Genomic DNA, 143,075 nt, shown 5'->3' with positions numbered 1-143,075 from the left:
CGTATGACATCACTCACAGCGCACAGCATAGAATCAGAATAGATCAGCCGATATCGATCGGCCCATTGTCACCGATACCCGATCTAGAATTTTCTTCAATATCGGGACTGATACCAGTATTGGATTGTTGCACCCATACTTAAAGCATACCTTCCTTTATCGTCTGTTTACTTTTTTACTTTTGAAATGAGACCATAAACTTAAGAGGAAACTTTTTACTGAGGTAATAATCAAGTGAGAACTATGGTCATCAATACAATCTGACCTTACGGCCAATGGAGCTGCTCCCTGCTCGCCATTAGAAGAACGCAGGTTTAACACACTTCTGTGTTGGCTTCACTTCAGATCGCACAGCTCTGTCAACTAATTATATTCATAAATATCAGACATACATACAATACATCAAATCAATACATGACTAAAAACATTATGTGACAAAAATCTTACGGATTAAAACTGCTGCTGTTAATACGTAATTAATACTTAATAATGCTGCTCTGCTTCAAAAAAGCTATCGACACACAACTTCACACTCTTCACTTGTAACTGAGTATTTCTATAGTGTGGTACTGTTACTTAAGTTAAGATCTCAATTACTTCTTTCACAACCAGTATATGAATTGAAATGTGCGTCTTATTTTAGTGCCCATGACATGTGAGTAAATACATGTTTGTACATCTGCACAAGAATGCAGACAGAATCTGTGTCACTCACATCAAATGAGTGCTTAGGACGGCATTACATAATGCCACACTGTATCTGTTGCTCGGTGTGTGTGAGTGAGTGTGTTCTGGCCAAGTGGAGCAGATTACTTGGCCTGGTGTGAAAAAATAATAGCAACATAAGATGACCTCATCACCTCATGGCAGTGCTGATAAGCCACACAAGGCAATGTCAGTGCAGCAACAAGGATCAAATACATGTCGCAAGCAGATGACAGCCAGCCAGACAGACAGAGAGGAAGAGAAACACCACGACAGATAAGGAGGACACAGTCAGCAAAATCATGCCACACCTCTGACAGCAGCCAGACAGAAGTGTGAGAACTGAAGCCACACAGCTTCAGAGTCAGTCCTTGTGGCACGATGAATAATACTTATTTCTGGAACAGGGCCAGTGTGTGGGACTGCGGCGTCTTCTGACACAACACTGAACCAAACTCACCATGTGCTCATCCTGGGAAAACTACCCAGGCAGCACTTATTGTGCTCTGCTCTGACAGACATGCATTTATATGTGTAAAATCCCAGCACGGCCAGTCTGCAAAGAAAAACAAAACATGCTCCCATGTTGTTCTGCAACAATGATGTTGGCTATAATACTGTAGGCCACAGCTAGTGGAGCAGAACCTAGCCCAGGCCACACTATTATTTTCTAGCTATTCATTGTGATGGATGGTATGTAGGTTTGGTAGGAAAAATATGATATTTTCCAGCTAATCACAGGCTTGCCGTCATAAGGATATTCTGGATGAGCTGAGAGAAAACAGAGAACATCACCAGCATTAGCAATGCTCCTTAGTTACTCTTGATTCGTGCCATTGCAGATGTTTGATTAAATGTTCCAGTGTGAGAAAGCACCCTTTTTTAGACGTGCATTCCTTTTCAGAGCTGCCGATCAGTGCGTGTCTACTCCGTGAGTTTCTAATCAAAATGAAAAGATGACATTTCGTCATTCCATTAAATCCACTGTAATATTAATCTGAAGGTTTTGAAGCATGAGTTTGAAATGATTTCACCCACCGGCAATGCAAAGCTGCTGATCGGGCTAATCTAAGCTCCTGAATTAGACAGAAGGCTCCGTACGCTAGAATCAAGCAACATTTTCCAAGTGCGTTACATAAGTCGGAGCCCACCTCCTGCTTTGATACCACGGATGTAAAAAGTACATCCCGTGCACAGGACTCTAGTGGGTTGTGGTGGGCCTCTGTCCTCAGTTAAAACCCTCATAAGCTCCTTTCCAGACATCACCAGCCCATACTCAACATCCCATTTGATGTTTTCTCTTGTCTAAATGAAGGATACGAACTCCCTGCAGATTCTTTAAAAGACAAGATGTGAATAACAGTAGGCCGTTCTGCACCACTGCTATACGCGCCCCGTCACGAACTGTTATTAACGTCGGAAGAGCTTGTATGCTTTTCCCATTTAGATAGAAGAAATAGAGTCAGAGTTCCAGCCAGTGTCAGCTGACCACTTTTCTTGTTTTTCCCCTCAAGATGAATGCTCGCCTGCTCGCTCGCTCACTGAGGGGCCCATAAAAATTTAAAAAAAAAGAAGAAAAAAAGACCACACTGAGAAGCAAACTGACTTTTGATTAGACTGACTAGCCCGCAGGATGCACATTCCTGGCCTGGAAATGATTAAGAATGTAAATTACAAGGTGCTGTGTTTGTTTCTGTTGCCCGGGGTTAACTGCTTATGCAGGTCTTTAATAAGTACGAGCCAATTATTAAGCGGACATACTGAGGCTCATCTGCTTTTATATTAAAAAAGGGTGACAGGATGGTCAGCGGCTCAGCAGAAGGTTTTTCCAACCAAAGCAAACAAAAACCAAAAAGGCAGTCGGATTGTGATGCTGAGCGTCTGTAGCTCAGAGTTGTTATTTTATCACCCACAGGAAACAACCTCAGCCTCAGAAGTCGGGTCATAGCAGCGTACTTACACCATCATATATCAACTAGATCGTCCTTTTTAGGGTCGTTGTAACTGACGATAATAATTGTGTAATACTGTTGTGAACCCGTGATATTTTCTGAGACAGTCAACATACTGGAAAGTCTCATACCGCTGACCCTGCTCCGGACTCAAGCTGCTGATTCATTTCAAAGCCACCAGGCTACAGGAAGGCACATCTGATTCATCAGAAGGCCTCAACTTCCTTCTCCCTCTTGTGAAACACTGGCTGTAAATACATCAGCAGACAGTGTAAGGCTTTGTGTGACCTTTAAACCAGACACAACACTCACATCCTCGACTATGCGAGTGGACTTCCTCTTTTTAAGCAACACGCATGGTGTTACCTCACCTGTTTACACTCTTCTGGGAACCACAGCTGAGACAGGCCTGGTTTCCCAACATCACCACCCCAGTAAAGTCATGCGTTCAGTGGGTTACAGAGCGCGAGGACCTGAGGGATCTCAGAGATTACAGACCCATGAACATTTCAGGTTTGAGGTCAGATGCAACATCATCAATTCATCAACTAATTAGCAATCATTAAACTAATCTTTGGTTTCTTTAGTGACAGTGAAAGGAATATCTTTGGGGTGGTCGACAAAATATTTGAGTGGGTCAACATTTTTCATCGCTCACATTTTATAGACCAAAACAACAGATAGACTACTCCATAAGGAAAATAAATACTTAGTTGCTTTTCTAACAAATAGTCATATTGTAAATGTTGGAACAATGAAGTGCTGCCTTTGAAAGCCACGTTAACTCAATTAACAAGAAACAACTACCAGGCCTCTCTCGACTATTTAACCAGCTGCAGGGAAACTGTGTCATTGTTTTTCATTTCATTGTTTATCTTACGTCCATCGTGCTAACGTTACTACTACAAATATATTATACATATTATACTGTAGCTTCATAAAAACACATTTACCGGCACTCACCGTGTCTGCAGCTCTTTGTGAGGGAGGGAAACGGTGTTTTTCGTGTCTCAGAGGTTTAAATATTAACGGTGGTAAGTGTCCACTTTCACAGAAACTTTCAATGTTGGCGCGGCCGATACCACCAACGAACTCCAGACACGCTGTAGTGAAGAGCTACGTTTGCTATCTACACTGGTGAAAAAACGCTTTAAATAACTCGTAATGATGCAAACATAAGTGACTAACCGTCAATTCACTGTTTTAAAAGTGTTGAATTCCTTTTTACATTTCAGTTTATTTAAAACAGACATATAGCGCACCCCTAAATGAGCCCCATTTTGGTACGGTCGAGGTCTCCCTCATTGGTCGGCCTGAGGCCTTTTACACTTTTGGAGGACGCTGCGTGGTCGGTATCTTAGCAACCACACTCTTCTCGCGAGAATAAAAGGCGCGAAACCTAATCCAAAATGACAACACAAGAGCCTGGATGTTAAACAGACTCTTTTTTTTTCTCCTGTCAGACTTTCCCTCATGCTCCAGGCCTCAGTTCATCACAAGACTTCTACAGCTCTCAGAGGGATTGTGTAACTTCTTCCTCCAACACATCTTCAGCCCACCCAATGTTCCCTTAAAAAAAAAATAAATAAAAGAAAATCCATATACATAGCACAGTGGCATGAAAAATGTATATAGCCTTTTGTTCATTTATTAGACAACGATGGAACTCTATTATGAGGAATAATAATTTTATTGTTGATCTACAAAATGCAATGATATTCCCAAAGCACTTAATACTTAGAGGTAATTAGTGTGTTGATTACAGAACATGAGTACTAGAGGAGGAAAGGTTATGTTAATCTTCAAAGAAATAATTTCAAAAAAGTACTGTGACGAGAACAAACTGTAATTTAATGGACCAATCCAATATGTATCCAATGAAATACACTTTGAAATCTTATTGAATGTATCCCTCCATCAGGCTCAAATTTCAGTTAGATTTCAATAGTTTTCTGTGAATCTGATATAGAAAATGTAGTTGTATATTTATATTTAGCTTCGTGCTTAAGAAATAAATGTGGAACAAGTTTTTTTTTTCTTTTAAAGTCAGTGTGGAATATTATGAAGGACTATAAGGACATGTTTGTTTGTTTGTTTGTTTGTTTGTTTGTTTGTTTGTTTGTTTGTTTGTTTGAATCTCCACCAACAACAAAACGTCTTTTAAATACCAAATGTTGGATTGAAAATTAAGTTTCGGTTTTAAAAAATAGGTAGAATTGAGTATCATGTAGAATTACACTATACTTTCTCATTTCTACATATACATATAATCTTATATAATTCCATATTATTACCAGTAAGGATAATAGGCTTAATCCTAACATAGCAGTAAGGAATTAAACTGACTTCTTGCAGTGTTACCATAAGGCCTCTAATAAGTGAGTACAGACTAGAGTATGCAGGAACACAATCATTTTCAGTCTATAAAAAAACTGAGAGCTGAATGATGAGCAGGAAAGTTGGTAAGGTTACAGCTCTGCTGCAGTTATTCCAACGTGAAGGCATGGTGTGCCTCCTTCATGTTGTCCCTCTCAAAGTGAGGGGGGCCGCTCGAGGGGTTTGGGTTCAGCTAATGACAAAACAAGCCAGGGGATGAGCTAATGTTTTGGCAACAACCTGCTTTAATTAACTAATTCAGGATGACCTCAGTTCTAAGGAGAGAGCTGTGTGTTTCCCCCTCTCTTTCTCCATGTGCATGCAGAGGAGGATACAACACTTAGTGCACTATTCCCTTGAGGACAATCATTGTTTTATTTGCCTCAGAAAGTGTCTGAGACCATACGTCTGGATAAGTGTCGGTAAAGAGTGAGAATGATGTAACGAGTGCTCTTTAGAGAGCAGCCGAAAGGTGCGAGTGAGGCAATCATAGCACACTCACATACATACATACTCACTCTGGGTGTTCAGTGGTGGACATTTGGTTTCTATAGATTTAACAGACTTCATGTTAGAAACAGGATGTTGTCTACTTTACGTATAAAGAACGATAAAACGTGCATGACCTGTGACTTTTAACCCTTCATTCTGTGGTGCTATGCACATATCTAAGCACTTATCCTGAGATAACAAAGCATGTGAGGCTGGAAAGAAATACGTGAGGAGAGAGAAAGGCTATCACAGCTGATAGGCAGTATCAGCAGTACAGTATCACCTTTCCTCTCCTGAGCTCAATATACTTGATACGATGGAAAGAACATTACACCAAGCTCAGCTAAAAAATCTGGCAAACTAAATTAGTGTTTGCCCATGCGCACGTATATCACACCTTATTAAATATCCTTTTCTGAATATCTTGTTTTCACTAGATAGTTTGGCACAATCCAATCAACCCAACGCCACTTATTTCAGTTGAGTTACATGATCGTACTTTAATTCCTCACTCATGCCTCCAGACGCTCTTCTCTTTACTTTGTCCCTCTCTCTGTCCTCTCACCTCTCGGCAGGCTCGATCGACCCCTGCAGCTCTGTGGCTGTCTGACTCAGTGCATTCTGAGTGACAGGACCATCCTACGAGCAGCTGGAAATCCAAGCGCTCTGAGGTCCTCCTTTCCTATCAGTCTCTTCTCTCTTCCCTCTCCGCCTGCTTATCTGAAGCCAAAGGCGCTTTCTTTCAATCCAAAATTTAATCTTCCTCCTCTTCTATCTTCCCTCTTTAAGGGTGCATAGTTTCGAGTTCACTTTCATTCAGCTTTGATCATGTGAGTAGACGTGGTTGGCTAATAGAAACACTGATGCTCTGTGTTTGGGAATGTAGAAGTTATTATTTTAGGTGTTCGTACAATATTACTCTACGTCCAGAGAGTAACTCTACCACATCTCTCTCACACAGTTGATTTAGTGTATTAACTTTAGTGCATGACAGTTTGGAAAGGATCATGTGACCTGTGACCTTTAGTCCAAGCCCTCCACCTCACACCCCACCTGACCGATGAGGTCTGAGTTAGATGACCTTCGCCCTGCTGTCACCCAACAAACTTCAAATCATCCTGTCACATGCAGGCTGACACTTACACAATACACTATAGACTATAATTACTTATATACACTACAGATGACAAGCCCCGGGCTCAAGTATGTAATAGACCTGCTGAGAGGATACCATGAGGGTATCACGTAAACTTGCTGTGTAAAGAGAAACAGAGTCTGTAGAAGGTAGAAGGGATGGACTGAACAAAACAGGATGTTGACTCAGAAGAGCACAGTTTGAGTCCCGTGTAATGTTATAATGTAATGCACGTCATGTACGAAAGTCAACTTATGTGAGGTACCTGCCAGGCATGTAACATAACTACGATATTTTCCCCAACTGGTCCACCTGTCCGAACTGTGACCTCAGCAAGCTTTATTTTGAAAGTCTAACTAGACGTTGCATGTTTCTTATTGCTAATTTGGCTGCAGAATGAGAAATCGTGACACTGCCACAGGGGACTGTCATTTGTTTTACATGCATTGATGTGATGCTAGGTTAAGATGACATCAAGATGATAATGCTTCTCTCTTTTTTTCTGCATAAAGCTGTCGGTGTCACTGGTAAAAGAACCTCTCAGTACGTTTAGAGGTATTCTCTAGAGAAACACAAAAGTTAGGCAAACTTATGCAGTCTTTAACTTTCTGAAGCAGAAGAAAGAAATCAGACAGAGCAAAGATTCTGACTCTGTCACCAAACAACAGCTTTGCTGTCTGGCTGTGTGATTGTGTCTTTATTTAGTAAGTCTGGAGCAGGGGCGTGCACTTCTTTCTAACTTGATTGCTGGCACAGTTGGCAGGTCTTCATTTTCTAGTTATATAATTGTCGTATTTCTTTTATCTACCTGAGCTCTGGGTATCAAAACGCCCCCTGCCCTCTTTCCCACACTTTCAAACTATTCACTAACAGATCAGAGCACTTTTCATCAGTAAATGTTGAGCTCCTTGAGCATTTACCAGAAAGCCTGTAATTACTTTTATAAACATTGCTGTTTTCCTTTTTATGTAACACAACAAATCCCCCCCGCACCCCCAAGTAACATATTTTCCACAGCTTCACAATCAATAATGAGCCATTTAAACAGCAAGCATACTGTTTATAGCTCCATCTGTGCTGGTTGATTGTCCTTTCAATGACTTCCAGTTAAGGAGGAGGAAGCTCTCGAGAGCTCAGACTCTGACCCCCCCCAGTCGAACCGCTGGACTTTAGAAGAAGTCATTCAGGGGCTCCTGGAAGACACAACGTCATCAAGTGTTGTGGTTATTTTTGGACACCCAGGGTGTTACATACAGTAAACCAAGGATATGCTGAAAAACAATTTAGACCATTTATGGTAAAAAAAAAACAAAGAAATAAAAGGCAGCTTGGTGTGGGAGCATTTTCTTTAGAAGGGCTACAAAGACAAATTTATATCACGTGATGGAACTCTAGTTTTACTAAAAGTACTAACACTATGCTCTAATACACTGATCCACATTAAGCACTCTGCCTCCAAAACAAAGATCAAATCCAGCACACTAAAAAGTGTGATGCATTCCGAGGCCTATGACCCTTTATAATAAAGTGACATACTGCCAATCAATGTGGTAGAGAGCGAAGGATTCAAAAATTTCGTTACCTCAAGCCCATCAGCAGTACAAAGAATGGATGGCGTATCCTTGACGTCACCCATTGCTGTCTAAAGATCCATTTTGAAGTGTGGTGGCTCTGGCTATGCCATATTGGCCTTTTCCGCCTCCTTGCTAATCTAAAAAACGGCAAAGACGTGGATCATCAGCGGACCTGAATGACGCCTGGGTGCTCAAACAAGCCATCTGTAACAACATCTACCTGTCAATAAAAGTGGCCACGCTGTTAATTATGCGTAAATTTAAGCCTTAATATAATTTGAACAGGTGAGTTATATAAAAATTCAGACTCACAGGGAAATTACCTCTAAGAGACCAAAACTGTTTTTTGAACCAGGTTGTAAACATGTTTATTTCTGCTGTGAAGTTGGACATTTAAATATGGGGACAATGGAGGTTGACTCGTTCGTTAGCCAACCTCAAGTGGACCTACTGTGACCAAATGCTTTGACACTTTCACATTGGCTTCACTTTACAGCCACAGAGGTTGTTGTAGTATGTTATGTTTTTGAAAACTACTGTGACCAAAAGCATTGAAAACACTGGAGAGAATAAGGTGTAGCGCTCTCGTCAGAGCCTCTCCGTCAGACACATTCACTGACTTAATTGAGCATTGGACTTTCTCTCTTGTATTTCATGGAAACTGACATTCTTATTTGATCCCACATTGTGTGCATGATCCCTCATCATGCACACAATGACAATGCTGATATGCAAATGAGGTACAGTATATTGGTACTTCAACCATGTTTGCCATCTTGTACCATGCTAACTGGTGTACAATTACAAAGATAGATTTAGAGCTGAGGCTGTATCCTGTTGGACAGAGTGAATTTGATCTGATGATGGTTACAGATAAAAAGTTACTTCTTGCAATATTCCACTGAAAGACCACACCCACACTTCATTTTTTTGAACGGGAAATTTATCAAGTTCTGATGAATGAGGAGCAATATTCACAAACAAAGGAGGATCAAATAAAATAAACATGCCCTTTCCTCTGGGTGTTTATGCTCGTTTCTCAAGACTGTGAGCTGGGTTGACACCATTACTACAAACAACAGCTTTTCCTGGAAGTTCCTTCGAAAGGTTTCGATAAAATTCCTTCCAGTCAATGAACGCATCCGGCAAGCAGGAACAGCACCGCTGTGTGTATTACTCAAGTAAAAGACGGCATTTGACTAACTTTCTAATCCAAATAAATCACTGCAGGTGTTAGTAAAAAATAATTTAACAGTAAGTTCTTTCAAATGTCAAAGTAGTGTTCGCTGACCTTGTCCTATTTGGCCACAATACCCATGTCGTGTTTGCACTTGTCTCCCTGCACTCCGTCTCCTCTGTAAACCCAGATTCCAAAAAAGTTGGCATGCTGCCTAAAAATATGAATAGATATCAAAAGAGGAGACTTTGTCGTAATGTTGAAAGTAAAATGGTTTCCCATATTTGCTTGACTCTAAGCTGCCCAACAGTTCAGGGTTTCCTTTGACGAGTTTTATAGTTATAGTTTCATCATGCAGCAAACATATTAAATAGGTGACAATTGGTTGGTGCCAGTTTGGCAGCATATCTGGGCCCTGTTTTATGTACAGTTACCCCTCTGGATGGTCGTTGGGATTAACATGACCTTATTGATTGTGAGATGTTCAACCAGGAGTTTTCTTTCAGCATTCAACAACTTTTCCAGTGTCTGACTGGTTTGAAGCATGCTGCTGACATATCATTTTACAAAAACAATCATATTTCTCAGTTTCAACATTTGTTGTCGTCTTTGTGCCTTTTCAATTAAATATGGGGTTTCAGTGTTTTACACATCATCACGTTGTTTTGTTATACACAGTGTGCCAACAGGACAGGTACATGCACAGGAGATAAATCAGTGCAGAAGTTCTACAGGATATTTATTAAAAAAAAAAAGCAACAAATCTCAATTGCTCATCACATGACATTTTTATTGTCCTTACATTATATGAATAAAGAATGGTGAATTAAAATAAGCATGAAGTACAATGTCCAGCCAGCTTCTTTTCTGGCAACATACCATTCCTCACCCTGTCCTCAACCATATATGTTGATTTGTGTTGTTTTATCAACTCTCTCCATCAGGCATAAGACCACAGAGCTATTTATACGGCTGGTTTCCTGCTATTCAGAGGCTATGACAATGCTGCTGCTACTGGAAGAGAAAGGCCTGGCCTGGATACAGGTAGTCCATCACAAGTGACAGCTCCACTCTTAAAAGTCTTCCGCTTGATTCATCCAACCAGTTGTCTCTCACTCCTCATCAACACTGCAGTTTCCTTTACTATTTATGGAGCTGGAAGAAGGCATCCAAAAATAACACAGCGCCTCGTTCGTTTGTTTGTTTGTTTTTTTATTGAGATTTTAATTGTAATCACATTTCAGCCTTTGTGAGAAGGATTTCTCATGGATGCTGTTCTGTTATCATAAATAAAGCACAGATGGGAGTGATTATGAAGATTTATATCTTTTGTTTTGAATTCTTCATAATTTCAAGCCCAGAGTGGATAATTAATGTGAACATCTACACTCAAAACTGAGAGATGAACCAACACGATGTAGAACATTTAATCCCTGTAAGGCAAAACCGAAGCAGTGAAAGTGGAAAAAAAATGTCACAGAAATGACAGCAGAAAGAGGACAAACACTGAGAGAAATGCGATCGGGTGAAGTCTCAAGCAGCAGCAGAAGTCTGGTTTGCCTTGGCGATCCAGTTAAAACGTGAGTTGCGGACAGAGCAATTGCCCAGGCAGCAGACGAGACTTCCAGCAGAGCCAACCACAGCGTTCCTCTGGGTTTTATAATGGCAGTGTATGGCTGTGTTACCTCCACTCACTGGAATGTGAGAAAAACGGAAAAACTGACACACGCATATAAAGAGGCAGTGGCTAAATAACTACATTCAGCTCCTCCATGAGCTCACAATAAAGTCAACACATTTCTACTCACATGTGGCAACAACCACTAAGAGACAGGCATGCTCACGTGGTTCTTTTCATAACAGGTACAAAACATGTTTTATTTGAGGAAATTGTTCCAGCTCAACATGTTTCTTCCAGACACGCTCTTTAAAAAGGGGCACTTCAGCTGTGGCTCAGGTGAAACAGTGGGTGTTAGTTATCGGAGGGTTGCTGTTTTGATTCCCAGCTCCCCTAGTCCTAGTCAAAGTGTCCTTGAGCAAGATACTGAACCCCAAATTGCTCCTGATGGTTGTGACATCAGTGTGTGAATTTGTGAAAGTTGCAAGGGTTGCAAAAGGGCTTTGAGTAGTCTGTAGACGAGAAAGTTTATTTACCATTCTGCGAGGTCACAACAGATTCTCTCTTATTCCTCAGCGGTTGTATCAGTGGTATCAGCGGCCATTTGGTTTTTTAATCGGCCCAGAGTTTGAGATAACAGTTCTGAATCATCTGCCTCTGCCTCAGAGATGTCAATATCCAGATGAGAAAGAATCAAATGTTTGTGCAATCGTCTGAGTCACCTTCAGTTATTGCCCTGCGCTCTCTGTAATCAGCTTTCACTTTTGCCTCATGCAGCAACTTGTTGGTCGTAGTTGGGACTGTGAGGAAGACCTACAGGTACTGCTCTGCTCTGCGTGCACAAGAGGACACAGAGATGATAAGACAGTATGAACTCTGTGGAGTACAGATAACATGCAGCCTGACTCTCTCTACTAGACATTTTTCCATTCAGCCAATTTCAATTAGTCAGTTTTGTACTATATAAAGTGTGAAGAGATCATATTTTCTGTACCATTGTTTTACAGTTATGTTGAGCAGCTCCTCTAAACATTCGCTGAGGAGAAGCAGTCATGTCAAGAAAAAACTTGAACACCAACAGAATACATCCACAAGCACCAGGAGGGAAACTGTCAACCTTTTAATCAGATTATTTAAAAAGGTACAGTTATATTTGCACGGTGTAGCACTCCAGCTGACAACCATGTACAGCTTCTGAAAAGGCACCAATGACTGTGGCAGAAGTCTCATTGATGGAGATCTCAAAACCCTTTTAGTTCTTTTAAAATTGTGTGACCCAAACCTTTAAACTTGGTTTCTCTGTTTAGTGAAACTTAAATGTGCTAACGGTCATCATGTGTTAAACATGTTGTGAGTCTGTTTGTGTGTGTGCAGGATAACAGGCCAGCAGGCACGAGTGGGGGGTGGAAGTAAAGGTCAAGGTTGACAATTTCAGGTCAGGTGATCACAGAGTTGAGACAGATGGTGATTTAGCACAGCTTGGCAGCAGGTTCCCTCGGGGACAGCAGTGTGCCACATGCAAGTCAACATGCATGAGGACGAAAGAAGAAGAAGAAAAGAAAAAATGTTGAACACATGAAAGAGAAAGGAGATAAAAAAAAAACGAGTGGGGAATAAGAGATAAGGAAAGGGAAATTTTCCCTGCGCTGACACGTCTCTCCTAAATGATTCATCTGAGTTGACAGGAAAATTAGTAGGCTGTGACCCTTATGCTCCTTTCTGTTGGCTGCTTGTAGCACTCCTGTAGTATGTGACTGGTAATGAGAGGTAATTAAGGTGGTGTAGAAAGACAGTAAAACATGTGTCAAAATTCCAGGAATAGTTATTGCAAAATATGCAGATAGCAAAATAATACCTGTTTCATTTTACTCTTACTGCAATCTCTAGATTAGATTAGATCTTTATTAATTATTAACTAATTATTATTAGAACTTTATTGTCATTGCACAGAGAAAAAGTACTGAGATAACAAAATGCAGTTTAGCATTAAACCAGAAGTCCAAAAAGCAGCACAGTGCAGAGTAATGTCGTGATGTAACTATGGTTCTATACATTATTTTGAATAGGCTAAGATACATACAATATGAACATTCATTATTAATTGTATGACTAGAGGGAAATTAATATACTAAGATGCCAATCTTCTCACCTCAATCTGGACAAGACAGCAAATAATCATTTATACAACAGTTCCAGCTCCACCAAGTAATCTGATTGGACAAGAGTCGCTCCATGAGTGCTGATACAGAGAATAACAGCTCTGGGACTTTTAACTGCATGCATCACTCCGCTTCACAGATGTTCTAACGACCTTTATGTTAACGTCGTCGTCATCATCTTAGACTGAAATAAACTTTGCACCACAAACATATTTCTACAAGTAGTTTAAAAACACACACAAGTATCAACCATTTACTGCATACTGCTGTTAGAAACTGAATACGATCAGCTGACAAACCTGATCAGCCCAGTCAATACACCAGTTAGTACACAACCATTAATCAACTATCAGTACAATACCTATGTACCTATGTATATTATAAATACTTGACCTCATACGTTACTTAGTGTTTCTGTATTGTTGACAAAATCTTATCAGCAGTTTGAATGAAACTAAAGCTCCCTGCGATGTCCGGGGAAAATATGACACCAAACTCCCTTTAAAAAATATGACATTTGAACAATCGCTTATGTGTCGTCAAAACACATCAGTCTAGAAAGACAAGATAAGAACATCATATGTCAATTTTATCAGAATGTCACAACGAGAAAAAGACAAATAAGAAAAAGATATTTCCACCAAAGTGACAAGTCAACAGATTGGTTGCGTACACAGCTAGTGCTAGTGCTCGGGAAATGCTTATGTGTTGCTTAGCAACTGTGCAGTCATAGTTGCAGAACTATTTGTGTTGGCAACCCAAATAAGCGATTAAATAAATAGTCAAATCATAATCTGCTGTCACTTTACTGTGAGCTAATAAATTACGCTTGTAGAACTGTTGCATAAAAGCTATATCACACTCAAGGTTGTGATGTTATACTAAATATTGGCACAGTGTGATTAATGTATGGCCAAATCACAGCCCTGCTGATATGATTCCCTTAAGTTAAAGAATTAGTAAAGCAAATTTTTCGCTCAGACATCAAAACACCAAAAGTTCATATGTAAAAGGGCGCTGCGTGGTAATAAATCTATAACTAATTTGCCAAAACAACTGCTGAAGTCAAAGACGCGTCACATCAGTGTAAACCTGTGCCAAAGGTTACAGAAAAATCATAAATAAGATCAATTTTCCTATTTTCTCTGCTTCCCTCCCTTTCTCTTCATCCATCCCTCTACTCCACCTCCACTTCCTTTCTTTGCAGAGAACCAGCTGCTGCCCCACACCTCCATATGAGCGAGGGATGATCCCCAGAGAGGAAAAAAGGGCATGGAGGTAGACAAGAGGTGGAGGAAGAAGGGCTGGCAGGATGGAGGGAGGGAACGGATGGGTGCGACTAGACTCTCTGGGTCAAAGGTCAGCCCCACATGTGCCGGGATCTTTTGTGTTCGATCCCCCCTCCATCACCGCTAGCACTGTTGTTATAACACACGCTTAATGCTTGGGGTCCCGCACACACGTATTTGTAGTGGTCTCTGGAGATCTCTGTCACACACATGCACACACACTCCCCTGGCTGCCTTTGGGACTCCCAGTCCAACAGACCCCCAACTACACTCATTATGGGGTTTAACTGCAGACGCATGATGTAGGGTTTGGGTTTAACTGCAGAGTCAGGGTCAGAGCCCAGGGGAGAGAAAACTCTCATAACCCCAACCTCCACCAGACACACACAGGCCCACGGGAAGAGATAAGACATAATCACTCCATTCTGTCATCCTCTCTTTCTCCCACCACCCTCCACCTGAAATACTCCATCCCTCCCTTTTCCCCCTCTTGAAGTTGTTGAGAAAGAAAAGTGCTGCCTTAAACACATTTTATGCAATTAAAGAAAAACAGGTCGCACACTTCAGCTGAGTTATGGGGCATTCACATTCTAATTGTACAAGCAGCTGGGAGGGAAAATCTGTTAATGTCAGCCTCCAAATTAGATTTCCATCAATTAGGAATATCTAACAGTGATGATATCATTCACTTGGCAAGAAAAACTACAGAAGTGTCAACAAACTGCAGATGACATAGCTTCAAAGTCACCATCACTGGCAGTTACATGAAAATAAAATCCATTGTTAACACTGATAAATCTAATCAGTTCAGTTTATATATACACCAGTGGCAGCTGGGCAATAGAGGGTGGTCGGGCGCCGCCCTCACCGAGCCACAACAATGAAATAAAAAAAATAAAAATAATCCTAATAATATTAAATCATTCATATTTTCAATATTTGTGTGTTTAAATAATGGTTAAATGAATGTATATTGTTCTGACGACATGCCTCTTGTGTTGCCTATTAACTACTAGAGGCACCATTTCATGCGCTTAACAGTGCAGCTGATCAGCACTGGTTTAAAGTCAACAGCCTTTCCAACATGTTATGCTTTGTTTGTAATTGATACGTCAATTGTTAAGTTCTGTTTTACATGTAAAGCTTGTGATTGTGCAGTGTTTATTTTTGTAGAAGAATGCCTCAATGTATTTTATATTGGCATTCAATAATTACTTATAAAGTTTAGTCAACATATGAGAACTCGTCTGACACAGAGAGTCTCCTGTTGTTGCTTCATGTGTGAAACAACGACTCTACTCTGGAAAAAACGTGTATAAACGGCATTCAGCGTTGCTCCCTCTCTTCCGGCACTGTGAGTTACCATGGTTATGGGAACGCCCTGAAACTTTGTAATGATGTTGGTATGACGGGACAAAAATCACTGAATACTGAAAAGTTTTGTACATGGTCGATTGCTGGAGTAAAACAAAAAGATTAATTTCATAGACTGAAAATTAGATTGAAAAGACAAAAAAGAAAAGTGTGAATTGAACAGTTGAACAGAACAGCATCCTCCTGTAAAACACTGTTGGTCAAGTATACTTGATGTCTTGATTGTCAGATACTGTATGGCTGGGAGATTTGGCTTTTTTGGTTGACGTAACGAAGCATTTGAACCTTTAAGGACATAACTGCTGCTGTTATATCTGTAGATGTGACACTAAATATTACTTTCTGAATGATCTTGTTAAAGACAAGAGCAAGAGTGACACGTTTTAAACTTAAACGTTGACAGACTTTGCATTACTCATAATAAGTCATGTTTAGATTTTTATCAACTTCATGCAAGTCTAAAGGCCAACTCACACCGGACGCGGAACGGAAGCGGAACGGAAGCGGAAGGGCACCGCCGCGGTCACCGTAGCAAATAGAATCCAGTCTAGTCAATGAGAGCACTCACACCGGGCGCGGATCAGACGCGGATCAGAAGCGTCCCAGAAGCGGCTCTCCGCGCCACGGCGCGAGCTTTCCGCAGGATTTCTATTTCTTCCGCGAGCCGCGGCTAAACCTCGTAAATTTCAACAGAGCACTGCGCACCAGACAGGAAACCGGGCCTTGAATCAACGTAATAAACTTCCGCCCCCTTTCAAAATAAAACACAATACGCAGTTCATGTAGATTTTTACAACTTCACATCAACGTTACGTCATGACCGGTGGCACCAGGTGATCAAAGATCGATCAAAGGGTCTCAACGAGAGACTTATTGTTGAAGTGGAACAATACACAATCCTTTATGACACAACAGATGCTTTTTATAATCTCCTCCACGTCGGAGAAGCAAAGTCAGCTGTTTGTTGTTGTTGTTTTCTTTATACACTGTTTATCGCGGGGTCTCGGGTATGTCCAGGATTCTCGCGTGATCTCGTGATCTCGCGTGAATACGGCCGGCTCGCTCCGCTGCCGTTCCGCGGCTGATCCGCGTCCGGTGTGAGTTGACACCGGGCAAAGTACCGTTCCGCTTCCGTTCCGCTTCTGTTCCGCGTTCGGTGTGAGTCCCGTGTAACATGTTCCATACAATTTATTCTGTTATCTGACTCCAGATGTGAACTGGTTTTTAGATTTGTTCACGCCTGATTGGCTTAGATTTGGTGACATTGTCATTTTAAAAAAAATTATAACTGTGACAATTAAAATAAAATTGTATTGTATGTAACTTGTATTAGCAACTTTTTGATTTTTAAATATTAGCATTGGCCACAGGGCTTCACATTGTCAAATGGCCGTCTTTAAAAAAAGTTTGGACACCACTGATGTAGATGGCTCTATCTACAGTGTTCAGTTGACTGACCTCAGGATTCCTGCATAAACCCTGTTACTATTTCACAGAGCACTGGTATCCTGCAGTTTGTGTTATTGTATTTTATCGGGATGGGATGGTTTCTGAAACTGACTGAATATGGCACAGCCCCATATTTTTCACCAGCCGCCACTGATATACACTGTCTCTGTTCACTCGTTAACGCACTTTAAATGTAACACAACATTTTCCACAGGCAGGAGGTTCGTCTGTTCTCCCAGTTCTGCTGATATTGCATAAATGCAGCGTTATGTGCAGGGCTATTTCTTGGCAGGATGGATGTATTAAGGAGAACTGGGAACTATGAAAGTTGGGTAACACTTTATATTAAAAGGTACACATATTTACCTTTACCGAGTTGCTTTCTTTGCAAATTGCCTTTTCATTTGTCATTCTAAAGCGCTTATTAATGCCTCATTCTGCATAACAACTACTAGGCCAGGAGTTTTCTCTCAATAACCTGATTTCTGCTTATTGTAAGCTTACTGTATGCTTTGCTCATTATGGGTGTTATAAGGTGGTGATATCACAAGAATAGTATCTCTAACTTCTAGAGAACAGATGAAGGATGTTGGAGAACTTTCAATACAGTGGTGTGGCACTGTGAAAAATTAATGAATAAAGCATTAAAATGTGCTTTATAATGACTAATAAAGAGCCAATATTCTAATAGGCAGCTAGTTTATGGTGAATATGTCTACCTTAATGAAGTGTTACTGAAAGCTGCTCACTGGACTTGCGTGTCGGGAAAGTTCTTCTCAGGCCAAGCTGGTTGAGAGTGTGAGCTTCCAAGACTTCCGCTTGCCAAGCCAGCTGACTTCCTGTTAGCTCTCTGCACACAGGAATGGAATAAAATAGTTTATGGCTCTTCTAGACTTTCCAAATGTTAATCTATCGGAAAAATGTATCCACTGTTTTACAGCTGCTCCTTTTCCAATGATTGTGTAGGAGCCCAAAATGCTTTTTGGACTGGTGTGCGTCATGTGATGAAACACAAATTGCAATACCTCGTGCGGCCACTACACCACAGTCACTTCACAGCAATGCTCCATCCCTGGAGGCTTGAGAAGGACTGTCATGGAGTGTTCGCTGGGCCTCTGAAAAATGACTGATTCCCCCTGCTTCCAGTCTAAACTACACATCTCCTGGCTATATATCTAACACACAGATATGAGACTTATCTTGATCACCTCATCAAGCTCTCAGCAAGAAAGTGAATGAGGGTATTTCCCAAGATGTCAGACTGTCCTTTAATCTTGTTTTTCAGCCTCTTTTCCAACAGTCTCTTCCTCCTCCAGGATGTCCTGTCTCTTCATGTATGCCACAGCTCTGCAAATTCGCCCACTTAATCAGCACACTCATCACCCACTCCTCACCCCCGAACCCACCCTTCTCCTGTTTCCTCCACATTTCCTCCTTTGGCTCATCATCCCTGATAATCTGGGACACATGATGCAGAGTGTGGCATGAGCCAGTCTGAAAGCAGCATGGAACCCCCCGCGGACTCTCAGTTGTACGCATATACCAAAACATGAATTATGGATCGTATGAAAATGAATAATGAAAAGAAAATAACATACATAGCTGCTGCTTGAAGTTGGGCAACTAGGAAAAAGCAGCGGGAGATGAATCATTCCAGAGAGGTAATGATTAAAGCTCAATGTTTGTGATGGTAACGCGTCTGCCAATAAAGAAATCATAATTTGAATCTTTATTATTTCTAACTTGTTTGAAGCCCTGTTCATTGTCCCTTGTTGGATTTACTTGGAGAGCTCTAGGATCAGCCAACAAACTGAAGTTATGCAATGATCTTCTTGGCTACTATACATATACACAACTTTATGATGTGTCTACTGTATATGGAACTATGTTGCAGGGGTGTTAAAATAATCTAAACTTAAAAGACCTAGACCAGCATAGCAACATAGCTGCATTGAATATGATGTTTTCTGGGGAGTCATTCATTTGCTCCCATTCCTGCAATTCAGAGAGAAATGCTGTATATCTGTAAGAATAGCTTTCATTGTACTGTTAACATTAACTAAGCTCTTACTGTAATTTGAACAAATATGGTTAAAAACATTCAGTCTAAGTCAAAATTAGGGATATATGGGCATTTCAAACAGAAGTTCAGTCCTGAATCATACAGTATGTTCTGTTTTGTTTATGTCGAAGCCAAAGATCTTAAGTTGCACAGTTGAGAGCTGTTGCTGTTCCTCCTCAGGTCACTGAGGTTGGTCGATTTAAAAATATTCAGGAGGAGAATCGATTGTGAGATTTATGTGATTTGGGTGAAGTGGACAGCAAGTCTCATTGTAATGTACAAATTATCATGATTTAGGAGTTAATGTTCCATGAAATGGCTCCACAAAACCAAACCCCGAAGTATTTTTCTGTACACATGAACAAAAATTGTTATGGCTGTTTAACCTTCCAGTCTTTGTCTCAGAAGCCTGTAACAGAAGGGAAGATAGATGACTATTAGTGTTATTAGTGTTATGTATCATACTTGATATAATTTTCATTCATATAATTTAAATGATGCATTGTTGTCATCCATCTTTGCTAGCTTGCAGTCTTAATCTTCAGTTGTAAAATGGCAATACCCATCATAAACAGTGACACACACAGATCTGTGGCAGCTGCACATCATTAGTACTCCATGTATCTAGATTAGTACCTACATATGTCAGGGAGGTTGCTGAATGGCTAACTCCATTGTACTGTAGCAAGGATGTTTTCATGGAATAGGGACCACAATGGAAGTAAGTCCTAGACTTCTCTGACAATGTCTTACATGCTGCTATTTTCGTTCTTTATTAATGTATTTGACTTTTTAAATCAAATAAAAACCTAAACCTCTAGTAATCTTCTACTATGATGCGTTTCATCATGGGGGGTTTGGTTTAAACCAAGAACACTACAGCATGTTGGAGGGGGTAAACTCTAGGAGGTGGAATCGAACTGCTCAAACAACGTCAGTCTGGTCCATCATTCACTTCTTACTCTCTCCAGGTCACCTGATTGGAAGATTCGATGGCATCCCACCAATTCTGCATTCTCCTCTCTTTCTCTCTTTATGTTCATTTGTGTGTGTCAACATGTTTCTGGCTGAGTTGAAAACTGGATTAGGAGCTCGCTGCATGAGTCTTAACTTTACATGGCAGTGCAATGTAAACATGGAAAAACATCAAATGTAAGTGTTTGCATGCAGAGTTGTTGCAGTGTGTGATTACACTGGTTAACTGGACATGTATTTATGGAATACAACAAAAACCCACTTCAGAGGGATTTAATAAAGAAATGCATGCTGACATGCCCTGGGGTTCTACCCTGCAGCAGGTTTTTCTTCCAGCTGGGAGAAACAGTACATGTCCTCTCTGTCTCCACTGGGTTCTGAATGACTTAACCGTATTGTTGCAGCTGTGGCTTGTTTCCTGATACTGATCAATGACTACATGGGTTTCACTTTAACATTTACCCTCAAGTAGTTTTAATTAGTTTATTATTTAGTTAACATGTTTCCTTGATTATTTTGCTATTCAGGGTTTTTAAAGATGGAAAAAAAAGTGTAACTAATTGAATTTTAAATTAGAAGCACATCACTTTTAACTGATTCAGCTGTCCCTATTCATCCAAAAAGTTGAGCTCCACTCTTTAGGATGGCAGAAACTCTCCACATCTTCAGTTGCAGACTGAAAACTCATGTTCAGACTGCAACCTGGCCCAAAAACCTGTTTATCTGTCTCCTATTCTCTCATTGTTTCTAAATGTAGCTCTTGAAGTAGTTCAGCACTTAAAACTTATTGTAAGTAAGCATAATGTTTTATAAAACTCGTCAAATAGATCTGATCAGGTCTATGTTGGGTGTTGGGATGATAAGGGAGAAATGAGTACAATCACACACCTCTGTGCTGCTAGCTACTTTGACCCACATGGTAATGGTCAAGTGTGATTTTATATCAAAGGCCATCAGGGATATGTATCACATTTAATTGGAAACATGTATTCACCAATTAGTTGGAAAATGAATGATCAAGAATATTGTAACTCTTATTATATAAATACTAAACATTTATACATTTTCTACACTGTATTTGACAAATTCCAAGAGATACATAATATATGGAGCTTAGAGCTTGGAAAACACAATTTGCTGTGTCTTCAGTATCAAACTATAGTTTGAGGGTGAATTAAATATTTGCTGTGTTATTTATGCCATATAACCTCATTGTTGGCATGACACTCATCTACCTTTACAGCTCTGGATTGGTCAAAGGAACACACAGAGACATTCTTACCCTGGGTCACGAGCGCTGAAATAATGACTACCCAACATTCCTCTGTTTGTCCGTTGTCTATAGAAGAAAAATCATTAGGACCAATTACGTAGATTAGAATGATTCATTCCTATCACGTTTGCCCGAGGCAACAGGCGATATTGGCCCCCTTAACAAAATAGACAGAGTTGACAGGGGAGAGCACAGTTTTGTAGATTAATTGGAATTAAGTTAATTAGGGGGTAGCTGGGAGCCCCATTGGGTCAGGACCCGGGTATTGTATCCACAGGTGATCCATCATGGGAACTGAACCCTTGCTGACACACAGAGTAAGGCTCACAGCTTTCAGGGTATAGACAAAACCGACCCGTCGCTGCCACGGTAACCAACCAACACAACAGAGCTAAAGACAACCCCACAAGAATACTAACAGAGTGAGGCAAAACAGTGAAAACCAGCTAGTAACTAAATCTGAACTAGACTCAAGTTTACTAGGTCATTTCACGATGTTGCATGATGTCTGAGTACAACTGAAGTACAATGTAAATATTTCATATCCTTTACTTGTCATAAATGTATTCACTATGACCTGGTTTCAGGGTAAAACCTACAAACCTAAAGACTTCCATACAAGACATGAGGGGTTTACTACTGAAATGAAACAAAATGACAGCTTTGTTTATTTAGTTAGATTATCAAACTATAATAAACCTAGAGGTAAACTTGTAATCTACATTTTATCTCTAATTTCTTACTGTGTCATTTTGCGGTGCATGAGAAAGAGGACGGATTCTTGTATCCAAAGTAAGTAAATTCATAGTCTGAAACTGAAATGAAAAAGTATAAACAAGTTGGTTTAATTCCACCTGATTATTCGATTAAAAGGTAAAATTCAAACACATTTTCACAGTTAGGAAACTTGTGGACTCTCTTGTTGTCTTCTTATTGCCATCAGTCAAAATGCTCAAATCTAAACAAATGTTCAGGTTGAAATATCATATTTAACGAATACATTTATAATATAATATTACTGCCTTGATTCAAAAGTACAGCAGGAGATAGAAGGCACTGAAGGTGTTTACTGCATTTAAACACGTTTTAAATGTGGTTTCAAACTTTCTCCCCTAATCTGATTTCTCCCAATAATCTGACAATTGTGAAGTGATTGAAGAGCAGTGTTGTTCTTCTTCTTCTTCATGATTCCAAAGACACAACAAATATTTTCCTGGATGAAGGGAACTGAGGGCGAGACATCATGCCCAGTGGAAACAGGACAGTGCCATGCCCACAAAAACAGACAATGTTATCACACCTCCCAGGACCTTTACTTTAGAAAAGCAGTAGCAGAAGAGGAACTGAGAGGAGGAGAGAGGGAGAGAGAGAGTGAAGGAAAATAAAGAGAACTCAGTGCTGATTAGGCCTTTTATCCAGGTCAGCATCAGAAAAACAAACGGTCTCTCACCTGAGGGTGAGCAAACATGTGGAAGATGTCTTGATAATTATAACAACATATTGAAGAACATCTGCAGTTCCAACCTGGAAAAGTTGCACCTAAAGTGCTGAGAATGTTTTTCATTCCATAACTTCAATGTTCTTTGGAGGAAAGCATAACAGGAAATGCCCACTTCATGATATATTGCTTTTCCTCGAGGAAGGTCGTGCCAGGATTCTGGAAAGGGCTCATGTGGATTTCATCCTGTCTGTGGAACTCTGTGGACCAGCTGTTTACCTTGGAGGTCATGGGAGTTGACCCATTTAGTCCATGTGATTTGTGTACAGTAGTTGGTGAAGGTTTCTGACCATGTCCCCGGGGGTATCTTGTAGCAGGCCCTGCAGAAGCAGGGAGTGTCTGGGCTGCTTGGGCTATGTACAACTGGAATGTGAGGTGTGTCTACATGCTTGGCAGGAAATCTAGTGCACTCCTAGAGCTGTGGGCTCTGCCAGGATTATGCCTTGTCAACGTTTGTGATTTTCATGGATGGAATCTTAAGCACAGCTGAGGTGTGTTCGTAGGTCACAGCCCCAGGTGACAGAATTTGTGTTCTTGTATACGAGGGAAGGTAAAATGAAGCATGAGTGCATCAGGATAGTGTGGATGCTGTGCCACACTGTCATGGTAAAGAGGGGGTTGAGGTTAAAGCTTTCCACTTACCAGTCCATGTACGTTCCTAACTGAATATTAGATTTGGTGCAATTGCATACAACATTAATGGAAAAATAATTAGATCCGAATAACCTGGGGCGGCGTGAACTGACATTTGCATGGATCCCGTTGCTTTATGAATCTGCCTCGTAAACATGCAGAGACAGGAGGACAAAACTGAAAGAATTGAGTTCATTCAGAGGTTGAATTGAACACCGCAGACACCAGTATATTCCCACAGACACGGCCAGTGCGTCTGTTGCTAGCTGGCTTCTAGCAAACTGTACGTTGGCTATTTGGGGAGAATAAACATAAACGGTTCAGTAGACAAATTGTGCAAATGACACAAGGCAAAAATTTGATTCACCTTCTGTCTGAGTACACAGACACATCACGAGGAGCTCAGATGACCGAATGGGCCCTGATTAGACCTGCTGCTCCCTTGAGTTTAGGGGAGTCAGTTCGGGCACCAGATTAGGTTGCCTTCCTGTGGACGAATTCTGAGCATGTCCAACACCCAGAACATATTCAAGGGATTACATATCTGGCCTGGAAAACATCCCTGGATCCTCGAAAAAGAGCTGCAGGATGTGGCTAGGGAGAAGGATGCATGGGCCACTGCTCAGTCTGCTGCCACTGCAACACCAGCATGATTAAACAGTGGGAAATGGATGGATGATGTATAGAAATAAGCACGCTGAAATGAGTGAATAATGAAATAATGAAATGTAGGCTATATGTTTGACTAAAATTATGCATTATGCATGCAGAGAGAGCATTCAATCGCAGCTCCTTCTCAATGCCATTTATCCTTACTCATGCATCGGTGTTCTCTCTGAGGGGATGCCAACAAGGGGTACGAGGGCAGACACGACACAAAGCAGCAGAGCTGAATATGGTAGGAGCAACTGGGGAAGAGGAATGGTGAGGACGAGGAGGTGGAGCAACATCGTTAGCATGGGAATGATGGGAGTATGACCCAGTTATGCACAATGCCTCAAGGGTGGAAGCAGAGGGGACAGATAATCGTGCAAACTCACGTGCCAACACACACACACACACACACACACACACACACACACACACACACACAGCCAAGGTCTACCCAAGTTCTACAGAAATTTGTAAAGCCAAATACAACAAGCCTGGACATGCTGAGGTTAGGCAATGGCAGATAGTGCCAGGCACGAGTCAGAGGTTTTACCAGAGACAGAGCATGGAGCTAAACAGCGACAGATCTGAGGCCACACACTATCTGAGTTTTTGCTTTCTGTGACCTACATTCACCATGTTAGAGGAAGGAAAGGTTTGTTGCATTCTCATGACTGACAGGCAGACACTCACAGTCCTGTCTCCTTCTGTTTCTCTGCCCTGAGGTCTCCCCTTAGCTCTGTAGCACTGTTGTGTACGCTGTATATGAAGAGAGGAAAGAGAAACTCACAGAACAGAGTGAAAACAGTCACCCTCTGGGTAAAGTGAATTGAATTCATTAAAACGATGTGAGGAAGCCTTAAACTTGACAAAACGAGACCATGAGGATGACAAAGCACTCTCCCTGACACTTTATCCCCAATCGATATCAAGAGACATCAGTGACACTGTCAGCAAGCGGTGGGCTGGATCTGTCTTTTGTCACGGATGTCAGATGGGAAATATGTTCGAGTAGGCTGCAGAGATGTCTGCCGTTAAGGCCGTTTCAAGTAGGCGTATCTGTGTGTGTCGTTTGGTTAACGTGACAGATTGACTCCGAGCTGACACTCAAGAGGGCCAACTCTCTCCCTTCAATCCTCATTTCTGCTGCTTTATTCTAATAAAAAGGGACAATGGGTGAGCGCTGAACAAAGGCGAGAGGAGAGATGACTGATGACAAACGTTTCCTCCAGAGAGGTAGAGACAGAGGAACATCTCCAATTCTAATGGGACAGGAGGCAGCTGGGTCAAAGTGGGGTGAAACCCTGCAGGGGGATAAAAGACAAAGTGTGTGTGGAGGAGGAGGGTAGATTTGGGGTTATTTGCACCGTCACAGTCCCCACATAATTTGCATAAATGAATCAAGGACGCGTGCCCTACTGTGTTTGCGTTGTACTGGCAGCTGCTGCCTTGTTTGACAAACGTTACGTCTTCGCTACATGTCAATAACGGAGCAGCTTCAACACATTTATTTCTGTCTGGAGGGAGAAATGCATTTTGTCACGCTTGACTTTAAACCATTTAATCATCTGTGAGTTTGCTTTGGATGTATTTCTGGAAAATCTGCTGCACACAAATCATGTTTGTATTTCTTTGCTTCAGAGGCTTTTCCAGAAGAGAGATCTGAAACCCAACCGGTCCGGTCCAGGCAGAATGTGGCTCGTTAATGACGCTGACAGACAGCAGATCGCACAAGAAGCTGGAGAGCTCACTGACGCATCTGTGCTAACCATTAACTCCATCAAGGAAATATTTCTGAGTATCATTAGTTTGTGAATGATCAAAAAATAACATCTGAAGTTTCAACTAAGTAACAACATTTGCACCGCCCTCAACAGAAAGGCTCTGCAGAGGGGGGAGAGAGGGAAGTAAGCAGCATCCAGTCCTGAACCACCAGGCTGAGGAACAGCTTCATCCCACACACCATAACATGACATGAATGTAATGATTCTGCACTTTATTCTACTGCTATATGAACTAGTACTGCACATGCACATTCTACTAAACCTGCTTACTTTTCACTGTTTAGAGCGTGTTTGAATCCCAGTATATACTGTATATTCATAGTATATAATAGTAGTAAGTATATAGTACAATTACTCTGCATTTTTTTCTGCCTCTTAAACTTGCCCAAAGCATGCAAACGTTCCACCCCAGTGAAATATGGCCTGGACCAGTTCCACAGAGATAAACAGTTGGCTTCATTTAGACTTCAACTGACAAACATTTTACTGGTTTTTATTTTAAATGCTTTCACTTTCAAACACATTACATCCAAGGAGATTTAATGTGGGCTACTGCCTCAAGCATTTGTATGGTGCTGACATCTAGTGGACATACACGGTCTTTAAAATACCCATAATAAAGGATTAGTCAATAGTTTCTTGTTCATTGTAGGATCTCAGGAGAACGCTTTGTTTTATCCATTTGAGATATCCGTCTCTTAAATGTCTGAGGTGAATTAAATTTATTTTGTGGCATCGTCTCTCCAGACCTAATGTACCTGTCACTGTGAATCTGTGACAGTGTTCCACTCTAAGTAGCAATAATAAGACATTGTAAAAATGCACACAGACATAGTTACAAACTATCTGCTGAAGCACTGAGCAGCTAAAGAGCCGACTACCTCCCCTAGGAGTTGTTGGATTTCCAAAAAAAAAAAAAAAAAAAAAAAAAAAGAACAACCACTCCAGATAAATGCTCATGTTGCTGACATGCCTTCTGGTTGTGTAAATAGAGATCTGTTTGCTAACACATTCAGCAGATCAACTTTGAAAGGTAGGTAACATGTTAATGTCGTATTCCACTGCCCCCATGTGGCCTCTTAGTAAAATGACATAGGCAACAGTAGAAAAATGTCCTGCAAGTTCTGGCTGTGTTTCGTCTTGTGTGATCCTATACACTGCCCATGGTGCCATATATGAAATGAATTTGATGTAAACACAGCGTGCTACAGCCATTGAAGCAAACAAAGTGGATCAACAGAAATAACAGTATATTGTGCCTGGCCTCAAACCTCGAAGTGCAGAAACGTGTTAAAACACAGCTAAATATTAAGGATCGGAAAGATGGAGACAGGTAAGAGCACAGAAGGACGCAGAGCGCCTGTTCAATATTTCACTATATTTCATTTTAAATTCATTCCAAGTGAATCAAAACATGGAAAATCATGAACTTTGAATTTTAGATAACTGAAGTCATCAATAACTGGAAATATATGCCAGGTCATGGTTTTTCAAACCGTCAATTATTTCCCTTGTAAAGTTTCCAAAGACACTACCTACAACAGCACTGGTATTGAAACGTTACATCAGTAAACAGTGGGAAACATTTTGGCTCTAACTGCCAAAGATGGACACTGGTTTCCCAGGAGAAGTTCGCAAAAGAGGGACTGACCAGGTCACAGGAACTTTTCCACTTACTCTCTAAATTAGCTGATTTTTTTTTATTTTTCTTGCTTTTGTGTTTCTCTTACTGGTTTCTATAAGGGTGTTTGCTGAACGTAACCTCTGTGAAACAATCAGAAAGTTGTTGCACTTGTCTTGCACTCTTGAAGGTTCAATGTTTTCAATCTGGCACCCTGCATGAACACTGAGTCTAGGGACGAGACAGCTGGAGAATTTGGACTGCAGTACCTATTTTGAACCACTACAGACCAGTGTTATACATAAAGTTACATATTGTTCCTTAAATTAGATTAAGTAAAACTACTTATTATGAATGGCAGATTGCCCCTGTCACTATTATATGACATTACACAACTTAGCATGGTTAGTGGGTTAACAACAGCAGTACATTAGGTTTTAATATTGTTTCTCCTTCACTTTTAACAGGGGCACGAACAGTGACAGTGGTGGTGCTCCTCATATTATTTCACAATGCAGTCCCGAATGAGAGGTCAGTCCCAGCCCCTCTCTCGAATTGGTTGGACATTGGAGAGTATTGTTGTGTGTCAAATTAAATCATATTGAACTGAGGCAGGTTAACGTGAATGAGAGGTATATGACTGTGCCATGATACTCTCATACAGAGAAATATGAGTCTACGGAAAGGGCAAAAACTAAATTAAACATTACAAATATTATACAGGAACATATTACATCTAGCTCATAAACAAAAAGGAAACAATGATCATAGAAGTTACTGTGAAAAATAGGAAAATATAAAATAATATCACTTGCCAAAATGGGCTTAAATGACAAAAGCCAGCAAAAACTAGCAGTGGGCCTAAAGCAGATCTATCTGAAATAGTTTCAACAGGAAGTAAACATTATACTCTTCATGAAGATTTATTGTAAGGCTGTTCGACTACATTCCATTTAGCTCGCTGTATCAAATAACTTGGATCCTAGTTAATGTTGTGAATGTAAATCTGAATCTGTAAAGATACTAACTACTACCTGTACAATATATGCCCAGTGAAAGGTAGCATAGTTTAATAGAGGCACAATCCACCAACCTGAGGATTGTGAGGCCAACGTGCCTTTAGATAACTTTTGCTCATAGTGTTTTGCTGTGTATGTAATTCCAGGTGTGTGGTTGTTCTCCCCAGATCCCAGCTGAAGAGGTGTGTTTTGGTGACCTGGAGGACCATAACTAGAGCGACACCTGCCCTGACCCACCAATCCCCAGTCTCGATTCTGACAAGCAAACCACTAGAACTGCCCGACAGTCGAGGCGGCTTGTTCACTGCATTGTGTTATCAGTATGTTATGTTATCAGTTGCTCTGCACTTTTATGGTTATGCATTGAATATAATGTAGGAAATATGTCACTTAGTCAGGGGTTGTCAACTCACTCAATGTTAGAAACAGGTCTCTTAAGGAAAAAGGTTGTGAAGCACCACCCTTAAAGAAACATTACAAATGTAAAAACTCTACTTAGATCAAATAAAAAATTATGAACGGGATAATAATTCATAAGCATTTGCCTGTTCCTGCCAAATGACACCCTCACTGTGAATGTACTTTGGCCTGTGTTGGTGGAGGTGCAGACTGTGGGGAGGATGTGCGCTACAGCACGTATTCATAGTGTTAGATAAGAACACAATACGAGTGTTGAACAATGACACAGAGTCACCTGAGCGCCTGCTACATTTCCATCGACATAACAAATGATACAAAGTTGATAGTGAGGACATGTTTAAAGTGGAGTCACATGACATATCTGTTAACGGTATGACAGCAGGAAATAAAACGGTGTCAAAGAACATTAGTTTGAACTTTGTTTGGATTTCTGAAGTTTAGTCAGAGTTGTTAAATGAACCTTAAGATCAGAGATTTGAGTACTATTAATTATTAGTGTTTTTCTTTGAATGCAGCATTTTGGAAAGCTCACACAGCAGCAGTGTGTTACTGTGAACAAGTCTGTCCTTATCCGACCCCCGGGACTCTCCTCCCCCTCTCCTCCCTCCTCTGTCTCGGCTGTGTTGCTGGCGACCGTTGGCTCGCCTTGTGCTCCACATATCAGCCCCTATGCTCACAGCCAAACAGCTATGGGATAACACTGGCTCGGTGCCAGCCTGCACTTGTGGAGGTGTTAGCTGGTGTGAAAATCTTGCAACTTATCTCTTGTTGAGTCGTTTTTTTCTTTACTCTCTTCTTTACACAAACTCCAGTCTCACTTTCTCAGACATGCGCACACTCTCCCACTTTCCAACCATTATAAGAAATATGGACCCTCTCTGTGTCCTAATGTAACCTCCCCTAAAGTGACCTCACAGTGTAGTGAGGAGAGTGAGATGGGTGGGAGACGGGGAAATAAAAGAGAAAGTATCTTTGTGATCTGCAGTTAAACTCCTCTCTTTTTCCCCATTCCCTCTCTTTTTATCACATGCATTTCTAGATTGTTTACTCCGACTTGTTTCTCTCTCCTTTCTAAGAACCCTCCCTCTTTCTCTCTCTCTCTCTCTCCCTCCTTTCCTCTCTCACCCGCCCACCAGTTGGTTCCTGCTTACTGCTATGTGGCGATAAGAGCAGAGGACAAAACTAAAGAAAGAAGGCCTAAACAGCCCATTTCTCTCGAGATCTGCATCTTCTATCCAGCAGTTTTACTCTCTTGCGACTACCGTGAGTATCTGTCTTTGCCGAAATCAAATAAACAGGCTATAATAGCATCTGGCAAGGAGTAGAGGGGATGGCAGTGTGGTCAACCCCCCCACCCCTCCTCTTCCCCTACACGGTTAGGCAGAGTGGCGGACGTGCAGAACAGATAGTAAACTATGACATAGATCCAGCTGAGAGATTTCTAAATCTGCATGAATATGCAGCAGCAGTGTTAATATAGAAAACTAAGAATGCTCTGGAGACAGACTGAAGGAAGTCAAACTTGCTGGTGCTAAATTTATACCAGGAAAAAAAAAAAAAAAAAAAGTATTAGTGTTTGAAATGATCACTGTATACAGTTGCATGCAATTTTTGACCCTACGAGGACAAAGCATGCTTAAAAAAAGTCTGCAACATGAAGACTGAATGATATTCTAATGTCTTTTCTTATTCAATAAAGAAGAATTCAGAGCAAAGTCTGTGTGGATTCAACTAACTCACTGATTTTTCTTCAAATATGTGTTTAAAAAAAAAAGGACGTTAAAGGTTTCTGTTTACTTCTGTCCCTGTCAGAAGGTCAGCTCGGACTCTGAAACTGACTCACTGCCAATTTCCGCCATTTTAATTTGCTGTGCATGTGTGTGTGTGTGTGTGTGTATAATTAGCCACAGTACGACAGGTTAAAACACACATATAAAAGGAACGTTAGAGAAATGCATCACTGACCCTCGCATTCATCTGGTGCTGTCACAGTTTTTGCTTTTATATGTAAATGTGTTTCATTTGACAGTGACATGTCAATATTAGCAGATATCTGTCTAATCCCTGCAAAGATCATCTGCTCACTATCTGTGTGACCTAAAGGCTTCCACATGTCAGAGGAGCGCCGATAAAGCGGCTAACAAAAGGTCACAATCATGAATTCTGTTTTCATGGCTGTTTTTTTAACGCTGCACTTCAGTACATTTAACAGCGAAAAAAAAGTTAATGACGGACTTGGCATTCATCCAGACGACCATTATGAAGCACTTAATTAGATCTTCTGATTCACAACATAAAGAGAGAGATAAGTATGTCCACTGTTTGCTTTTGAGTCAATGGCCTCTTAAAACAGCAACATAAAACGGAATGGGCAATAGATATTTAGAGAAAATCGTTAGTGCAAATGGGCCGCATGCATATTTGCGTGTGTGTACAATAATTAAACATCCCCTAATTGCTGTCGTGTTTGTCTTAACGAGCTGCTGTTGTACTTTAAGGCTACCTTTAAGTGCTCTTCTGTGAGTCTTAAATACAACTTGTTGTTCATTACAGTGCTTTTGTCCTACTTACAGTGCAATTTACTCTGTAATAAAATTATACTGTATGCAGGCTTTGCAGTTATTGTGCAAAGTTAGCTGTTGTGTTACTTAAAATAATTTATTATATATATATATAGAGATAGTATATATATATATATATATAATATAGTTATAGATATAAGACACACATACACATACACAAACACACAGCCAGCTGCAGATTGGGCTTTTTTTATATGATTACCAACGGGACCTGAAGGCATCAGATTATTTTGAAATGCAGTGAGTTACTGAAACCAAATTACATGCCAAACCTTGAGATTAGTAACATAATCTGAATAATAATAATAATAATAATAATAATAATAATAATAATAATAATAAGTACTCTGAATACATTTTGATCAAACACGGACAATATTCTAAGAAACCATTTTTAAGTCAATTTTTTTCCCTCTCTTTAAACATTTTCAATGCAAATTCAAACCCATTAAGCGTATTCAGTGTTTACAGTTGGTCAAATAAAAAACAGTGAACGTTGTCTCTAATTATTGATCCATCTTTCTGTATTGTTGTTGCATGGTTGTTAGACGTACACTGCAAAACACACTTTAAAAAAAATGTAATCTCATTATAGTTACACACATTAATGCAATCTTGCTGCATTCAATGCAGCAGCTGAATTTAACAACTAAAAAAGATGTAGTTTTATACGTGACTAAAAGATCTACAGGCACCCTTGAAAGAATGAACCTCATCTCTAAAAATATTTCACAGGAAGGTTTATTTGTCTAAAAATATTAAACTAATAACTAAATTAATTCAGTCACCTTCATCTAAAAGTAGGTCACCCCTCCTTTGTCACTGCTAAGTAGGCCACTGAAGGACATGCAGTCATTCTTCCATCTGTGTTGACGCATTATAAATAGTGTTTATGTATTGGGTTTTAATAATCATGTTTATTAAAGTGAACCTGCTGACAATCAGCAGCCTGTTGTTTTGTATGAACTGTGTAACAAACTTCTGTCACCTGTCCACAGATGTTCCACCTGGCTGCAGGGCGCGTGGGGAGCTTGGCGGCGAAGCGCGCGACAGCGGCTCTGAGCACCAGCAGCGCGAGGATGATGGCGAGCCACGGTCACGGTACCGGCGACACACACGCGTTTCTCACATCCGCCATTTCACCACCAGCAGCAGCTGCTCGTGTCTGTTCTGGATAAACCGCGACAGGATGACAGGACGCGTTTCAGACGTTAGCTAGACAACTTTCAGGTTCAGGTGTTTCACCAAATTCTGTGACCTCATCAGGAAAGTCGACACTGTGAACGTTTATTAATATTTCAAACTGTATATACTGACTGGAGCTGTTACCAAAAACTTACCTCATTAATGTTGCAGAAACGTCACAGCAGCCATGTTGATATAAAACAGTGGGGTCAGCACAGGTGTTTCTAATTAATTTAGGTCCCGTTCCATTCAGCTGAAAACAGAGTGGTGGTGCATGTTGGCTCACTGGAAAGGCTCTGTTGCAAGAAATGGAACTGGACCTTAATTACTATCAGTGGAAACACCTGTGCTGTGCAGAGTCCTCAAATGTCACAAAATCTGATGGGTCTAACAATTTGCCGTAACACCTGTATTCCTACATTAAGGTCCAAACTAGATTTAAGTCAATGAGTCAGTTATTGTCAGTGTTTCAATTAAATGCATGTATTTATTTTTTGAAAAAAAGAAATAAAAAAAGATCAATAGTTCATAGGTCCTAAGATCCTCCGCTCCTGTCAGTCAAACGTGCATAATGTGTTGAGACACATTACATGTGTAATATCTTTATAATACATTTCTCTTGTGTTGTTCTTTCACATAAATAAGACAAAGTGTAAAGAATAGGATATGTTAAATTGTTCTATGGGACACACATACACACAGGTTTCCCCCTGTATGTTCTCTATCTCATAAGGGACCATGGCTGAAAACAAACTGAGAATCTTTGATTTAATTTATCTTCAGCCATTATTCAGAAGGTCTAGTTGCCTCAAACCAGCAGATGGCGCTGCTGTACTGTCATGATCAGACAGGTGACTACTGTGTTTGATCAAGGGAGAGAAAAAGTTCCCATTTTGAGTTTGAATTAAAAAAAACTTGACAGTATATATATTTTTTAAACCGTTGGTTCCAAAAAGTGACCTCTCCTGTCTGTCCATGCAGAGGTGTCAACCGCAGTGGACATGTCTAAGCCGCAGTACACTGACAGTGCGGACTACCCTTTGCCTGACGTACCATACAAACAAGTCCTGACTGATGCTGACAAGAGCCTGAAACAGAAGGAGAAAGGACCCTGGAACCAGCTGAGCAAAGAGGAGAAGCTCGCCTGTATGTTCTTCACTCACAGGCACACAGTACATACTCCATATAATACTCACAATATTCATACAAGGCCACAATCCCAAACACAGGGTCGCCCAGTAACAATAATCAAACACTATCAATGTGCCTGCATAATTTTACTGCTGTCCTTTAACTTGGATACTTCTTCCTTTGTGGTAACACCATAATATAGAGTGTAATCTCAGAAATAATATTTAATTTGATTTTAGTGTATGTCTCAATATGTCACTATTCACTCACACACGCAACATGACATGTGGAGCCTCTTGTTTTTACCTCGACCTCACCCATCTCTCCTGTCCTTCACTTCTTCCCCCAACCCTTCCTGCAGTGTACCGGCTGAAGTTCTTGAAGACCTATCCTGAAATGAGGCACAGCACACCGGAGTGGAAGACCGCCCTAGGGGCTGCCTTATTCTTAATGGGCTTCACTGGCTTCATAGTTTGGTGGCAGAAAGTGTACGGTAAATCTGCCTTTATCCTCTGAAAGGACAAACCATCCATTTTAAGTCTAAACAAGGACAATGCGAGTGGAGGACAGACATCGCACGTTTGGTGCCACGGCCTCTGTCAGACATTTTGACCTGTGTCAGAAAAAGCACATTAATGATGGCTCTGTTCCTTTTAAGTACCCCAGTGAACCAAAACCAGTTAGCCAACACGCACAATACCAGAGCCATGGAAGTGACTCATCTAAATGGACTCCATGCTTTAGTAATATCAGCTACATCAGTGTTTGGCAGGTCAAAATGTCCACTGAGAGAAAGGTCTATTACCAGGGTATAATATAATTTTTTGTAAACCATTCTGTCATATCTGTGTCACTTCACTGAAGTCTCTGTTTGCTTTAGTGTTCCCTAAACGTCCCAGGACCTTTGAGGGCGACTGGCCGGAAAAGCAGCTAAAGAGGATGTTGGACATGAGGATCAACCCTGTCCAGGGCATCTCATCCAAGTGGGACTACGAGAAGGGCCAGTGGAAGTAGAGAGAGCGCGGCAGATGTGGCACGGAGTTTGGACCTGACACCTCGGGGATACACCACTGTGAAGCTGCTGCTGAAGCTGCTCAGACTCAGCTTGAATGTTGCACTTACAGCTGAAAACCACTAGAAAGATGAAGCTTACCCACTGACATCTCTGAGGTCATTTTACTCTGCGTCACCTGTGGCTCTCAATCAGTAACCTCCTCTCCAACCACCGCAGCCTTCTGCTGCCATATGGTCATAACTGTGTCCGTCCTGTTGTAACCATGAAATAATAAAGTTTTGCTTTTGTCTCCGTCCAACACTTTTAGTCTGTTTGCTTCCTTTTAGTACCACGGTCATGTTTGTGAAGCAGTGCACAAAAACCATCCAGTGCTGCAAAGTAACTTTATACTTTTATAGTACAGCTTCTAAAATATTATGATCACTGCTTTAAAAAATAATTTGAAGTTTTTTTAGTCTGATTAAGTCCTTAAAGTCTAAAGTAGAGATGTGTCAACCTTGTTCCTGAACAACATATAACATTCCATCATGAGCGAGAATGCCGTTTCAACACAAAGTCTTCATGATGGGAAGATTTATTGTGAGGCCGCATTCCATTTAGCTCAGCATACCAAATAAAACAGGCAGCTGAGTTTATGTTCTGTCTGTAAATCTGACTCTGCAAAGTCATAAACAACTTACCGTCCAATAAAGGTGGAGAGAAAAGTCCCGCGCTGCACTATGCTACATTGGTTTAATGAAGGTTGTCATTTTTCACACAACTTAAAGTTCCTGACCTCTAGTAGCGTTCGCCAAAGATTCAAGTCCCTAAATTTAAAGGCTGTAAAACAACTTCCTCTAAACTCGTCAGCTTCTAAAATATAAACTGATCACTGATTTAAAAAAATAGATTTTATTTGAGTAAGATATTTCAACTTTATTTTGATGCAACATAGGTGTTGTTTCAAGAATTTGATAAACTCTGGTATTTGGTGATTTTACTACAGCCACCTGCCTTATTGTCTTCATGTTTCAAGATAAAGACAGAGTTTATTTAGATTACAAACAGGTTCAAATATTTTTATTGCACTATTACACTGTTTTAAGAAAATAAAGTTTTTTTACAACTCAGTTAAAGACAGAAATAGCTTTATAAGAATTTGGTTTTAAAAGTTCTGCATCACAAGTACTTTAGATAGTTTAAGTTCACTTTGCTGATGATACTTGTTTATTGTGTGTTCCTTGAATGCAGGACTTTTACTTAAAATAATTAAAAGCATTTTAATTGCCTCTTTTACTCCAGGATCTCAGTACTTCTCCAGTCACATCATGCAGCATCAGACGTTATCATCATGACATTATTCCAGAATTCTAACATGAGAAGCAAGAGCGAAAAATATTTTCAAAACGAGAACAAAAGGCTGCTTTTGAGTAATCTAAAACAGGGTATGTATTTAATGTGTGATGGTACATCCAGTCAAAAGGATTCCTTTAACCGTTTCCATAGAAACTGTGTGAGAGGAGAGGCAGAGCTGATCGCTGTCTTAACAGATACATTGAGGTATGTGGCTCCAAGCGCTTCAAATTAACTGGAGGCTGGAAATGAGTGCGTTAAATATTAATGCGACTGAATGGATTGTAACCGTTATAAATAACATTTAAAGGTCAAAGATGGGACTTGTGTGTATATTAGGTGTGTTTTTTTCCCCACATTCTGCCACATGCGCAGACATTTTTGTCGCAACACTGCAGGTTCAACACACGTTAATGATGTTTACAACGGCTCAGTTCCATTACGTGTCCTGCAACTCGAGCTGACAAATGGAAATGGAACACCGTCGTTATTACTGTTACTGATTAGAAGTGTGCTTTACATACATAATGTTTTCCTTTTGCTCACATGAAGTTAGGCAGTCTAAAATGGACTTCCCTCTTCCTCTGGAAAAAAAAAACCTTGAATACTTAAAGTGTCTCTCTTCATGCATGCTTTAACACACCCGCCCATCATCAAAGACACAGACTACAGTGCAACTTTCAACAGGAGCTTTATTAGGTTCAGTGTAATTTGAATTTTTACAATGGCATTCTAAGACAAAAACAGACCATTGGACACGGTTGCGATCTTTAGCTCTCTATTTTTATGACCAATAAATCAGAGAGCTAACTTTTTTTTTTTTGAAAATATTCCTCTAGCGACAGTCCAATAATCTGAGAAAAATGTTTTTGTGAACTAAATAAAATCAAATAAAAAACACAGCCAATGACAATTCACATCAATGTAAAGATGGAGTTTTTAAGGCAATCTGAAGGGGCACGATGATGCTTTTTACACCAAATATAAATAATGTTTAAAAGCCATCAGTTCTGTTTTTTATTAAATATGTCACTAAGCTAACGTACTATTCTAATCGGTTTAAATAACTAGCATATATATAGGATCGTGCCAATGCTGTCACACTTCCTTCATTTGTGCCTCCTTCGAAAAAACATTTTGCCACACGGAAATTCACACGCATGCACACACACACTTACACACACACACACACACACGCTCTCACTCTCACATATGTGTAGGAAGGGGACTTGTTTCAGTGAGGGGGGCCAGGACAGCAGAGAAAAGCCTGCGAGCAGCTTCTTTGTCGGGGCTTACACTAGAAAAATAGATATATACTGTACTGGAATGTTATGAGAGCAGATCTTGGCTAGTATTAAGATAGCTCCGGACACATTTGGAGGGTGAAGTCGAAGCAGTTTAGATTTGGTCAAATATTTTGTGGTGAGGGGAACAATCAGGACTGTAGAGAGAGAGAGAGAGATGCATGTGATGATGTTGATGATGATGATGTGGATTATGGAGCAGCATGGATGAAGAGAGGTGAGTCCTGCTTTGAAGATGGAGGCCCGGATATTAGACTTTGGAAGTGATGGATGTTTCATGTGTGGGTTCCACACATGGCTCGATCTAGCGCTGAACCCTTCTTTGTCTGTCTGTCTCTGTCCTGCACCATTGTGCTTCATTGAGCTGCTGTAACACACATGAACAGAACCAGGACAGGTTGCTGTTAGCTGGAGACAGTATTTGGAATAAGATGGAGTTTAAAGCACTGGAAGGGGGGGGGGGGTACACCTCATCTTCCCTCCCTTCCCAGTAAATTAATCAAGCTGCCAGTTGTTGGTGCGTGAAACACCAGGCGACAAACACTCCTCCGACTTCAGCTTTAAATTAAAGATGGAGAAGATGTTCGGAAACAAAGAGGAGGTCTTCCTCTCGCCGTCTCTCTCTCTCGTGGACTGACATGTCTGACTGACAGGTGTGTACGTGGCGTACGTGCCGATGTGCGTTTGCGTGAAGCAGCAGGTGGGCCAGCTGTGACTGACACACGTGACTAGGTGCAGTGACAGCCGAGGGGAAGCGCAGAGGAAGAGGTGGAGCTGGATGGAGAGAGGGGAAAGGAGGAGGAGGAGGAGATACGGATGGAGATTTTGACAGATTTGTGGTGTCTGGGGAGGACGGAGGAGGAGGAAAGTGGAGGCAGAGGGAGGGGGCGGACTGTGAAAGCAATGCATGGATAACCTGGAGTGAGCGCGTGAGAGATGGGAGATGAAGGTTTTGGGGGGGGGTGTAGTTTTACGGTCATACAGCCACTGACAGCTGCCGATCGGTTTAAGATGGTAAACAGACACATCCAATCAGATCCAACTCAAACACGTGACGCACAACTGCAGCTGCTTCATCAGTTTGCTACATACATCTTCAAAAGGCCGTGACGTTCACTCTGATAACATGGACATGAGGAATGACTTGAAATCAGAAATAAACGCTAGTCTTCAGGTCGAGCGTTGCAGCACATGATTAGGATTTTATTGCAAAACGATGGTGTAAATGACTTAACATTTCTTTGAACCGCCACCTTAGCATGATCAAACTTTGTTTTACTGGGGGGATTAATTTATTGTTTAGATGATAAAATGTCAGAAAATAGTAGAAAAATGTCCAGAGATATTTAATTTACATAAAATTACACAATTCAATAGCAAAAGAGAAAATCAGGAATCAGTGTGTTTTTGTCATTTTGGTTGATTAAAAATGTTGCACGATCCAGCTCCATAAACTATAGGACGTTTCTAACACACTGTAATATCAACTCATACGAGGATATTAATTTATATGAACGTGTCGTCTCAACAACTAGAACTTAGCATCTATAACTGGAGTATGAACACATCATGTTTTGTCCACCTCAGAGGAAAGAACATCTTGCTCAGTGTGAATCGCGGTCACATAAATATCTAAGAGATCCATATCCAGATTGTTTGTTTGTTTATTTTCCTCAAAAATAATGAGTTATCAGCCTAATATGAACATCTATGAGGATGATTAACTGTTATGGATGCGTCATAGGAGTTTTAATTGTTGCTGAACACATTAATAAACGCTCAGAAATGTCCGCATAGCCATATTGTAGTGCGTTATAACCCTTTTATTCAATTGAGGGGGTTCAAATTCGAGTATCCAACCCTTAATCCAGCTGACATTAGTACGCCTTTGATGCCGAGTGTTGCTGCGGTCGGTGCTGCTCCATCTGTTGTGTGTGTTGCTACAGTATTTTGCTGCATTCTTCAGCTACTGTGTAGTAAACATGGGAGGGTTCTGAGCCACGGCGCCCTGCCTCTATGAACTTTGAGAAGTCGCCACACACAGCGGTCTGGTTCTCAGCAGGCCGACCGAATACAAACAGGATAAAAAAATAAATGAAAAAATGAAAAAAAAACAAGGCCAAGTATGATGATGACGCACAGATCAGAGGGAGCAGTGAGGGGTTTTAATGGTTCACAAATCCAAAGCGCAGCAACAAACACAAACCAAGGAGTTCTTCCCCCAGTTAGCTTCTTACTTTAAGACTCCTGGGTTTTATTAACTGAAAAATCTGTTCAGCGTTCGTACAAAACCAATGAGCATGGAGGACAGGGCAAGACAGAACAACCGGCGTACGGAGGAGTCGTGGATTATGATGTCATAGTGTACGTGTTGGTGACAGGGATGGCTGGCAGGGAAACGTGGGGAACTACAGAAGCTGTTCAGGGGCAGGTGCTACATCCTCCCCTGCTTTCACTCTCCATATGGCACATACAAAGCTATTGTAGAGCTGTCTGTGGGGACGAGCGACAAAACAAAAGCTTCAAGACGAGACATGTAGAGCGGCCCGGGCCCCACGACACACTGACACTTTCTAATCACACAGATTTGAGTTAACTGTGAAGACTGGAGTCAGTTTTTGAGAGTGGGAGAAAACAAAAAAAATTGTTAAAACTATTAAATACAACTGAAAGAAAGAAAAATGATACAGGAACCAGGAGAGGAGGGAATAAAAAAAAAAGAACAACTGGTTCATTGAACAAAAGAATAACATCTGTGGAATCACAGATTTTTTCCATCAGGGTGAACAAATGAAACATCTTCTGTCTTTTTCTTCAAGGTTCAACCACACGTGATGATTCTTTTGTCCACCGTGCGGTCGACACGTGAAGGAGAAACAAAAACCAAACCAAAAAAGTAAACATCATCAGCAGTTCTGACGAGACAAACAGGACCTTCATTTCAACCACTGCGGATTGTAGGTTAACCTAAAAACTGACGTGAAGCGTCTCCCCTTCACAGGCGTTTCTGGGCGATGAGCGAGCCCACCACGACCCCGGTCACCAGGGTCATCCCCGCCAGCAGCCACTTCTTGAAGCTCTCCTGAGACCTCCTGCCCTCCGCCGCCGCGTCCTGCCCGAAGATTTCGGCGAAGCGCTCCTGGGATGCGAAAAAGAAGAAAGGGAAAGGGTTAACACGGGGGTTTATTTGCTGCCAATCGTGTGAGACATATTCAAATCTGATGAGGAAAAAAAACAACCACATTGATTCCCTAAAATTCCCCAACCGAAATACACAAAAGGGTTCAGAGAGTCAGGTGGATTCCCCTCTGTAAAGGTCTCCAGGCAAACTGCCGCCCACGGCTGGCTGTCTGAATGACTGTGAGAACCCACACAGTCACATGTGGAAATTTCCACTCACCGCAGCAAATCATACAGGTAAAGAAAATCAGGACAAAGGCCCAAAAAAACCCCACAAAAAGCACCTGCGTCGACGCTGTGCACAGCATTAACAATATATCACTGATTAAAAGGAGAAAATCATTAAACGCAGTGCCAAGGAGCCGATAACGACAACCCTGGCATGTTCCGACCTCCCCTCCCCTCTCCGGCATCCCATCAGCCCTGCAGAACCGTTGTTGTCGCTGACATTCTTTCCCAACATTATCCTCAGACTTGCCAAGCCTACATCACCGCCCACTGAAATCATTTCCTGGAAATGAGCTGCAACATGTGCAGTTTGAACTTCTGGCCACACGGAGGCGCCAGTCAGAGTCGAATCTCGCATGTAAACACAAAACAGTGAACAGAGATCAGCTGAGCTGCTGGACGAGGCCCACTGAGTCACCGCAGATGATGCTCATGTTTGTCCACACATGAGAAGTCTCAGTGCTTCAGCTCAAAAATCATCTGTGATGAGCAGATGACGAGCGCCTTCACCTGAACTGCCGTGAAGAGGACAGATCCAGATGCCTGACCTGTAGTGAGAGGAGGATTCAACAGGCGAGACGGAAGGTATTTCATTATGTCAGGGAGGGGGCCTGTTACTGGAAACTCTGCTCTGAGAAAGGAGACCGGAAGAAGAGAGCGAAAGAACAGATCATGATCAGTGAAAGACGGAATGCAAAGAGAGGGGTGGGTGGATGTGGGGAGTTAACTGGAAGTTACTGGACACTGTGCCAGAAAGCTGGTGGAATAATCTCAAAACTTAACCCTGAACCCTGAGTTGACTAACACAGACTCGTCACTCTGAGGTAACCACGTGCTCGATGACTGGAAAAAGCCCTCTTCGATTTAGCTCCAATAACATTCACCGTGGCAACGGGCGAGTAAAGGGCAGAACATCCATTTTTAATCCAGCAGATTTGAACGTATGACAGCATTAGAAACACGAGGCACAACAACAGCCTGAACGGACGAGATAAAAATAAAAGTCAGTAAGTCAACACTTCACTTTTAATTTATCATTCACCAGACTTGGGTTTCGTTAATGGATGATTAATGGCTGTGACACGTGTTTTATTGTGAGCTCACACTGTGATGTTTAAGGGAAGAGATCAACATCCAAAGACATGATGAACATCCAACAAGGATTTTCATTTTCCTCGCCCCCAAACTTGAATCTCCGAAAATTAATTATATTTCGATATTAACCGGATGGATAAGCAGCTCCCTAAAGGCCCTCAGGCAGGACGCTCAGAAACTTCTATGGAAGAAAAACCTGCCAGTAACCGACGCTGTAACTGCTCCAGAGTCAGGGATTTCCATTTGACGAATGGAGATGGCCTTGAAAAGGAGTAGGAGCATCATTCCTGAAACATTCCAAGAGCCTGAATCTTTGGATAACTCAACTGTGTGTCTAGATTCGGTCACTCCCCATTCCGATGTGGCGACATCACCGACCGTCTCAGGAAACCCTAACAATGAGGTTTTTACGGGGCGCAATACAAAATCTATATAATTTACATGTGGGCGGATTTCAGAGGAAATGAATGTTGGTTTCATGGTAATATTTCAAAGAATACGGAGGAAGCTGATGCAAGATAAGGAAGCAGATAGCGCGGTGATGATCTCACTTCTGTGGTGCGCACTTCATCCTGAAACTAGCTTATCACAAACGTCATTCTAGTGATATGTGATAATTTCTGTGCTATTACCAAAAAATCCCATCAAGAGTCAAAACCAAAATTTCTAAATGTTCCTTCATCATGATGAACACAGGCACTTGATTCACTCAACACACCGTCCTGCAGCTGGAAATAGACAACTAGAGCTTAAAATGTGTATTAATCCGCAGCTGAAAATAGTCCCCGATAGTGGGATAGTGCCTGGTAAACGAGACGTTTGGGTTTGTTTCATGTATTAATGTGAGGAAAGTTCAGGTCTGTGTGGTGCGGTCATGGATGGATTATAAGAGCCATGACGAAACATCTGATGAGTCATGTGACTTCAATGAGTCCATGTCTCCAATTAAGAGCGTTAACTCTTTCTAAGGAGGCAAAGTTTTTGTGAAATATAGGATATGTTGATAGGAAGCCAGCTAATGTCTTAAAGTCGATAAAGACAAAAACAACAATATAACCACAAAATAACCTGCCAACAACATATTTGTACACCTAATGTGCCTAATATGTGCAGTCACTGCTCTGTTGAAGTGACACACACACTTCCAGAGATGATGTGTGTTGAGTCAACGGTTCCGCTCACTGAGTAGAAATATGTAAATATGTAGTCGATGGCAACACTGAAGCAGGTTTGAAGGTTTCATTGTCTTTCCTTACGAAGTTGACTCAAGGTTGGATTGTCACCTTGAGCTCATCATCGTTCCTCATCTCTCACACACCAGAACAGCGTGGACTTACACAGCGACCACGTGACCCCGCTCCAACACGGCCTTGTTCATGAGGAATCAAAGAGGCTCCTCATTGCCTCTGCTCGTGACGAAAAGTAAACATTTGTCTTCAGGCTTACCTTGATTTGTACTGGCACAGAAAAGATAAGGCGGCCTTCCATCTGGTTAGAAAAGCAGATTCAACCATTGATGTTACACACAGGTGTCAAGGAAATGTCACGATGACTGTGCCCCATTGACGTGAATCAGCTACAGAGATTAATAGGAGCTACCAAAGTAAATAAGTCATGGCGTAAGTTCCCCGCAGTGTACGTCTTGTAATATTAGGTAATACATGCTCTACTACAGCTTTACAGTCACAGGGCAGTCGACCACTGCCTAGCCCTTCCTGTGTAATATTTCAGAACAATGTGAGTGAGGAACGTGGGTGTTGAGAACAAACTACACCCTGTGATGATGACAGGCAGTTATAAAAAGGAATATGCCAGGACATGTTATCATTCAGTGGCTTTTATACATATGATGAAGCGACGTGTGCTGATTATGTGGCAGTCAGGAAAGCTCCTTCACATGCTGCACAAACCATCGTGTTTAGATGTTATTCATATCACTGGCTGTGATGATCCTTTGTCTCGTGTTAATATTCAAATACACCGTCATTCAACAGTACTTTATTTGTTTCTGTTTACAGGGATGGTGCATGATTAAAAAGGAATTGCACCAGAGTTAGCGAACAGCTAATTAACCTTCTGTTGTCTCCGCGCAGGTAGACAAAGAACGAGCACAACACGATAAAAACTCCAAACAAAACATTCATAACATCCATCAGGCCAACAGATAAATCCAATCATCTGTGGTGACAATGCAGAGCTTCCTTCCTCTTCCCGGGATTCCATAATCACAAATATTAATGTCTATGTATGCAAAGACTCATTTTAAAAGTTGCAGTCTGTAAGATCTGGAGCCTTTATTTTCAGAATAAGGCAGACATGGGATATAATCTTCATAACTATGTTTTCATGCATGTATGATCTCCTGAAAATAAGAATCTTTTTATTTTTTAAAAATCCTTTTATATCTATGGTCGGAGCGGGTTCTCTTTCATGGAGGCCGCCACGTTGAAATACCGTGTTTCTACAGTAGCCCATAACAGACAAACTACATACTGACTCTAGACAGGGCTCTTAAAGTGTTGTTTCTCCTTTACACTAACCCCGAATTTCAAGGTCCACGCTGGACCTTTAATCCGCCAGGCACGTACGTCTCTGTCACGTCACAGCTGTGACGCTGTTTTGGTCCGTCCTGCACGTGACTTCAAACCCCACCGGAAGCGTTTCAGATTTTGTTTACTTGCTCAGATTTTTTGGATATGTTCTTCTAAATATGCTTCTACATGTGTAAATATGCTACATAGTTAATTAGTTTCTTTTGTCTGTTTTTACGATCAGCCGTTTGCACGGGGTATTTTATTTTGAAAATCCGCCGGCTTCTCTATGCTGTTTCTGTGTCTGACTTCCTGTCAGCTCGAGTTGCTCTGTGTAAATTGACGCGGGCTGCTCGCAGCGTCCATCAAAAACAGAACAGTTGCGTATTTAACGCGGAGCTGAGTGGAGGCCCACTTCTGGGGCGCTTCTGAACCGGACCACGGTGGAGCCGGTGGAGTTTGATACATTGACTAGAATGGCCACGTATCACTGCGGCGACTGCGGCGCACACACGCCCGGTGGAATTTGGGGGTTAGAAGATGAGGGTGATGTGAGGAGATTGCAATACACCGATTAGACCACTAGATGCAACTAAAGTCTACACACTGGACCTTTAAGAATATTCAAACGCAAACAGGTGACTGAAAAAACTGTACAAGATGATTCAACCAACCTCCACCAGAATGAGTCCATCAGTGGATCAATATCATGTCTGAGGTTCACAAGTTTTGTTTGGTTCATAATGACTTGTCTTGTCATAGTCAACAGTTCTTCATGTAGTGATCAAAGCCAACAACGTGCTCATTTGTTACACAGTAGTTTCAATGCACCGTCAAAAGAATTCCTGTGATTTCTTCACCAGCATAACCAGTCAGATCACTGTGCACATGCCAGGGCAGCGCTGTTGGTTTGATCTGCTCATTCTCCCTTAGTCCCACCTGGCAGGTATTCACAGTCTTTATCTGCTCTCTCTGTTTCCCTTTCACATGGTCACGCCTTCGTTTCTTTATCTCCACTCTGTTCCCACAGGAAATCAGGTGCGAGGCAGCAGCCCGCGGAGGGGAGTGCTTTCAGGCCTTGTCTGGGGTTTTTTCTCCGTCTTTAACTTTGTCTTTCTTCGTTAGCCAGGGAGAGAGAAAAAAAAAAGGATGAGGGGAGGATTAGCTCTTGAAAGCAAGAGGTTGGATGGAAGGGGAAGAGCGAAAAAAGGGAGCGAAATAGTGAAGGGGAGTGCGGGGAAGGAGATTCGGCAGTTGGTTGCCAAGGCTACCGGAAAGCAGCTGATTAGCGTGTGTGATGTGTGAGAGAGTGCCCGGGCCTGTAGGTCCGTCCTGTGGCTGATAAATGGCCCAACGCTACACGTGGAGGAAGGAGCGTTTTAACGATCATTAGCAGCAGCTTCCCATTCATCAGCTCTGACTTGTCTGTTGCTCTGATGTTGCACCATAACAAGCTGCAACACTCAAATCCCCAGACTGTGAAACCCCCTGCCCACAAAACACACACACACACACCAGACGTTGATTAACACCTCACATCCTTTTCCTTTTAGGCAAAATGGGGAGGACGAACTGAAATTCAATAACTTGAGGTCACTTGAAGAAGCACATTGCGTTAACATCAGTAATCATATGTGTAAGCATGAATATAGCATATTTATAAGTAGTTAAACAAATTTAAATAAGAACGATTCATTTATTAATAGCCTCTGACGGGAGCTAAGATATTTACTATGCAAATATGCATAGCACTTAACTGGATCCATGAAATACCTCCTATTGTAAGACGGAGGCTCGGTGCCAAATAAAAAAGAAATGATAACAGTTTTATGGAGCTCTGGCAGCGTTTGATGAATCACTTGCCAAATAATAAGTCAATTCACTCAAACATGGTAGGCTCCATGTTGGTCGAGGGTTTCTGATAATCTGTGCTTGTACTACATGTAAGACAGGGTTTTCCCTCTACACAGTGACTCTGTGTTCTTTCCACAAGCCTTTCCGCTCTGTGATACATCAACTTTATTGCGTTGATCACTGTTATATGGTGCAATAAAAATAGGATATCAGTTTGGCTTCACAAAAAAAAAAACTTATGATTGATATTTCTAATCATTGTCTTTGACATTTTAGAGACAAACACTGTTTAATAGTAAAATAAGGGATTTTTTTTATACTTGGTGCTAAATTTAAAAGTTCAGCTGTGCATGTGAGCACGAGTCTAAATACAACAGATGAACTGGCTTCTTTTAAAAAAGGTCAGAGTGCCTCTGTCTCTGTGCTAGATCTGATACAGACCGCTCGCACCCCCCCGGCATGCAGAGAAGATCCCAGGGTTCAGAGCTGCTCGCTGGATAGTGTTCCACTGTGACAGTGGGCTGACAAAGGCTCCCAGCTCTCACGTGTAAGGGTGGCTTTCAGTGTGTGTGTGTGTTTGTGTTTGTGAAACACTCCCTCTGAATAGCAATGACTTGACAATAAAAATCTAGATGAACCAGCTTTGAACCAGTTCAGTCTAGAGAAAGGGGACAAATGAGCTCACCAGGATAGTTACCGGACATGCAGACTGGTTGTCATGCTCTGCGGTGAGTCAGGCATCGCGGTGAAGAGGCAAAAAAATAAATGGATCAATGTGTGTGTGTGTGTGTGTGTGTGTGTGTGTGTGTGAGTGTGTGAGTGAGTGAGTGAGTGAGTGAGTGAGTGAGTGAGTGAGTGAGTGAGTGAGTGAAAAAGGAATGGAAAGACAGTGAGAGTTTGCTTTCGTGATTCAATTTTAAAAAGGCCAAAGAACAACTTTCTCTGACTGAAGAGGAGAGGAAACATGTCATCTGTCCAGACCGTAGCTGAGCAACACTTCCTGCAGGTTGCAACACTGGGGGACGCGTGCATGTGAACAACATGTGGTCTTGTGCACACACACACATAAACTGCGGTGTCCCCGAGCCAAGGGTACAGCGTGGAACACATTGTGTGTTTTTCTGTTTATTGGGTAAAGTGACTGTTGCGTCCGCGCGTCTGATGAAATACTGTTTACAGGTCGGCAAGGCGTTGGCGATGATGACACTATATAGGAGGAGATATGAGTTTAAAGTGCAAGTGAATGTGATGTGTGTGCTGTGACCCCTGCCTCACACTGACAAACAGTCCATGTGTCGATCATGAGGTCATGGTGACTCAGTGAAATCAAACCAAGCAGCAGATTAAGAGTTTTGTTTGTTTGCTCTGGTCCAAACCAGTTGATGGGTTCATAGAAAAGTCTACACTTTCTGATGCCTGAAGAAGAGCGCATCCATTCGAATCGCGTTGCTTAAAATGTTTCATGTGGGGCTGGCTTGAACAAACAGGTTTTGTTTCTGCATGTCGTTCCCCTCTACTTATTTCTCTGATGCACTGCTAGAATAAGAGGACGTGACATTTAATCAAAAAGCCGACAGGCAGCAGTTCCACGCACAAGTCTGACCGTGGCAGAGAACGTGGTGATATTATTGTCACCCCACCATCATTTTTCTCCAGCATGGCTCTTATGGAGTTCAGCCAGGAGGAAGAACTGCTCCAATTAATTCCAAGAAAGAGTAATCTGCACGAGATGTTACTGTCCATCAGTGGCTGAACTGCTCACCACACATTAGTGTTCTCGGTTCAATCGCTCCCACCTGAAGTATGAGATCAGTGCTGGTGTCTGGTGGGTGGCAGGGCAGCCAAACTAGTTTGGTGTGATGGATCATTTCCAACCGGAAAGAAAGTGAGAAAAACTTCAATCATTAAACATCTCCTCAGCGTGACAGGCTTGACTTGCTGGTGGTTTGCCAGTAGTTAGTTTATTATGACTGATAGTTCGTAAACTTTCACACGAGAAAAGTATGAAAAATATGTTAAACACACCTGGCTACAGGAGTAGCAAAGTGGCGGAGTACAGCTGGTAGTTGGGTCTGATCAAAGACCGCTCCAGACAGGAACAAGCCCACCATCTCTCAAGGCTCTCTGTGTGGTGGGTTTGGTCAGCACCAGAGGGGCATTACTACGTTTACGAAGTCTGATTTAACAGAACTAAAAAGCTCCCCAACCTACAAGATTCAGAGAAAGCACCTGAGGGACATGTCACAATGTGTCTGGCATCATAAATCATCCATATTTTTGGCATAATCACAAGAATTTAGATTGTAATATAAAAGTATTCAGACTACTTTCTCAGGGAGATTTCTAGAACTGATAGGGGACCAGCTGTGGTTGAATTCATTAATTGGATGTGCTTCAAAAGACACACACTGGTGTGTATAGATAAGTTCCCGTAATTCACAGTGCTTATCAGACTAAAAAGTCCAGGAAAGTCTCCGTAGATCAAATTGTGTCACGGTGGAGAAACCATTTTACGAGCTTCGAATGTTGACACGGGCAGAGTCTGTTATTGTGAAAAGGTTGACATTTAACGAAACTGCACGTCCCGTCTGACTCAGTGACCGGGTGAGAAGGGCCTCGGTCAGAAGTCCTCTGTAAGAGGAGTGGGAGAAGCTGCTAGAAAGGAAGCAGCCTGTCACCCAGGCTTTTATGACAGAGTGGCCCAAAACCACTTCACAGAGTGATCCTGGCCGGAACTCCAAGAGCCACGTCTGGCAAAAATCAAAGTCCTGCTTGTCCTGCACGGTGGTGGAAGTGCTTCTACTACTACATAAAGTCTTTAAGTAAATGAAGGACTGAGTTATTTTTTAAAAGTTTGGATGAATTTGCAATAATCTCTTATTTGTGAAGACCAGACTTCCTGTTTTTTGTTTTTTCTTGCTGGAGATCCACTGCTTCAACAATAGTGAGCAGCATAACCTCCTCGTCCATATGAATATTGCATTCATCATGTGATTTTTAATTACCGTATTCATTAAAACCAATGGTGCTTTTCATCATTCGAGTGGTTGCATGTTAGTTTGGGGCTTTATGGCATCGAATCTGTGTCAACAATGTGAGAGCTTGTTCCTCCGTTTTTAGAAATGTCCTCATCATCGGCACGAGTTCCGTCTCTTCTTCCCCCTCCTCAAAGACTTCAGTCACATTTTCATTCACACAGCAATTTGACGGGGAGCACTCAAGGCCAAATACGACAAAAACAAGAGTCAAGTACGATCCAAAAAGACAATGGCTGAAAAAAAGATGAAAATACACGGCCCACGAGAGGAAAATATGAAAAATACATACTACACTTCCTGATGCCTGAAGAAGAGCGCATCCATTCGAATCGCGTTGCTTAAAATGTGCATGTTTCATGTGGGGCTGGCTTGAATAAATAGGTTTTGTTTCTGCATGTCGTTCCCCTCTACTTATTTCTCTGATGCACTGCTAGAATAAAAGGACGTGACATTTAATCAAAAAGCCGACAGGCAGCAGTTCCACGCACGAGTCTGACCGTGGCAGAGAACGTGGTGATATTATTGTCACCCCACCATCATTTTTCTCCAGCGTGGCTCTTATGGAGTTCAGCCAGGAGGAAGAACTGCTTCAATTAATTCCAAGAACGAGTAATCTGCACGAGATGTTACTGTCCATCAGTGGCTGAACTTCTCACCACACATTAGTGTTCTTGGTTCAATCGCTCCCACCTGAAGTATGAGATCAGTGCTGGTGTCTGGTGGGTGGCAGGAGAGCCAAACTAGTTTGAAGTGTGATGGATCGTTTCCAACCGGAAAGAAAGTGAGAAAAACTTCAATCATTAAACATCTCCTCAGCGTGACAGGAGTGACACTTGCTGGTGGACTGCCAGTGTTCATGCGTCTGTATGTACTTTTTCGTCTCCTTTGGACTTTGGAGAGTGAGTGTGTGTGTGTGTGTGTATGTGTGTGTACGTGTTGAGCCGGCGGTGGGACCATGAATTAAAGAGGAGATTAATGAGTCAGGACATGGAGGCTCAGGCTCCAATCTGTTCCCTGTCCCACTCTGGGGGATGTCTCTCTCCACAAAACCCCATTCTGTCAGCACACACACACACACACACACACACACACACACACACACAGCAGGAAGACCAAGGACTCAGGACTGTGTGTGTGTGTGTCTACGTCTGACGGAGAGAGCACATGTTTAGGAAAGTGTAAAAGACGGTGAAGGAGAGCGGGGTGAGGAAATGAGTGAGGGATTCTCTCTCTGTGAGTGGAGTGGAACCCTCCACCCTGTAGGCCATCACCCCACGCAGACACCTCGCCATGACCCTGAGACCCGCCATCTGGTCTGGAAGACAGAGAAACAGGAATCGAGAGAGGAAACCGTGACAGTGAGACAGAACGAACGACAGGCGAGGAATGTGACAAAAAGAAAGAAAAAGGGAGAGGAAAGTAGAACAATAGAAGGAGGAAGGAACCGGGCTGCCAAAATGACTAGAACATGAACCAGAAGGCGAAAGGTGTGTGTGTGTGTGGATAGAGGAACAACGGAGAGTATCACTGATGCATTTCCTTGGAGCCACATAGTGTACATTTTTAAAAAGTTTGACATGCAAGAGAGAATTCTCTGGAGCTCAGATGAATATCCGTCATCCGTTTTTGTTTCCTCTTTCTATTATCGCCTCTCTCTCTTACTGCGGAGCTACTGAAGATATCGTTAGTCTTTATTGCTTTACCCCCTCGGCCATTTAAACAAGGCCGTGATGAATATAACGACGATGGCCTTGATGCTCTTTATCATCATTTAGCCCTTGCACTATATGAGATCGGGAGCCACATTACCATGAAATACTCATCAAGCCCTCTCCATCCGTCCCTCAGCTCTCCCACTCTAATACATGCCATGAGACTCGCTAATCCCATGATATGCCTCGTAATCTGATCACAGATATGAGCATGGAGAGAGAGAGAGAGAGAGAGAGAGAGAGAGAGAGAGGTGAAATGCAATCAGAGAGGAGAGGGACGCAGGGCTGCCTGCACTCGGCTGTGTGAAGACAGAAGATGGCAAGAAAAAAAAATGCAATGTGTCGCGAGAGGGACGGGTAAGGATGTGTGCTGAGAGGTGAAAGAAAATGAGGGGGCAAGCAGACAGAAGGAGAGGGAAGAATAGACAGGGAGGATGGAAGGAGTGGAGGGGGGTGGTGGGGGTGACCTGATTTTACCACTAAGCCTCGGAGAAGTGGAGCAGCACGTAGGCAACCGAAGGCAGCATCCTCGCTCTGCTCCACAGAACATCCAGCTGCTGTGTTTCTGTACGACATGTGAGCTGCACATATAGTGTACGCCCCACGCACACACGCACACACACACACACAGGGCGCCATACATGCAGCGTAACCTGTTAACCTACATGCTGCACCCTCGTCTGAGCTGAGTCACACGCATCGCCATCTGCATCTGCCTCCCTCTGCCCTCGTCTTTATTCATTCTAGGCTGCCATGCGTTGCCAGACACTTGCGAGGTGGAGGTGAAGGTGGAGGTGGTGGTGGTGGTGCGCTACAGTGGAAGTCTGATGTCTAGCAGTCTGGCGAAGCCGCTCTAATAGCTCCACACTCTGCTGTGCGCTGGCAGTATAGACATGCGCGCTCATCTATTACACAGCTGGGTGTCTGTCCTGTATACATAAACAGTGTCTGCTGCTGCTGCTGCTGCTGCTGATGCAGTCTAAATGCAGAAAATGTAATAGTTAGAGACTGTATTGATGTCTCGCTGCTATGTGTGTGTGTGTGTGTGATGCTCCGGGGCTGCAGGTCTTGTCTTTCACATGACCAACACACAGAAGCTGTAAACACACACAGCGGGGAGTTGTAGTGTTAAGGCCTATAGAGACGATCACACGAGTGCTGGGCGTCAGATCGGTCTCGGGTTGTTTCATGAGCTAAAATAAATTGAATTTTATTGTGTGTGTGTGTGTGTGTGTGTGTGTGTCTCTTGTTCCCTCATACCAGTTTGTCACATCCTAAACAGAGCCAAAGGCAGACTGGATGATCCCGCGGGGATGGTACAGCCCAATTTTTTTTCATCAAAAGTGAGCATGAAGCCGCCCCCTGCAACCGCACGAGAATGGTTTGGCCAAGTCTCTCCCTCCTTGAAGGCAAACAAGAGTCTCTGTTCATAACATGTTCGCATAAAACACGACCGACACACACCTATAAGCATGCGGCGTGTCTCCGATGTTCTCGTCATGGAGGCTGCAAGAAACTGAATCAAGACAATCTGTTTGCTGCCGTTTTCAAGCTGTGACTCTGACACACACCATTGACTACCAACACACACACGTGCATGTTGGATGTTGCGAACCAACGCGCGTGCTTAAACGCATGCATACAAAAACAATAGAGGGCGCATGGCTGAGCAGCCGCATTCATATGAAAACATTCTGAGATCAATCTGCAGCACAAAGAGCTGCTTATCGACGCCACTCCAACAAGAGTGTCTGCCATTGATCCCATGCAAAGCAGGGGTTTGTGGGAGATCTGTGCACGTGGGACCTATATGTTCACAAGTTGAAGAAATGTGACACAGATGAAGTCGGGGGTGGGTGGGGGGTGTTCAGCGCCAGCTTTGTCTGCGAAGCGGCGACATACCTGTGGGCACGACAAAAAAAAAAAAAAAGGCAGTAAAGCAAATTCCTGTGCGTGTGTGTGTGGCCACAGGTCCTTTGTTTGAGATAGTCACATGACTTGGCGCCGTCCCCTCCCCTCTTCTGCAGCGCACTACAATACAATAAAACGCTCAGACGTACGAGACGACGACGACAACAACAACAACACGTGACAAACACGACCTGTTCACGGAAAGTTTGCTTGTTGAGCAAAACGCTGCCCTTAAAACGTGAAAAATGGAAAGAAAAAAAAAAAAACAGCTCTCCTAATTAGCCACATGTGAGCCATTAGTGATAAAGAGGAGGAGAGGAGGAGGAGGATGGGAGGCAGGAAGGGAGTAACAGAGGGATGGAGGGATGGTGGCAGCTGCACAGGTGGGGGTGGAGGTGAGCGGGGATCATGTCAGGGGAAAAAATCAATAACGCCGATGACGATGTCGCGGCCGATGTGTGTTTTTGACAAACAAACTGACAAACGCGGGGAAACAGCGCGGGGACTGTAGGGTAAGATTGACGGGGCGTGTGGCAGCATGTCCTCTCCGTAATGTGTTTAGCCAGGTTAGACGAGGGATAGATGGATGTAGAGATGTCAGGAAGGGAGGAGAGGAAGAAGGGAAAGGGCAGACAAGGATAGGGGGGAGATAAAGGAGCTCAAAAATGATGAGCACAGGAGGAGGAGGAGGTGCAGATAGAAAAATAAGGAAGAAAAATCGATCGGTGGCCGGGGGGGAGGAGCGCTCAGAGGAGGTGGCAGGACACGGGAGAGAAACGAAAGGGAAAGAGGAAAGAAAGGAGAGGAGAGACGTATAGAAGATGAACGGTGGGGGGTGGGAGTGGGAGGAGGAGAGAGAGAGAGAGAGAGAGAGGGAGAGAGAGGCGGGGGCGGACTGGATAGGTCCCAAGGGTGACATTTCCTGCTCCTTTCTGGTAGGGTAGTCTGACAGACGACATGGTGGATCGTAACTGCCTATCCTATGTGCATGTTAATTAAAGAGAGAGAGAGGGGAGAGAGAGAGATGGAGAGAGAGAGAGAGATAGAGTAAGTCTGCTGTGGAGAAAGGACGCAAAGGACACAAAGGAAGCTCAGGTGTTTTCCCTGTCAAAACAAGTCAATGGATTTACCCTCCACAGGCCTTCAATTACAGTCTAACCCACACACAGATAATCATCCTGTTTATGCTACAATACTGTAGCATTTGTTATTGTCAGTGTGTTGCAGGGCCAAAACAAACCATGTGTTAATCCATCTCTCCATACTTTTGGACCTTATTTGCCAGCCTGTGGCTCTGAACCCAAACCACATTGGTTCGTACGGCAGATGAAGTCATTGAAGACATCATTTTATTTTGAAAAAGGCTCAGTGATTTCACTGAAAAAGTAAGAAATGTTTAGGGACTATTTTTTGCTGCGAAAATACACACATTTCGTGTGAATGTGGGATGAACTAAAAATAAAGTGAGCGTGTCTGTTCATTAAAGTCTGTGTAAAGATTTCTTTCAAAATACATTAAATATGTTGGAAAATACTTGCTGAAAACGTGAAAAGACTCTGAAGGATATATGGTGGAGTTAGAGGTTCAAACAGTTTTTCACCAGTTTTCAGTCAAAGATTTTGTGGGCGGTCCTAAAGGGTGGCTCGGTGACACGCTGAGGCCACCCTGAGCATAATCCCTCCCACAACAGCATAAAAGCCTTCAGTGTGTTAGCACCATATGCTTGTTTTTTATTCTTGTTTACACTCAGTTGCTACCTAGCTCTGCTTTCGAAGTACTGCACACAGACCAGCCTTTGTTCCCCACGTGCATCATTGAGCCTTGGTCGCCCAAGCCCACGATTCACCGCTTTTCCTTCCTTTGACCTCTTCTGATGCTACAGGTACTGACCCAGTCAACTGGCCATCACAATTCTGGCCCAAAGTTGCACGAATCCTTGCACTTTTTTTGCGCATTTTTCCTGCTTCTACCACTTCAACTTTGAGGACAAAGTGTTCACTAGCTGCCTGATACATGCCACCCACTGACAGGTGCCATGATAACGAGATAATCAGTGATACTCACTTTGCCTGTCAGTGGTCACTCATCGGTGTATGTTCATGGTAATAAGGGAGCATGTCACTTGTTAGTAGACACATTCATTAGTGCTGACAAGTGTAAGGATTCATTAGTGCTGACGATAAGAAAGAGAGAAAAGAATATACCATTGCGTAGCGACATGTTCTGTATACAGCCATAAGTGGCAGAGGTGATAAAAACACTAGGCGATATAGACAGACTTGCTCGAGGGCATTTTTCTTGTACTTAACTTTTCCTTGACCTTACAGAAACCGTCAACAGCACAAAGCAGTACAACTGAGATAATGGTCCAGCCAAGCTTCCGTACACGGCAGCAGTGTGGTTCTTCTAAATGAGTTAAGCCTTTATTAGTCTGTCAGAAGGGGGAAAAAAAAACATTGTTTCCCCCAGTAGCAGGTCGAGATATTATTCATCTATAATTGGTAATAACCCCGTACCCCCACCCCGAGGCGGCTCAATCTCCACTGAGTAATCACTGCCATCGCCTGCTCTGCTGGAAACAGCATTATTAGGTCGGTAGCACTGTCTCTACCTCTGCTGTCTGCCAAGGTTTATTATCTGACAATATATGGCTTTGCTCCTGTGCTTCTTTTTTTTTTTAAACAGGGAGAATCTGGCTGAGCATATTTATCTCACACCCCGAGCTACTATCAAATATCTCAGCATCCTGGACAGCAGAGGCTCCAAAATGAGCTCCAGCGGGATCATTTATGCTGAGGCGTTATCAGTTTTTATGACAGCAAGGTTTGCTCTGTTGTGCAAAAACACCTTTCACTTTTCAATATTTAACCGTCACCTCAACTACTTCTTCAGTTCTAAAGACTGCGTCGCCGATTTCGATTGAAAACCTACACCGAACTGTGGCTTTTGTCTGCGAAATGTCAGAAAATACTGAAAATTATTGTTACAAATTCACTGAGCCAAGATATTGAGTCTAGGGCTGCAACTAACTATTATTTTTATATTTTAGTTTTATTATCATATTATTTTTATTGATTAATCTGTCATTTCCTTGATTCATCGATTAAATCAGAAGTCAGAAAATGGTGAAAAATGTTGATCGCCGTTTCCCAAAGCCCCATGGTGACGTCCGATTTGGACATTTTTTCCCCCTTAAAATTCATCATTTATCAAAATAGTTGATCATTGTTGCAGCTCAGTTTGGGTTTATTGTCATACATGACAAAGAAAACCATCAAATGTTTACATGTGAAAAGCTGGAAACAGAGGACGTTTGATATTTTGCTTTATTAAAAGAAATCAATTGTCAAAACAGCTGCCAATAAAAATATCTTCTCTGATGAGGTTTTAGCTCTTGAAGGAAATCTATAGTGTCAGACAATGCAGCTCAGACGACGACAAATACTGTGAAGTCACATTTTTGGGGGACCTGAGCTTGAATCAATAAATGACTGAACATCAAGATTAATCAATAAGATTGATTTAAATGGTCCGTTTGTTATTTCTCTCTTTTCTCAGTCATAATCCTCCCAGACAGAGATGATTTAAACATTTGGGAAGCAACAATAACATCAAAGTGAAAGTGTGTGTGTGTGTGTGCATGTGTGACCTTGTAGCTGCTTAGAGCAGACTAATATTTCATCAGCTAACACTCACTCATCGGGGCACACCTGCCTCACAGCTTTACTCAGGTTCCCACATCTGCCAACGGCTCTGAGCTTCATCCCTGTGAGGAGGCGTCAGGGGACGGAGGGAGGGAAGGAAGGAAGAAAGAAAGAAAGGGGGAAATAAAAAGACAGAAAGCGAGAAAGAAAAACAACAAAGCCTCCTGTGGGTTTACTCAGAGACTCTGGTACATTTCAGGGAAAGTGTAGGTGGCTTTGAACAGACAAACCACAAAAAAGACGAAGTAATCACAATGTGACAAAGACGGGAAAAGCAACAGAGTGATGTGAAGAACCGATGAAACTCCGGCGGTAAATCACTTGCTGAAGCGTATATTTTAGTTTGGGCGTCGCAGCTTGGGACTACCCCCTGAGGCTAAGTGTGTCAACTGATGAATAACCAACAGGGACACAAACCAAGCTAACGCTGTATCCCCGGCACCATGTGACTGGATCAACAGCAGAATAAAAGTGAATGATGCAAAACTAAATGGGGAAGGAAGTGGCATCATGTGCTCAAGACAATGTTACACTAGGAGAAGTGAAACCGTACCACTTGATACAGTCAACATGCTCATCCATTCAAAATTTGGAATGAAGTCACTTCTGCATGTCTAGGTTACACTGACGTGCGCGCCACAAACCACCAGCAGCAGTTACGACACGTGGACTGATGTCTTTAGTCCCACTTGTTGCTAAGCAAGCCTTTTTCTGCGAATGTGTGTGTGGGAGTGTGTGGTGGCTGCCTAGATAACTTCGACTACATGAGATCATCCACACATAGCCGGTATGTTGACAACACCGATGGTAAAAATATTTATTAGTCGTCAGGTGGAAGAATTACGTCAACCTCCTCATCGCTGATCTATCTTAACGTCCCTCCCTTTGGTACAAGTGCTCACTCTATTTCGTGTTACGTTAGTGTGTTACCATGCAACATTTGCTAGTTATCTCCAAACACAAAGTGTTGCAATGTTTCGCAGGAAGTTGGGTTTAAACTAAAGAACATTTTTGACAGCGTGGTGGTGCTGGACGAAAAGAGATCATAAATGTCACCCTCATGGTGGATCATCGAAGGTTCATCCTCTGGTGAACAAGAATGTCTATAAATCTTGATGGCAATACGTTCAGGAAATGTTGTGTGAAAGAGGTGCTGGGCTCAAAGTCAATAGCACAACATCGTCATCCCTAGCAATGATTCTATGATAGGACTAAAAACATCAGCATCCAGAAATGGGTCAGTATTGCATTTATGAGTCCAGACATCTGGAAGCTGGATCCCTTCAACAAACAACAACCATCATCAGTATGATGCAAAGCTTTAGCCCAGGGGTGTCATACAACCCAATCTGATCTTAAAAGGGCCGGCCTCTGAATCTGCACTTTACATGCTTCTCGTTGTTTACAAGCTCCTGAAACCGGGCACCTTTCAGCCTTCGTGAGTGCATCAATATTAGGTGTCAAAATCTTGAGCAGCTGCCAAAGTCATAATGTTGTTTAAGTGCTCATGTGTGAGCCGAGAACACGGTTTTGTTTTATTGATCCTCATTATGAAAAAAAAGCTTGTTCACAAAGGTAAGTAGGACCAAACATGCACAATACTTTTGCAGTCAGGGCTGCCATTGTGTGGAGGTACTGATCTGTTCACTGAGGCAAACATGGCTTTAATCACAGAACTTCAGTGTGTTAGGGTAGGCCATGGGATTGTGGTCAAACAGACTGATTCAAACCGACCACTTTCATGACGCGATGTGAAAAGCCCAACAACCATGCCCTCCATTTGTGGCCTGTGTACTTTCTCTTTGAATTTTGTCACCACACCTTCCTTTTTTTCCTGATCGCTGACGGTGCGCCATCTGTTGCCAGACCAGTCCATCCTGACCCCGTCCAAGAGTTGACAATGTTTGCCATTGTGGTGTCTGTGAGGCAAGTCTCATCAACGCCACGGGTGAATATGACGCATTGGGCAACATTCATAATAACCACGCTTTCATCAATTGCAACTGGGAGTGCAACAAATGACTTAATTTGGCTCTAAATCTCCAGCAAGATCCCAGACTCTATCTTCCTGTCTGTCTCCTCAGGCTGATGTTGGCTAAAGCGTGTCCCTTGTCAGGGCACCGCTCTCTGCAGCCTTCAGCGTTCATATTAGAGCGTGTTTTGATGCTGATGCTATTTACTCAGCAATAAGTTAACAAGCTTTCACAGTTGCATCACTGATCTCTTGGCAATGACCAAAAACAAACTGTTTCCTCAAACCAGCCAACATGACACTTATCTTGTATGTTCTTTTTTCTTCATGATGAGTCTGACAGTGGTTTTTAAATATGATGTTCATTGAGCACTGAAAGGTGCTATGAACACACCAAGCAGACTGGCTCTTCATTTACCTCTGAAGAAGACTCCATGTTTCACCTTTTTGACAACGACATTTCCCACCGGCAGCTCCTCCATGAACACCACAGACAAGTACATCACATAGTCTGTATGCATGTCAGATCTGTGTATACAGCACAGGACCTGATACTTTTAGTAGGACAGCGTGATCCTCATTTTTAATTACACGTTACATGTTGCAAAGTCATCCAGTGGGCTGAAATGGACCCTTTGGCTAGTGCTGGCCCACAGCTTTGACACCCCGGGTCTGGCCTTTATCATCACATCCTCACTGCTGCCTCTGTCCTCTGGGTTATCTCCAGGTTCCAGGTTTAAATAAATTAAATGTCTGCAGCGCAAACAACACAAAGACATTTTCTGTCCAATGGGATTATATTTCAGGGACGCTGTTCAGCCACTGGGACGTCAGTAGCCATAGGATCGACCTTCGACCTGACCATACAGCGCAGGAGAAAATATAAACAGCCCCCCCCCCCCCTCCCCTCAGCCCCCCCCCCAGCTCTCCTTCATAACACCAAATGGCTGCCACAAAGGAAAAGAGCTGACCTTAACTGTCCTGGAAGTGTTACAAACGCACATATGCACACACAAACACAAACACACACTGGGATTGTCAGTACCAGGACAGCCCGCTCTCCAGCTAACACCAGAAAAAAGAAAAAAACCTGCTTTCATCTGCGTGCAGCTGCCTCGGTGAAGAACACAACAGAAAAGAGGACAGGGCAGGGGAGGAAAAATGGACAGATAGTGGAAGAAAAAAAAAAAAAAAGCTAAGAGCCAATCAACTGACCGGACTAAAACAAAGGGCTATCTGTAAAAGCCCTGGACTTCATCCCACCCTGTGATGAGAGAACTTCGATCCCAAGGCAGGCGGGCTACAAAGCCCTGATGAAGCCTGTTAAGCTCCCACTTCGATTCAGCTCATTGAGCCCCATGCTGCCGATCAATTAGAGAACAGCTGAAGCAGCTGCTGACCACACAAACATTCTGTTTTTACCGTTTTCAGGCACAGGCAGCCTTTTTTTTTTTCTAAGACCATGTGTACGGCCTGTTATCGAGGTTTTCTCCACGATATCTAATCTGAGGACTTTTTTCTCGTCCGCCTACCCCACCCCTGCGTCACAGTCTCCTGTCTTGAATGATACGGCTGATATGTCAGGAGCGGAGTTACAACATGTGGTGCAAAAAAAAAAAAAAAAAGGATTTTCTTTTACCAACAACATACAGCTCACCACCATTGATGCAGAATCACTGGATGTCAATAGAAACCCAGGTGCCCAGCAAGCACATGATGCATACAACACACTGAAACACTCATAAAACCACGACTGAATCAGCACAAAAACTCTCACAGCGGCAGAAGCCATCAGCATCCACACACAATTCGCAGAACTAGCTGGAAAAATACAGACAGGAATTATCCCGACTTTCCGACTGGCTGCTGTTCAGTGTTGCCTGCAGCTGTGGTGTAAAGGAAAGGTGTCAACAGGGAGGTTTTCCATACAGGCGACCTCAGCTTGCCTCACCTTTGAAATAAGCATCACACTGGCAATTAATGTGTGTGTGTGTGTGTTAGTGTGAGACACTCACCCATCCTCCTTGGCTCTGGATCCACGGCTGAATGCGGATGTCCAAGTAGACCGTCATCCACTCGATAATCCTGCTCACCAGCGGGCTCATCTCCTTCTCCACGCACTCGACGCACAGCGCCCCGCCGAAAGCAAACAGCCCCACGATGCGGCCCCAGTTGACTCCGTCCCGGAACACCTCGTCCATCACGTTCTCGAAGCTTTGGTAGGCTGTGGCCGGCGTGATGTGGAGCTGGTTGTGCAGGTCGTTGAAGGCGCGGGCGTATCGTAGTTCGAACTCGTTGGCCGAGTCTCGGAGGGCTTCTTTCACCGCGTCCATGTTCGTCACTGATGGTGGCTGTTGCTGCCGTGGCGGGGATCCTGGAGGGGTACTGGGACTCGTGCCGTTAAAAGTCCCGTTGGCGTGCGTTTCTACCCGCTGTTCCTCACCCACCCCAGCCTCCCCTTCATCAGTCCTGTTCGGAGGCTCTCTGAGTCCCATGTTGAGAGGATAGTCCCTCTGGGAGAGTTTATAGTTTATATAGAAAATCACCAGTTCTCTGTTTTGAGACATTTTGTGTTTAAATATGTTTTCCCTCTTTGCTCCGGTCCGTCTCTGCCGCTTTCCTTGCTGTGTTAGAGTGAACACACACCGTTCCAGGCTTTCTCCCTGCGTCTCCTTCGTTCAGACCACCATGGTCAGCTGATATCCAGAGGACACTTGGGGGGGGGGGGATGAAAACCAAACCTACACAGGGCTGACAAATCAGCTCAGGTCCTGTAGAGAGACAACAAGGAAAGGTCAAAGTCTGGATAGCTCAGAGAACACTGTGATCATATGTGTGTATGTGTGAGGAAAGAGAAGTGCGTCGGGATGGCTGGAGATTTTCAAATTAAATCTGGACAGGTGGGGTCAAAGAGCATCTCTCTAATTGGGCTGTTACATATGGAGCAGATGGCAATGGTATTAATGAGACAATGGTAGAGGGAATGTGTGTGAGTGTAAGATAGAGAGAGAGAGAGGAGAAGGAGAGCATGTGAAAGACAAAGGGAGAGGAAGGTGTGAGGAAGGTGAGGTTTGGGTGAGGAGAGATCAGAGGACAGTCTGAGCCTGTAGCTCCGCACAGACAGTCACCAGCTCCTAAATCAGTGACCTCTGACCTGCAGTCTGAACTTCCAGGCTCCTTGTCTGTCTCAGCTCCGGCTGTGTCTGTCACTTACACACTGGTCTGCAGATCACCAAACAAAACTGACTCAGGAACAGGTCAATTATTCCGGGTGTTATTACACATTATCATGCTGCAGTCTGAATCCTCTCAGATATATTCTCCACTTGTGCAACTGTCCAAGAGTTGTCACGATAGGATTACATCACGTCAGACGTCTTTGCTGTTTGCAATATCTCTGAATTTCATAACAGAGTGACCTCTTAATGAACTCAACGATAGCAGATAGGTTTTGGACTATCCTTTGTCATTCTGCGGTTCAGTATTGACGTATCAAACAGTCTTGTGTTAGGAGTCACACAGGGATAAACCTTTGACATCATTCCGGTATGAAAGGGTCATGGCATTGACTAAGGCACACACACCTTTAGTTTGTGTGTGAATCATTATTAATAAATAACACATAGAAGAAGAACTTCTCTAGTGGTCATGCTGAAAAAAAAAGAAGAGTCAGGATGGTTTAGGAGTTAAAAACTTTTTGGATAACCGATTCATCGTGTCAGTTATTTGGTTTGAGCTTCTCAACTATGAACATTTTATGATTGTCGTACATGTAGAGCTAAGTAACGATGATATTATTGACTGATCTGCAGTTCTCTAGAGTAATCGACTGGTCTATTAAATATCAGAAAATAGTGAATAGTGTCCTCCCCAGTTTCTCAGTGTCCAAGGTGAAGATTTTCAGAGTAAAGCAGACAATCTCCAGATTTCAGCGTCTTCTGTCATTTTTCCCCCGAAACATCACTTTGATTATGAATCAATTAACAAAATGGACGCAGATTGTTTTTCTGTGGGTTGATTAATCGTCACTGCAGCTCTACATATGAGAGCACACAATGTGTTCAGCTTTTGAACTGCTGGTCAAATAAAAACAATCAGAACCAAATGAAAACATAAGATATGACGTGAGATTTTTCAAAACAATCGATTGTGAAAATAATCTGCATGTCAGTCAAACAGGAAAAGAACTGTTCATTTCCCTGAGGGGACAATAAGAGGAATAGAAGGGATCATTCATACGCTGAAAAAGTAGTCCAGGAAACAAAGAGATACTTTTAATTTCATGGATTTACAAGCAATTTGTGTCTGTCAACACGATTCCCCGTCTGCCTTTTGACGCGGTCTGAGACATTCTGCCGTTGAGCTCAGAGATGAACAAATAACTGCCGCACGAATGTCACCTCTGCGTTGATGACAGAAAAACAGATTGTCAATATCATGATATATGATGAAAGACGCACTTCATTAAAGATTAATGCCCACAGCCTGCGACCAGTAAACTGAGTTTAAAGTGGGACTACATCCCTGAAACAAAAGAGAATCAGAGCAGCTTGTCTGACAAAGCCGTCCCTCATCCTCTACTGTCAATCACTGAATGCTGGATGCAGGCATACAAAGAGATGTGGGAGGCAATGACCCGCTGATGATCCCAAACTGTCTGCTGATCACCATGTGGGAAGGAACCTGACCTTTCCTGCAACAATATTGACATTTAATATTGGGTGTGAGGCGGATGGGAAGGGAGAGCTCCATGCAAATGGTGCTATTATTACATAATACTCGTGACAGCACAATGGAAGCCCGATACAGCCTCTGCTGGATCCGGGCCAGGCCACGCTTTTGCCCCCCAAGTTTTACAAAGTCCCAAAAACTTCTCACACATAACACGGGAAATGTGGACTATTCTGGTTCCGTAATTCGTAGTGAAAGGCTGAAAGAGAGAGAGAGAGACCCCCGTTGGAGCAGATAAAGAGCCACAAGGCAGCAGTGTTTACACTGGTCCCCACGCTCCCAACACGTGGCTCATGCTTTTTTTAAAGCAGCACAGCGCTGATGTAAACAGCACGCAGCTCCTACAGGAATACCAGCGACGAGATGTGGCACCTGAACGCAACATTCCGAGAAAAAAAAAAAAGAAAAGACGATGGCTCAAACATTAACTCCAAACACGAAGTGTGTGTGTGTGTGTGTGTGTGTGTGTGTGTGTGTGTGTGTGTTCTCGATGGAAAATCTCCAGGATAAACATGTACTCACACTCCTGCTATAAAAGCCTGTTTCTCTGATTCAGACTACAGAACACAACATGTGAACACATGAACACGGGCTCTCCTTACCAGACACAAAATCACATGGGAGTCGTCCTCGCTTCGTTCGCTGCTGTCAGACTGTCGTCAACCCGTCTGTCTGTCTGTCTGTCTGTCTTTAGAAGAGCTGTCAGGAATGCAGGAATGTAAAATATCCACTTTGTGTACAGATTGTGTGTGTGCGTCCGCACGTCTCCTCCTCCTCCTCCTTCTCCTACCATAGCCCCTCTCCGCACACCCAGCCTCGCGAAACCCTCCTCTCTATTACGTAACACGACGCCCTACGGAGGCGTTCGAGAACCCTCGTTAAATGCGGCTCTCTTCACACGGGCAGGAGCACAACACACAATAACACACACACACACACACACAATAACACACATAACGTGAGGCTTAACTACAGCATGTCCCCGACAATACAGCCAAACAAACGGCGCGAAGAGCGGCTGCAAACACCGAAACAAGCAAAGCAAATTGTCGCTTGTGCCATGTCATTGACTATAAACATAAACGACACGACTGCGCCTCGTACTGCTTGACTCAACACACATGTTCATATTTACAATAATAATAATAAAAAAAACACTTAATTTAACACATTTTGCAAACCCCTCCAATTATACAGTTAACAGAGTGGACGGGTTTTAGTAAGAGCCCCTGAAGGCAGCACAGGCCATTCCACTCTCCTGTCATAAACACTGAGTTAAAGACCTTTAATCACCACGCATGAAATAAATAAATAAATAAATAAATGCACCACCCTGTGTCCCAGCTGCAAAGACACTCCACAACAACACAGGCGTTACAAAACTATCCCTCCTACGTTACAAGACCGCCTGTGGTAACGCTACTGTAGGCAGCCGCTGAAGATGGCTGTCACTGCTGGATACGGAGTCTGCGGTGTAGTCGCACACATTCGTTAACTGTAAACCCGGTTAAGGTTGTTTTTTTGTTGTTGTTGTATTTTTTGTATTTCAAAAACGTTTGCTTCAATTTGCTGTCGGCGAACATTTGCCTGGAAGGAGCCAGCAGGAAACAAAATGATGGGCTAAATCTGTCGACCTCCCTTTTCCTCTCTGAGTAGCTTGGATTCAGAGAAAAAAATCCACCCTCTCCACCCTTCTCTCTCTCTCTCTCACACACACAAACGCCAACAAAACGACCGCACTCATTAGAAATGCGTCAGTAGAAATATATTTAAAAAAAGAGACTTACTTGTAGGGTGGTCTCCATGAAATCATGTCTGCTGCCTCACGATCCAGACCCCGGCAGGAATAATCCTATCCGTCATTGCTAGCCTCTCTCTGGCTAACGCCGACGGAGATCACTCATCCAGCTACTGGTTACCACAGATCCGCCCACTGCTGGCGTAACGCTCACGTACGTAACTTCACGCCAGATAGATGACAACTTCATCCAGTGTGAGGGGTCTGCAACAAATTCATCTGGAGGAAAAGAGGGGTGTAATATTCTCACCGGACGGCAGCTTTTGAGAGTCGCTCCCTTGACTTTTAACGAGGGAGCGAGGAAATCCCAGCCTGGCTACTCGTAGCTACTAAATGTTTCTTTACATAAATTATCTAAGTTGATAATTCAATTACTTGTTTACGTAATAACACGGCGGGTTTTCAACAACAACAATAAAAGGGCTCCGTGTAGCAGCTGTTAGGCAGCTTTCCACTTTACTGGACAAAACAAAGGATGTGAGAGGTCTCCATGGTAACCTTTGTTACCCCCAAAATGTAGCGCGCGCCAGGCTCGTGGACCAGTTTGAGTGCAGCGCCACCTCGTGGACTTCACACACACACACCTGAGCTCAACTTAAAAATTGCTTATTTAAAAAGGTAACACTGGCTTCAGGAACCCTCAGGCAAAATCTCATTTCGCCCTGGTCACAGCCAAGAAAAGCTCAGGGTTGAAGAACTACAATAACCTGGAAAACCCTGATTGCAACATTTCTTTATGTGTTATTAGTTCCGCCTGTGTTTCGCAACATTTTCAAGTAAACACACTAAACCACTTTCAAAGTGAATCCATAGTCACTGGAGTGGATCAGAATTCAGGTTTTATTGATACTTCACCAAATGCTTGGAAGATTACATCACAATATTATGTATAGAACCGTATAGCACTTTCATTTCTATGTATCTTACATTGAAAACTTTACAGTCTGCATTTTTTTCATTTACTGTATATATATATTTATATATTCCCTAGCTTTAGGGAAGAAAAGTAGACATCCATAGTTGCGAGGGAAGGAATGCTTCTCAAAAAATATTTAAATGCACTTTAAATAATTACATACATCCTTCTTTTTTTAAAAAAAGGCATGGAATAAACTAGGAAAGGTTCAGGATGCAGAGACTCACTCTGCATCCCGGATCTTCCTGTGTTTGAACTCTACTGTTGAATGTGACACAACACTGATGGGCATTCCAACCGTCCAGAGGAGGTCGGTACACTGAGCGGTGTTAATACACGAGCAAACTGTCAGCAGCTGATGTGCAAAAAGAGTGTGTGGGGAAATAAACAACCACTGTGTCACCTTAGAGGGCCAATTGATGCGTTAGTGGAGGGTTTTATGAGGAGTCTGTCATTTTAAAGCCAGGAGGAGTCGACTCCATGTTACGTCCTTCAGTGTAAGGCTTACTGGGTCAACACACGAAGGAATGCATGACAGGGAAGTAGCGTGTTTTTACAAGCTTTCATTGTAAACCAGCAAAAATAATCACAAAAACAAATTAAAGCAAGAGCAAAAATAAATAAGTAAAATCTCATCAACAAGGCAAGATATGATTAAGATGATGGGACTATTGTGTCACAGAGAGCAGAGACTTCACAAACAAACGAAGCCACGTTAGATCTTTGATAGTGCTGAAGATCAGCTCGCTACCGAGTAACACAGACGGACAGAAGAGGGGAACATAAACAATAAAGTGACAAACATTGCTTTGGGATGGGCGTTGAAACGTGACGGTCCAGATATTACAACATATTTTGATTTGTTTCATCACCAAACTCACGATAAGGGCGACACCGACTGTGTCATCGTTTTCTAAACAGGCACAGGCGGCCGAGAGACTTTCTCAAAGGTCAAATGTCAAAACTTCAATGTCAACGCTCATTTGCCTTCAGCATGTAGATAGACTTTTACCTGTCAAGTATTTTTCTTTTAAAACAGAAAGAGAACAAACAAACAAACAAACAAAAAAAACAAAATCAGATACAGGGTTTGCAACAATATCAATAAATTATTTGTTTACAGTTCCTCTTTTCTAGTCATTGCAGTTTGAGATGAGAGTCAGGGGGATGATGAATGACTACAGTCAGCAGAGAGTGCTGGTCACAGTGCTGTTCATCCCCGAGAGAGAAGGGAGGAAGGACAGGGTGAAGACTTTTCTACAGGCGCAGTAGAAAAGCTTAACACTTTAATGCAGAGTCCTGAACTGAGACAGAAAAGCTACAGTCTTTGTCGTCTTCCCCCTGACGCCGCAGCCCCAGTTCCAGTCCACAAGAGAGAGAGGGAGAGAGAAAGAGAGAGAAGGGAGGGGGTCCTCTCATGTCCACTTTGTGATCTACTCGACAATGTCTATTTCTCCATATATCCCTCAAGCATGACCCCATTTTTAGGATGAGGGAGTTCGGGCGTACACCCCCTCGGGCGCAGCGATGTGGAAGGCAGAGCCGATGCGCAGGAAGAAGCGCCTGAGGACGGCCCGCAGCTCGGGGATCAGGTCGAACTGCATCATTTCACAGAGGTGGGGGTAGTAGCAGGAAGCATGCGGCTTGAACTGGAAGAAGAGGGGGAAAATGGAAGTTAGCATCAAGATTCAACCAAGTGACACAGTGTGTGCTTTAACCTGAATGCTTAATGCCAATAATAACCAGTGTATTTTAAAATATTCAGAATATACTCAAGACACTTTTCATTTATATTCGTTATGAATGTGCAAAAGATAATATGAGTTTAACTATTTGAGTGAAAACTTTACATGGATCTCAGAACATCTCAGTGTTTGCTTGGTTCCCCTTTTTCTTTAATGACAGCGTGCACTCGAGCTGGACTCCTGACTTGATGACTCATGTTATCACAGCATGATCTGACAATGTTCCAAAGAGCTGCTTGTGACAGAACACTTTGCTTTCTCCATCTTCAAGTGACCCAGTAAACATTGAGAGGGGTTCAGGTCAGGTGACTGTGCAGGAAAGTCCATGATTGGTTGTCTTTGGTCTTCAAATAGTTCTTGTAAAGCTTTGAGGTGTGTTTGGAGTCATTCTCCTGCTGCAGGAAGAAATGTAAACCAGAGAGTGATGAATGGAGTGCTGCTTCTCTTTCATCAGGGTGGAGTCAGTTCAGTGCATGTGTCCAACTCCAGCCCCAGACTTGAATATTCCCCCAAACCACCATGTTTCACCGTGGGTTTGATTTCATTCTCTCTCCTGTTCGTCTCCTCACATACACCCTTCTGTAACTGCCATGAACCTCAAACTTGGAATCATCAGTAAATAGGACTACTTTCAAACCATCCACTGTGAAGTGCTGCTATTTATTAGTCCACCACAAGTGTTTGGCCTTGTTTTCCTCTCCTGAGAACTGGTTTAGAAACTGCTTCTCGTCCTCTACAAGACTACTTTCTTCTCACAGCACCTTTACAGACCTGAGTTGTTTATTTCGATTCCTTATCTGCGATGAAGTTGTGTTTCTAAGTGTGATTCATCTGGCGGAGTTGCCACTTTGAGTCTTCCTGCTTTGGATGAAACTGACGCAACAAAACATTTTAGAGTTCTGCACAGAAACCTTAGAAAGCTCGAGTCCAGCCGAATTCTGACACTGAGAAGGAGCCGTTTGCTGAATATCGATTTAAATTCTGACACTATCACTTAAAGATTTTTTCGCTGTGGTCTCTCTTTTGGACCTTTTTGTAAATGAAAGAAAAGAAGGGTTGTTGCTCTGGGATCTGTGGGCGCTGCTAAAAGGCCCAAGAGTTCACAGCGGGGCGTTGAACTGTGCACAGAGTCCATTTTTATGTTATTGTCTTTTCCTGCTCATGAATATGATTTCACTGAGTTACGAAATTGCGTTCAGTCAAACAAACAATTTGTAGATTTGTCTGAACAACTTTAACCACAACAACCCAAACTTCACAACAGGTCTTGCACAAGAGAACAGTGCTGGCCAGTCCACTTCAACAATACTGTCAGGGTTTGTGTTGATGCAGTGGTTTGTGTGGTATTGTCGTTTTCTTCTAAAGCTGCCTGTGCGGCGCCGACATTTCCTCCTGCTTCAAGCTGCATTTGTTTTGGTTGTTTTCTGACTTAAAAAAAAAAAAAAAAAGCTTTGAGAGAGTTTTGGCCTAAAATGCCCTGAAAAGAAAAGCTGAGTCATGGACTGCCGTGACTCATCAGTGAATCATGCTTTCACACAGAGAGGGTGTGATTCATTAGGTGTCAGCAAGTGCTTGTCATTCCGATAATATCAAAGAAATAAATTAAGAGTTACCGGGGTCACGTCCATGTTTGCCCTCGTCATTTTTAATTAATTGATATTTTATCACATTTCTGCCCAGGTCATGTCTTTAAATTCTGATCTGAATTCTGATCACACAGTTATTATGTTTGTACAGGTGTGTAAGGTGTGCGTTCAAATGCATTCCTGCCCTGCCTTGATCAAACTTGTCCTTTACATACAGTTAACACAGAATATGTATGTAATAATGTGTGTGTGTGTGTGTGTGTGTGTGTGTGTGTGTGTGTGTGTTCCTGCCTTGTCATCGGGCAGCCGTAGCGTCCTGGTGAGCAGCAGCATCAGCAGACTGTTCCATGCCTCTCTGTGGCTCTCTGAAGTCAGACTGATGAAGTAGGCCAGAGCTTCACTGCACACCCTGAGAGAGACAACACAACACACACTATTATCATCATCAGTGAAGAAGAGCAGGCTCAGGCTACATATCCACCAGCGACCATTTAATGATTAACACCACACATACGTATTCTTGATGTCATACATGAGTCAAACACTCCAGTGCAGCTGCTCAGTGACAAACACAAGGTGATTGTACCAGGCTCCAGCATGCCAATATATTCTACAACACACACACACACACTTCATAAATATATAATGAGATATGAGCCATGTGTCAAAACAGCTCACTCAACACAGAACAAACAGCAGCACCGCACTTTGTGAAAGTGACACAGTTGGTGCTTATTTATCTAAGGATTAATGTTTTACCAGCCGATCACACACAGGACGTATTTTGAGGGAGAGAAAATAAGCGACACTGATATGAACTGTGTGGGTTTTTTTACAGTTCGTTTTCCGTTGTTAAATGTAGAAAAAGTCAGACGATGTTCTACATTTTTCTGACTGTCAACAAAAGCATCAAAACGATGATCTGCTAACAAGTGTTGTCATTGTATCCACAGCCTGACGTTGCCTCATCTTGCACCAGATGACATTTTTCTTCATTAAAATAAACACACACACAGTTTATTTGGATTCAATCCTACAAACACAGTCCTGCTGTGTCCACAACAAATGTACTTTTTGGTTGTGTCCAGCTCATCGTCCCATCTCATCGTCACTCTGTGTCAAATACTTGATGATGGTGTGGCATGTTGCACTCACAGCAGCAGGCGTGTCTGGATGTCAGGCCACGAGTCCTGCAGCTGACGGTCAGAGTACATCCTGAACAAGATCCTCAGGCTGCAGGCAAGACTGCTCGTCTCCTGCTTCAACAGGTTGGGCTTGGATTTCCCTTTAAAGCCTGAGAGGAAGAGAGAGAGACAGAACAACAAACTAAGAACCAACACCACATGACATGCCGTGTGTGTGAAACAAAGGGCAGAATCACAGGACACTGAAGCTGACACTGAAATCTGAAAGTGATCAAGACCGAGATGGACCAAAAAACAACATTGATGAATATAAACACTTCTATTTCCTGTCGGCACAGGTTGTCTGATGTCAAGGTAAGGTGTAAATATTCTAAATACGGTGCACACACTGACAGCGATAGTGACTTATTTTGGTTTGCCTTTTTTCAGGATGTTTTGTTGACCCTGTCCACAGCAGAACATCGCTTATCTTCCATGCTGGTCCTCCTGCCTGCTCTTCACATTGGGGGTGAGTAGACCATAAGTGAGTAAGTACACCGATTATGGATAAGTACCTCATATAACCCCACTTAAATAAACACACACACATACAGAGGAAAGGCCTTGTGTGCAAAAGCATGTGGAACTTGAAAATGTCTGCAGGTTTCTAGTTAAATTAAAGACACTGAAAAGTGTGACCTCAGACAATAGCATTCTTCAAGTTTTCAGGCTCCATACAGGCACAGCACAGTATCCTCCTGAACCTTTCTGAGTTTAAATTCAGACTAAATCAAACAGAATTATTTTAGAACTTTTTATAAGGTGGTGATAAAATATCTTAACGACAGTCTGAGGCTGTTTTTGTCTCATGTTTTGCCTTTTTCCTAAAACTTTCCACTGAATGTCACACACATGTAACAAGAGCAAAAGATATAATATAATTTATGAACTCAAATATTAGAGGACTCTCTTTCTTTACATTTACCTGCTCTCCAGAGCGCTGTTCTCTGTTCGTTGTTGGAGTTAAAGTCCTTGGCGAAGGTGTGCGACTCCAGCAGACAGTCCAGCAGCTTGAAGAGGTGTGCAGAAGTCATGTGTCTGTACATACCCTGATCCAGACCCGCCTCGCCTCCCTCAGACTCCGACTCCTCCAGAGCATCTCGCTGACACAAGAGGACACACTTTAAGCATAACTGACGGGGCTGTCTCCTTAAGATGACTTACTGTGCCTAGGTATGATTTGACATAAGTTGACTTATGTCAGAGAAGATGAAGAACAATAGATAAGCTTTGCATCCCTTTTCTTTGTTCACAGTTTCAACTAACCCACCCTAAAAAAAAAGGTAAAAAAAATCTATATCTATAATCTATATCGTAGCTGTTGTAATCAACCTGTGCAGCAGCCATGTTCTCAGCATCCTCTTTTTTGCTGGTTGCTGGGAAGAAGACGATGTTGTCTATGGTCTGGATTAGTTCAAGCTGTACCACGCATTTAATGAGCAGCCCTGCAAACAGCTTCTGGTCCGACAGTCCTGTTGAACAGAAAAAAACAGAGGTGTAGAGATGTGAGCAACAATTGCAGTTTATTTACAGTGACAAATCTATCATATAACAGTTAAAATATGTTTTTCACACAGATTTTCGGTGTGTGTGTGTTTGCTTGTGGATGCTTTGTACTCACGGGCGTTGGACTTGCCCTTCCAGGTGTCGTCGCTGGACATCTGGCTGTGTCCTCTCTCAGAGAGAGCTCTGTCGTAGCTGCTCTGGGACTGGCTGTCGAAGTCGGCATCCTGTAGACGCGGAGCAACGAGGACATTCACAGGTTGTACATAGAGTAATTATCGTTTAAGTTAATGAGCACATTTGTTTGTGTTCTTACAAAATGTTTGCCATCTGTAGTTTCCTCATCCTGTCCAGCCGGTCGCCAAGTCAACAAACTGATGTGAAAAGCAAACAGTGGCAGATTGGAAATGAGGTGTTGTGATAACTTCCGTCCTGTCACAGCACTAAAGCACAATAACTTTGAAGTACATTCAATTTAAAAGGAACTCGTCTGTCATCGTAGACTGAATAAAGGCGTGGTTCATGCTGTTCGAGAGCACGTGGGTGGAGGACTTACGCGTGAGGGCTGGTGTTCTGGAAGATCTCCAGCATGCAGGAGCAGGTGATTTTCCAGACGTCGGGGCTGAACTTCTCCCCGTTCAGAATCACCAGGTTCTCCAGACAGTTGGTCCCCGATCGAGCCAGCTGCTCGTTGTCTGGAGAGGAAAGATGATGACTTCAAAACACGCCTGCCACAGATGAATACTGAAGTCTTTGGACAAAAGTATCCTGTTACAGCAGCTGATGTTTGGATCCACTGTAGTGCATGTAATTTTTTCACTGCTTCATTCATATTTTATTGAAGTTATAAAAGGGTATTAATGGGGTGCCATTTTCTCTCCGTGCCTCGTTTTTGTCAGACCTTTACTGTCTGTACTTTTCTCTTTGCAGACAGTGGGAAAAATCTCATCCAAGATTTATATTTGATTTCATTTATTTTGCTTGATGTTTGGCAAAGTTGTCACCAGTTTTTCATAATAAGTAATGTAATGAGAACAAATTGAAGATGAAACAACATGTAGCAACTTGTTAAAGTTAGAAAATTTTGAGAAATTGGAGTGAGCGTTTCTTTCGAGAAGGCAATGTGGATAACATCGGGGTGGTGAAATAGTTTTTGTACGGTCCCTTACTGATGTCCCGAGGTACTGTCGACATGAATCTGAACACCCACCTTGCCTGACACACCACTGGAGCTGTGTGAAAATGTCAGCCAGCAGGATTTCACTGAGAGGCTCATAGAACTGGGTGAACACGTCACAGATGGCATACAGCGCGTGGTTACATGTTGTTGTCATCCACTCAGTTTTCTGGAAGCAAACAACAAGCAGACATAGAGTGATGCAAGGACGAAGGAAATAATCCTAACAGAACACGTAGTCTTCTGTTGTTAGTCTTCTGCTTCTCCAAATCACAAGACAAGACATCAAAACATAAACAGCCATGAGACTCGGCGACCTCTGACCTCTGTCTGCTGCTCGGGGAGCTTCATGTTGTCAAAGATGCGGAAGACGATTCTGAAGAGGTCGTGCCACCAATGCTTCTCGAACGTGTGGCCATAACTCTTCATGATCTCAAACATGACTGTGAGGCCTCTGTCAACAAAGACAAACAGTTCAGTCTTACTGCTTTACAGCTCGGAGACCAGCGAGAACAAAGAGGGCTCAATGTTAGATCACTACAACCATAATGTGAGCCAGAGGCTTCAATCCTGCTTCTTCTACTGCACCCTTATCATCTCTTTAATCGTCTAATCGTCTTATTTTGGTACTTTTGGGTCTTAACTTCTTTCTTCTCCATGACTGGTTGATAACAGGATTCAAAATTTAGCAGCAGGTCTTATGAATATAAACGGCTAAATGGCCACAGAGAGACCAATCTATGTACAGAAGGCACAGAAGGTATAAAAACTACAGCACACCTGACTCATCTCCACATTGTCACATCACTGAAAATATATGTAAATAAATATGAATCAGTCCACTGGAAGTCAGCTTTAATAAAGCGATACATCAGAATTTACAATTTCAGCTTTCTTTAAAGAATATTCTGTGTGTTATGGAGCTGTTAGACCGCCTCGTCAATTTAGTGTTTTTATGTTTCGTATTTATTCCGTTTGGAAATACAACGATCTCTCGTCTCTGTCTGAACAAAAACAGGAAAGCAAAGAAATATTTATTTTGAGAGCAAATTGTCCCAAAATATGAAAATCTTTTGATCATATGTTTTACTTTAGTTGGTAATTGTTCTATAATGACAATATTACATTCAAGGGTGAGCTTTCATTTATTATTGGCACACTGACTGCATCACGGTTACAGATTAATGTCGAACATGCTTACTGATTAATCAAGAAATCATTTAACAGATTTAATTTGTAGAACACTTACAATCCTTAAATCTGCATGTTAACTTAAGTCTGAGGCTCAGCAGTCTTTGTTGTTATCATTATTTGTGTTTTCACGTCTAACACCTTGTTTGTGTTCCATGTGATTTAGTTTTTTACGTCTTATCTTTGCACCAAATAGAAGCAGGTAAAGCACTAAGACGTCACTGAGGCTGAAAGTTAAAGGTCACAAAGTGTTGTCTAGTCACTGCACTGAAATGTTTTTTCCTACCTAGTCCGGACATCCAGCTTGCAGCGGTTGATGATACAAGAGAGCTCAAACAGAATTGGAAACCAGCCACGAACCCACACACGATCACCGGGGGCGACGTTCATGTCATCACTGGTGTACTCCCTCAGGGTCTGGACGGAGACACAGTGGGACACACGTTCAGAAAGTTGACAAATAAATGCCATTATTCTGTCACAAGACTGTGTTTTTATTAAGTGCAGTGATGAATCAGCCGCTCCCACCTGTGGCCTTTCTGAGACGTATTTAGCACAGTGTCGGATGAGTCGGATAGCCTCCATGCTAGTGTCAGGAAAAGCTGCGTTGCACACAAACTCTGACAGACACTTCACTGCATCCTGGAAGGAATCAATAGCAGCTGCAAAGTGCTCCTGGAAAGTTTTCACTGATAGAGGAGTGATAAGTGAAGTGAAGAAGAAAAGAAGACAAGAAGAAGTTAGAGATTTAATTTGATGGTTGGTTGGTTTAGGAAATCTTTCTCACACGACTGTGTCAGGGTCTGTGTCACTGTCCACAACACGACCTCTGTCACTTGTTATTCATCACCTGAGGAAAGAGCTGCAGTCATACTTACTGACAATGTGCCCAGTGGTCTGGAAGGCCAGCTCCACTATAGTCTCGTCGTGGTCGGAGGCTGCCTGGTGAAACACTGAGAAGATGTTCTTCCATCCTGAACGGATGTTGGCCGCCTGGGAGTTTACCATCTGAGCCACACACCTGATCACCATATCTCTGATAGTGGGGGACCTGAGGGGGGGGTGCAGTTGTTAACGTGGTGTTTCTATGAGTCATTATAATGTAAATTACACAAATTCATTGTCATGGAGCACTTATGTCTAATATTCTTTACCTGTTCTTCTTCATGATGTGCTCAAAAGGCCTGAGGAAGTCTTTCTGGAAGCGGAAATTGGCCAACTCTCCTTTCTCCAAGAACTTCATGGAGAGCTGCCTCAGAGAGTCCACAGCAAAGATGGCTACATCCTCATTGGGGTTACAACCCACCTAGAAGAAGATCATCAGTGGAGCACAGCTCAGCATCACACTTACTCTTAATCGTTTCTTTTCAAGTCACTTCTTTGTCTACTTGGTGGAAGCACAACAAGCTGTAAACACAAAGCTAACATACTAAACCACCACATATTTTTTTGTCCACCTGGTAAATGTAAGTCCAATATTCTCTCACTTTTATCTGTTATTGGTCTCCACCAACTTCTGAGGGAAACTTCTGGCTGTTTAAACTGCTAAACACTTTGCTGTGTTCACAGAACAAAGTCAGGATTGATAAAAAACAAAAATTTAAAGGTTAGTGCTACCTCTTCACCACAGTCTGCTCAGCTGTGATACTGTGCTGCTCTGCTGCAGTCTGTAGCTTTAAGTCTGATATACTTTATTCTATCCAAAAGTGAATCTTCAGTATGTGAGTGCTGAACAGCCTGACTGGATCTTTGGACTTTTGGGAACTAATTAAAAAAATCAAAACAAGGACAGTTTCAATTATTTCTTGGTGGGTGTGGGATACTTAAACTTGTGTGTACAATCTCAGGCCCAAACATGCCCCACTTAACTAAAATAAAATAAAATAAATGACAATGTCTGACCTACAACTGCAAACACAGCCTGTGTGGACATAATTAAGGAGCCTTCTTGTGTCACTGTAGCAGTAATAAATCCAAGTCCTCAAGGGGGCATCACAGGACAAAACAAAGCGCACAGAGCGTCAGGGAGCGCCGCAATAAGAACACGGTGTCGTCCCACATCACCCAGAAGATTGTAGTTTACTTCAGCCTGGATAAGAGTTTTAAGGTGACACATTTTTTTAAACTCCGGGCCACCGACCTTATTGAAGTGGTCTCCTATGACCTGCCAAATTCGAGACCACTGCAGCCTGATGCGGTTCATGTTGTAGTAGGAGATTTCCACGATCTTTTGTAAGCTGAACATCCTCGGCTGGTGCGCTGAGGCCAGCTCGTCCATGGACACCGCGCACAGCCACCTCACAAAGTCCACTGGAAACAATTAAAGAGCAACACGGGGTGAATGATCATTTCTGTGTTTACACATGTAAACGGAGATACTGCATGCGAGGGCAAAGACACACTCACCAATTGCATTTCCATCTAATCTGGTGGAGCCAGTGAAAATCCTGCAAAATGAAAGTAGCTTTATTATTTGTAGGGAACAGAAACCTTCATTCATCATGAAGAACAGAGAGCGTGCATCCTGTGTCTGAGCACTTTGTCTTACCTGTCCACAGCCACGACCACGCTCTGAGAGCTCGTCTCTCCTACCGACTCCTGGATGTGAGCCATCTGTCTCTTGTCCTGACTTCCCACCAAGTTACCTGCAACATCAAACACATCCAACACAACCCACCATTAACACGGGTTAATGTATACAGTCAGGCATGAGACACAAATGTGTGTAACTTTTAAAATCATAGTAAAAAAGGTATTAATGCAAATCGTGTGTGTGCATGCTGTAATTCAGACTTATTTTCAGTGTGTGTGTGTGTGTGTGTGTATGCATGTCTCACCCAGCCCCAGGGGCATGAACTCCTCTGTGCCGGAGGGTAAGCCCTTGATGCCGGCCTCCTTGTCTCGGACCACACCTGAGATGTAACGTGTCTTTACCCCCGTGCCGATCAACTGGGCGAGCTCCAGCTGACTGATACACCTCAAGATCTATGACAAACACACACACAAATAACTCTCACAACTACTACACTACTGAGGTTATATATGCAAATATGTGTCCCAATCTTATATCTCATAATTATATTTACCACTAATCTGTTAGCAGTATCTTCATATTACTATATAAGTCATATATTGGTTGTCTTTTCCACGTAGACAAGCTAACATGCAGCATATCTAAATACAGGAAAGGAAGAAGTTAGCCGAGTAAAACATGGAATTTATGATCTCATTTACTGACCGCTTCACCTTCACCTGTCATCTTGTGTGGCTTTGCAAGTGGGGAAGCTTTTAATTTGGTAACGACTCTCTCTTATTAAGTACAGACAGCCATCTGTAATAAAGCTGAATAAAGCTGCTTTGATACTGAGTGGTGTGAAAACAAATGAATCTTATGATAGACACAGCAGCTCAGTTTCTACACACAGAGCGTGTGTGTTTTCTGCCTTCATGAAGGTTCTGAGGTTGAGTTTTTGTTAAAAGTGTTAGTCAGGTGTTAATTCCTTCATGAAGTTTGGATTTACTGCAGGTCTGTTTAGACTATGTTAGGTTTAGCTAGGAGTCCCAAATAAACTGACATTCAAATGGTCTGTATTCAATCATTTACAGACGCTCATTTCTGAGACATTTCTCCGTTATTAACACTCATCACTTCTCTTAGTAGGGAATCACCTCATGCCAGGAGTTGCCCAGGTAGTTTCCGTCAGTGTGGGCCACAGTGATTAGGGTCTTGATAGTGTCGATGTTCTTCTGCTTCATCTCTGTGATGCTGGAACTGGCAGTCAGCAGGGTGAATCTGGCCAAGGCTTGGACGTACGCATCTCGCTCCAGCTACAGACAGGAAGGCCGGTTACTATACTGTCACAATTTTTATGCCGTTTCAAACACGTATAATGTAACAAAAATAAAGGAAGATCATGATGGGCACAGCTGCTAACGTGTGTAAAAGGTGGTCAGACCTGCATGCTGAAGATGCAGGCGATCCTGATGGCACATCGAATGCCCTCCAGACACAGCGAGGCCACCTCCGGGTCATCACAGTCCTGCAGTCCCACACTGAACGCTGCAAGCAAGGGCGTCCACGCCAGCTACAACGCACAGTTTGACTCTCATGTTACAATATGAACACCAGGATTTCAATATCTGGTTCACTTAAATCCGGACTGTAAAGTTGATGAAAAGAGCTCAAAGTCAAACCTTGAACATGGGCCTGACGTGCTCCAGGTGTGTAGCGCTGAAGAAGGGGGCCTGAGCGTGGCTGACAGCCTCCATCAGAGCTTTCGCTGTCTTTGCCATCTGCTCCATCTCCATGTTGTACAGCAGACGACGCTGCTTCTCGCTGGCTACACCTGAAGGGAAGAGAGGGGACAGTGACGAGTGTCAGGGAGATGCTGAGCCTGGAGGACGCCACAGTGATACATGTCTGTCCGTTTCCTCTTTGTACCAGCCAGTATGTGGCATCTTGGTTTCCTTGGAGTGAGTGACCCTGACAGAAGGGGACAGGTACTCACTCTGCTTGGTGGACTTTGGTGTGATCGAGAACTCTTTGCTCTCCTTCATGGCGATCTTCTTGCCCGCGATCTCATCGTATATGGAGGATAGATACTCTTCAGGCAGGTCCTTACTGTCGTTGATACCACGATTCATCTTGATGTACTGCTCCTTCGTCATCTTGTTCTTCACCTTCATAAATAAAAAAGACAGAGGAAGGCAGTTAGTGTGAGAATGGGACACAGTGGAAAACATTTCCTGTCAAGCGAACACAAATAAGCTGCTTAATGTCTCGCCATGATCAGGTGTTAGCGTCTATCATACACTGAGGGACGGTTAGTAAGTCAAATGTCTGACAGGGCTGCAAAATTTTGTGTCGCAGCAATTTATTGTGAACAGTGTTTACAGAACTGCAGCCACAGCCTTCTGATCTGCACACTGAAATCTAAATATTAAAGAGAAGACTCTTTGGAGTTGCCAGTGTGTATTCATGTAGCAAGAGAAAGACTATATGAAGGTCCCGAAAGAAGAATAATGAAATGATTAAGACTTCCATGTCTTCCACATTGTTGCATGACAGGGAAGAATACTGTTATCCCCCCCCCAAATATGACCAAGAACATTGTTAAAGCACAATTTTTATTCAGTGGTTTGATTTAAAAGGTTTAAATGTGATTAGTCAGTTCATAGCATGTTCACTTGATACTCTGTGATCCTTCTTCAATAGTGTTAACCCTAGACTAAACTTATATTTCTATTTTGTTAAAGCTGTCCAGCTCACAGTTTATTTTACCGGTGACTGGTGATTCATGATATTCTGTCTCTTTCTCCCGTTCAGTCATCTGCCTGGTTAAATAACTCCACAGCGTTTTCGTTCTCCATGTATAAAACGTGACTTTTTTGTGAACACTTCATACAAAATAACTTTTAACCTAAAAACATTAAATCAGTCATCTCAGACATAGGGGCAGTCAGATCACACTGGTCTGGATCAGTTTGAGTCTTTAAAAGTCAGAAAAACAACTGATGGAAACAGGAAGGGAAAATAAATTGTGTGGAAAAAAACTGCTGCTGCTCTTTTGTCTCGTGTTGTGCTGCATGGAGTACAATGCACCTTTTAATTGACCTCTCTTTACCGCTGTCAGTTAAGTGTTTTCATTGTCTCGTCGTCACTTATTCTTCCTGTCATTACTCACCCGTGTCACCGTGTGTAATATTTCACACCTGCTTTTCCCAGACTTTAAATTTCAAATGCGATTTTCTTTGTCACAGTGGTCTGTCAGCCGTGATAAATCACGGGCAGCAGCTATTTGTAAAAGGCTGCGCTGAGACAAATACAGGTCTGTGCAGCCCATCATTCATGTCAGTCACTTAGTGGTCAACACAGCTGACAGGGCGGACAGAGGGGGAAAGAAATACAGGGCCCCCCCACGCTCTGGTAAGACTCCTTTGTGCTGGGTTTACACTCTTGAGCTGGCGATTAGTGTGCCAAGAAATTGTCACAGTAGTAACTTTCCTGAGTTGTAAAATCCTATCACCGTGTTATAAAATGTACTAAAACGTGATGTGCAGTTTGATAAGCCTTCAATGGACCCGTTACTCAAACTGGACTTCCTAGATCGTAATTCATCATGTCACAAGTGCCTGAAACAACACACCCCCACCGAAGCCCCTTTTTTCTGTCTGAAACCTAAAATATAAACTACGTGAGCCAAAACAAATTTATTTACATTGTACCTGCGCAAAACTCTGGAGCAGTTAATGATAAATGTGAAAATGAGGACTGCAAATCGTTAATAAAGATTCTACAGAGAGAAATCATCCGTGTTGTAGTCCGTGATGATACATTCGCTCACTAACAGTGACAGGACAGAAAATAATGTACGGTTCTCACCTGAGGACTGTGCAGGTCTGTGGTGAGCATAATGATGGAGTATGCCAGCACGTAGGCAGTGTCTGCACTGGCAAACAGAGTCTGTCTGTAGAAGAAGACACACATCAGGGAATCAGTTGTTTTTAATCAAATGTAAACTTATAAATAAGTCCTTATATTTCAGCAGGAGTCTAAGGTGGGCCTTACCCCTGGTTGCACTCTAGGTATCGGGCAGCAAACTTCTCCATCAGCCTGTCGATCTTCTGGGCCTCGCCAGGCAGCCTGAAGCCTTCCAGGAACGCTCTGAGTGCAGAGACAAAGTCCCTCCCGCAAAAGTCTAACTGGTCCACGTAGCAGTACATGACTTCTTTGTTGAACTTGATGTTCTCGCCCAGATACTCTCCCACCTGGGTCTGTGGATGCAGAGGTGAAGCGGTTAGTAACGTGAATAAACTTTTTTTTTTTTGTTTTGCTTGTCTAACTGAAGTAATCCCTCACAGTGTCCAGTCTGTCCTCCTGGTGCAGGAACTGGGAGATGTCCTCAACTGTGGAACCCAGCATGCCCTGGTCCTGCAGGTACTGGATACCTCGCTTCGGCTTCTTGTTGAAGCTGTGGAGAGATGAGAGGAAAACATTAGTATTCATCTTCTCTAAACAAGAACACAAAGTTTGAAAGTGAATAAGCAAATCATAAGCAGGCTGAGAAAAAAAAAAAAAAAGGCTCACAGTTCGATGCCGTGCTCGATGATGTCCTTCTGCTGTTTGATGACCTCGTACTGCTCCGGATGGTCCGCCTGCGAAGCCGTGACGCTGGAGGAGACGGTGGAGTCCAGTGAGCTGATGCTGTCTCGACGTCCTGCCAGCTGCTCTGGAAGCTTCAGCTCTCCTCCGTCACTATCAGACGGATGCTCCTGGCCTGCAAACAAATCACACACACATTCATATGATATTCAGTCTGCGTAGAGTGCCCCCGCCCCCTCACATGTTTACCGTACACTGCACACTTACCCAGGTTAGCTTGAAGGTTTGGATTGACATACATGTCTTTGCTCCACTCCACCATACACTTGAGGATGGACACCAGACACTCCAGACCCTTTTTACGAAGGCTGAGCTCCTGTGGATGTTCAAGAACACACGCTCGCACGTGTAAGTGGTGCTACACATAAAATGTAACAAGATGTGTGACATGCCCGCTAAATGAGAGTCAGAATTTGATCCATTTTGTCCAATAACACTTAGAAAGTACAGAAGAGTATCATGGTTAAATCATTTTATCCCCATTTAAGTTAGCGGAGATCTAAACTGGAAGATAGTGGCTTGAAATAGAACTTTTTTGGCTTCTTGTGCAACTGAGCACATTTCACAAGAATGAACGGTGCCCTGCCTAAAATGCTGTACGCAGTTCTCTTTATACATCCATGTTTCAGGTGGGCCGTGCTAAGCTGAGGGCAGAGACTGTATATTAGTGATATCACAACTTTACAGAAGTCCTGAATTTTAATATACAGGCAGAGTTTCGCAATATGTTATGTTTTGATACTTTCACAGTGTTTATGCAGCACCTAGACCTGCTTTACAGTCAAAGACACATTGCAGTCTCACTTTCTATAATCTTTATCTTCATAAATCTTTAAGAAAAACTTGGCTTTGTGCTGCTGAGCTTTACAATATGCAACACAGTGGCACTGAACCCTTGAGTTTGTGTGTACCTGCAGAGGAGTCATCCCGAGCTCCTGACCACTCCTCCCCTGAGCTATCTTCGACAGGTCGTTGACGAGCCGCTCGAAGATGTTGGCGGCATTCAAGTCACAGTCGTAGTTCACGTAGATGTCGACCACGCACTGGGCATCTGAGGGGGAAGAAGGAATGTATTAGAAATATATCATATTCTTAAGATACAAGAAGGTGATAACACGCTGTTGGCTGAAGACATCAGCGAGTACAATGTGTGGATTTGCAGAACTTCTCAAATTCAACAACAGCAGAATCACTCCAGGGCTGCACTAGAACAAAAGATGATACACTGGCCTGTCTGTCAGCATGGAGCAACATTTGCAAAGCCTTTTCTGAATGTTATGGGACATCTATTTATCGGCTACTGCCACTGACTGTCACAGCAGGAGCTCGTAATTTTTGATCAGCGCCACAGCATGAAGCAGCTAAAACTGGGAGTGCAGCTTCTCTCAGTCAGGCACCTTGTAACGGAAACGTGCAGCAATTTTACACGTTGATGCCTCAGTCACTTTGATGTTCAAGTTCTTACTAAGTTTGACTGGAAACATTCCTGGAACACGGCACACGTCTGAATCTAATACCGTCAGATTAAGATAAAGGCTGAAGTTTACACAGAGAGTAAATGCACATCCTGTTTGACTCAGAGAGCATAAAACTCTCACACACCATGTGCTTTGCTCAAAGAAAATCAGTTTATTACAGTATGAAACTCTAAATGAGCCAGTTTCAAGTCGCTAAGATTACTCTTGTGATCAGTGTATGAAAATGATCTTTTACTGTGTCGTGCAGGACAGGAAAGATTAAAAATAACTCTTCTCTTGTAGTCATCATCATCTCTCTTCATATTTACATGTTTAATCCTCGGTACATCTTGGTCTTGTTTCACTGCATGTCCTGTCATGTTTCAGTAAAGCCAAAAGCAACATTAAAGTCACTGAGCAGCCTCACTTTAAAAGCTTGATGTGTGCAAAGGGCTTTAGTTTGACTGTGTATGCTAAATTTAGTTTGTTTTAGTATCAGATTAAAATCGGCTGTACCTGCACAGATGCGTGTTAGTGTCTGGATAACCATCCACTTGTGCTCAAAGGAGCTGGTCGATGTCTCCAGGATGGTCAGAAAAATCTCCCTGAAAAACACCTGAGGCGAGGTGGACGAGAGGAGATAAAATGTCAGTGTGAAGCTGCACCAACAAACGTGTTAAAAAGCTACGTTTCCTCTTCTGTGCCAGACAAACTCTGCGTTCTGTACCTCTATCTGCATCTTCAGGTGGACCTTAAAGTGGGACAGCAATGTGAGGAAGATGGCCAGTGAGAGCTCAAAGACCTCAGGCACGGAGGAGACGCCGTTTTTGGACAGCGCCACGCACAGATACTGTTTGATGGCGTTGACGAACATCTCATGGGTGCGAAACACGGGCCCGGCGCCCTGCAGCACAGACAGCAGCAGCTGCAGGGATACAATCTTGGACCTCAGCTCATGGGACCTGCAGAGAAAGGGGATTGTAGAAGCATCAGTTACATCAGATACTCCATTGTGAATATGAGGCATTTCTGGAACATGCTCAGCAGAAATGAATGTGGCCCACCAATAAAACATGCTCCATTTTACTCTAAGTTGAGAGAAACACAAGATACTTGGGTATAATGGTGTTTCACCACAGTATTTATTTAATGTAGGCCAGTCTGACTTCTTTGTGAGCTTCTTCCTGGCTCAGTTTACTCTGTTCTATTCACGCTGACTGGCTCTGGGTCTAATGTTACAGTAACTAGAGATGACAGAGCCACACAGGGGTGGAAAAGGGCAAGTTAACCTGTGGAGACTGAGATAAAGCAGTGTGTGCAAGCCCATCGATATTTATTTTGGAAAACTGGCATGTAAAAAAAACAAAACAGGAAAAAAGACACACAAAGCATCTCTGATGATGATTTAGGATGAATGTTCTTTGTGACCATCATCACAGATGTTAACACTCACTTTGGGTCTGGTGGTCCATCAGCGAGGGGCTTCATGGAGAGTTTGCAGAGAGAGCGAAACACCAGGAAGGCGTCTTTCTGCAGGATGTGAGAGAAGCGGGCGGCACTGTGGGGTCCCTGCAGGGCCTCAGCATCCTGACATAGATGAAGAAAGTCAGTCTTTCTTTCTTTGCACAACAACAACAACAACTCATCATCCAAAAAAAAAGCAACAGCGCCAATATGTCCTGTTAGTTTAAAAGTTTAGACGTTCTTTTTACTTAACTCATCACATTTTGGTAGCAGAATTTGTGATAACACAAAAAAACTCCTGAAACTTTGTTATATAATAAGAATAATATGATTAACTAACTTTGATAAGGACACTTATTTTTGCAGAATATTTTGCAGAACTTTTTTTATTATTTCATATCCGCAAGCTCTTAAAGATGAACTTTATCTATTTTTCAGCAGTTGAATTTTTTTCCAGCCAATTTCACTCAGTCAAGCAGTGCCCTCAGCAGACTACTGATGAATAATAACTGATGTTATTAACACTGCTCCTCTGTGGAGGACAGATACTGCCAAAATCTAATGAAATATAGAAATATAAATAAGTTATATGTCATTGAATGCACCAAATATAATGTTAAAAACAAATGGAGGCAGTGATTAATTTATAAAAAGGCGACATAAAGTAACATTTGTGTTCATTTGTGTCTGTCTTAAGTTTCCTCACATACCAGCATATCTGTGGAGGAAACAGAGGAGCGGTCCTCAATGATGCCATTCATCTGCTGACCCTCTGTTCTGACTCTGGGTGGGGGCACCTCCGTCTGCTCGGTGACAGGGTGGGCTGGGTACTCACCTCCTGGAAGAAAGGCTGCAATGAACATTTTCAGGTGACAACCATGAGAGGAAAACACCGTCACTGACAGAGAGAGGACTAACAGACAGACTGACTGGTTCTGACCTGTTTCGCTGTGCATCTGTGTTGGTTGACGCTCTCCCTCCTCTCCTTCGGTCGTCTCTGACTCGGCTGAATTTGGACTGCTCTCTGGTTTGTCCCCTTCTTCAGCTGGCTGAGCAGCTGTAGGATGCGTCCCCACACCTTCGTCTTCAAAAACTGAATCTGACGTAAACAAACAAAGTATGAAGAGTCGTGACGATTAAAGAAGCTGCACAATGCACAGTTAGACCTTCAGACTGAAGTGGAACTTTAGATGTTAAACTGGCCCAAGCTGACACATACCTCTTGTTGGTGTGACTGGTTCTGTTCCTCCGTTTATCGGAGCACTGCCGCTCTCAGGTTCTCCATTGATTGATGGTGTGTCTGCGGCTTGGTCCTGGTCCTGGTCGGCGGTTTGTTGTGGGTGCATGGTACTGGTTGTGTTAGTTGTGGTGAGGTCTGGAGAACTGGCTGCTGGGGAAGGTGAACTCTGGGGCTCTGGAGTTGACGTCCGGTCGGACCGCGGAGAGCCGGACCTGCGATTACCTGGGACTGGGGATGGGTTCTGCTGGGGCAGACGTAGCCGGTCCTTCTCTTGCTCCTGAGCCTCCAGAGCCTGAGGAGGCAGCAGAAGGAGAAGAGGAGGCATGTAGAGGAATTGTTTTAAAAAGAGAATGTGGCTGTTAAAGAATTGAAATAAAGAAAAAATGAGACGGTTCATTATAATACAGATTATTCACATCCTAAACGATCTGATTCACATCCTAAGACAGTGATGAACCTGTGATTCCACAGTAGCTCAATTTAAGCTGGGTCAGCAGGGGTGAGTGGCAGAGTGTGTGCCCATCGCTGTGGCTCTGGTTGTGGGTTGGACACAGAATATTACGTGCTAAACCAAAAGTTTCTGGATTCAGTTGGCATTTAAGAGTATCGTTGACTAAAGTGATGTTTTATATTCAGAATTAACTAACCAGATAGTAAGGTTGTAATCTCTATAAAACAGGTATCTGCACTGGAAGAGAGACCGGGATTTTGGCACTGCATGCTTTCTGGTATACATTTGTAGTAGGAGTAGTATTGACCAGTCACGTTTGAGTGGGTTTTGATTGCAACGGTTAATGTGGCGAGCTAAAGAGGCAGAACTCATTGGCTGAAATACAATCTAGGAATTTCATCGGCTATCATCTGACAACGATTTTGCTTTTTTTCCTTCAGAGTTATCTGCAGTTATATGCAGATGTTTGCTTATAGAGCTGAGGAGGAATGTGTTTTTCTCCGTCGTCCTCACGTATCAAGTTGCTAATCAGACTGCAGAAGGAAGTCTTGGCACGCATATCAGTTATCTGTCTTCTGGATATCCACTGGCTAAACCTGACTCACAGAAACATTAACCCCAGAGGCTAAAACTTTGTCAGACGATAGCAGATGAGTTTAGTTGATTGTTGATTGTTTGCTACTGCAGGTTGAAAATGATGCTCGCATTAACATAATTTTTTGGGGCTGTGCCTGAAAATATTTGACAGTCATGAACGGTTCAGAGCCATAAGTCTGTATCCTTACAGTTAATGTTGATAATTATCATAGGTAATTATTGGAACTGGCTGCTGCCACCACTGTGACTGAGCCAGGTAGAAAGCTGTGATCATGGCTATTTCGACGTTGCTGCTGTTGGGATTATGGCCACAGTTGTTGCTACGGCTGGAGCTGTTATGAATAGGTACCAGCCACATGCAGGACTTGTGCAAGGCCAGTGAACTGACATTGTTCAGCTGGATGAGCATCTGTCATATCTGATAGAAGCACCAGGTTTAAATCCTGACAGCGGCTTCCCTGACAAACGTTCCTATCTCAGATGTACAGAAGCCGCTTAATGTCTTCCAACTGAATTCAAAATCAGAGTGCAGAAGAAAGACTACAAGTTGACACCAGATGTACACACAGATGTAACGCAGCATTGTCAAAGTGAACTAACAGCCTGGTTTTCCATGCGTGTGAAGATAACGTTGAGCATCTGCGTGAGCGTGGCCTTCGCCGTGGTCTGGTTGATGAGGTTGCGGCTGGCCAGGTAGATGTTATAGCAGGTCCTGACTGTGAGGAGAACCGTGCCCTCGTGGATCTCTATGTGCGGGGAGGTCACGGTCGTCAGCAGGGCCTGCACGGAGAGAAAAGGAAGTGGAGAGTTATCAGACAACACATGTCGAGAAGATGATGCTGCTGCACCTGCTGAATCATCACTCCACTTCCCTACTTGTGCGGCGAGTTAAAGCTGCTAATGTTTGGTTCTCGTACTCCACTACAGGATTCAATAACTGCTGCTATTTAAAAGATAAGTTAAAAATGTCCACATGACTGATTCATTTGAATATTATTTTGTGTTCAAGTTTGTATTAGTCAGTCTAAACAGACTGGGCTGACATTCGGCTCTCCTTCAGCGGTGAGCACAATCCAAACAGTCATTAATCAGCCGTATAAATCTCCCGTCAACACTGATAAAACTGTGCTCCTTACAACAGGAGAGACTTTGCCCTTTCCGACAACCAGGATGTGTATTTCATTCACTAAGAGGAACCTTCAGTTAGCAGCAGTCATGAATCATGCCTTCTGTATAAACACAAGGCGGGTCACCAAGCCAACGGAGTGACGAGAAAATGTAAGGAATTAAACGGCTAAATCTTACGTGATGAAATCCTTTCTCACAAATCCAAATGACAACTCTGGATATGTGTTTCTGTTTTTTTTAGGTTCAGTGAAGTGCAACAAATAAAGGTGTGTCTAAAAAAAAAAAAAGCATGCTGCAACAAGAAATCCATCACCATGTGTGATCTTTGGTGCCTCATCACAGCCACAGAACTAGTTCAGCTAGAAATGTTTGGATCATCTTACGAATTGAATATTAAACAAGGCTCTGAGTAAATGAGAATGTGATAAAGACACACAGGAGTAGTTTTATTAACTCCTTATCTCCTCCTCCACTACAGTGAACCGTGACTAAACGGACTGAAGCACCTCACTTAAAAAACAACAACAATAACAACAACAACAACAACAACAACACTGACAGCTGGACGGTCTGAAGGGCGCTGAGTGTACCTTGATGATCTGTAGCTGCACTCCCTCGTCGGTCTGCGGGCCCTGGAAGCAGTTGCAGATGGTTTCCACCAGCCGGTCGATCAGCCTCTTGCCCGGGGTCCTGCTGTCCGGGGCATTGCCTGTGATGTGGCCGTACGCGATCAGCTTCTACAGGGGTCAAACAGTTCACAGGGTGAGAGGAACGGAGGCACAGACGGACGGTGTGTCATTATGTGAGGGGTCTAGGATCTTTTTTTATTATAATGCAGCTCAATAGCATCGGGTGTTTCAATCTCCTGTCGCACTTTGTAAACAGACTTCTTCTTCTGATCTGTGAATCTGTGTGAAAAACCTCTGCCATCATCAGGTGGAGGGCTCCATGAAGAATTATTCATACCTTTCTAGACTATTTTATAAACCATTATAACCAGTGTGACCACAAAGGTGTAGCTACAGTACTGAGAGATAAAGGCTGGAGTGCTACTGTTTGTGGAATGCGGAGCCATTGTTCTCTCTGTGCGAATCAGACACGTGAAACAGGTGTAGCAAGATTTCCCACTCACCCCCCCCTACGCCACGCCTGAGTGAAAAAGCCATTAAGGAAGCGGAGGATGTTTATTGAACTGTATCTGTGTGCACAAGTCAGTGTGTGTGTGTGTGTGTCAGTGAATATTAACCTGCAGACAGTCCAAAGAGGTGCTAACTATCCGGGGGGACTTCGACTGACAGGCCAACTCAAAGGGCAGCACATATTTGTCAGCCTCGATGTAGTTGGCTCTGGGTGGGACCACAGTGCCATCCCTGCAGGGGCGAGAGGAGAGCGAACAGCTGTGTGAACGAGAAAAGCTTCAAGGACAGCAGCTTGCTGTAAACACACACAAAATACACCGAGGGGTCCCACTGAAACTTAATGTTAACTTGAGTAGTGTAAAACATTTTACTGCACATTTCTCACATCTTCACGGAGGATTTAATCTTTACATTTAAAGCTGAGAAAAGCAGAATCTCATATCAAGGTAACAGCAGCAGATCTATTACCCGGTTGCAGGCCGCTGATACACTCCACAGCAGCAGTTATAAGAAGCAGCAAATCAGCTTAGTCACAAATGAAGCAGAGTGAAGCAGCCGGGGCGTACTGCACATTGCTTCAGGCAAACTTCACCTCTTACCTCAAATCTACTGCTGTGCGTGTATGTGTTCATTCATTCATTCATTCATTCATTGGTTCATTCATTGAGGGGGAAAGTTATGCAACATTACAATACTTACTTTTGTTTTTCAAGCTCTGCCTTGATTTCATCTACGGAGGGAGACACATGAGATCACAAGTTAATGAAGTCTGAACTTTAAACCCTTTCACAGACACCAGTTGGACATGACCCGACTCGAGATGTCACACAGTCTGCAGCAGGACGCGTTTTTTGTTTGCTTCGTTGCATTTGCAGCTGGTCGACAAGTTACTGGTCAAAGCAGCATGTGTATAAAGCGAGGTTTATTCTGAGGCCCTCCTACGTGTTTTATTGCTAATCACATTTGGTTTCAGCAGAAGAGCCTCCTTCAGATCTTTGCTCTTTCTCTTAGTCCACACATAAACATTCCCGTCTGTTCTGCTATCTCAGCTATTCTCCATAAATCAATTTTCATTTCTTCTGATTTTCTTTTTAATCCCACCCCACACACACAACACTCTGCTACACACTGAGTAACGGTGTGTATTCATCCAGATGTGACTAACCAAATCGATTAGACTCATACACAGTGTAGCAGCGACTCAACTCTCCGTGTCACGGGGCTACACAGAGGAAACCAGTTTATGCAATATTCAGCAGAACTGTCACAATCACCATCGCAGTGATAATACCAAGAATGGATGACATGTAAAAAGGAAACAATGTGAGCTCAGTTCTGTCTCTAATAATACTCAAACGGTATTTATTTAGTCCTCTGGTGTTTCGCTTTAAAAAAAAAGAGCCATTAACAGCTCAGCTCTCTTTCCACTGCACGCTCAATTAATCATGAACGCAACAGATGAAGACTTCAACATCTGAGCAAAGGTGGCAGGAAAAGAAAAAAAAGGGAGTTTGCGGCATTTGAAAAGACGAGAAGTTTGTGACAATCTGCATGCAACCTCACAGACAAAGAGTATGACACACACAAGACAACCTCGGTTCAAGGAGTGTTGTGTTCGACTGCGATCATGAATAATGAGAGAGGGACAAAGCTCAGATACACCGACCTGTTTGCCCACCTCACCTCTTGACGCTCATTTATTTATTCGTCCCAACAGCCTACCTGTAACCTCAAGCACAACTTTGCCAGTGTCTCAAGTCACAGCTGCATCAGGATGAGAGAGAGACACAGTGGCAGACAGGTGTATCTGATCAGTAGCAGGCTTTTAAAAAGCACCTTGTGCACTCCAGGTATCACAACAACAGTATGACAAGCAGGTGCTGAAATATAAAGACAGCAATGCCACGGTGACGTGTACAGCCCGGTATGTGTGTGTGTGTGTGTGTAACTCTATCCGTGATTGTGTTTGAATGGAAAAGCACGGACGTCAGAGGATCCTGGAGTTAGGTAGCCTCGTCTGTGTGTCTGTGTGTCTGGCTGAGTGACAGCGCTACGTACAACACAGGGATTGGTTTGTTTGGCTAGCTAACCTAGCACTAGCTACCGTTAGCTTGTTTACCTGCCGACGTTGACAGGTGTGACGGTGTCGTCGGTGGCAGGGTGTGTGTGTGTTAGCACCGCACAATCTCTAATAAAAAAAAACAAACGTGAACACGCTTACATTTTACCACACACACACACATGTCAACGCACAGCTGGACAGACGACGAAGGCCAGTCAGTGCTAGCGCTAACAGGCTAACAGGTTAGCTCTCTAACAAACCGTAATGTTTCAGCAAAGCGCCGCACAAAAGTCGTGAGGCTCGGCCAAAAAAAAAAAACAAAGCCACGTACCGAGCGCCACCTGACAGGCTTTGCGCAGCTGGCTGTGCTGGCTCCTCTTCACCTCCTTGTCCGAGAGGATTTTCTCCAGCGCCCTGGACAGAAACATGCTCTTGGTTTTACTGTTCTCCGCCTTCGACTGTGAGTTTTGCTGCTGCTGCTGTGGTGTTGGTGGTGTTAGTGGTGGTGGTGGCCGCTGTTGTTGTTGCTGCTGCTGCATGTCTCGGTCTTGTTACCGCTCCCTCTCCTCAGGCCGTCATCTTCGGCCTGGCCCTGCCAGTAAAAGCAGGTGACAAGGGGGAAAGCTAACGAAAGCCCAGGCTATCGGTGTCAGTCCAGCGGAGTCGCTACCTCAGCTCAGCGCCGCCATGCTGATTACACGTCACGTCACGTGATTCTCAGCTGTCTGGGGTTTGACTCGAGCACCCTGACGGGGTGGGTGGGTAACCTCCTGATGTGAGGTCAGAAAGTGTTTACGTCGTCTAAGTTCGACATTATATTTAATTTCTCCGATTAAATTCATCCCACGGGAGGTTTGAACGTTTATAACGTGCCAAACGGTGCTTACGTGAATTGAGCAACAGCTCGCCGTTTCCACCGCTGAGGCAAATCAAGCGCTCCCATGGAAACACTTTCGAAAATGTCCTGCAGGTGGCGCGAAAACACCACAATGAGGACGGCATGAGCATTAACGCTGTTAATGACAAACTATACTTTCTTATTAACAATATTATTTTATATAATGTAGTAAAAAATATTTTAGTTTTCAAATCAAGTTTATCTGCCACTTTACTCAAAAATATATTTGCACTGTGTACAGTCTAATGTTCAAATATTTCATTGTTGATTGCACATGTATAATGTAAATAACTGTAAATCCTGTCCATACTGCCATATTACCATACTTATATTTATAGTAATAACTCCGTTTACACTGTGCCATATTGCCTCACAGATGTCTTTTGCTGTATATATTTTTAGATTTGTATATTTCTATTCTATAATATATATATAATATATATTCTATTCTATATATAATATATATATATATATTTCGATTCTATATATAATAATTTCTATTCTAATATATATTTCTATTCTATATATATATATAATATATATATTTCCTATTCTATATATATATATAGATATTATATATATATATTTTATATACTTTTCTTTTTACATCTTTTACTATACTTGTGTCCATACTGTTTTGGACAAGAGAGAAATGAAATTTCGATGCTCTGTATGTCCTGTACACATAGCAGCATTGCCATTAAAGTTGACTTTGACTTTATTTATATAGCTCTTTATAATAGCCAGATGGTACTTTACAAGTGCTTTACAACAAAGCCGTAGAAACAAAACATAACATAACAGGTACATAGATAAATAAATACAGTTAAAGAATAAAAGTACTGTAGTGTTTAAAAAAAAAAAAGTTTTTAGTTATCATGTGTTGTATTGCAGGGGTTAAAAAGGTTGAAGACCCCTGTTGTATTGTAGTATAATATAGATATTTTTCCATACTTATGTTTGTTTCTTTCAAATTCACAGACCACACACACACAATGGATATTGCTACATATTAGTTTATTTTATCCAGCTCCTCCAAACAGCAATCACAAGTGTACATCAGTTTATTCATAAATCTCCAGTTGAATCTTAAAACATTTTCATTAAATGTGATAAAAATGTACATCATATATATAGCATCGATATGAAAATACTGACAATCTTCATTACAAATCTATACCATAGGATTAATCTGGCAAGCAAAAAAAAAAAAAAAAAAAAATCATTGCTCGATCACTTAAAAAACAAAAATATATATCAGACACAAAGTAAAACATGTAGCCTGTTTTGAGGTTGGGCTAATACAACTGTTTCTCTCCCACAAAATAAAATTGATAATTCACAGTATGAGGGGGAAAAAAAAAAAGATAGTGTCATGTCTCCTGTTGCTTTAGCCAGAACAGTAAAAATCACCTACTAAAATCAACTCCTATTGGGCAACAACATCTACCATGAGATTTACAACCAAAGCAACAATCATGAATAAACCAAAAAAAAAAATCATATCAGTTATAAAAATAAAGTCATAATGTGTACAAAGAAAGAAAATATGCAGACGCAAGATTAGAGAATAAATAATGTCGCTGTGGTTACAATCCCAGTGTCCAGTGGTAAAGTTAGAAACAAAGGAAATAAATTAACATTGATTTCTAAAAGTCTTTCCATTCAGAGTACCATCCGTTACTGTTTTTAATGTCAGGAATGAAACAGGACAGAATCCCACCAGCGCTCAGTGTACCATTAAAAAAGACAGTACCTTATATAGATAACTTGAAATACAATAGTGGACGCTCATACAGGAGCTGTGTGTTGTTTTCCAGTCATTGATATTATCATCATGTTTTCAAACAGGGAACAGAACTACAAATGATGAACAGGGTGATCTATGTTTCATTATAAGTGCACATATGTTCAGATGAAGCCCATAAACACCACTGAGTGTGTGTGTGTGAGAGAACCGTTTCAGTGAGCGAGATAAAAATCAGTGTTATCACTTTAACAGGAGGCTGAATGCTGAAAATCAATAAAGGGAAATAACAGAGCATCTGCTCTCACTTCAGAGAGGCAGTTAGCAGCAGGTAGCAACGTTAATGGATGGACATTTAGGACGTGGAATTTGAAAAGAAAGTGCAGCTTTGAAGATGAAATTCTCATTAAAAAAATTTCGGCCTAATCTGTCAATCAGGTTTTTACAGAGATAAAGTTAATTACAGCCTTGTTGCTTTCCAGCTTTTCCAGCAAAGCAACTCCTTCAGTGGAAATAGGATATACAGACCAGAGCCAAGACATACTGCACATACAGACCTCACCTTTATCAAATATAGAAAGCGTTTGTGCCCGATGTACCTGCATGTGTGTTTGTTTAAAAATATGACTCAAGCTGACCATGTTTTATTCTGAAATACAGACAGGCTTCTCTATCTACACCGTATGTATCGCTCATTTCAACTCATATCGTGTTTCAGTCCAGCTATCGATCTGCCATTTGGGTCCATAGTCAGTGTTTAGTAGCTCTATGTGTGGTCATTAGTTGAATTCAGTGAGAATGAAGCTACAAAAAAAAGGAAAATGGGCAGAAAATACTGGAGAAAACACTTTTCATCTGTGAAATGTCTCAGGACACATCCAAGAGAACTCAGGACCTGGCTAGAAAACAGGGTGAATAAAATGGTACAGCACTGAGATTAGATATATTGAGTCACGGGTCCAGGAAGAATAAAGAGGGAGAGAAAAATCAAACAAACAAATGAAAAAAAAGAAATTAAAATCACATTCTCATTTTGTCAATCGCACACATGCAGCAGGGGAAATAGCCCTTGTCGTGGGAAGGAGGGAGTGCAATATGAAGGAAATGAAATCTAACATGATTCATTGACAGGTAAGGAGCGGTTTCCTGGAGTGACTCACACTTTCTGATGGGTCAGACAGAAACTCATCGTATAGTCACGTGAGATAAAAGTATTGTTTAAAAAGAAGAGGAAAGAACACAGAAAGCAAATATTAAAATCATATAAAAACACAGGCCTACAGTAAAGGAATTTTCAAGACAAGTTGCTCCAGAGAATCATCAGCGTTTCATTATCAGTCATTAACACAGCAGGTGAAGAGCTAACAACAGTGGTTAAAAAGCATCTGAGCCGACACAAAGAACCCAGACTTGTTTTGTTTTGTTTTTTGCTTTTTAGCTTTCTCCTCAATTTAAAAAAAAAAAAAAAAAAAAAACATTATTGCAGATCTCAGCACTTGGTCGATTGTTGTGGCACTGCATTGTGTGGAAAGTACCGCAACCATGTCCCAACGCATGCTGTGGTCACCTGGGGGGAGGGAGGTGGTCTCAGTGTGGTGCTATGGTGGGGTGTCAGATGACAAAGCCAGAAAAAAAATACATATACCGGAGATTGTCGACGTATGCGTGAGCTGAAAGTCCTACTTCAGTGTGTGTTTGTTATGAGAGGGGTGGACTTGTTCACAGGACTTCTACCTTCATATATTCATGGGACTGATCGAGAGGGATGGGGCATCTCATCTTTGCCCTCTAGTGGAAGATGAGCATAACAACAGCTTTAGGGGTAATAACAAGGGCTTCCAGTGATTTAGAAATAAAGTGGAGGATAGTTGGGATGACGTTTTATCTACACTTCTTTCTGATATTTTTGTGCCTGCAGAATCAGGGAGGGCGTCCCCACCACTATGGCACACGTGCGTGGTCATTGGCATGTAGAGGATGGAAAGGAAGTATGGGGTGCAGTGTTTGTACAGACATACAGGTGTCAGTGTCATATTGAGATTCAATATGTACAAGTTTCATTGTGCTTCTCAGGTACAGTCACTGAACGATGGTGCAGGATGTTCCCATGTTTAATGTTCTGATCCATGACTCCCACGTGTGTGTGTGTGTGTGTGTGTAGTAGTGTCTCCCTCTGGTTTCCAGTGTTTAGTGTGTGAATGCCCAGTCTACAGAGTTATAACAGTGCCGTCCTCCTCCAGATTCCGCCTCTCCATTGCTCTGTCTGGCGACGGCGTGGTCGAAGTGGCGTTGGCGTTGCTTAGTGATCCGCTGCTGCCGCTGGCTGGCAGGGTCCCGTTGGCGTTGATGGAGAGGGCAGAGGAAATGTTGGTGGTGGTGCGGAGGTTGAGATGCGGTTCATAGCGAGGCAGCGGGGGCATGCTATAGTTGGAGGGGGCGCGTGCGATGGGCTCGGCCTCGCCTCCTGCCTCGATCACCAGGTCCTCGTCGTCCTCGTCGCTGTCTAGCTCTCCGACGGGGAAGTTCTGGATGATGTGCGATGGCATGGAGGCCGTAGCGCTGACCCCGCCATGCGCTGAGTAGCCATAGTAGCTGGCACCGCTGTCCGACGAGCGTCCTGAGCTACCAGACGCCCCGCCGCCTCCTCCACCACCACCACCGCCACCGCCGCTGCGAACAACATTGTTCCGCTGGTTGGCAGGCTTGACTGTTATGATGAGGTTGTGGCTGTTGGCGATCATCATGTCCGTCACCTGATCCAGAGACTTTCCAGCCACCTCGATACCATTCACCTCCAGCACCTCATCGTTGACTGCCAGCAGGCCCGTGCTCTCAGCCAGCCCACCGGGTACCATGCGAGAGATGAATATCCCCGGGACTTTCTCCAGGCCCTGTGAAGTGACCCGTACGCTGGAGCCATCGCGGATGTAGAAACCCAGGGGTTTTTCCTGACCGTGCTTGTACAGGCGAACACGTCGGTGCGTCTCGGGGAGGATGTCCACATCTATGATGGAGGAGACGGGACGGAAGTCCTTAGGGAGGCTGATGATCACCGGTGGCTTTTTCCTGTTGGCATCAGGCCGCAGAAGAACCGCGGAAAGCACTGTGTTTTTCTTCCTGGTCAGCGAGTCGGTACCAAACGTTGAGTAATCGGCTTCCTCTGCAAAACAGAGAATAGAGGAAGTAGAGAAAGAGAAATACAGAAGAGGAAGAGAGGACAAAGACAAGAAAAGAGGAAAGAGCGGCAGAGAGAAAGGGAAGAGAGGAACAAAGAGGACACGTTAACAAAAGCTGATAAATTTGTTATCAACATCATACTAGGCTCATTACACATCAAGACATTATCCAGGCTGACAGTCTGTTGCATCATGTAGTTTCAGGAGGATGAATAATGTTTTGCAGCGGAGCAGCTCTCAGCCTGAGGCATCCCTGCAGGGTGTCTGTACTGAACACACACAAGATGCTGATCACCCAGAACTTCCCTCAGGTCGCACTGATGCAAACTGCTACACCAGCCAAGTGGGCGCTCAGTCCAACTCAGCACTCATGAGGGACTGGCATGCTGCCATCTTACTTATGTGGGTGGCAGCAGGTGCGTATGGTGAGCAGAGATGCTGTGTTATAGATTTAATGAGCATATGGTTGGTGTCGCAGACTGTCCATACTCTTCTCAGCCTGAATTCAAGAAATATGTCAGTCAGTGTTTCTAAAACTTTTTACAGCGTGTATAATCTCAGACAATATTATCACTATCTGAGTACCACCATTATGACAGATGTTAAATACAGAAGCACAGGACGCCCCTGTTCAGGCAGATTTATTACTGATGAGAAGATTTATTGTTGAATCCTGAACCGGTTCAAGAGCCAGAGCTAATCTGGTGGAAAATATCTTCCTGTTTCCCCTTTGGAGCCATGCCTGCAGTGTTTTATATCCACTGTCATATTTTAGCTGATAACAAATCATAGATGTATGCGTGTGCTATATGCATGAACGCGACAGGCTGATACTGTAAAGAAATATTACAGGAAATGCAAAACTTATTTTAAATTATTTTCCAGCAAACAATAGTTTATTTTCATTATTTTCAAATTCAATGTTCTAGTATTTTGATGCCCAATATGTTTTTCAATGGATTCATTTTATTTTTAATTAATTTATTTAAAATTATTATGATCACGTACCATAGTGTGTGACCCTAAAAACCATTATGAACCATTACGACCATTAAGAACTAGTGGCCTCGACCCAATGAAGGCACTGCTACTTAAGAAAAGGCTCGTAACAGCTTTTAAAGGACTACATAGACATTTGAGGAAATACACCTTTGTCTTTATTTGAGTTAGATAAAAAGATTGATACCGCTTTTTCATCTGTCCGTATAATATGAAGATAAAAGACATAAGACACATAAAGACGGGAAGCAACAGTCAGCTTGGCTCTGCCCAAAAGTCAAAGAATCTGCCTCTAAAACTCACCAATTACACACATTGTGTTTAACTTTGTTTCATTTGTACAAGTGTAAAAATGAAAAGTGACAAGTCAGGCTACTTTCGGGTCAGGTTTAGTGACCTCCTGAAGCAAATTTTTTTTCATTTTTGAACCTAGAATATTATGGTCACATTTAAGCTACAGGAGTCACAGGGATACTGTGAAACTCTGCCCTTTGTTATGTACATTTAGAGGAGGAAGTGTCATAGACTTTAACCCAACATGGCTGATATCAACACAAGACCCAGGGCCGGCCGGGAAAAAGTGGACCTTGGTTCTCTAATAGTTAACCAGTATAATACAAGCAGCTAAACATTAACATCTTTGTGGCTTTGGTTCGCTTCTTTTCACCTAATAAACTCAGGTTTTGAAGTTATTTTTAACATTGTTCTTTTGAACACGTGCTCTACTCTTTCACCCTTTTTCCATATTCTCCTTTTCTGTGTTTTCACAGCACTTTGTGACTCTGCTTTTACATGAAAGCGCTCTATAAATAAAGCTTCTGGCAGTCTTGCACTGAATACTTCTCGCTCCCTCTGTGCATGTGTGTGTGGGTGTGGGTGTGGGTGTGTGTCTGTGTGAGTAATCTGGGAAAATATCCATTCAGGTGACTGATACAGATTCCAGCTCTCAGGTTCAGGTACGCACCCCACCACTCCCCTCGCTATCCCTAAAACCAAAACAAAGGATCAACTGTCTCGAGAAAGAGCGGCAGTCTCGCGTTTCAATTCCCATGAGGTACGGGTCTAGTGTATATAAACGTACATCTTTGCCAGTCATGACCGTATGGACCAACACATGAGTGCGAGTCTGTGAGGTCTAAAAGCTGAAACACTAATCGCATTATTCGATCTCCCTTCCTGTTCGGACTCTTCCCCGTTCCCTTACTGTGCATATAAACAGTGCCATAAAGTGAGGCGTTATGCAAAAAGGGCGAACAGGTGGATGTTTCAAAGCACTCCCACACACACACACACACTTCCATCACTGACACAAGGGTTGTTCTTGCAGTGCAGTCATGCAGAGCAGGAGGAGACGCTTCATCTCATTTCACTCTTTCTAGACCTCTTTTCATCTAAACCATCCCTCTATCTCCAGCATATGAAAGGACAGACCTGACAATAGAGTTATAGTTGAGGAAAGAGAATAGGACAGGTCCTCAGGGCCACTCACACACACACACATAGGGCAAAGACTGTTCCCGTGGCAAATGGTACTACACATGCAACTTCCTGACCACAGCATGTGAGGACGACATATGCAAGCATCTGGAAGCACACACAAGTGGGCGTTAAGTTAAACACACACACACAGGTCTATAAGGTTTATCTGCTTAGTGGTGATGCCTGAGCACTAATGAACAGCAGCACTGAGACACACAACACTCCAGCACACAGAACAGAAGATCTCAGTCTAATTGGCTACAAAGGCCTACAGGCAAGACACAACGTAAACACATGCACACTGTAATAAAGTGAAAATGACCTTCTTTTGTTTCTACTGTATTTGCACGCAGGGCTCAGAAATAACTAATGAGAGTAAAAATGATGTGTGGGATGATAAAACAAATTAAACAACTGAAGGACCTGGACATGGCTGGAACATCGCAACGATAAACATCCCAAAAGAGAAATTATTAGACCAGAAATGTGGAAAAAGGTCATTTCATACTTGTCTTGGAGTGGTCCTGGGACTGATCTCACGAGATTTACTGCGTTTGCAAATCAAATGTTGTCAAATTTGTAGAATTTTCGATTTCGACAGCTCACGTATGAATCATGTATTAGTCTCCGTCATTCTCTCAGCCTCATTTCATTTAAAATGAATCTATTTTTAGTCGTCACCTACATTCAGATCATCATTTTAAATGTGTCTCTGCCCCAGCTTTCCTTTGTTTGTCTGTACTCATGAGAATATGTACACACAGCGTGTATACACAGTATAAATCTGTTCTAGTCTGTATAAATTATTGGGACTGCTATATAAAAGGGTTATGAGGTCCAACCATATTTAACAGTGTGCTATTGATGCATGCACACCCAGTGTTTGACCTTGTGTTATAAAGGCGTTAGGTGAATATCCGAGCACCATCAGCGGTCTATCCATGAAAGCAATAATGCAATAATCACAACTAGCTAACACAGCCAGTGTGGGCTGATCATTAATGTAAAATCTTTAAGGTCAGAGTTGGCACTTTTTTTTTTCCCCCATCAGACAACGCGACCTGACGGAGAACATCAACATGAACCACAGAGGAAGCTGCTGCCTAAAGCTAATGATGACAGTCTACTGCGTAAGACAAACTTTTTATGCTATGCAGTTTGCTTTTTTTTTCATGTGTAGTACATATAGTACATAACTCTGAGGATGAGTGAGGTATGCTGCAGCCAGAGTGTGCAGGTATGCAGCTGGCCTGGCTAATGATTCATTGAAAAGAAATCTGAGGTCAGCTATGAGCGTGTGAGATAAGAAAGTTTTATGATGGCAAGGATTAAGAGGACATTTAAGGCTGCTGTTTTTTTAAACATTTATGGACTACTTTGCAGTTCTGATTTTCAACTGCTTCCACTTCTTGAGAGCAAAAAAAAAAAAAAAGAGAGAAAAAGAAAAAAAAACATTTCATAAGACCCATCCCTTTTAGTTTAAATGATTTGTTCACTTTCTTACTTACTGCTTTCATTTTCTTTATCTGGGCTTCTCATTTCTCATATGACACATTTTACCAGTAGTGGCTCGATGACTTATTAAGCCAACATCAGCTCCATGAGTTGGTTGGGAACGTCATCTCCGACTGACTTTCTAATGTTTCCTATTGACTTGTTTTAAAAAACACTGTACATACGAGTCAGAAATATGCACTTGATGCTTACATACATCCTGTGCTAAATGACGCAGGCTAAAGCAAACACGTCCCTGGCAAAGACTCAGCATCCTCACCACTTCATGATCAATGCAGAAGACACCAACATGAAGGAGCATTGTTCTTTTACTGGAGTGTACATGAAGTAACTTCTCTAAATCTAATTACGGAGCCGCTAACATCACCCTGCACTCTCATATAGTAGCATCTTAACACAGTGCAGAAATACTTCATGGTGGATGAACTATTGTGTGTGATATAATATGCTATGTAAAGTTTTTACATTGATATGCTGATGTTTGCAGTCCCACACTTGTGATCTTCTATTTTTTGTTTTGGAGTCACATGCTCTCACTACAGCCTCATGCACACATCTTTACAGACTTGCCTCTGACTGAACATTTGGACAGTCACTGTTTGGGATAGTGGGGGGGTTTAGCCAACGGTCAATTTACCAGACATGGATAGTAGTACACAGCATGTGAAAACAGCTGTTGTAATGTCTTATGTGGCTCCAGAGGAGCTCTGTTAAGTCTGACCCCTGATTATGTCATGGCGATGTCCTCAGAGGTAACTCTCGTCTGAGCTTGGAGACTAGAAACTCTAAGTAGGATGTGCGGTTTTCACCGACCAATGCTAAATATTTATGACAGCATCTCTCCACAAATAATAGCCCTGTCAGAGGATACACCTGTCGTGTATCAGTATCACACTGAAGGCAAAACTCACAAACCCTGAATAAAAACATAATCCCCCTTAGCATGGCTCTGCGCAGCTCAGGTATTCCAGCTATGCAGCGGCAGCTTTGATTTCCCACACTTTGAATGGAATCAGTGGGGAGCAAAGGAAGCGAAGCAATGGAGGAGAAAATGACAACCCAACACACATCACTGTCACAAGTGAGGACACATGCAGCGGTGCTTAGTCATCCCTCTCTGTAGTATGTAACACACACACACACAAGGCGAACAACTAATGCATCTCTATCCTGACGCTGAATGGACTAAGACAACTCTAAGGCCTAAGGAGAGGAAACCACTTGTGCGAACTGGCACGCATTGGTTGAACACATCATCTTCCTCTGCACTCTATTCTCCACACGCTCTGGTAATGGCTCAGAATAAGTCACAGCACAGCTATTGACACTATTGTGGAAGGAGCACGGAAGAAGAGAGAAGCAGCTCTAAGCCATGTCGAGTAGAATTGGTTTGTTAAATCATGTAACGTTATAAAGAGGATTATTTGTTTACGATTTGTTTACTAAAGCAGCCTACTGAGTAAGAGTGGTATCAGTGCAAACAGTCTATCTGATAAGGTCATGATCTTGGTGATGTAAAATATTACAGAAAATGTTTGTATGATGAAAAAGTTGAAAATTGGGGTGTTGTTTAGCTCAGTTGGTAGAGCAGCTGCCCCATGTACAAAGGCTCAGTCCTTGCTGTGGAAGCCCAGGGTTCGAATCCGACCTGTGGCTCTTTCCCGCATGTCATTCCCCATCTCTCTGCCCACATACCTGTCACTCTTTAGCTGTCACTGTCAAAAAATTGAAAAGAACTAGAAAAATGTTAAGTATGTATTCTTATTATATGTGCAGTGGTCATCTGTAGAGTTACAGCGGACTTTAATACACTCCTCAAGTGTGTCTGCTCCAATACTCTCATTAACTTCCTTGGTAACTTCTACTCCGCCACTTTAAACACGCCGTTACAATGACTGTGACATAATGATCCCTGACGACGACAGTGACAGCAACAATCCATTACTTCCTGGTAGCTGTTGTGCTGGGCGCTGCGTCAGGGAAACCCGATACTGTGTCCAGGTGACACAACAAGATCAGGAAGGAGCTACATGACAGACACAATGTACAGCCACTATCACTACTACTGCTGCTGCCGCTGCTGCTGCTACTAACACTACTGACTCTATATTTATATTTCAGGTGCTCATGCAGGTGCTGTCAAAGGATAATGTTGAATTTACAGCTTGTACGGAACTTTTATTCTTAGTTTTTGGATGTTTTTGTGTCTGCTTTAATTTACTTTTTCTCAAGTTTGAAGTCTTGACCAGGACTCCCTTGGAAAAGAGGTTTAACCAAATAAAGAAATAAAGGGATAAAATCAATGTTGAAGTAGAACAATCTTCAACTTACCACTACTGTAGCTACTCCTAGAGCTGAACTACACTCACTGCAGTGAGGTATAGAGCATTATGAACAAGGTCACAGCACATAGCTGCACTATACTTAGCTCTAGCTGAATGCAAAGGGCCCGTCTCTATTTGTTTATAATGAATACTAATCGTTGCCCATGACAGCATGTCTCAATGATCTGAGTTGAGAAAAACACAGAGACAAAAGACAAGATGTTGAAGGTTGTCGTGTTCTGGAAACAGTCAGGTTTGTTGATGACAAGCCTGGACGTTCACCACGCAGCCGGTGCCACGGTGTTCCTGACACAGAGCGATACAAGACGGGGAGGAGGGGGAGTGTGTGTGTGTGTGTGTGTGTCAGTGTGAACTGTCGATGAGAAATACCAGGGGTGGTGTAAAACAAAAAGACGTCCAACGGGCAGGAGAGACAGAAATACAGCAAAGACACAGCGGAGAGAGAGAGAGAGGAAAGGAAAAAAGAAAGAGTGGAGGAGGTGATAAAAAACTTTCAAAGGAGTAAATTCCCGGAGGGTTACTATTCCTAATGTGGTGAGCATACCTCCCTGGCACAGCCCAGATAAAAGTGCCTTAATGCTGCTGATAAGACAGGGGAGAGAGGTATGAAGGAGGGAGGTCAGAGGGAGAGCGCTGAGAGGAAAAGCACAGAATAAGGACGGCGAGAAAACACAGAAGTGCACTGACAGAGCGAGAGGAAGACGCTGTAGAGACCTGCACCTGTGTGAGGCAAGCTGGAGCAAAGACAAAGCCTTCATGTGCAACTGTGCTGACAATCTGAGAAATCTCTTAAATCTCTCTCTCTTAATTAAAATCCATAATTCAAAAGACACGAGCATTAGCCCGCTTCGAGGCCTCTGAATAGAATCTCACTGAATTCTCGATTACCCTCATCAATCCTGCTTTATTACTCCATCATGACAGGAACCATTCATCAAAACAAGACCCAAACTAGAATCCACACAGTGGGGTGGACCAGCTGCGATTATCACAATTAACACAGCTGACGACCGGGCTCCGTGCAGAATTAACACATTTTATTTACATACGGCACTTTTCTGTCTGTCGTCACTGCATTATGAAGCAGTTCCATCAGTTTCCTTTGTGCTGACAGAGACATCCTGTGCCCTTCACTCAACCTGTCCCTCAATCATTCTTCATCTCTCCACAGGAAAGTTCTGTCCCTCTCCGTCTTGCAGATTCGCCTCTTTATGCCTCTGCTGTCTCTCTCCTTCCTGGTAGCTCTCTGGCTGAACTGCTCTTTTGTCGCTCTGTGACTTTAAAAGCTGCTGATGCTACTACGGGTAAATCGAGCACAGGACTCGACGGTCCTCTGAGGCTGGCGTTGGGACAACAGATGTAGCACCTGGTGTGGAAACAAGGGTTTGTCTAGCATCAGGACTGGGACTGGAAAAACAAGTGTGAATCTGATGAGGGGCTGAGACACGGGGTGTGTAGTAATAGTAGCAGTAGTAGTAGTAGTAGTAATGCAGATACTATAGTCGGTGCCTGGACTTGACCTGGGGCTCACAGTAGCTAGGAGCAGGTATGTGCCTTGGGGTGAGGCTGGATTTGATCTTGGGACAAGGCTTAGCAGAAGACAGTGGCAGATCACTTGGGGGTGTAGGTTTCAGTACCGGGTTACAGGATGGAGGTTGGGATGAGGTGGCTAGATCTGGGTCTGACAAACCGAGCCGTCTGCGCAGCCCTGCTATAGGTAGCCTCCAGGAGGAGAAGGGGGAGGAAGCTCTGGACCTTGGGGAGGATGGAGGAGAAGAAGGGAGGGAGGAGCAGCCACGTGAGCTGGGGGAACCCAAGTCTGACCTCGGGAGCCTGTCACTCAGTCGCCTGAATATGGATTTTTTTACTGGGGAGGGACGGGAAGGGGAACTCTGTGCTTCCGGCTCTGTCCTGCCCTCAGCATCTGACCCTGGAAGACAACACAGCCAACCTGCAGTTAGATCTCACCACTGAGGTGCTTAGCTGAGACTAACTTTGTAGATATGTACACTGAGAGTGTTACTGGTCACTGCAGCTCCTCCTTCCATACTGGCCTACAGATCCCACGGTCTAAATTTAAAAATTACTTTTAATGGATCTGGAAATTAATAAAAGTTAAACCCATTTAACGTCCACAAAACACTTCTTTTAGAAATATCAAGATAAAAACCAGCTCATTTTGATGTTCAGATCATTTTTCAAGACCTTGTAGGGGTGACAGATCATATTTTGATTGACATCTCCCTTATTGGTACCACCGTGGAAGCTCAGCAATGTGCTGATGTGGACGGTGGAGCAGTAAAACGTGACTTAGCCACCTAAAACAATCAATATCACTTTGAGTGTGAAATATATTTAGAATATTTTCACAGCCATCAGACAAAACTTTCTGACAGGGAACTGAAGTCACTCTTCAAAGCCACAGACCAGAACAGTCACTTTACTTTTTTATTCTTTATTTTCACGTCTCACTCAGTGAATTAAAAGAGTGGAAAGACTAGTAAACTAGAGTTTCATTTTGAATAGTGTGTTTTACTATGAGTTTATAAGGTGATTTTGCAGCAATCTATCTGTTTAATAAAGAAAACAGGTGTAAGAATATTTCATTATTTATTTCACTAAACATAGTAAAGTTGCTTTCTTTCAACTTGAGCATAGCAATTCAAACCAAATATCAGGAAAGTTTACAAATTTGAAATGACAATGTTTTAAATCTGGATTAAAACTAATTTCTAATACTTTTTATACTTACTATATGTACAGAAACCCTTAACTACATTTTAAGTTTAGGCTTTAATTTCAACTGAGGCTAATATGAGACTCTGAGATGAACAAATCCAGTAGATATCTTCCAGTTTTCTGTAGCTTGTCAAAGTGTAGAGATGGTGTAATGAATGTAGAAACGATAAGGAGAAAATAAAGTACAAACAGCGACAGTAGTTAGGCAACAGTGGAGCTGCATGTCAGAGCCTGCTGACTGTGGTGTGCAGCTAGCCAGGATAAACATGCTGGAATGGTGTGCTGAAAGAAATTCACAGATAAGCATATCAGTTATCGTGCTTCACATCAATAGAGCTGCAGCTCCGATCCCAGAGGACACAAAGAATGCTTTTTAATTAAAAATCAGGAAATAATCTGCTCGCAAGCTCAAATAAAAATATACCACTCATTGTATTTATAGTCTACAGTGATTTAGATTTGTTTTATCACCTCGCTCCTCTTTGTTCACAAAAATCCATCATCCTTTTTTCAAAGCCACAGACTGGGACAAAAAAAACCCTCCTCAGACAGTGTGAGGATTTCTCCAACAACAGCAACATACCAGCCAGAAAACATGAAATGTCTTTGAGTCCCAAGCTGACAAAGTCCAGCTTTCCCCGTCAAAGCATGTGACACACATCCACCTGACAAAACGCACTGCTTCCTTTCCATCTCACCTGCTTGTTTTTCAGGTTCAGGTTGTTTTGCTGCCTCCCCTTTACCCTTATCCTCACCCTCACTCTCCCCCTCCCCTTCACTTCACTTCTCCCTTTCCATTTCCACATTGGTCCAACATGCTGTGTCTCCCTCCTTCATGTTTCTCATCCAGTCTGAGTTTTTTTTTCCCAGTGCTCCTCCTGTGTCTTTCCCTCCCTTCCTCCATCCATCTTCTCTAACTGACTCAGAGCTGAGAAATTCTGAGGGTCTGTACAGCACAGAGCCTGGACTCCCACCGTCTCCCCCCTAGTCTTCTTCCATCTAAGCCATCCTCCCCTCCATCTTCTTGCAGCCTGTATAGAGTCTCATCCAGCCAGGCTCCTGGGAGTACAGACTCTCTCTCTCTCTCTCATGGAGTCTGGCTCTCAAGCTGAGTGTCCGGCCTGGCCTGCTGTCCTGTCTAATCTAGCCAGCAGACGTGATCAGAGGCTGGCCACATTCCACCCAAAATGCCCCTTCCCTCCCTCCATCCATCCCTCCATCTTCATCCATCTCTCTCCCTCTCTTTTACCACCCCCCCCAGCTTGGGCCTCACTCCACATTCCTCCTGCACTAATACTTTTCTCTCACTCACACACACACACACACACTACTCCCTCTCCCGTCCCCACATCTCTAATTACATGCCTTTCCTAAACAATGCCTTATACATTACTCCCTCTTTAGTACTGTTTACTCTCTCTCCCTTTCATCCTTCCATCTCTCTTATTAGGCCTAAGATATGTTCCTCCTCCACGCATTCCTCCTCCAGTACTATGAGTCCATCGTTCCCTCGCTCATTAAATACACCACCCTAAGGAATAATTCATGCTTCAGAACCAACGCAGGGCTGGTTGATTTCTATTATTTTCACAGCTCAGGCTCCTAACCCCTCTCCTCTGTGTGCTCCTGGGAGGGGGGGGGCATCCATTACACCTGTCAGCACTTTGTCTCTCTCGCTCTGAATCCTTTCATCTCTGGCGCGCAGTAGAAATCTTTCTTTCCTCACTCACTCTGACTTTTTGTGTTTTGTCTCTTTTTCCCCCTCCACCACGCCGCCCTCCTCCTCGTCACATTCTCACTCCATCTCGGTCACAGCATCTCTGCCCTTCAGGACTTTACAGCCTTATCACACTCAGGGCTGCTGCTCTTATCCCGCTCTAGTGCTTGCTTTGCAGGGTGGGTACGCTTTGCCTGTGTTGTACTTTCACACTGTACATTTTCTCTGGTTGGATGACTCATGTGCTGGTTACTAATTACTAAGGCAGTCCCTGCTGGGATACGCAAATACGCAAGCATTCCTGTCCCTCTCCATACCTTTTCTCTCTACCGTACCGCTCAGGAGTTGTGAAACTTTCAGGATCTAGCAGTGACACCAAACACACCCACGCCTCCTGAGTGATTCAAATAAAGCGAGCGAGTGGCTACCATCACATGACCAACAACCTGGAAAAGCTGCAAAGGACGTTCTGGATGACTGATGCAGGCAAACACGGCGTCTTTCAAACCCTGGAAAATCTCTTTCAGAGCAAATCAAACATAAACCAGGCCGTGACGCACAGCTTGTCCGTTGACAGTTTTGCTGAAATGAAACACGGCCCAGATCTGAGCATGTGAGGCGGCTGGACCAGCCAGATCACACAAGAATTCAATGAGGTCGTGTTTCGAACACACTTTACAGACCAATCAGCATCACATCAGGAAAGACAGGTGGATGCTGGTTTAACACTAGGTGTCTGTGACGTTATGCTCAAAAAGAATCAAGGCAACTCCAATAAGTTGTCCATATATTTTTATTATCAGCTTATTGCAGATCTGCAGCAGTGTAGTGAATGTGTCAGCTGATAAGTAACAATAAACTGCAGCACAGTATCAGTATCAGTGCTGACCTCAAACATCCAGTATCGGTTGGACTGTAAACTCAACATTTCACTTCTACTGGAATATTTTTATTCTTTGTTTTATCAGTGTTGAAGTTGAGTCTTTGTACATCATCCAACTTCATGTCAAAGCAACACACGGGACAAATAATGGTCTGAAAAGTTTTGATCTACAACACATGGCAATAGTAAAAACTTCAAATAAAGTGCAGCTCCAGAGCTAAACTTTAATACTTCGTGTAGAAACTGATTAACTCCAATCCAAGTTATGAGGACCAACTGCAAAGGGCCAGACGTGAAACAATCGTGTCTCTTTGTCGTCGTGTAAAGCAGCAGTCACTGATATGACAACAAGAGACAAACTATCATCAACATTACTCAGTGGACGTGGACGTTTTGTCTTCAGCAGCTGACTAATGACCACAGCCTTCTCCGTTTACACACAGCTTAGCAAAAACAGTGCGGAGCAGAAAATAGCTTTTAACAACTCTCATCTATCAGTGAATCATAACGTGCTGCCTGGATCGAGTTTCATCTAGATTGTACTGATTGTGATTCAGATGCTTTGGGTGGTGTCTCACATTCATCTACCCTGACACGTCCACTACAGATACTTGAGAGTATCACACAGATGACAAATGAAGTTGTAGAAACACACGCATCAGACAGACCTTAACACGGTTTGTGTTTTCAAATCTAAAAAAGGTACAGCTCCCAGCATGCTTTGCAGTCCCCATCAGCCTTTAAAAGAGACTCCAGCGCTGTTAATCCACCTATGAACGGGCCTCTTCACTGCTGCCATGACAACCGGTAAACAGTGGACACCTCATTGCCAGCTCAATAGCTACTGCCACATTGTTCACAGATGGGGGTGAGGTGTAGGGGATACCCGCTGCTGCTGCTCAACTGTATTGGTGTGCGTTGAAGCAATTTTAAAAATGCCATACAAAGTCCACACACACACACACACACACACGCGCACACACACACAGCCCATTTTTCTGCAGCGAACAATACAACTCTAATGGCTGGTCAGTGATGCAGCATTGATGCAGAAACAACAACAATGTGGGCATTATTCAAGAACCGGACCACAACAATGCGACGACAGACACTCACAGGCTAACATCCATCCCTCCGTCCATCCACTGAACTATCTACACGCTGATGAATGGGCAGTACCCACATGTACGTAGCCTGGATTCAGTCAAATACAACGCAAAAGGTTCAAAATAACCTCACACTGCATGCATGGGATGAACTGCGCTGACCCTAGACACTTTTTGTAAACACACAAGTCATGTCAAATGTCTGAAACCTGCTCACAAGCACCAGCACTTATTTTTATTGGCTCCAGACATTTCCCCAGAGATCTGAGTAATAGGATTTCTCTGCACTATTCCATAAAGGCCAAGTTGAAACAAAGTTTGGCCCACACTGCAGCCTTGTCTCAAGTCCTGCTCTTATGCAATACTGACCAATCAAATCACATCTAAACCACTGGCCATCTAAGACATTTACATAATGGCTCTGTTGCAGTATCAAAGGACACAGTTGTGACTAGGACTGAAAGTGCGGTGCGCTAAACACAAACTGGTTTACTGGAATTACTCAGCAGCCAGGAGCTGGAAACTGCTACTAACTCACCATGACCTCCCTGCTCTGCTGCTGAAAACATCAAGCGGTTTGCCGTTGACTCATCCGACTAAAAGAGAGTTTCGTCTTGTTTCGGCGCAGGGTCACTGGTGCAGATACCTCCGTAACAACAAACAAGGGTGTGAAGGACTTGTTATCATTCCAACAAGTTCTCCAAAATGAAATCACTCGTCGTCCTCTGCCAGCTTCACACTTTGCCAAGAGAGCAGATTTTAAAAATGTGAGATACTTTCAACATAAACAAACCGTGCTTAGTGTTCAGCGTTGGCGCTCGGCCCGACATACCTCACTTGGCTCTGACATCGAGAAGCCATTAATGGACTATAGAGCCACCACTAGAGATAATAACTAGTGTCTGCAGATATATAATAAATTATCTATAAGCTACTAATTTGCTGCATCCGCACACTGCAGAGCCTTTTAAGCTGCGACCAACTGGTGCTTAGCAGCAAGGTGAAGGGGGGCAGACGGATCAGGAGGGCAGTGGGGTCTACAGGGGGTTGTGGCTGCATTAGTGTGTATCTGTCTCCTGTCTTTGTTCCATCTTTCCTAAAAGGTGGTATATGTGTGCATGACTGATGTGTGATGCCTGTGTTTTTACCATGTGTTGTTTGTGTGAGTGTGAGACCAACAGCGAGGCCAGCGTGGGGCTTGTGTCTGGACCGTGTAATTGAAACACGGTCCCATGCAGCGCTGCACAGTGACCCCACTAATCTCCTCCTGACAAAGTGGCTTAGCTTCTATAGGGTCATATGGCACAGCGAGACGGCTTAGACACGACAGAGCGGCCGGCCCGGCCCGACCTGCCCCGGCCAGCAGACCCCGGGATCTCCCCCATGTTCAACAGGTCACAGACAGCAACTCATTAGCCGTGTTACACTTCTAAAATCAATTCTATATAAGAATAAATCATAAAAAAAATATAAAACATAATAATATTTAAAATGCATATGTATGGCAGGTTTTACCAAAAAAACCTAGCACCTGAGAAGATGAAACATTTGCCTGTGATACATGTGCTGTATTACCAGGACAATATTTAGAGTTTTTGTGAGGAAGTAAGGAACAAAAAGTGTGCATGAACTTCAGCATCACACAGTGAAAACAGCCAAAAACCCAGGATACCCTAATTATACGGATACCCCCATGGAAAAGTGAGGAAAAAAAATCTAGCAAATATACCTGCACTCTTTTGGAAACAAACACTGCCTGTCAGCAAAGTCACTGAGCTTTACCTGTGCAGGTCAAAGGGGGGGACACAGCTCGAGGACAGGCGTGTTGAGCAGTTTGTTTGTTTGCTCAAAGAGGATAAATACGTGGGCAGCCTGAGACGCAGCACAGGTAAGGTGATCCTGCGGCCTTGTATCATTTCATCCTCATGATCATCTTGACAAAATACACACAGCTCCGTAACATACTTTCCCCTTCCACGGTCCAACCTCATATTTCTGTGCTGTACGATTCAAAGCAAACACAAGACCTTTATTTGTATTTCCAGAGGAATTCTGGCCTAATAAACAGGCGGAAAACACAACAAACACTCGACTCCGCGCTTACCTTTCCTCTGCAGGAACAGCCTGAGTAGAGGGCTGGCGGTGGAGATGGCTTTGTGGTAGTTGTCATCGTTGTTGATGGGCAACAGGTCGCCGTGCACGTCGGCGTAGCCCACCAACAGCTCCACGTTGGGGATGCGGTGGACGTGCTGCAAGAGGCCGTAGAACTCATCAAAGCGACCCGGCTTCGAGCGATCCAGCGAGAACCGACGAAACTCTGCACCAAACTGTTGATGGAACGGAAAGGGCCACGTGAACACAATCATACGGACACACATGTGGTACAAAACATCTGCTTGCAGGGAATATAAAGAAACCTCTCTTAGAGCGAGCGACGAACATACACTGTTCTGGTAGTCTAGCTAATTTAAAAACCATTGTGGGCTGTATGTAAGAGTCTGTGATCCAGCTAACACACCACATGTGATGAATTATTAATGTGGACTTGTTGTTGTGGACGTGTGTCTATGTCTCTAGTTAGTGGACGCAATATGTCCACAAGTGAAGCTGCATGACAGAACGTTGTGAGGAAAAATACGCGTGTGTCGCCGGCTTATGAGTAAAATAGTAAATCAGAGTGGATTACTATTGAAAGCACAGTGTCTTATGAGAGGTACCATGTGTTGTGGTTACTGTTGCCCGGCGCTGACAGAATATGATCTACGATTAACACGTTTCATCTTATTCAAGCACAATTACATTCATTATAGACTGGGGGGACAAAAAAAAAGGATTAAAGGACAGCACATTTAAAATGACCCTGGACTGCTCAGTTTAGAAAAGGTTTGTATAAAGTAAATGGAGTGAGGGGGGGGATTTGTGTAACCGTTAACTAAACAAAAAGGTAGCTATATCAATATTATGTAGATGTAGGAACAAGTTCTGAGCAGCAGAAGTCGACATGAGGCTCTATTTGCATGTGTGTCACCATGACCGGCAGACGGTGTGTGGCGGAAGGAGCCGTGTGACACCTGTCCGCAAACAGCATGACGACAAGCAGCTATTAAAATGTCCCAGCAGGTGGAGGAGGAGGGGAATTAAAATAGCTGAACGTCTTGTAACTTGTGTAAACTTACTTTATAATTGTGCCTAGAAGAAATAACCTGCCAATATTGAGTAAATGTGAATGAGGCGGCGGAGGACGCTGTGACAGGTGACACTGTGGCGTCAGCTGACAACAACCTCCGCCTTTCAAACTTAGCTTTAGCTAATAAAACTTATCAAAACATTCAAGATGTAATCAAAGTATAAAAGGCAGCTGCGTTACAGTAATTAAAAAAAAAAACCCTGTGCTGGCTAGTTTAGCTTTATATATTGTGTCATTTGCGCGGCGACATCACAAACTCGCTATCAGGGCTAAATTAGCCTGGAGTTAGGTTGAGACAACAACAACAACAACAAATAAATAAAGTCTCCGTGTGTGTCGTTACCTTGCTCTTCACCTCCACGGCACTCAGGGAACGGCTGCTCGGCACTCGGTGGTTTTTGTTCATGTTTCGCTAGCAGACACACACACACACACACACACACACACACCACCTCCACCACCTTAAATGTGTCCACCGGTTATTTCTCCACTAACACGGCCTGTCCCGCGACTTCCTCGACGTCCAAATGTTTTGCGTCGTCTCTCTCTCTCTCCACAAAAAAAAAAAAAAAAAATTGCGACAGCGGCTGCCCAACCAGCCGAGCTCACCCTGTAAACTTATCTCCTCTCATATTTGCCGCTGCCAATGTAGCTCCAGCACTTCTGAGAGTATGTACGGTGTCTGCGGGTCTACCATGACCGTGACACTCTACCTCCACCTCACTCTCTCTCTCTCTCTCTCACTCTCTGACTGTGCCTCGAGAGCTGCCGACGCAACACTTCAAAATAAAAGGCTCAGCCTCTTGTCTTTCTCTCACCCCTGACTTCAAAATAAGAGCCTGAGTGATTCCCTGGCAGGGCCTGCCAACATTACTCCTATAACTAGATCAATACACACTATACTTTTCTTATTTATTTGAATCTTATTGTGGACTGTTCTCGTGATCTGGTTAATGATTGTACCTAAAGTCGCCTAACAATGTTCACACATTTGTTTAAGTGTCGGTGACATGATTATTACATGAGGAAAGGTGAACAATACAAACTTTACTGGACATCCTAAAGACAAAATACCTGTAATGGTGTGCACACATGTGAAAAAACACAAAACAAAAAAATACATTGGACATCATATAATACCATGTAGGGAAGTGGTATGTATTTTAAATGATTTGTCACGGTGTCAAATATAGAAAAGGAAATGAATCTGGATAGTAAAATGCTGTTAAAGATGACTGCAGCTTGTTTCTTATTCTATAGTGACATCTCCTGGACAAAAGCCACACTGAACCTGCTGCTGCTGGCTACCAGCCCAATGTAGACACACACTCAAAGTAATTAAAACAGTATGTCCCATCATTAAATGTAGTAATAAAAGGGGCAGTGTTTAGCTCAGTTTGTAGAGCAGCCGCCCCATGTGCGAAGGCTCAGTCCTTACTTTTCCCACACTCTTCTGTTGGTTTTGTGTTTTGTGTAAAAAAAGTGAATAAAATGTCGAATAGAGTGTGACATTACACCATTACACCGATGCAGCAGTTATAATAAAGTAACATAAAGTAAGTTAAAAATACATATCAGTATGAGTACCATATGAGTAGAACAGATATATGCACTCAAAAACATTTAGGCCAAAATGCAGGACTAGCATTTCGATTACATAGAGAAAGATTCCATCTATTTAAATTACATAGTTTTATTCTAACTAAACTAATAAACTTAATGTGAAGCAAATAATAAGATTTATGTAATAGTACTAATAAACCCAATGTGCTTCCACTACACAGTAGCCAGATTCATGCATTCGATATTAATAAAGCCAATTTGTTTGTCCAAACCCAACAGCGAAAATGAATGCGGTCATTTGAGTTTATTAGTACTATTACATAAATCTTATTACTTGCTTCACATTAAGTTTAATAGTTAATGTATATTCAAAACTATCTAATTCAAATGGATGGAAATGTTCTATGCAACTGAAATACATAAGTGGTCTAAATATTTTAATGGTGCGATGAGCAGTGGAAAAAGAAACTGTGAACATGGCAGATCAATCAATTTATCAACAGAACCTGTTGATAAAACAGTAACAGTAACTATTAATAACAGATAATTCAAGTGGTAAAAATCTAAACGTGAACTGACGTGATGGCATCAAGTTGCAGATAGAATTAGGAGTGGAAACAGCTGTGAAAAATATAAATTCTTTATTTTGTTGACGACCAACTCCCAAAGCTTTGGTCCCTGGACACCAGTGTGGGAACCACTGCTGTAAATCAATGTAAACAGTAACACCAAAGTTGAAGTGAATTCCCTGACTCTTTGAAGGATGAAATATTAATGATAGAAACCTGCAGCAGCTCTAATAAAACAGACTTGACTGTACAGTGTTTGTCAGCAGGAATCCTGGGCTTTTTTACTCAAGATATTCTGACACTTTCCAGTAGGATAAATAAAATGAATCATAGCTGAATACCACTGAGTTTCTTTGGTTTTAAGGAGTGATGTTGTCCTTGGTGGCTCACTGTCACACTGCCATGGTTTACTGGGACACTTGAAGAACAGATTGTTAATGTTATAAATAACACCTGTGCTTTTCCTACAGCGACATATTCAAAAGCCCGACTCTGTCCTCACTCAGGGTACTGACAGCTGTTTTGAATTCTAATGTGTTTTTCAATTACACTCTTTTGTCGATTTTACTTGCCAGTAATGTTTCAATGCCAGTGTCCCATTTTCAATTCAGATTTAGTTTTCAATGCCAAAATTTACGAGACACATTGTCACCTTGTAGGTTCATGTGGCAGACAGCTGCATATTTGAAAATCAAGTGTAACGCCAATGTTCACTCTCCTTTAGATCTGTTGAGAAATAATATCTCTTTAGCTGCTAAATGCGCCATAATGTTCACATGCTAGTATCTCTATTTATCTGTCTGCTGCCCGGTGTTGAGTAAGTCCTGTCCAGTGTGTTTTTCACTGAAGACAGCTGCCTGCTGCAGACAAAAACGGCAGAATGAGAACGGGATGACTGAATTAAAAAAGTTAAGTTACATACCAGAAAACCAAAAGAGGGAGCTGAAAGTAGCCACAACTCTGTAGAGCAGAGGAGATTGTATAAAGCTGGGGTGCGGCCTGCAGGTCAGAACCGGCAACCGGCCCACCAAAAGGTCCATTAATAGTGCATTTTTAGTGCAGAAAGGGGTAAATCTGGAGGTGTTCTTCTTCATACGTTATGCAATGGTTTTACTGGTCCTGCTCATTTGATATCAAATTGGGCTGTATGTGACACAGTGTGTGTTTGTTTGCAAGCGTGAGATTGCAACCAACCCCCAGTCTTACCTGCAGTATCCGATCTTTGTAGAGAGGAAATGCAAGGAATTAGTCTGCAATATTTTTGGCCAACTTATCTAATCTGTTCAAAAAGTATTTCAATTATTTAAATATGTAATATAATCATGAATATTTTGTCAAATAAATTTAAGCAAACAAAAAACATATAACTTGTTTAAAAGCTTAATGATTTCTTAATTTAGTCTGGCACAGGCATGATGATGATGATCTGACTATCTGGTCTACTCTACTATACTATCATAGACTGATACTGATTTAGATGTTTGTTTGTTTCCCAGCCACTGTGATTCATATACAGTATATGAATCAGATTGACCAGAATTGAAGCCTAGAGCCTCTAAATACTTGAATCTTCCTTGAGATCCAACACAGTACATCTGGTTTCCTTTGATTACATTATTCTGTAGTATTGCAGTGTTTACTTGTGGTGTATAAAAATCACTAAGTAAGTACAGGCTGTTCAGGAGTTTGAGGCAGTGATGCAGAACTCACAGTTTCCCTACCGAAAAAAAAAAAGTTCTGGAAAGAACTCCAAGGGCGAAGAACAAATTCATTTCTTTTGCACTAAAAATATATTTTCCTAGCAGCAGGGTCACATGGTGACTAAGGCTACTGTCCTTCAGCTGGACAGAACAGGTTCAGGTGCTGTGTTGGCAAACATCTGCCAACCTGAAATGATCGTGAACAAGACTCAGTACAAGGACTGCTGTTTTGTATCAAAACATGACCTCTGACCTATGCTACCTTTATTCATAAATGAATTTTATTTTTAAATGATCAGTTACCATAAAATGTTTTTTTTATATTCACCAAAGAATGACATCTCAAATCAGATAGATTGTTGCTTCATTCCTCACTGCCCTGCTTTTCAGCCTCCCTCTGTGTACACAGCTCTGTCGATAAAGTGTCTGACCTCCCAGCAGACTTCTTCCCTTCCCTGTGCCTCACCCTCCCACCAGCACCTCTGCAATATGTGCAATGTGATGAAGTAGACATGCTCTTTCCATCTACGAGGAGAGCCTGTAGCTGCCTCACTGTCTCCATGCAAAGATCCTCTCTGCTCCTTGTCTTTTCCATCAAAATATTAACACAGATCCCTAACTGACAAACACACAAACAAACACAGACATTTATACTCCCCTTCTTCTTGGTTTCCTCCCTCCATCAATGCACCCACCATTGCCCTCAGTCTCCTGCGTCTCTTTCTCTTTTTCTTTTTCTTTCTCCAGTGAGATGAGGATTATGTCACCAGCTGAGTTTCTGCAGCACTGTTCATGCAACATCCTGGAAAGTTTGATTTACACGTTGACAGGTATATTGAAGGCTATTTGCTACAATTACGGTAAGATGAAGAAAAAAAAACTTCCTGTCTCCAATATGAAAACATTTTTAAAAATCAGGTTGTATTGTTTGCAGATGATGTGATTCAGTGGGCCTCATAAGGTTCAAGTTGGAGGCCATGGTTCACATCATCTGCAAAGAATACAAGCTGATTTTTAAAAATGTTTTCATATTGAAGATTCCAAAAAATGGTGCATTGCTGCCTTTGGGATGGGAATGAGTTACTGAGTTCAAGTATCTTTGAGTCCACAAGGGAGGGTAAAATGATTGGGTTGGAGGTTGGATGTTGAACTGGTCAATCTACAGCACCAGTCAAAAGTTTGTGCACACCTTTCTCTATTCTTGATACTTTCTGCACAGTAGATTTATGCTGACGACATTAAAACTATGCAACTAACACATGGAATTATGTGAAAGAGCAGAATATGTTTTATATGTTAGATTCTTCAAAGTAGCTACCGATGCATTTTTGGCATTTTTTCAATCTGCTACACAAGGTCATCACCTAGAGTGGTTTTCAATTAACAGATGTGCTTTGTGAAAACTAAATTTTTATTTTGGGATATTTTTTTTGGCCTTTTTCAAACTTTATTATTGACAGAGCCAGCTGAAGAGTGACAGGAATGTGGAGAGAGAGAGAGATGGGCAAGGGGCCACAAGTAGGATTCAAACCCCAGGCCGCTGCTGAGCATTTTTACATAGGGTGGATGCTCTACCAACTGAGCTAATTGACACCCCACCTTGTGAAAACTTAATTAATGGAATTTCATTAGCATACAGTATACATGTTGTAATCCATGTTATGGCAACTAAGTAAAGAGAAACGTCAGTCCATCTCTACTTTCATACAGTCAGTCTTGAACATTTCAAGGACTCTGAATGTGTCTTCAACTGGAGTTGCTTGGGCCAAGAAACACAAGGAGTGGACATTAGACCAGTGGAAATCAGGACTTTGGCCTGATGAGTCCAAATTCCAAAATCACACAGACACAGAGAAGGTGAACAGATGGTGTCTGCATGTGTGATTCCCACCTTGAAGCACTGAGGAGGAGGTGAGATGGTGACACTGCTGAGTTCAAGGCACACTTAACCAGCATAGCTATCATAGCTTTTTTCTGGACATCCAATGACAATACCTTCTGGGCACCTTTCTTTGGAGGTTTTCCAGGCATGTGCAACTGGTGGTATCACTGGACAGATTATATATATATCGAGTATATATATATATATATATAGGCCATCAGGAGGTGCTGGAAAATGTTGGAATACCTTGCTTACATACAGTATCTCACAAAAGTGAGTACAAACCTCACATTTCTGCAAATATTTCATTATATTTTTTTTATGGGACAACACTGAAGATATGACACAATGTAAACTAGTCAGTGTACAGCTTGTATAACAGTCTAAATTTACTGTCCCCACAAACCAACTCAACACACAGCCAATAATGTCTAAACCACTGGCAACAAAAGTGAGTACAACCCTAAGTGAAAATGTCCAAATTGGGCCCAATTAGCCATTTTCCCTCCCTGGTGTCATGTGACTCGTTAGTGTTACAAGTCTCAGGTGTGAATGGGGAGCAGGTGTGTTAAATTTGGTGTTATCGCTCTCACACTAGTCACTGGAATTTCAACATGGCACCTCATGGTGAAGAACTCTCTGAGGAACTAAAAAAAAAATTGTTGCTCTATATAAACATGGCCTATCAAAAGATTGCTAACACCCTAAAACTGAGATGCAGCACAGTGGCTGAGACCATACAGCAGTTTAACAGGACAGGTTCCACTCAGAACAGACCTCGTCAATGTCGACTAAAGAAGTTGAGTGCATATGCTCAGTCGGTAGAGCAGCCGCCCCATGTTCAAAGGCTCAGTCCTTCCTGCAGCGGCCCAGGGTTCGAATCCGACCTGTGGCTCTTTCCTGCATGTCATTTCCCCATCTCTCTCCCCCCACATTTCCTGTCACTCTTCAAGCTGTCTCTATTCAAAAAAGGCCTTGGTCTGCATGCTGTCGTCCCAGAAGGAAGCCTCTTCTGAAGATGATGCACAAGAAAGCCTGCAAACAGATTGGTGAAGACAAGCAGACGAAGGACATGGATGCTGGAACCATGTGGTCTGATGAGACCAGGATAAACTTATTTGGTTCAGATGGTGTCAAGCATGTGTGGCAGCAACCAGGTGAGGAGTACAAAGACAGGTGTGTCTTGCCCACAGTCAAGCATGGTAGTGGGAGTGTCATGGTCTGGGGCTGCATGAGTGCTGCCGGCACTGAGTTACAGTTTATTGAGGGAACCATGAATGCCAACATGAACTGTGACATACTGAAGCAGAGCATGATCCCCTCCGTTCAGAAACTGGGCCGCAGGGCAGTATTCCAACATAATAACGACCCCAAACACACCTCCAAGACGACCACCGCCTTGCTAAAGAAGCTGAGGGTAAAGGTGATGGACTGGCCTCCAAATGTCTCCAGACCTAAACCCTACTGAGCATCTGTGGGGCATCCTCAAACGAAAGGTGGAGGGGCACAAGGCCTGTAATATCCACCAGCTCTGTGATGTCATCTCGTGAACTCCGTGCCCAAGAGGGTTAATGCAGTGCTGGAAAATAATGGTGGTCACACAAAATATTGACACTTTGTGCCCAATTTGGACATTTTCACTTAGGGGTGTACTCACTTTTGTTGCCAGTGGTTTAGACATTAATGTGTGTGTTGAGTTATTTTGAGGGGACAGTAAATTTACAGTTATACAAGCTGTACACTGACTATTTTACATTGTATCAAAGTGTCATTTCTTCAGTGTTGTCCCATTTTTAAAAAAAATGAAATATTTGCAGAAATGTGAGGGGTGTACTCACTTTTGTGAAATACTGTACATACCCACATGTAGACTTATGTTCCATTGCACCCACTATCCACACACCACTGACGGTATCATGCTTTGTTTTTGTTGCGTTATCCTGAATACATGACTTGCTTTAATAAATTATTACAGTGTGGACCTCCCTTCTTGAATAAGCTGACCATAACAATGAATTAAACAAACATGATAGAACCTGTTAATTAGTCATCTTTAGGTGCCTTTAGTCAGTGAGTGGTTGCCACTGCTGCCTCCAATTTTTCACTGAATCTCTCATTTAACTTGCAGCAAAAAATAAAATAAGCAAATTTCTCAATGTCGAACTATTCTTTTCAATAAGTGAAATACTAGATACCTTTTTCATAATGTCCTTGAATGGTTTAGGAACCCCTTGAAGGTTATCGTAGGCAAAGGGACCAGACACTTCACCTTTCATCCAAGAAGTCGTCGCAGGTATTTACCTCTGTGGGGTAACATTTGAATATGGAAGTCAGTTAGAACTGAAGAAACCTCTTGGATGAGAGATAAAACATTGAACATTTATAGTTGCCTACGATGACCCTAACCTGGATGACTGAGATCTTCACAGACATGGTTTGGTAGACACTTTTCTAGAAGGTGAGGACTGGCCTGGTACTTCCTCTGAATTTCCTGAATACAGAACTTTTATAATTAACTAATTTTTTCATGACTTTAAACTTTCCTTCCAACCAAAGTGGAATCCCCTCCCCGTCCACATCTGTCACTACTGGACGTTGCGGCTGCACACTCGTACTGTAAAGTGCTGGGCCGTCCACCTAAATGGCAGACGTTTATAGTTTCTTGTCACCTCTTTCCCCCTGCCTGTTTTTTTTCATCCTTATTCTTTTGTCCCCTCCAATTCCTCCTTTCTTCCCCCCCATCAGTCATGATTTCTCTCTTTTAAATTTGCCCATAGGTCTCTCTCTCTCTTTTCCCTTCTTTCTTGTCATTATCGCTCTTTTCTCTGCCTACAGAATGATTCAATTTCACCATATTCTTTCCATGAATCATTTGCACTGTGTGTGTGTGTGTGTGTGTGTGTGTGTGTAACAAGGCCATTCTTACTGCAGGAGGCGCTAGCAGTGGGATAGGTCAGTAACCATCTCTCTCTGTCTCCCCCTCTCTCTCTCTCTCTCTCCCCCCACCCTTCTGCTGTGTCTGTGTGTCTGTGCCTTCCCCCCCTCAGCCACCCACTTGCACCAGCCGCCCCCCTCCTCCACCTCCATCACCCAGCACTGCAGAAGAGGCCTCTTGTCTCCCCCGCAGTCTGCAAGGCCTTTCTTTAGCCCCCCCCCTCGCCACCACCACCCTTCTCCTCTCTCCCTCTCTCCTCCCTCTCTCTCTCTCTTTCTGTCTCTGTGCTGGTGTTATTGTCCTAGTTTGTGTGGCACCCTGATCCAGATGACCTCTAGCAACATGCAATATTCAGGGGATGTGAAGTACATGATGAAATTTTGTACCCGCAACATCACAGGCGTGACTTCCACTGGCACACACATGCTCGTAGAAATTTCTTATTATCCATCTTCCCTCCCCCCCTTTTTCGCCAAAAAGGGGATCTCAAGCTGGCTCCTGCCAGTTTCTCGCAGGGGGTGCCATCAGCGACTCCACCACAACTGTAACTACATTACAACCTGCTCACGACCCCCTCTGCATGTCCCATCTCCCCCTCCTCAGCTCTCCTCCCTGATCATCTTGCGATCGCCGCTCAGGTGGATGCAGGCTGCAGGTCAGGTGGGGGCAAATGCTAAACTGACCTGTGGCCAGTTCAACCAATTAGCCTCCCTCCTCTTAAGTACAAGGGCTGTTTTGTCTCGCAGCCTGCACCTCTTTGTGTCTGACAGTACACTCACACACACACACACACACACACACACTAGGGCCTCTCCGTCTTTCTCTCTCCTCCATCTACAGGGGGCGCCAGTCTCTACACCATCACCTCCCCTCCCCCCACTCCTCCCCTTTCTTCTCCCCTCTTTCTGTCTCTCCTCCTCCTCCTCCTCCCTCCTCCTTTTCCCTTCCCCCTACAACCCCTCCTCCGTCTGCCCCGACCACTTCCTCCCCTCTTTCTACCTTCTCCTCCTCTTTGCTTCTCCTCCCTTGTGCTCCTGTCCTTCTCTCTGACTCCCTTTTTCCTCTACTCCCCTTCCCCCAACTCCTTCCCCTTCGCCTCCCTCTCTCTCTCTCTCTCTCTCTCTCTCTCCCCACCCGCACCATCGCCTCCCCTCCCCTACCCTCCCCCCTTTGAAAGGCTGTTAAGCGCTCCTTCTACACACAGCACTGCAGATGAGGCCTCCGCCTCCCCCACAGTCTGCCAGGCCTCTCTCTCTCCCTCTCCCTCTCTCCTTCAGCCTCCCCCACCACTCCTTCCCTTCCTCCCTCTCTCTCTCTCTCGCTCCTTACAACAGCATAGCAACACTGACTAGCCAGCCAAGGAGAGTCTTGCCTCTCTCCCTCCCTCTTGCACTGGGGTAATTTCCCTCCATTTTAGATTCCTCATCCCAGGGCGACAAAGGATGGGATTTTAATGAAATACTTGGGAGGTAAAAATACATACAGTGAATTCACGCATCAGATCTCACTCAATTGACCTGGTTTGGTGGAACAGCATGACTCACTAGATGTAACTCGGTCCGATCTGATTGATCCCTACTGGGAGAGTACCTTTCATCCAATGGCACACCTCAGCAAAGGGTTAATAATGTAGTGTTCTATTTCTAACCAGCTTTTCCACATCTAATCACTGGTTACATGCACACAGGCTCCGTTTGGTGTAGCTGTATAACCAGAGCACAGGAGGACATATTGTATCTCTCTGACAAACACATCACATATTCTGTTTCATGTTTTCTTGAAACACCTCGTTGTGCACCTGGAAAAGGAGGACGCTCAAACAGGCTTTACTTCAAATGTGGAGCTCGTCACACATTTCAGGCTGGTCATGGAAACTGGACATGCCAGATTCTGAGGATGGCTACCTTCAAAATACAATAACCATCAGCATTCAAAACACAGTACATATTTTCCAGTTATTTCGCAGATCTCCACAATGCTGTCATCGACTCCTCCACCTGTCGTTTCCATGGTCAGAAACCGGTGAGCCTGTATCTGGCACCAAGATCACCAGTCTGCACAGTTAATGCCAGTAAACTCTCATTTTCCATTACACAGATCACTCTGAGCCTGTGAGGCTAAATTGGAGGGCAACTTAATTTTGGTTACCAAGCAATGCTGGATATTTCTGGAACTATTTTTGGCTTCTTGAAGATACTTTGCTGCAACGGATCAAGGTGTGCATCTTATTACAAAGCAGTGTAAAAACTCAGTAAGATGTGCTCATGGATATGTCAAGATACTATTAACTGATTGGTAAATAAATGTTCAATTAGAATCAGGCAGGAAAAGTACCTTTACTCAAGTCCTGTACTTAAAGGTCTAGTGTGTCAGATTTAGGGGGCTCTATTTACAGAATGTTTTCTTTAGTGTATAACCTCCTGAAAATAAGAATAGTTTAACCATTTTTGTTACCAGGTCCTCTTCCACAGAGTCTGCCATGTTGAACCACTGAACTGAACACTGGGTGCAGATAGGGCATTTCACATTTTCAGGCCGCTGTAGACTCCAAGCTTGGACACAGAGAGTGAAATGAGGTGGTTGCAATCTGCAACTGCAGCACTCTATGCCTTTAAATCCTACACACTGGTCCTTTAACTATCATCTTGAGGTACTTGTACTTTACCTGAGTGTTCTTATTTGCTACATTATACTTCCACTCCACTACAACGTGCAGACACATACTTTTTACTCTACTACATTTATTTGATCACATTATGGTTGACTTTTAGATGACTATAAACTCAATCAACTCATAAATTATGATTAATTAATAATAATTTAATTAACATGTTCTTGTGTCAGTGTCAAAAACATTGGTTTACTTTATGGGGAAGAAAGGATAAAAAAAAACCTTGGGTGGAGAAAACATTGTGCATCAGGAAGCATTTTGATCAGTATTGTCCCTCTGTCCTTCTACAGTATCAAAACACCCTGCATCGGCCTGATGTCCCATTTACACTTTTAAATGATCCCTCCATCTCTTTTCTTTTTCTTGTCCCACTTAAAGAGAATGCTCAAGAATGAGCAGCAAACAATCACCAATGAACCATTTTGTACGATTAACCATACGATCTTTACCCATACTGTTTAATAGCAGGTGTGTCTATGATCCCTTGAGTCTGGAGTGTGACACTGTTTTAGCATGAAGTCTACATTGTAGTTTTAAGAGGCATGTTAAAAAGAGGAAGACAAATTCATAATCTCAAATAAATAAACACACTGAATCATAGCTGTGCATCATAAAGTACTCCCGTTCCTTCGTTTGAACAAAGAAGCTGGCGTGGCCACTCGTTCAGTGAGAAGCACAATTACAGCACTTTATTGTTCATAAATGCTTAAGTGAAAAATGAAAACATAAAACAAATACGCACGATTCAAAAAACACATATTAAACACAACTCTCTTTTTTGAAAAAAAAAAAAAGAAAAAAAAGAAAGAAGAAATGCTTTCACTTGTGTGGATGTCAGTGTGGTGGTTACTGTCCGGTCTTGCGGGGCAAAGAAACATCAAGTTCAAAGTGTGAAAACAGACCGTGCAGCAGAGTCGAGGCTGCGAGTAGTTGGTGAAATGCTCCTTTGTACTGTGACAGAATTCCAATAGATCTGTGCCACTATTCTTTAAGAACAGAAACCATTAAAAAAAAAAAAAGGATAAAATTGAAAAAATAAAATCTAATCAAATTAAAAGCAAATCAATTCTGTTATTTCATTTATATATAGATATATTATTTTGCAAAAAAACTAGGTTTTTGTTAAAAAATAAACTTAAACATACAAGAAAATACCAGCCACCAAAGCGACACCTATTGTTAAGCATACCAATGTAGAACATATGAGGCTACCTTACACACAGGTAATAGCAAATATTTAAGGGTACATGTACGGCAACATGTGTCCAAACATGTCTAAAAGACTGTACAAATTTACATGACCCATCTCAGTATAACTACATGAAAAATGATGGATTATCTGGTCAGCTTAAAAGCTTTCACTCACAACAACTCAATATTTTTAAGCCACGTTTACAAGCTCAGTGGCCAAATCAACATTAATAACTCCTTATCTCAATGTAATAAAGTATATAGAAGGCAAAAAACTTTTTGTTTGTTTGGTGTAACTTCACTGTTTGTCTTTGCGCCTCCCCTCCCGCTCGGGGAAGGAAACATTAAAACTTTGTGTACAAATCTTTACATCAATCCTAGCTGCTCGTTGAGTCCTGCCTTTGAATGTCATTGGATGGCTTGTTTTGAGTTCTCTCCTTATCGCGCTCTCCTGCACAGATACCAAGCGATAGCCCGGCAGCTTCTTCGGTTCAGGCGAGGCAGATTCGTTGGCGTGGATCAAATCTGAAGTGTCTCTCCGACTCTGCGAGTCTTTTTGATTTCATCAGTCAGACCTGCTGTTTGCTCAGCTGGACCCCGTCTCTCCCGCTTCTTGCAGATGATGGTACAAACTTGGGAATGATGATGGGTAGAGTGTCTCTTCCTTTAGCAGCCTGTCTTCCTGAGCCCTCGGCGGGCCCAAAACCGTTCTCCACATGCTCCCCTTCGTCCTCATCGTCGTCCTCATCGTCGTCGTCGTCGTCATCATCATCATCTTCTTCGTCGTCGTCGTCCTCATCCTCATCATCGTCGTCGTCTGACATATCATCTAGATCTGAGACAATCTTGGCCCCTGTCCTTGGCTCTGTTCTCTCCTTAGCTCCAGTATGCTGTTCGTTACCATGGAGATGTACCTCTTCCTCTCGTTCATTGTTATCCCTCTGCTGCTCTTCCTCATCACTGTCAGAGTCAATGGCAATGGGCTCCGAGAGGTCTAGAGGCATTTTCTGTGGTATGGTGCTGTTGATTGTCTTGGTTTGGTCTCTGCTGGCACTGTTGGATTTGGGGCCGGATGGCGTTGTTCTGGTGCCTTCCACAGTCCCAGCTGGCCTTTCCTTCGGTGGCGGGGCCACGCCACCGTTAGCAGCTATAAGCTCCCTGTGTCTTTGCAGAGCCTGCTCGGACACCCCGATGTGCGTACTAGACGTCCGCCTCTTGCTGTGTCTGCCGTCGTACACGCCATCCTGGACCAACGCCAGCTCATGACTCACTTTGCTGAGCTCGTGCATACTAAAGCCCAGCAACACGCTGGTGCTCTGGGTTTCGCACTCCTGTATGCATTTCCTCCTCCTGTTGACAAAGTGACTGGAGATGTCCGACTTCCACAGCCACAGACTGGCCGCCAGCTTCTCCACCTCCCGTCTCGTGGGGTATGGAGCTCGATTGAAATACTGCGTTAGAAATGCCTTCCTGGACTCGTACGACTCGTTTTCATGTCCTTTGGGGTCTAGAGCCAAAACCACGGGCTCATCGGGATTTTCTACAAATGCTGATGGGCCATTGTTGTCCCGTGGGTGGGCCCTTTCCCCGGGGGGTCCCGTCCTCCTTCGTTTTGGCGCACTAGTGTCAGAGCTATCAAAGCTGGCCCGTTTGAGAGCGCTGCTCTGGGCCTGGCCAACCCGAGAAGAATGAGCTGCTCGGCTGTCCTGCCCATTCTGGGACTTCCCTACACCTCGACAATGCACCAAGTGTAGTGTGATGGTGGAGGCAGTCATGTTACTGGTATAAACTCCTAAGCAGTGAATACACTTATAGGTCAGTTTCTTTTCTACGGGGTGGACTGTCTGAATCACCTGGTGCCTCTCTCTCAGGTGATGGGCCAGTGAGTCTGAGATTGGGCCCTTGAGGATAGAGAAGCAGAGCGGACATAGGGTCTTGCCCACATCCCTCTTGTAGGGCACAGATGCCTGCGGGGCACTCTTGGTTGGTGCACCGTCAGCGGCCCCTGAAGGTGTTTTGGGTGGATGCGGAGGCATTAACCTTTTGCCTGATATTAGGGAGGCAGACAAAGAGGATGAGACAGAGGTGTTGTTGTTCTGAGCGTGAAACGCCACCGACTCCTCTGGGGCGTCTCTCATGTTGTAGGTAGTGACAATCAACTGAACGTTCTTGGGATTGCCCTGCTGCAGGGTGAGGTCAAAGGTCAAGGGGGAATCTGTGCGTGGGCCGACGCTCTCATCTGGATGTGACACCCGCATGTGGGCCACCATCTTTTCAACGTCATTAAAGGTTGCGCGGCAGTGCGGGCAAGACAGACCGTGGATCAACATGTGGTTTAACAATGTGTCACTGGGGAGATAGCGGTTGCAGTAGAGACACTTGCTGGTGAAGTTGTGGATCTTCATGATGTAGTTGGCTACAGCGGGCACCTTCTCAGCTTTGTGCTCCTTCTCAAAGTGAGAACTGTACACGTTCTCGGGGAAGAGCTCGTTGCAGATAGTGCAGATTTTCCACTTCTGGGTGTAGGATGTGCCGAGGACCGAGGAACCGCCTTTCTTTGCTGTGACGGAGGCGACAGTAGTAGCGGCCGCCTGGACACGTGAACCCAAGGGGTTGGATTTGAGTGAGGAACCGACCACAACTGGACTCCTCAGGCCGCCACCAGACAAAAGCTGCTTTGCTGCGTGTGACTGCTGGGGCACAGAAACCTGGGCGTTCCCAGGTAGACTAACCCTCACCTGCTGGCCACCGATAGAGAACGACTGGGTACCTCCGGCCTTTAATCTTACTCCATCATGTCTCATTCCAGACAGGAGACTCGAGTTGAAGCCCGTCTTTGATGCGATGACAACTCGACCCAGCTGCTGTGAGCTAGGCGACCTGGTCGTGGCCATTACTGCGCCTTTAGGGCCCATCCCAATGATGGTCTTATCTCCTTGAGTTTTGGGGGGAATCATGATGATGGGTTTAGGACGGGGGACTATCACACTGGTATGCCCAATCATGGCAGTCACCTGGTAGCCAATCCTCTCGTGGTCCTCAATGACGTGTTGGACAAGCGCCTCATAGGTCCTCGGAACAAACAGACACTTCTTGCAGTGAATCTGGTTACTGTTAACATTGTTTGTGTTACTACTCTCTGTATTCCCCGTGGCTCCTGCTGAGCCGCCGTTCTGAGTGTTTGTCTTCTCTCCTGGTTTCACAATGTAGGGCTGGGCCACTTGCTGGAAGTGTTCCCGGTAGATGTGCTTTCGCACCACATTGTACAAAGGGTCCCTGTAGGTGCACTTCTTGCAGTAGTACACCGCCTGTTCCACGCTGTCCCCGGTCCTCTTCAGCACCCCGTCCTTCATCATGATCCCGCCGGCTCCGGCCACCATACCGCCAGGGCCTTGGCGCACAGTGTTGTTAGGCATGTGGAAAAGTTTGATGTGCGTTTCCAGAGTCTTTTTGTTGCCATTGTAAGTGCAGTAGGGGCAGTTGAGCAGGATGTTGTTCTCAAAGTCCTCGCTGTGGACATTGCGGAAGTGGCTCTTGTATGCCGAGAAGTACTTGGATGAAAAGAGGCAGCCGGAGCAGCAGAAAGGCTTTGATCTGTAGTCCTGGAGACACAGAGGTGAGACAAAGATTTAACTTTACAAGTTCTTTGACTGAAAGAACAAAAACTTTTTATACCTTTATTTTTTTGCGGCGCACACAAAACAATTTAAAACAGTAGATTCAGATATATTCATGTGAGTGTGTGTATCTGTGTGTGTCACACACCTGGACTTTGGTATGCGATGGTTCCCACATGCACACATCTTCCCATGTAGTGTGCTTTATATACACCTCTGGAGGAGTGAAGTCTTTATAGTCCTAAACAACAAGGAAGGTACGATTATTACTTGATGACAATGACCACGAAACAAAGACACATTCGATCGATGGGGAGAATTTTATTTGAAACGTTCAGGAAGCTGATGGAATTATTTCAGTTTTTATTGTTTTTTGAGTGATGCCAAACTTTTCGAGAAAGTGCGTGTCAGCGCTGAGACATGTTACGTAGGATTTCTGGCTAACTGTAGGCAACAGATTTGTTGACGTGCACAAATTCGAAATCTGTCTCCACTGTCCTGCATGTCAAACAAAAGCTGATTTGCCCAAAAATAAAAGTGCAGAGACGGATCACTTTTCAATTATTTCTATTATTCTGAAATATTTCACAATCGCAGCTCACAGCTTTTTACCGTCCTCTGGGACACTTGTTTACTTTATGTAAGGGCTGGAAAATACATCAATATTTTCACTTAAGGCCTCTGTAAGATCTGATTGTGGAAAGCAAATCATATGGATTCTGGCTCAGAGTTCTCATGTCTAAATTAACAACGATGAAAACATTATCAAAGCCTGTCAAACATCAGGATCTGTGACTAAATTCAAATAGACCCCTCTATGAAACCCAGAGAACTGGCTGCTGTGTTATGTCAAGTCTTGGGTTTGTGCATTAAGCCTGAGGAGCATCTTTCTCCCACATTAAGCGAGCTCCAACAGAATAAGGGCATCATGTCAATCGGCTAATCACATTATACTGTACGCATTACATTATGAGCCCAGTGCATAAATTGCTATCATCATACATTCTCTACGTTTATACAGCAGTGACAGGCACCCTACTGCTGAACCCTGCTGCGAGCCTAATGACAGAGCAATCTCAATTCCTAAACGGACCTTATTAATAAACCAAAACAAATTCCCCACATGTACACCGGTGCTACATGTGTCCAAACATGGACCATTCTTAAACCTCAGCAAGAGGTCAGGATGTTTTTGAGCTGCACTCAAATTCTTATTACAAATTGAATTAAACAAAAGCTTCAGTAGCATGCGGGCCATCATTAGAAAACACCAACATGTGGGCATGCTCACCTCTAGGTGATCTCGACAGAACTCCAAGCCGATGTCTCCCAGGACCTTCTTGACATTTCTCCTCGCTTTCCGCAGACTGCCCAGGTTATTGACAGGGAGCTGGAACATTCTGCCCGGCTGAACAGAAAAGACACATACAGCATGTCACCAACAGGTGTAGGTACAACATAACTGAACTCCAAATTAAGAAATCCACAGGTCGCTGAAAAGGACCTTTCACTTGATGGAAAAGTTTCAGACTTAAAATACACCAACAATCTGTTAGAGTATTCTCTTCTTTAACATAGTTGTCCATCCATATTCCATAGTGCTTGTTCTCATCAGGGTAATGAGAGGCTGGAGAAGATCCCAACAGGGATTGGGCAAGATCAGGGGATAACACTGGACAAGTCTCAACATAGCTGTCTGTAACCGAAATGTTCATCATGGCTTTATCAATCATGACAACCGATGCGCAGCAAGAGTTAGACTGTGCGACTAAAACTGATGAAGTTGTTCTCCAATAGATTACGAAGCCAAAGAGCAAACTCTTTTTGTTTTATGCACCTCTAGAACAATCATAGAGTCCAGTTTGAGTAACAGTGTGTGTAACGGCTTACGATAATGAGGGGAACAGTAACAATAGCGCTCAGCAGAAACATGCGCTCGCTTGTGGAAAAAGGTTGAGTCTTTGTTCGCTGTATAACCATGCTGGGTTTTGCCGAATCCCTCTGCTGCTTTGGCTGACTGACTGGTTCATGGTGACAGTGTGACAGAGAGCCAGCACACACACACACACAATAACCGGACTGTGCACCTGAGGCAGCTAAATCACATTATATACTTTATATACAATTTAAATCTGCACTTTTCTTACAGTGACACGTCTAAATGTCTCCGATGGAAAAAGGGGCTGCTGGCAAAGCAAATCTCCGAGAGAGAGGACAGGCTGCTGAGGCTCACACAGACAAGCAAAGATGTTTCCAGAATACCTTTAGGACGCCTCAACAACAAAACATAAAGAAGGTATGATGTTTAAGTTTCTGACCTCATGCACAATGATGCTCGTACCTTTAAAAAGGTATCAGTTGAAATAATCCAGTACCAAGTAGTGTTGAAGCGTCTCCAGCCGAGTGATACCTGCTCCTTTCTGTCTCCAGACTACTTGTAAGTGTTTTAATGTGGCCCACTACCGCAGCTGCAGCCAACCCAGCAGCTACGTACAGTCTGTGGCGGTGAAGGCGAGCGTGGCGTATTCATTTTCGTGCTGATGGGTCACCAAAATGCTTAAAAGCATGCCCTACATGTCTGCGGCGTTTAGTATCAACAAATGCATAAAATGTGGAAGGCGGCGACGTACAAAGACACACGACGATGTGCCAGTAAAGGCGGGCTAGCTCGTACAACAACGCTGGTTTCAAGTGATTTTAAAAAGCAGCTTTGCAAATCTCTTAAGAAAGAAACACACTCAATGTATCTGTTGGGACCTCGTGGGAGCACACAATGCGTTTCGGTGAGTGTAAACAGAACTTTTGTTTGTTTACAGGAAAACTCCGGGTCGCTGATGTTGCGAGCCAGCGCTCTGTGGTTTGTTACTGATGATGAAGTTGGCTCAGTTTTTTTTTTAACATCGTGTGCTCGTCATGTGGATCGGACTTGGGCAAAGCTCACTCGACTGTCTGGAGAAAGAGAGACGTAAAAACCTTTTTAACTCAGAGTCCAAAGTGGCTGGTCAACCTTCTCTATTCATATCAGAGCTCCATGTCAGGGGCGGGGTCAAAGGTCACTGATGCATGATGACATAAAGGCAGCTCAGTGTCAACAAACAGAGTCCCAAACAATCCCTGTGAACACCTCAGCTCATTTCCCTTCCAGAAAACACCAGACACAGAGCGGGAACTGTGTGTGTGTGTGTGACTGTGTCAGTGTGTATGTGGTTCCTCCAACTGTTGGCCTACTGAAGATCTGAGAGAGCCAGAGACCTGTCTGTCTGTCCAGCCATCTATCTGTCTCACCGTCTAGCCTGTCTGTCTGTGAAGTGTGTGAGTGAAAGACACACATCCTTCCCCAGTTCCTCTCTCTGTGTCTCTTTCCTGCTTCCTCCCGTGACTCGTAGATGGCGCTAGAGAGGAGCTCCATTATGTAAGCCTCCCTATCCTCTGCCTGCCCCCTTTTTTCTCCCTCGCCTCGCAATACCATCACAGAATGGCGCCTCCTATTGAGTCAGCAGCAGCCTCTACAATATGTCTGCAGTGGAGGAGGAGGAGGAGGAGGAGGACGAGGGGGAGGGGAGGGAGGAAGGGATGGGAGGAGAGGAGAGGAGGGAGGGATGTTGGAAGGGGAGGGACAGAAGGAGCGAGAGATCAGGGAGGGGGGGGTGAGTGTGTGTGTGTAGGGAGGGAGGTAAGGTGGGTGTGTGTGTGAGGGGGGGGCAGCTAGGAGGGAGAGAGGGAGGGAGGGAGGGAGAGAGGGAGGGGAGTGAGGGTAGAAGGAGCGCGAGGGGAGAGATGAGAGGAAAGGAGAGAGGACAGAGAGTGAGCGACGGAAGTGGAGGGGGGAGGGGAGGGGATGGGGAGGTCGGACAGACAGGATCAGAGGAGAGGAGAGGGAAGGGAGGGGAGGGGAGTGAGGGTGAGGGGGTGAGAGAGAGAGAGAGAGGAAAATGGAAGAGGGTGAGAGAAAGAGGGGGCGATGGATAGGCAGGCAGGCAGGAGAGGGGAGGGGACGGGAGGGGAGGAAGAAAAGGAGAGAGAAAAAAGCCAAGGAGAGGCTGAGCAGGAGGGAAGGGAGGGAGAGAAGGAAGAGGAGAGGGAGGAAAGGCGATAGGAGGCTTGCTCTACTGTGCCGAGGCCGGGCTGCTGGCAGAAAACAGGTTTCCCCCCTTCACTGTGTTGTGAAAAAGAAAAAACACAAGGAGGCCTTAAAAACCTTCAGCCACTGATTTCCTCACACTCACTTACACTCTCTCTCTCTCTCTCAGTCAGTCAGTCCTCCTCCGGGACGCGATAACCCGTGTTCTGGTCGACTACTGCCTTCTCTCTCTCAGCGTGTGTGGATGTTTGGTGAGGAGAGAGGCTGCTGCTGCTGCTCACATCCTCAGAAAAGTTTGGGATGCTTCAAAAAAAATCATCCGGGGTCAGCTGTACCGATGAGGCTCAAACACCTGTCTGCAGCTCTGTGTGACAAAAAGGTGGCGTGTGTGTGTGTGTGTTGGGTATAATGTGACAGCCCTCCTCCTCCTGCTCCTGCTCCTGGATGCAGATCAGACCCAGGTATGAGTGCATCACCTGGATGAACTCTGATCACCTCTGGAGGGGTTTGATCATTCAACAGGATGATCATTTGTGTCTGTGTGCGCCCCTAAACTCTCCATGCAGTGATGTTACATACACTCACAGCCCTTTTTCCACGCATTGTGTGTGAAAGCCTGTCGTGGTGGCTCCAGCTGTGTGTGAAACAAACAGTGTGAGTGTGGATGTGATCTGTGGTCAACATCTGGCATGTGTGTGCTCATCGATATGTTTGGCAGCTGCTGCCGCTGACAAAGAATTGGGGGGGGCGGGGAGAGAGAGAGAGAGAGAGAGAGAGGGGGAGACACACCGCGCTAAGTTAGCATGCTAAGCTAAGCCAACTCGCACCAACAACACGGTTCAAACAAACTAACGCCGCCACAAAGAGCTGCTACAAACAAACACACCGGAGGAGTCATTCAACTTGAGCTCACGGCTCGACTTGTAGAAACAGAGCGCAGGCTACACCGACAGCCAAGTTACCTTTTTAGCCGTACTCCTCCTCCACCACCACCTCCACCCATCGCATCCCCGCAGGTAGCCGCGGCTAACGCCGAACTATCACGCTCTCTGACGGGCAACGAGCGACGCTTATTGACGGACAAGTTTACCTGCTCTCACATCCAAGCGCTCCCGTCCGAGTGCAGTGTGTCACCTCCACCGCTCTCCCGAGGTGTCGGCAATATTCCTCCAGGTGACAAGTAGCTTCGCGGGGGGAGAGAGACAGAGACAGAGAGAGGGAGAGAGAGAGAGAACCAGCACCGGCCGTCGGTCTTATCCTCCGAAGCCGATTCTCCCTCGCCGACTGGGGCTCTCTTCTTCCCTCTGGTCGGCAAACGGGAACAGGACGCCTCCGGGACTCATTAGACAATTAAAGCCTCCATTGTGTGCAAGTACCGCGGCCACACGCGTGTCTTATAGTCGGGGGCGACTAGCGGCGTCTTCACTCTTTCAAATAAATGGCCAAAGTGTGTGTATGTGTGTGTGTGTATGTGTGTCTGGCAGCCGACAGCGCGTTGCCTGTTCTCCGCTCTCTGACAGACAATACACATCCAGCCCTGAAACTGCCCTATCCAAAATGGCGCAAATAAAAGGGGCGGAAGTGACATCTGCTTGATTAGCATAAATAATCTCATTGTGAGATCCCCGGCTCATTAAAAACTCTTAAATTGGTCTGTCAATCCATTTGGCCAATTATGTTAAAGAAGGAAAAAAACAAGCATTAAAAAAAAATTAAAAAAAACAAGCTTCCTACCTTCTCGTGACGGACCGTGGCTCCTCTCTGCTCTCTGTCTCACTGTGTGGGGTAAACAACCCCGCAAAGTAGTTACGGCTTCTGGCCGGCAGCGGGCGTCCTTCTGGAGTGGGTCGCTCCGATTTATGCGCATGCTCGGTTTGGCTACATCTGGCGTCTCCCTCCCTCCCTTCCTCCCCCTCCCTCCCTCCCTTCCTCACCCTCCCTTGCGGTGGGTCGGATGTGCACAGAGCCTCAGCACTCAGCTGGAGTGGTTGGTCCGCCGGTAGGTGGCGCTGTGCTGTGGCAGTAACTGCCCAATTCTGCCAAAGTGACCGGGACTACTTTCCTGTATGGTGCCTGGTGAAGGGCAGCCCAGAGAGCTGCACTGTGACGCAGCATTTAAATGGTTAAACTGGGACAAACTGGGGTTAGTATCATCTTCATCATCATCATCAGTCAGCCCTCTATTCCTGACATGTTCCTGTAGCATGTGACAGACTGCAGCTTTGCAGCATGCTCATCCTGCATTTGGACACAAGGCCCTCAAGTTCATGCTCAAGTAGTGTCAGCTGATGCGTCCTCAGCACAAACTTTTAAATAAACACACAAACACAACCAGCCTGCAGCTTTCACAGCCCCTGGAGGTCTGGACTGTGGGGCAGGTGCCAGGTTCTGGGTAATCCAGCCTCACTTTGAATGATGTATGGAGAGAAGTGGGATGATAAACTATCTGACTTCTTAAGATAGTTTGAGGATGCTGTGACCCAGCATCAGCACACTGACACACCTCGTGCTGGCATGACAGAAGCTCGTATGGATGTGAGCTTAAAGATTTGTGTTGGTCGGGAAGCTCCTGGGTCTTTGCCTTCATTTTGATGGTTCACATGAGAGGGTGGACATTATTGTAATAATGCAGAGGGGGCTGAGGACCCCGTTGCACAGGGTTTGACTCACATCTTTGTTGGATCAGAATGAACACTTGATTCAGGAAAGATGATGAATAACAATCTGTGACACATCTTAGCTTTGAACGATACAAAGTTTTTAATCTCACACAAACAATCACAGGTGTCGTCTCGATGCAGAGTTCAGTCAGCGGGTCTGGGAATGATGAGACTGTGTGTGTGCTTCTCAGAGGATGAGGGGAATGTAAGACACCATGCTCCTCCACAGACAGGGTGACAGGACAGAGACGTCTCCCTTGTCATTTGCCATCGTGTCACTGTCTGACCATAGGCAAGTGGAGCTTTAGCCCCCCCACCACCACACCGAAATTCTGATACAACTACTGTATTAAAGACACTTTAAGGGTCAAAGGAAAACTAAATGGCCGCGGGACGTCCGAGCTGATCATGTTGTGGCGAAGAGCATGAGCAGTCCTTTGGCAAATGACACAATCTCGTTCCCTCCGAGTTTGGACTCTCCGTAGACCCGATCCACGAAGGAGATGGGTACCTGTTGTAGAGGTTAAGGGGAATGTTAAGGTGATATTAAGGTCTGTTTCTTGTGTCTTTAACATCATCATTTCATCTGTGAAACCTTTATTTCATATATAAAAGCTTTATCCAGACCACATCAGACCAGGTCTCTCCGACCTAACCTCTCACTGAAACTGGCAGTACTTTTTAATCTTAATCTAGTCCAGATTACTGCATTGTTTTTTGAGCGACACTTGCTCTAATGTTGTCCTGACAGTCTTGAAATAAATTTGGTTTCTTTTTAGATATAGGTTAGGATGGAATAAATCTGCTCCCGAGTTTCAAACTGTTTACTTGTTAACCTAGTCCACATTAGTCTAGTCTAGTCTAAATTCAGTGGTTTGTGAGATAGTCCTGGTCTAATCTGATCTGGATGCATCTTCACAAACGGAGTAAAGATGAATCACGGTTGATCATGCTCATGTTTTTGGCCTTGTTCCTCGATTCAGACTGTGTCAGTGTCATTAAAACACACATTTCTTTCCAAAATCCAACATTCTCTAGAACAGATGATCTGTTCAGTACGACACAAAACATAAATACACGTATGGTTGAATGAATGACTCCTAAAGGAACTGAGAGTTGGTAAAACTGTGATCATCATCATAAATACTGTCTGTACCAGGTGAGATATGTTTGAGTTACTGACCATCCCTGACCTCTTGTTATTGTTTTTTGTCTGCTGTCCTTCAATGTGAAAAAATAAAGGTTCTCCTTCTGTTCTGTCCGTTCTTTGTCTGTTTTACACGGTGTTCAGTCTTTCACTGTGACTGCTAATTCATTCTACATGTGGAGGAACCTCATGTACGCTTCCTCTTTAGTGTCACTGCAGGGTAATATTACAAAAAAAAAAAAAAACATAAATACATGTATGAATGAATTACTTAGGGTCTCACTCACTTCTCCAATCGTGTAGTTGAGCTGTCTGGCGCGGACGATCATCTCCATCTGAAAGACGTACCCTTTGGAAACACAGCGCTCCACCAGACTCTCCAGAACCTTCTTCTTGTACAGCCTGACACGAGAGAGGAAAAACAGCCAGAGTGTTCGAAAACACTGCTCCATGCACGCACGGTTCAAAAGTCGCTTGTGTCACAATACGTGCAGCACTTACCTGAAGCTGCCGGTGAGGTCTGAAGCACCGGGTCTCAGCAACACTTGAGTCAAAAAGTTGGCTCCCCGACTGTGAATGAGAGGACTCTTGAAAATCAGAACCGGTGCAAGCTGAGTGAGTGGACTCAGGGACGTTGACTTGCAGTTACCTGATGAGTTTCCTGCGCAGGTCCCAGCCGTACACGCCTCCGTCCCCGCTGTACCGAGTACCGGACACCACGTCGTAATCCCCTTCCTTCTGCTTTCTGACAAACAAGACACAAAAGGATGACCGTTCAGCACTGGAACTAAATATAATAATATAACTGTGTATCATTTGTGTAGACAAATTGATATGCAGTTGCAGTTTACAAAACATGCGAGAGGACAAAAAAAAAGTTAAAGACACTTACTGAATAAATTCTGGGATAAACTTGGGCTGAAATTGAAAGAAAATGACAAAGAAGGATCAAATATCACGCAGAGAACCTGAATTATTTCAAAATTGCTTTTAATGTTTAATGTCTAATGTGTTTTTAGTGCACTGTCTTATATTGTTTTGATGATTTAATGTTCTTTTCTGTAAAGTGTCTTTGAGTACACTTTCAAATAAAATGTAGTATTATTATTATTATTATTATTATTATTATTGTTATTTCACATGAGTTTGAAAACACATAAAGGCGCAAAGAAAATTAGCATCATCATTCTGGGCTTGAGAAAGCTGTGCTTGAGGGTAGACAGTAGATTTTTTTTAGGATTTAAAGTCAATAGTTAAAACAGATCCAGCATCGTGTGGACCTGCTGCACTCACATGATGGGAAAGATCTGCATCCATGATGAAGATGAAGTTCCCCGTGGCGTGCTTCATGCCGTGGATGTAGGCAGTGCCTATGAGGGGAAAAGCAGCAGTGACCTATCAGCAATAAGCAAAGATAACTGATGGAGACATATGAATATATATAGGCGCATGTTCAAACTCACCGAGGCCTAACTTCGTTGCTCTTGGTCGTAGAAGCTGAAGCAGAGAGAAGGTTAAAGATCACATGCACAGTTCATTTAACCTAAACAAACGTGAACATGATGCACAGTGTTGATCGAGCAGCAGGATCCGGCTCCTGCTTCAGCTTCTTTACTCACTATTTTATCCTCTCCGTAAATCTTCTGCAGCTGCTCGGCCACCTCCAGCGTCCCATCCGGGCTCCCGTCGTCAATCACAATGATCTCGTAGTTAAATCCACTACAAGTACACAAGTTAAACAAGCGCATTAAGCTTCATAACGCGTCAGTGTACACTGCAGTCTGCGTACCGAGCCGGTTACAGTGACAGCTCAGCACTGGCTTCAGTTTAACGTCAGCTTAGCACTTAGCAGCTTTACCGGCTCCCCGGGACTCACCTCTCACCGAAATATTTGACCAGCAGCCACACTATCAGCGGCAGGTTCTCCCTTTCGTTGTAGGTCGGTAACAGCACCGAGTATTTGTCCCCGTTGTCCCGGGTTTGCTGCGAAGTTTTTCGGCTCGCCATGGCGACGCGGATCCACCGTGAGAGTGGAGAGGAACGAAATGCTACACAACATCCGGTTTGTGATTTTCAAAGTAAAGCGAGTAAAGTGACTGTATTGGCAAATACAATAATGTAATATTTAAAATGTGTAAATATTTTCATTTTTTTACTCAAATATTGTGGAAAAACATGGAAATACGTCATACAGCACACCTAGTCCCAGTTTGTTTCTCTCAGAAATTGTCGTTTAACGTTAAAATGTGTATAGCTAATTAGCAAGCTCTAACTTTACATCTTTTTTCTATAGTAATACAAAACGTTGTTCAGTGATGTCCGCACAAGCCTCTTGCAACCAATAACAGTTTAAATTTGATGTAATTACTCTGATATTTGTGGTTATGTAGCATAAGTAACTGCATTCTGCCACAGGCTGTAACTTCCCAGCGCAGTGAATAAACACAATATGCTTTTATTTTGAAAAATTAAATGAACATTTCTGACAAAACCGGAAATTGCGTGTACGAATGAGGCTAGCTTTACAAAGCCGCGGGTTACAGGTTGGAACCTGTTCCGCTGTGCTCTTCAAAATAGACACCACTGGAAACAATGCTGTCTACCCCACCGTTCCGACAAAGGACTGTGACATTATCCTCTTCTAACAGACAGCAGTCACTCTGACATCAAACAGGCGGGTAAACACAAGAGGCTAATTAGGGTTCAGTTCCATTTATTGCAGCAGAGACTTTCCAACATGCAGCACAGCAGCGCCCTGACTCTGTCTGAGCTGAATGGAACTGAGCCTTAATCACTCGGGACACAGTCACATTGTTTTGGAGAAAAAAAAACCCCATCACACTTTAGACATATATTAATGGAATTTAATTAACAAGATACAAATACATACAAAAAAATATTTTAAAAAACAAACCTCTCTCTCTCTCTCTCACACACACACACACACACACACACACACACACACACACGTCATGTAATGTTTATGACCCAAACCCCAGAAAATGTAAACCTGAATGTTCAATATGAATAGGTACAGTGTAACATATCATACATGAATAACTGTAAATATCATAAACAATATACACATGTTCATACACATGACAACAGACCTTCTCACAGTATCAGTTATACCATGGAACAAAAAGAAGCTTTCACACCATGGATTATGCATTTTCATTATCCTTGAGGCAGTTAAGGTTAGAATGGCATATGAAAATAATAAAATAGGTAGAAGTGTACCACAGACGGCTAAACTACTCGGCATTGATACAGTGCATGAACACATAAACACAGAAACAAAAGGATTCAGTGCACTGTGGCGTACGGTATAAGACAGCACTTGACCGATATCAGTATTTTCCTTTATGATGCTATCTGTTCATCAAAACACTATTCTATATTAGAAAGCTTGCTACGTATTCTTAGTTCATGTCTCCGCTTTATTTTCTAACGCAGAGTGCAGATAGTTCAGAGATCCTTCCTGTATTGATTCCTTTCCTCACACATGATGCAGGCTGTGGAGCTGTAAAGCTTCCACGTCAGTCAGCGGCAAGTTCGGCACACCAAACCTCTTCAGTGGTGCTTTATTTAGCTCCATTAGCAGTCTGTCATGCAGCTCCAAAGAACCATAGTCTATTCAAACAGACGTCAGTCACCGATGCTTCCTGCTTGTTAATGTCCACTCAGGGCTGGTAGCCATAATAAGGGTCTTCTGTGTGAAGAGAGAACAATTTGTTGTCACACTAAATGAATGATTAGTGAGTTTAAGCATTTCTAAACTGCTCTGATTAAACAGTGAAGTTAACCAACATTAACGTCACAATAACTTTACCGTTATTATAATCAATGGTTTCATATTAATGGATCAAGCGTCCATGAGTTATGAAGAGTGGTTGATGGAGGCAACAAATCCACAGCGAATTTGCAGTTCACCTCAGCTCTACAGCATCTTTCAGGTCGCTTCACTGTTAAACTTTACTCTCACCGCTCTCTCAGTGTCTTTTTTTGGCCACATCAGGCGGCTGTTTTCAGCTAAAAAGCCTTAAAAACCCTCCCTACGCTGGTGTGCTCAGGAGCAGACAGACAGAGTTAGAGACGTAATGGAACATTGAGCTGTTGAAGAGTCTGAAATTTCCTCCAGGAGCTGCAGGCCAGAGCTACAAAAGCACTCCAGTGAATGCTGATATTGCTCTGTGTCTGCGGTTAGCAAACACAGTCACCATTATGACACTTTAGAACATAATAATATGTTAATGCTGCATTTATGGCTTGTTGAGGTGCCATACTATAAAAAAATCAGTTATAGATCTTAAAGTAATAATTTGTTAAGGAACCTCAGCCTCGTGGAGGTGACTAGATTTGTGAGACTGTGAAGTTCTTTACTGATACAGACATTATTTTCTAGTAGCATACCTGTTTGCTGGGGAGCTCCCTGGCAGCCTTGACTGCTGTCACACACACCCGGTGGTCCAGCCTCGCCCGGCTGTCCAGGAGGTCCAGGAATGCCCGGGGGACCTGCCTTACCATCTTCTCCTTTGGAGCCTGGGATTCCCAGTTTGGACTCACCTGGAGGACCTGCAGGCACACACACAATACACAACAGTGCAGGGTTGTGGACTGATAAGTCATTGGACAGTTTATGTATGATAGAACCCTGATTCCAAAACAACTAGGACACTCTACAAAATGTAAATTTAGCCTGGAGTCTGTCTCAGATGAGCTGAGGAGGAGAAATCCGCTGTGTTTGTGGATGCTGTTGATATCAGTCTTTGTCTTTGCATGGCAGAGTCCGAGCTTCATTTGTAGATGCAGAGACGAACTGCAAAAAGTGTTCCTGAGTGCATGCAGTCACATCCTCTAAACAATCATGTTGGTTTTGAATGCAGCGCTGCCTGAGGGGTCATATGGGACTATAGATGTAAATCTGACATTTCTTGCAGTCGTGCATTGACAAACGTTGTTCAGTGTTGAACCTCTCCCTGTTCTTGCTTGTGAATGACTGAGCCTTTTGAGGATTCCCCTTTCATACCACCCTGATATTATCGCCTGTTGCCAGTGAACCTGTTTAGCTGTGGGATGATCCAAACAGGTGTTTTTGAACATTTGATTCACAGTCCCAGCTTTTCTGGAATGTGTTGTAGGCATCAAAGTGTGTAAATTTACAAAAAACAATGTAGTTAAACAGTTTAAACGATAAATATCTTGTCTTTGTACTGTATTGTACTGCTTGTATTACAGTGATATCTGAAACAAATGATTCCTAAAGAATTACCTGCAAATCCGTTGATCCCTGTCGGCCCCTGCACATTGGTGCCTGCATCACCTTTCGTCCCCAGCATACCTCTCCTTCCTGTATCATCATCACAAGTTTATAATATAGTCACACTTAGGACACTTCTCAAACTTGTGTGCAAAAGTTGCTGGATTGTTTTCTTTTCATCAAACTCAGCTGGAGTCTTACCCTGTTCTCCAGGATATCCAGGCCTGCCAGGTCTCCCTCTTGAGCCGACATTCCCCAGGGTGCCCCTGGCGCCTGGTGGGCCCTTGGGGCCTGGTATGCCAGGTTCCCCGGGGGGCCCTACCGGCTCCTCGATAGGAGCTGGCTTTCGACTTATCTCGTTAATGAACATGTCGAGCTTCAACACCTCCTCTGAAAAACACACACACACACACACTCTATTTGTATCTGGACCTTTCTGAAGTAACAGTGAGAGGTAATCATGGAGG

At 43.3% G+C, this 143,075-nt stretch overlaps 8 protein-coding genes and 1 long non-coding RNA gene across 15 annotated transcripts in view; 2 read left to right on the top strand and 7 right to left on the bottom strand.

Moving 5' to 3' along the window:
* wu:fa11c10 (protein FAM110B) overlaps positions 1-3,764 on the bottom strand; it is a 22,175-nt gene extending 18,411 nt beyond the window's left edge. The window contains exons 1-3 of one of the 4 annotated variants that reach the window (XM_027288636.1): positions 3,621-3,743; positions 3,029-3,139; positions 2,789-2,905 (exon numbers count right to left, since the gene is read on the bottom strand). The gene's annotated coding sequence lies outside the window, so the exon portion shown is untranslated. Of the gene's footprint in view, positions 1-2,788; positions 2,906-3,028; positions 3,140-3,620 lie in introns of all 4 variants that reach the window. The other 3 variants (XR_003463852.1, XM_019253336.2, XM_027288638.1) reach the window with 3 other exon arrangements.
* Positions 3,765-30,339: 26,575 nt separating this feature from the next.
* On the top strand, positions 30,340-35,449 carry cox4i2 (cytochrome c oxidase subunit 4I2). Its single transcript, XM_010743695.3, has 5 exons — positions 30,340-30,499; positions 32,817-32,919; positions 33,985-34,149; positions 34,496-34,627; positions 35,015-35,449. The coding sequence occupies exons 2-5, from the start codon at positions 32,817-32,819 to the stop codon at positions 35,146-35,148; spliced, it is 534 nt and encodes a 177-aa protein (XP_010741997.2). The 5' UTR covers positions 30,340-30,499; the 3' UTR covers positions 35,149-35,449.
* A 1,706-nt stretch (positions 35,450-37,155) lies between these two features.
* bcl2l1 (BCL2 like 1) lies at positions 37,156-65,933 on the bottom strand. Its single transcript, XM_010743692.3, has 3 exons — positions 65,529-65,933; positions 61,026-61,781; positions 37,156-40,924 (listed from the first exon to the last, which is right to left on the bottom strand). The coding sequence occupies exons 2-3, from the start codon at positions 61,575-61,577 to the stop codon at positions 40,781-40,783; spliced, it is 696 nt and encodes a 231-aa protein (XP_010741994.2). The 5' UTR covers positions 61,578-61,781; positions 65,529-65,933; the 3' UTR covers positions 37,156-40,780.
* A 419-nt stretch (positions 65,934-66,352) lies between these two features.
* arfgef2 (ADP-ribosylation factor guanine nucleotide-exchange factor 2 (brefeldin A-inhibited)) lies at positions 66,353-92,443 on the bottom strand. 2 transcript variants are annotated; one of them, XM_019253322.2, is made up of 39 exons: positions 91,873-92,443; positions 90,179-90,209; positions 89,587-89,710; positions 88,931-89,077; positions 87,813-87,992; positions 86,144-86,456; positions 85,865-86,023; positions 85,635-85,774; positions 84,914-85,047; positions 84,188-84,422; positions 83,977-84,076; positions 82,915-83,054; positions 82,211-82,319; positions 81,929-82,118; positions 81,701-81,812; positions 81,410-81,615; positions 81,224-81,308; positions 79,350-79,521; positions 79,036-79,187; positions 78,798-78,926; positions 78,511-78,669; positions 77,679-77,826; positions 77,390-77,486; positions 77,248-77,288; positions 76,982-77,151; positions 75,996-76,147; positions 75,720-75,892; positions 75,370-75,530; positions 75,128-75,258; positions 73,975-74,104; positions 73,684-73,819; positions 73,030-73,168; positions 72,790-72,847; positions 72,592-72,700; positions 72,303-72,442; positions 71,896-72,073; positions 70,942-71,080; positions 70,078-70,195; positions 66,353-68,104 (listed from the first exon to the last, which is right to left on the bottom strand). In XM_019253322.2, the coding sequence occupies exons 1-39, from the start codon at positions 92,078-92,080 to the stop codon at positions 67,940-67,942; spliced, it is 5,610 nt and encodes a 1,869-aa protein (XP_019108867.2). In that variant the 5' UTR covers positions 92,081-92,443; the 3' UTR covers positions 66,353-67,939. The 2 variants fall into 2 exon arrangements, with proteins under 2 accessions (XP_019108867.2, XP_019108868.2); XM_019253323.2 differs by having other exon boundaries at positions 85,635-85,762; positions 91,873-92,440.
* Positions 71,089-73,083, top strand: LOC113747702 (uncharacterized). Its single transcript, XR_003463817.1, has 5 exons — positions 71,089-71,285; positions 71,361-71,439; positions 72,615-72,732; positions 72,810-72,885; positions 72,976-73,083. It is a non-coding gene; the product is annotated as an uncharacterized LOC113747702 (long non-coding RNA).
* A 1,861-nt stretch (positions 92,444-94,304) lies between the features above and the next one.
* On the bottom strand, positions 94,305-114,114 carry pard6b (par-6 partitioning defective 6 homolog beta (C. elegans)). The gene is made up of 3 exons (XM_010743699.3): positions 113,676-114,114; positions 112,250-112,472; positions 94,305-97,346 (listed from the first exon to the last, which is right to left on the bottom strand). The coding sequence occupies exons 1-3, from the start codon at positions 113,736-113,738 to the stop codon at positions 96,394-96,396; spliced, it is 1,239 nt and encodes a 412-aa protein (XP_010742001.3). The 5' UTR covers positions 113,739-114,114; the 3' UTR covers positions 94,305-96,393.
* An 11,205-nt stretch (positions 114,115-125,319) lies between these two features.
* adnpb (activity-dependent neuroprotector homeobox b) lies at positions 125,320-135,427 on the bottom strand. 2 transcript variants are annotated; one of them, XM_019253338.2, is made up of 4 exons: positions 135,276-135,427; positions 130,752-130,868; positions 129,609-129,701; positions 125,320-129,445 (listed from the first exon to the last, which is right to left on the bottom strand). In XM_019253338.2, the coding sequence occupies exons 2-4, from the start codon at positions 130,857-130,859 to the stop codon at positions 126,413-126,415; spliced, it is 3,234 nt and encodes a 1,077-aa protein (XP_019108883.2). In that variant the 5' UTR covers positions 130,860-130,868; positions 135,276-135,427; the 3' UTR covers positions 125,320-126,412. The 2 variants fall into 2 exon arrangements, with proteins under 2 accessions (XP_019108883.2, XP_010741992.3); XM_010743690.3 differs by lacking the exon at positions 135,276-135,427 and adding an exon at positions 134,632-135,177.
* A 1,142-nt stretch (positions 135,428-136,569) lies between these two features.
* Positions 136,570-139,409, bottom strand: dpm1 (dolichyl-phosphate mannosyltransferase subunit 1, catalytic). Of its 2 annotated transcripts, none has more exons than XM_027288662.1 (9): positions 139,232-139,409; positions 138,968-139,067; positions 138,812-138,845; positions 138,642-138,718; positions 138,241-138,266; positions 137,998-138,093; positions 137,850-137,918; positions 137,636-137,750; positions 136,570-136,712 (listed from the first exon to the last, which is right to left on the bottom strand). In XM_027288662.1, exons 1-9 carry the CDS (start codon positions 139,405-139,407, stop codon positions 136,608-136,610), a joined length of 798 nt encoding a protein of 265 aa, XP_027144463.1. In that variant the 5' UTR covers positions 139,408-139,409; the 3' UTR covers positions 136,570-136,607. The 2 variants fall into 2 exon arrangements, with proteins under 2 accessions (XP_027144463.1, XP_019108790.1); XM_019253245.2 differs by having other exon boundaries at positions 139,225-139,408.
* Positions 139,410-140,268: 859 nt separating this feature from the next.
* The window catches only part of LOC104929234 (collagen alpha-1(XIV) chain), a 31,206-nt gene continuing 28,399 nt past the window's right edge, over positions 140,269-143,075 (bottom strand). The window contains exons 39-42 of the mRNA XM_027288658.1: positions 142,810-142,998; positions 142,621-142,698; positions 141,762-141,923; positions 140,269-141,060 (exon numbers count right to left, since the gene is read on the bottom strand). Of these exons, the coding sequence (XP_027144459.1) occupies positions 141,032-141,060; positions 141,762-141,923; positions 142,621-142,698; positions 142,810-142,998 (458 nt within the window). The 3' untranslated portion in view covers positions 140,269-141,031. The remainder of the gene's footprint in view (positions 141,061-141,761; positions 141,924-142,620; positions 142,699-142,809; positions 142,999-143,075) is intronic.

The sequence above is a fragment of the Larimichthys crocea genome, chromosome XV, assembly GCF_000972845.2.
Source record: "Larimichthys crocea isolate SSNF chromosome XV, L_crocea_2.0, whole genome shotgun sequence".
Lineage (NCBI taxonomy): Eukaryota > Metazoa > Chordata > Actinopteri > Sciaenidae > Larimichthys > Larimichthys crocea.
The sequence above is the reverse complement of the archived record's forward strand: the minus strand, read 5'-3'. Positions and strand labels throughout refer to the sequence as shown.

Bases quoted from the DNA above. Each gene is read 5' to 3' on its own strand.
- cox4i2 (XM_010743695.3), top strand. From the start codon at position 32,817: ATGTTCCACCTGGCTGCAGGGCGCGTGGGGAGCTTGGCGGCGAAGCGC. The intron at 32,920-33,984 runs GTACCGGCGACA...CTGTCCATGCAG, and splicing joins GATGGCGAGCCACGGTCACG to AGGTGTCAACCGCAGTGGAC. The intron at 34,150-34,495 runs GTATGTTCTTCA...CCCTTCCTGCAG, and splicing joins CAAAGAGGAGAAGCTCGCCT to TGTACCGGCTGAAGTTCTTG.
- bcl2l1 (XM_010743692.3), bottom strand. From the start codon at position 61,577: ATGTCTCAAAACAGAGAACTGGTGATTTTCTATATAAACTATAAACTC. The intron at 40,925-61,025 runs GTGAGTGTCTCA...TTCGCATCCCAG, and splicing joins TCCAGAGCCAAGGAGGATGG to GAGCGCTTCGCCGAAATCTT.
- arfgef2 (XM_019253322.2), bottom strand. From the start codon at position 92,080: ATGCAGCAGCAGCAACAACAACAGCGGCCACCACCACCACTAACACCA. The intron at 89,711-90,178 runs GTAAGTATTGTA...TCGCCCCTGCAG, and splicing joins GCAGAGCTTGAAAAACAAAA to GGATGGCACTGTGGTCCCAC. The intron at 75,531-75,719 runs GTAAGTATGACT...CTCCTCTATCAG, and splicing joins GACCACTGGGCACATTGTCA to TGAAAACTTTCCAGGAGCAC.
- pard6b (XM_010743699.3), bottom strand. From the start codon at position 113,738: ATGAACAAAAACCACCGAGTGCCGAGCAGCCGTTCCCTGAGTGCCGTG. The intron at 112,473-113,675 runs GTAACGACACAC...TTCCATCAACAG, and splicing joins CCGTGGAGGTGAAGAGCAAG to TTTGGTGCAGAGTTTCGTCG. The intron at 97,347-112,249 runs GTAAGCGCGGAG...TCTGTTTTGCAG, and splicing joins GCTGTTCCTGCAGAGGAAAG to AGGAAGCCGATTACTCAACG.
- adnpb (XM_019253338.2), bottom strand. From the start codon at position 130,859: ATGTTCCAGCTCCCTGTCAATAACCTGGGCAGTCTGCGGAAAGCGAGG. The intron at 129,702-130,751 runs GTGAGCATGCCC...CTTGTTGTTTAG, and splicing joins TCTGTCGAGATCACCTAGAG to GACTATAAAGACTTCACTCC. The intron at 129,446-129,608 runs GTGTGTGACACA...CTGTGTCTCCAG, and splicing joins CATCGCATACCAAAGTCCAG to GACTACAGATCAAAGCCTTT.
- dpm1 (XM_027288662.1), bottom strand. From the start codon at position 139,407: ATGTTGTGTAGCATTTCGTTCCTCTCCACTCTCACGGTGGATCCGCGT. The intron at 138,719-138,811 runs GTGAGTTTGAAC...TTCCCCTCATAG, and splicing joins AGCAACGAAGTTAGGCCTCG to GCACTGCCTACATCCACGGC. The intron at 137,751-137,849 runs GTAAGTGCTGCA...CTCTCGTGTCAG, and splicing joins GACCTCACCGGCAGCTTCAG to GCTGTACAAGAAGAAGGTTC.